The 118,819-nt window shown below is 38.0% G+C and overlaps 16 protein-coding genes and 3 long non-coding RNA genes across 26 annotated transcripts in view; 8 read left to right on the top strand and 11 right to left on the bottom strand.

The window, feature by feature from the left end:
* Positions 1-9,701: 9,701 nt before the first annotated feature.
* LOC119074057 (uncharacterized histidine-rich protein DDB_G0274557) lies at positions 9,702-10,603 on the bottom strand. Its single transcript, XM_037180009.1, has 3 exons — positions 10,472-10,603; positions 10,170-10,222; positions 9,702-10,089 (listed from the first exon to the last, which is right to left on the bottom strand). Exons 1-3 carry the CDS (start codon positions 10,487-10,489, stop codon positions 9,816-9,818), a joined length of 345 nt encoding a protein of 114 aa, XP_037035904.1. The 5' UTR covers positions 10,490-10,603; the 3' UTR covers positions 9,702-9,815.
* Positions 10,604-13,937: 3,334 nt separating this feature from the next.
* Positions 13,938-16,605, bottom strand: LOC119074003. The gene is made up of 2 exons (XM_037179937.1): positions 14,208-16,605; positions 13,938-14,139 (listed from the first exon to the last, which is right to left on the bottom strand). The coding sequence occupies exons 1-2, from the start codon at positions 16,040-16,042 to the stop codon at positions 13,977-13,979; spliced, it is 1,998 nt and encodes a 665-aa protein (XP_037035832.1). The 5' UTR covers positions 16,043-16,605; the 3' UTR covers positions 13,938-13,976.
* Positions 16,606-27,571: 10,966 nt separating this feature from the next.
* On the bottom strand, positions 27,572-28,105 carry LOC119074067. Its single transcript, XR_005087135.1, has 3 exons — positions 28,015-28,105; positions 27,773-27,958; positions 27,572-27,715 (listed from the first exon to the last, which is right to left on the bottom strand). It is a non-coding gene; the product is annotated as an uncharacterized LOC119074067 (long non-coding RNA).
* Positions 28,106-31,874: 3,769 nt separating this feature from the next.
* LOC119074043 (proline-rich receptor-like protein kinase PERK8) lies at positions 31,875-35,626 on the top strand. Its single transcript, XM_037179989.1, has 3 exons — positions 31,875-32,202; positions 34,804-34,865; positions 34,932-35,626. The coding sequence occupies exons 1-3, from the start codon at positions 32,185-32,187 to the stop codon at positions 35,581-35,583; spliced, it is 732 nt and encodes a 243-aa protein (XP_037035884.1). The 5' UTR covers positions 31,875-32,184; the 3' UTR covers positions 35,584-35,626.
* Positions 35,627-38,692: 3,066 nt separating this feature from the next.
* On the top strand, positions 38,693-41,537 carry LOC119074045 (peroxisomal membrane protein 11A). Its single transcript, XM_037179991.1, has 4 exons — positions 38,693-38,863; positions 38,998-39,110; positions 39,179-39,272; positions 40,923-41,537. Exons 1-4 carry the CDS (start codon positions 38,808-38,810, stop codon positions 41,371-41,373), a joined length of 714 nt encoding a protein of 237 aa, XP_037035886.1. The 5' UTR covers positions 38,693-38,807; the 3' UTR covers positions 41,374-41,537.
* A 45-nt stretch (positions 41,538-41,582) lies between these two features.
* Positions 41,583-43,738, bottom strand: LOC119074015 (elongation factor Tu). Of its 2 annotated transcripts, XM_037179951.1 has the most exons (7): positions 43,662-43,738; positions 43,548-43,608; positions 43,013-43,450; positions 42,757-42,945; positions 42,171-42,565; positions 41,953-42,110; positions 41,586-41,888 (listed from the first exon to the last, which is right to left on the bottom strand). In XM_037179951.1, exons 2-7 carry the CDS (start codon positions 43,585-43,587, stop codon positions 41,705-41,707), a joined length of 1,404 nt encoding a protein of 467 aa, XP_037035846.1. In that variant the 5' UTR covers positions 43,588-43,608; positions 43,662-43,738; the 3' UTR covers positions 41,586-41,704. The 2 variants fall into 2 exon arrangements, with proteins under 2 accessions (XP_037035845.1, XP_037035846.1); XM_037179950.1 differs by having other exon boundaries at positions 41,583-41,888; positions 43,548-43,734.
* A 2,830-nt stretch (positions 43,739-46,568) lies between these two features.
* LOC119074011 (zinc finger CCHC domain-containing protein 8 homolog) lies at positions 46,569-48,729 on the top strand. Its single transcript, XM_037179946.1, has 4 exons — positions 46,569-47,476; positions 47,537-47,644; positions 47,715-47,895; positions 47,957-48,729. Exons 1-4 carry the CDS (start codon positions 46,724-46,726, stop codon positions 48,637-48,639), a joined length of 1,725 nt encoding a protein of 574 aa, XP_037035841.1. The 5' UTR covers positions 46,569-46,723; the 3' UTR covers positions 48,640-48,729.
* A 3,425-nt stretch (positions 48,730-52,154) lies between these two features.
* LOC119074047 (GTP-binding nuclear protein Ran) lies at positions 52,155-55,563 on the bottom strand. Its single transcript, XM_037179993.1, has 3 exons — positions 55,406-55,563; positions 54,260-54,747; positions 52,155-53,528 (listed from the first exon to the last, which is right to left on the bottom strand). The coding sequence occupies exons 2-3, from the start codon at positions 54,689-54,691 to the stop codon at positions 53,313-53,315; spliced, it is 648 nt and encodes a 215-aa protein (XP_037035888.1). The 5' UTR covers positions 54,692-54,747; positions 55,406-55,563; the 3' UTR covers positions 52,155-53,312.
* A 968-nt stretch (positions 55,564-56,531) lies between these two features.
* LOC119074064 lies at positions 56,532-71,983 on the top strand. Its single transcript, XR_005087132.1, has 2 exons — positions 56,532-56,626; positions 71,925-71,983. It is a non-coding gene; the product is annotated as an uncharacterized LOC119074064 (long non-coding RNA).
* LOC119074050 (serine/threonine-protein phosphatase 4 regulatory subunit 1-like) lies at positions 58,671-59,822 on the top strand. Its single transcript, XM_037179998.1, has 3 exons — positions 58,671-58,827; positions 58,892-59,169; positions 59,258-59,822. The coding sequence occupies exons 2-3, from the start codon at positions 58,919-58,921 to the stop codon at positions 59,547-59,549; spliced, it is 543 nt and encodes a 180-aa protein (XP_037035893.1). The 5' UTR covers positions 58,671-58,827; positions 58,892-58,918; the 3' UTR covers positions 59,550-59,822.
* Positions 67,741-69,403, bottom strand: LOC119074019 (transitional endoplasmic reticulum ATPase TER94-like). Its single transcript, XM_037179955.1, has 3 exons — positions 68,521-69,403; positions 68,166-68,452; positions 67,741-68,044 (listed from the first exon to the last, which is right to left on the bottom strand). The coding sequence occupies exons 1-3, from the start codon at positions 69,386-69,388 to the stop codon at positions 67,898-67,900; spliced, it is 1,302 nt and encodes a 433-aa protein (XP_037035850.1). The 5' UTR covers positions 69,389-69,403; the 3' UTR covers positions 67,741-67,897.
* Positions 71,984-72,666: 683 nt separating the features above from the next.
* LOC119073990 (midasin) lies at positions 72,667-91,487 on the top strand. Of its 5 annotated transcripts, none has more exons than XM_037179903.1 (26): positions 72,674-72,933; positions 73,213-73,433; positions 73,491-74,400; positions 74,462-74,625; positions 74,702-79,073; positions 79,833-79,867; positions 79,934-80,196; positions 80,359-83,095; positions 83,164-83,275; positions 83,394-84,295; positions 84,357-84,533; positions 84,597-84,827; positions 84,889-85,100; positions 85,160-85,299; positions 85,361-87,028; positions 87,094-87,933; positions 87,995-88,116; positions 88,179-88,311; positions 88,383-88,483; positions 88,542-88,723; positions 88,782-89,000; positions 89,096-90,131; positions 90,203-90,305; positions 90,426-90,590; positions 90,660-91,178; positions 91,243-91,487. In XM_037179903.1, exons 1-26 carry the CDS (start codon positions 72,688-72,690, stop codon positions 91,423-91,425), a joined length of 15,993 nt encoding a protein of 5,330 aa, XP_037035798.1. In that variant the 5' UTR covers positions 72,674-72,687; the 3' UTR covers positions 91,426-91,487. The 5 variants fall into 5 exon arrangements, with proteins under 5 accessions (XP_037035801.1, XP_037035797.1, XP_037035798.1 ...); XM_037179901.1 differs by having other exon boundaries at positions 74,702-79,867; positions 87,094-87,347; positions 87,903-87,933; XM_037179902.1 differs by having other exon boundaries at positions 72,673-72,933; positions 74,702-79,867; positions 90,426-90,512; positions 91,132-91,178; positions 91,243-91,440.
* A 174-nt stretch (positions 91,488-91,661) lies between these two features.
* Positions 91,662-92,954, bottom strand: LOC119074046 (uncharacterized protein YwbO-like). Its single transcript, XM_037179992.1, has 2 exons — positions 92,745-92,954; positions 91,662-92,456 (listed from the first exon to the last, which is right to left on the bottom strand). The coding sequence occupies exon 2, from the start codon at positions 92,420-92,422 to the stop codon at positions 91,727-91,729; it is 696 nt and encodes a 231-aa protein (XP_037035887.1). The 5' UTR covers positions 92,423-92,456; positions 92,745-92,954; the 3' UTR covers positions 91,662-91,726.
* Positions 92,955-95,422: 2,468 nt separating this feature from the next.
* On the top strand, positions 95,423-99,139 carry LOC119073220 (aldo-keto reductase family 1 member B1-like). Its single transcript, XM_037178531.1, has 4 exons — positions 95,423-95,440; positions 97,938-98,056; positions 98,110-98,536; positions 98,629-99,139. Exons 1-4 carry the CDS (start codon positions 95,423-95,425, stop codon positions 98,947-98,949), a joined length of 885 nt encoding a protein of 294 aa, XP_037034426.1. The 3' UTR covers positions 98,950-99,139.
* Positions 99,140-100,429: 1,290 nt separating this feature from the next.
* Positions 100,430-102,342, bottom strand: LOC119074020. The gene is made up of 2 exons (XM_037179957.1): positions 102,232-102,342; positions 100,430-102,168 (listed from the first exon to the last, which is right to left on the bottom strand). The coding sequence occupies exons 1-2, from the start codon at positions 102,234-102,236 to the stop codon at positions 100,905-100,907; spliced, it is 1,269 nt and encodes a 422-aa protein (XP_037035852.1). The 5' UTR covers positions 102,237-102,342; the 3' UTR covers positions 100,430-100,904.
* Positions 102,343-105,510: 3,168 nt separating this feature from the next.
* LOC119074041 (putative ankyrin repeat protein RF_0381) lies at positions 105,511-107,463 on the bottom strand. Its single transcript, XM_037179987.1, has 8 exons — positions 107,265-107,463; positions 107,107-107,196; positions 106,942-107,046; positions 106,746-106,844; positions 106,547-106,645; positions 106,373-106,471; positions 106,213-106,311; positions 105,511-106,136 (listed from the first exon to the last, which is right to left on the bottom strand). The coding sequence occupies exons 1-8, from the start codon at positions 107,332-107,334 to the stop codon at positions 106,036-106,038; spliced, it is 762 nt and encodes a 253-aa protein (XP_037035882.1). The 5' UTR covers positions 107,335-107,463; the 3' UTR covers positions 105,511-106,035.
* A 1,704-nt stretch (positions 107,464-109,167) lies between these two features.
* On the bottom strand, positions 109,168-111,079 carry LOC119074024 (elastin-like). 2 transcript variants are annotated; one of them, XM_037179963.1, is made up of 5 exons: positions 110,826-111,079; positions 110,403-110,579; positions 109,728-110,331; positions 109,556-109,661; positions 109,168-109,493 (listed from the first exon to the last, which is right to left on the bottom strand). In XM_037179963.1, the coding sequence occupies exons 1-5, from the start codon at positions 110,853-110,855 to the stop codon at positions 109,364-109,366; spliced, it is 1,047 nt and encodes a 348-aa protein (XP_037035858.1). In that variant the 5' UTR covers positions 110,856-111,079; the 3' UTR covers positions 109,168-109,363. The 2 variants fall into 2 exon arrangements, with proteins under 2 accessions (XP_037035858.1, XP_037035859.1); XM_037179964.1 differs by having other exon boundaries at positions 109,168-109,490; positions 110,826-111,051.
* Positions 111,080-114,821: 3,742 nt separating this feature from the next.
* LOC119074051 (vacuolar membrane-associated protein iml1-like) lies at positions 114,822-118,736 on the top strand. 2 transcript variants are annotated; one of them, XM_037179999.1, is made up of 2 exons: positions 114,822-115,057; positions 116,047-116,666. In XM_037179999.1, exons 1-2 carry the CDS (start codon positions 115,040-115,042, stop codon positions 116,536-116,538), a joined length of 510 nt encoding a protein of 169 aa, XP_037035894.1. In that variant the 5' UTR covers positions 114,822-115,039; the 3' UTR covers positions 116,539-116,666. The 2 variants fall into 2 exon arrangements, with proteins under 2 accessions (XP_037035894.1, XP_037035895.1); XM_037180000.1 differs by lacking the exon at positions 116,047-116,666 and adding an exon at positions 118,226-118,736 and having other exon boundaries at positions 114,836-115,057.
* The window catches only part of LOC119074062, a 2,742-nt gene continuing 2,550 nt past the window's right edge, over positions 118,628-118,819 (bottom strand). Inside the window, exon 2 of the long non-coding RNA XR_005087130.1 lies at positions 118,628-118,819. This exon is cut by the window's right edge and continues 377 nt beyond it. This is a non-coding gene — a long non-coding RNA (uncharacterized LOC119074062).

The following is a 118,819-nucleotide window of genomic DNA, read 5'->3' as shown; positions in this document are numbered from 1 at the left end:
GTCGATTAACAATTTCTCATATTTACGATGTAGTTTTACATTTATGTTGGTGGGACGGATCGTATGGCATTGTAGATTCGTTTAAGATTTACTTGTTATCTGAGAAGGAATTGTTTTTCTCATATTTTGTATGGAGAGTCTTGCGTTCTTGTATCGAGCAGGAAGTCCCGGGACTAGATAGAGTGGAGAAACAAAAATATTTTTTGGAAAAATTACATGGAAAATCTAGGAAAATGTGAGGAAATTCGTGAAAATGTATTCCCAGAAATAGTTCTTGGTGTTCAGTGAGTGAGGATCTTTTAGTGAATTAACAGAAAGAATAAAAACCAGTTGATTTCACTTTGCAAACTGTGCAGTTATTCACCGACGAGTGCATTATTATGTTGACGTGACAGATGTATTTTTACACGAGTAGTTGTATTTCGAGCACAATTAACAGCACTGTTAACCGAATCAGGAAATAAACAAAATAAATAAAAACAAAACTAGAGTAAGCTTATAGACCATATACTCCCTCGCTGGTATAGGAAGTCAACAGAATTATTTTCAATTTACAATTCTCATACCACGCAATCTAATTACGAAATACTTACATTACGTAAACTGCTTACTGACATCAATCACACGAATGGCGCTCAAAATCGAACGAAAAGTGTTACGGAAGCTTGTTTTTTTACGTGCTTTCATTTTCACTTAGTGATTTTGAATACGTTATGGCCCTACATTCGATTTACTTGCAAGTATATATTTTTGTGGAGTAACAACACAACATTCTGCAACCGGTTGTCGCGACAACATTTAAGCGGTCAATCATCAGCACAAACCAATTTGTCTATTTTTGGTGGTATAGTAGCTTCATTAGCTAATAGTCCAGGACAGTCAACGAACGGTTCAACAATAACATTTGAATTGAAGGATATTTACTGATTTTTACTGTGTTGTAAGCTAGGCAACAGTCGTAACTTTGTTGGACTCCACATTATCGATATATCAGATCAGATTATAATAGACTCGATCCATACTCTTCATATTATCACACACATTTTCGGGCTGTAATTTATCATTTACATGCAGGGGCGGATTAAGGTTTTCAGCGCCACTGGCAAACGTAATTTAAGCGCCAATTTTCCTATATGAATATCTTATAAACAAGGTGGTAATAATGAACATTACTGCTTGTTCCATACGTACATTCCGGGGACCATTGAAATGGATCGTAGTGTTACGATAGAAGTGGAAGAAACAGGCCCGTAGCTACGGGTGGGCTAGGGTGGGCTAAGCCCACCCTGGACAGGACTACGTCTGAGCACACCCTGGCGAAGGAGAAAAATAACAAAGTTGGGAAAAATTTAAAAGAAGTTAACAGTCTAACTACAGAATGTGGATTTATCATTGTTGCTTTCGTAACATCAGTAGCTAAAATCCTTTAGTATAGTACTTTTAAATTCATAAAATACCTTCAAGAATTCCTACTACAAAGAATAAGTATCGCAGTTCAACGTCGCAATGCAGCATCTGTTATGGGAACATTCCCCGATGGAAAAGCGTTGGATGAAATTTTTAATTCGTTAATTTTCTTACGTGAATGAATAAATGAATTATCCTCCAAGACTCAAGACCAAAAACTTATCTGAATTCAAAAACTAATAATGATGAAAATTTAGTCTTGACGAGTGTACTAAAGTTTTTGAACAAATATGATGAAGTCGCCTAAAAAAGTAGAATACTCAAAATAGCAATTACTGCTTAAATGTATGATTCAACAATGATTCAATTGGCAAAATGTTAATTGAAGAAACTGGTGACATTCGAGCGAAACAATTCTTATACAACCGTTTGTCTTTGGCTATTCAACAAGGCAACGCAGCCAACATACTAGGTACCCACCCAACAAGCAATAAGTTTGACGAAATTTTCAAGTTATAAATATTTAAAAAACAAACCCATGTAAAATGATCACAATCTACTTTGACAAAATAAACGAAAAATACATTTTTAGATGCGAAGAATTGGTACTCAATTAGTTTAAGTTTAGTACACAAAATTTGCTGCTAGTTTAGGATTCCTAGATGTTTGCAAAAATTATCAATACTGAAAAATTAGAAAATGATTTTTACCACGACAGAGTAAAATAAACCAGGCAGTAGGGGTTCATTTTTGAAACGTCAAATAAGGGACCTAGTATAGTGTTTGAAAATTAACTCAAATGAAAACTGACATAAATTGAAAAATTTTATTCGCAAAGGCTACATTATCTAGTAGGTTCCCAGTCAAATCAAGCGCTCGTGTCTGGTTTATTTCACTCTGTCGTGACAGTGAATTTTATTTAACTTCATAGTAGGTACAAATTACGGTTTTCGTGGACCGTCATTGTGCGATAATTTTTTCAACATGTAAATTTCCATAATCATCCCACGATCGTACTCGCAACTCTCGGTTAAATACCTATATCACCTTGCACTAAAACTTCATTAAAATTCATTTAATGACCTTTCGTCGACTTACCCACATATTAAAGGTCGTAAAGAATATAAGCCAGATAGCGAATAGGACAAGTTTAGTATTTTCGGAATATCTATGAGATAAACTATAACCAATAATAGTTAGACAGGGCTAGGAATCTCCCCGATGGTGAACAAAGTCAAGATGTTAAAATAAGGACTAATTGTTGCATATAATTGTTGGCCAGATCAGAGGCCACCAGTACGTAGCAATTAATTAATTTAACTTTCAATCAAACTTTCCATACATAGCCTTTGAAAATATATCTGGCACCAAACAGAACGTTTTTTTAAGATTTTTCGAAAAAATTGAAAAACGACATCGCAGTGTTTTGATATGTTAATTTAGTAACGCAGGCCTTCATTTTATTTAAGCCAATAAAATGAAAAATCGTAGGGTGATCATTGACAAAACAATAAAATTGTACTTTGATTACAGTTACAACCTTTACGAACCGAAGATATTAGAAACGTACATCAATTCTCTACAAACTACCAGCAAAATCGACCTGGTCACTTAATTCCTGTGTATTATTTTTTTGTTTTAATTCATGATTTTGAAATTTCCAAATTTTCCGAGGGTCATCCCGACCCCTATCGTTAAAAAAAAATTCTTTTACGAAGTGACCACCTCCGATTCAAAAAAAAATTTCACCTGGAGGATAAAATAGATGTCGGAAATAAAAATTGTAGCATCTACTATCTACGGTGGTTTTACTAAAGTAGCTTCCAAAAAAATCGCCTGCGGCGCACTTCACATTATATTTTTAATTACAAACAAAGAAAAATTGTATCGAGCTTGAGCCCACCCTGAGATTTCGCCCTAGCTACGGGCCTGGGAAGAAATGTAATTGCGAGCGCAGCGAGCAAGAAAATTTTCAAAAAGAGACATCACTAGAGAAATTCTGATACCACAAGAAAATGCTATTTTGATTATTGGCATAGCACTGGTATGAGCTAAGAGTTACAAATTTTAGTTCATGAAAACCACATCACAATTCGTAGTTTTTACGCTAATTCAATGGTCGAGCTTTTCTTTTTCGAGGCATCCATTCAGAACTAGTTTGAGAGATCGAAGAGGAGCGGTTTCCTTCTTTTTTGCCACTTTCCATTATGTAAATGACTATAGTTTTAGACTTTACCATTCATGTTTCCCGGCAAAATAATTTCTTTTTGTAAATGTTCGGACTGAATACTATGACATGCGAAATGAAATTTTCAATTTTAACCCGTGAACTCATGCACTCGCCAGAATAAAAATTTTGAACTTCGTGCGTACTGTGCTCTACGAGATTAGGCATCCGCAAACACTTTTTGTGATAGATTACGAGCGCCGCAGGCAAAATTTTTTTAAATTTAAGTTTGAAACTAATAAACAATTTCTACTCAGAAAATAATTGTCAATTTAATGACTGAACTCAGCGCCAAATTTTTCCAGCGCCATGGGCACGGTCCCGAATTTCCCATAGGGTAATCCGCCCCTGTTTACATGCTTATGCACGGTAAAGTGCACTTTACATAACTGTCTGCGACAGCGAAAATGCACTTACCGTCCACAAACATGTAAAATGTGTTACGTCGCAGCTTGTAAATGCCTGTTTAGGCACGTGTGATTACTCCACTCGCCTTCGACTCGTTCCGCAAACCTCACACTTGCCTAAATAAATATTTACAAACAGTGATGTAACATACTATCACAGTCCAGTTCATCGATGTTATAATGTTATCAATTGTGGATTCAGGCGAAAGAGGATAATGTTTGTGAATTGAAGAAACATGAAATCAGAGAGAGGTGGATGACTAATATTCATTTAAATCAGTTTGTTTGATATCTGTAAACCCACCCAAAATGCACCTAACCGAATTACCATAAATTACGACCGTGATGATAACGTTGCATTCAACTTTATCATGTGAACTATAATATAAATATTCATGACCGCACCACCTGCATTCCATTTATTGTCAACAATGCTGCACTCACATATAACAATCAATTGAAAATGTGAAAATTACGTTGGAAGTCTAGGTTGGAGTTTAAATTTACAATTTCATCAATTAAAGTTCAATGGCGTTCAAATCATAGTCATTAAACAGCAAACGATAGTTTTTATTTCATATGAAATCACAAAACGTTAATTGTTTTACCATTTCTTTAATGATCTCTTGTAGTCAGAGAGTACAAAAGTATTTAATTGATTAGAAATTGTATAAATTGAATGCATTTCATAATCCAAATAAAGACGCGAAAACAATTTGAATAATATGTGATGTGCTGACTCTGCTGACTGAATGGATGAGATGCCTTTTTTTTGTATTGTCTTATTTTGTGATATGAAGTGCATTATTGATATGATTGTTGTTGCATCGAAAAAAATTGGATTTGAATAAAATTCTGCGAAACAATCGAAATAAAATCGCAACTTTCGCCAATCCGCTAACGCTAACTGTAACAACTGATCTTTCATTCAAATTTCAAATTCAATTTACTGTAATGAGATTAAGTTTCAGTGTGTCGTCAATGTAATTGTAGCGTACAGGTAGGAAAAAAGAAGAAGTTGCATTTAAACAACAATGTCAATAACAACGTAAACTGACGACAAAATAATAATCGTGTGACAAAAGAAGAAGAAATTATGGCTGCTGGAATAAATGGCAATATGATGGCAATTAAAGTACACTCATTGTCACATCCTACTCTCATTTATTTACAATAAATTCGTTAAATGCGTTGATCTTTCTCCATAGTAAAAGACGTTGAAAATTTGCTCGTTTATTGACTCAAACGTTTCACATAAAATAACTAAAATTAGTTGAGAAATTCTACGTCCCTTTATTTAGATACCACCTATTGCCAACCCACAAAGTCCACTGCCGAATAAAGATATTGCTAGGGACTAAAATCCAGTATTAAAAAAACTCCCAAATGTATGCTTTTCAGCAAAGCAGCGATGCCTCTTAAAACGTGAAACAATTGCTAAGTAATTTTTATTGAGTGTAATGGACATCTTTCTATAAAAATGAAAAGCAGGCTGACTGCTGACAAGCTGTAGCTCCGAAATTCCATTTTATCCATTTACAGACTACAAGCTTACTTACTTTACTTACTTTACCGGCGCTACAGCCACTTGTGGGCCTTGGCCTGGTCGAGAATCCGGTTCCAGCGTGCCCGGTCATTCGCTGCACTTTGCCAACCTCTTATTCCCAGCGCCCGAAGATCTGATTCGACGCCATCTATCCATCGCATTTTAGGGCGTCCTACTCCTCTTCGCCCTTCTGGATCATTTCGGAATAACATTGAGGGGGCTTTGTTCCTGTCCATGCGTGCTACATGTCCTGCCCACCTCAACCGTTGGACTTTCACCACTGCCACAATATCCGGCTCGCCAAAATCACGTTTCAATTCAAAGTTGTATCGTCGCCGCCACCTTTCGCCTTCACGCATCGCTCCGAAAATAGTACGAAGGACCTTACGCTCGAACGTTAGGAGCAACTGTTCATCACTTCTCTTCACCGTCCAAGATTCGCATCCATAGACTACACAGGCACAGACTACAAGCATTATATCCTTAATGTGTCGAATCTTCGGCCTCGAAATACTATTCCGATCCCAACCTTCATCTCTATTTACGAGTGATTATATAACACACATTCACATTATCGTCCTCACGATTGATTCCATTTTACAATTCCGATCTGGTAATTGACCAAAATATTAAACAGCCTCAATGAAGCAGGTTGATTTTCGAGTTAGATGACTTTGCGACAATTTTCGAATCAGTAGCAGCAACCTGTTTTTTCTCTTGTGCATTGCATTACATTAAGTGTGGTTTTGTTAGATGTCTGACTATAAGATAAATTCTAACTTCGTGCAAAATAAGTCAACTCGCTGAAATTTTGTAACAAAAAGGTGTCAGAGGTGTACGAAACTTCCTGGACTCTCAAAGGTCCCTGAATGGATGTGTGTTTTTAGTTTTTTGGATGCATTTCGGAAAAACGACAAAACGAAAATAAGTCTGCAGAACATTCCAGCAGGAACAAGCGGAGTTTTGAAATGGATGTACAATGTTCCAGGTTGACCGATTCTTTAAAATCAATTGAATTACCTTGAACATATTCAGTGTTCAGGTTAAATTAATGTAAAAATGAGGGCGTTGGTGGCCTCTGTCTACTACACTCATATATTTCCTTAAAAAGTAAGTCATCTGTTATCGACAGCGATGTCAAAAATGTACAAAATGCTCAGTGAAGAGTTAACTTATATAGCAAAGCCTACGTTTAGACTAATGAAGTACAAGATTTTGTATCGAACGATAGTCGATGATGTAAACAATGAAAGTAACCATTTTTATGTTGTACACCTTTGATTTTTGAAAAGATCGTTTTTTTACGCTACGTCATTGTGAGCAGTCTTTTTTTTCCGCATATTTAAATAAACTTTTAAAAAAAGTAACCATTGATATAGGATGTATAGATTATATATCTCTGTATAAGCTAACAAGAAGAAGTTTTATGTGAAAAGAATGTATGAATGTATGTGTAATAAACGACGCGTAATAATTTCATACAAAATATTTTAAAAATTAGAAATTTTGTATTAGTTGCTGCTTTTCAAGATAAGTTTCAGCATAAAGGTTCTTCATGTCTGCTTATCTACTCTATATTATATCAATGGAAGTAATTTTATGTGTGGTAAGACTCACATTATGTATCAGTTCGGAGAGGGAGTTTGGGTTTATCTTTGCATCGACACATGAAAAAATATATGCTCCTGTGTCCAAACATTTATTTTGACGAGTTGGATTATGATCCGCGCCTTCGGCTTAGGATCACAATCACCACCTCGTGCAAATAAACATTTGGACACAGGAGCCATATATTTAATAGTTATGATTGGGCTATATGTCTGCCGTCTCTAATAGGTTGTATATTAAGAGGCATAACCGTTCCTCCTAAGACACACTACAACATGATTCTTCTTAACAATTGATACTTGCTCCATCCAACGATCACAACTCAAAACAACTAGGAAATTCAGAAAAGCCCAATAATTTAAATTTGAACACACAAAATTTTGACACAAATTTGTAGATTTTCTGTCACTCATTTGCTCAAATCAACTTCTACAATGTATGCACTGGTAATCAGCGTATAGGTCTGTTTCAAGTACAACAACGAAATGTCAAATTTCATCCAGAGACAACATAACGAGGGGTTGCTCACTCTGATTAACCACTGGTTAATCACTGGTTAATCATGTTAATCATGGTTAATCATGGTTAATCATGTTAATCATGGTTAATCACTAGTTAATCAGTACTCTTCGGAACAAAACAAATAACTTCGGATAAGTACTAATTTGATAGATTACGTCAAAACACACTGAAGTTGATGCGCAGTAGATTCAAAAATGTTTTAAATGGACTGGGAGGGTACTCTCAGTTCAAATGGTTTATATATTGGGAAGAATAATTGGCACAAATACTGTCCATTGCAGCATGTCATAGGCCTGCTTAGCTCTTAGTACATGTAGCAGGAGACCAATTCATAGTGCAAAACGATAGTCTCACGATGTTTCGACCTCGGTAAACTTCGAGCACTGCCGTAACTTACCAGTACAACTATTTCGCATTAGAATTTTCTTACTACTTAGCTTTGTGTCTAAGCTTTGTGATGATTACACACATTCTATTGGTCAAGTGCAGCAAGTGAACTTTTAGGTGTATTGTGTGACCCAAACTCCGAGAATTACGAAATATACGAAAGTGAATTTTTCCTCAAGAAAAATTTAATATTTATTAAACAGCCTCGATGAAGCGGGTAACAGTGGCAGAGACGGAAATTTTCGACATGAGAAAATGCGACAAAGTGGTTCTGTCGTAAGATTTGGAATTTTTTTAGCGCAACATTTTTGAATGAGAGCAGTTTTTAGAATTGGATTAAATTGATTGAATGTAAAAAATAATCAAAATATTCCTAAGTAATGCTTACTACAACTCAAACCTTGTCTGAAACGATAAAATCTAATTTTAATCAGGTTGGTTTGAGGCTTCAAATTAGCTTGGGTTAAGGTTTTTGTGCAAAATAATATTCAAAGTGTTCCTAGCTAATGCCTGCAATGTTCATAGCTAATGCTCGCAACAGCACAAACCTGAACTGAGAAAATCTAATTTCAATCAATCACAGGAAATTTTTGGAGAACATTTGCCTTGGATTTTTATGTTTATGAGAACATTGAACACGGATTTTAATTTTTTGGAGAACACTATACACGAATTTTACTACATAGTATGTTGTAAGCTTATTATTGATAATAAAATCACAAATTTTCATACTTTTGTACGAAGGAAAACGAAAAATCATCACAATCAACCACATCAAAACAAAAAATCTAATTTAGAATTTTCTCAACTATCATTTTTCGTTGAACCACTTTGTCGCAAAGTGACGCAACGACAAAACGCCACTGTTACCCGCTTCATCCAAGGTAAATATACATACTGAAGGTAACGCAAATCCGCAAGACCACACAGATCCAAAGTTTCGGGTGAATATAATCTTTATAATGTTGGACACAAGTCAAATTCACTTTGTTAGGTTGCAACACATGCCAACACTCAATACTAAACAACGCAGTTCCAACAACTTGATCATGTCAAATGTCACGGATGCAACATAACAAATCTTATATTCACCCGAAACTTTCTGAAACAGAGGTACTTTAATTTTATTATTTTATTAAAATTTTATTAATTTCTGGAAAATGTAAGACCGCAATTCCAACCTTTCGGCAGCATATTCGAATCATTTTATATGACTTTATAAGAGATACATCGACAGTTTTCGGGTCGTTTTTTTTTGGGTTTTGTGGTATGAGAAAGTACCGATGCCTCAGACTTGCTTTGAAAAACAGTATAGTATTTGATGGACGATTTTGTAAGGGAAACGTATTATGCGGTCGAATTTTCTTTTTCTGTGATCAGTTGACAAAGCACAAAAAGGATCGAATCAGATAAATGTTTCTCTGCGTCCACTGGTGAGGCATCTGTAGTAGGTGTATGTACTAATCTTAAACTAACTCAACAGCAACAATTTATTCAGATAGCAAAGGAACACCAATGGTTTTTTCGTTTCTATTTCCACCATTGTAAAACGCTGACTATATCAACATTACTTGTACTGTCAAGCGTAAAACAACAATTTTAGAAGATTTAATATTTTTTTGTTTAAATTATCACAAATTCATTTCAAACAAATCTTAGCCTAGGCTGCACCAACATATAAATACTCATTTTATAACAAGATGAAATCCATTCAATCGTACGAATGCTCATGCTTATGCTCATGATGATAGTCAGGGATATGATGTCCCTCACCATGATCATGCTTGTAGTGATGATGGTAATGTTCGTGTTCGATTTCCTCTTTGACATGAACGGGTTTATGGACTTCTTGTTTGATGATTTTCTCCTCCTTGATAATTGTGGGTTTGTGATGATGATGAATGGTTTTGATTTGGGTGTGGGTGTGCTTATGATGCGTCTGTTTGACTGGAATGTGAATGATGATTTTTTTCTTTTTGGTGTAACTGATAAATTACGAAGTTTTTCTTTATTAATTGCACGTTCGGTTGTACTGAGTATAAAAGTTCTATTGGAAAATTATTACCCTCCGTCTGATAGTCCGATAACAAGTAGAATCAGCAAGAACGATGAGAGTAACTGAAAGTCAAACATTCCATTTTTTTAGTGTCCATTTAAATGAAAGAAAATTAATTTATTTTGAAATTGATGGCGGTTCAATTTAGTGGTGACAAAAATCGGTAGTTGCCAGTCACCGTACCAGTTAAGATTAGCACTTTGACTCTTTTTTGTTAAACGAAACTACCGTTCTGCCTTCACAATTCGCATACTAGACTCAATTCACTGATTATGATAGTATCTTTGTCACTTGGTGCTCAATTAACTTACCGCAATTCTTAATTCCATTTTGCCTAATTTATTATTGGAACTATAGGCGCGCGGCTTGTGTTAAACTTAACTCTAGGACTAGTTTGGACTGTTTGAATGATTTCACTTGCCATTAAAAGTATTTATATCGTGCCTAGTCTGCACAAAAAAATGGTAAAAACATAACCGCACATCATTTCCCCATTACTCGAATTTCATAAAAAAAAAAAAAGATTTAATTATCATCAACATTATGGAAACGTGTATGCATGAAACACACACACGAAAATTATGCCTAGCACGTCGAGTACTTCATGTATGCTTTAAAGTAAAAATCGCGTGCCTTTCGACTAAATCCCGTCCATCAACATTTTATAATTGCCTGACGTTCGTCTAATATGTACGTTTTGTTGTGAGCAATTTTATGTCAGTGCAGATCTTGGAACAAACGTTGCATTTGCAATAGAAGAGTTTACGGAATGGAATCAGTCAAGTGAGAATTGAGTTGCCTAGGAAATTAAGTCTGGTTGGCAGAGTAGAGGAGATAATATTATGGAAAGGGTTCGTCATAGGATTTAATTAATTCTTAAATGGAACAGATCAGATAGGTATGGTCGTCAATTATCCAGTACAACATCCTCTTTTAAAGATACTTCCGCGTTTCACTTTAGTCTGAATTAAAATGAACATTTGCATCTCTCATTCCACAGAGAACAACTGTTATTTGAGTAATAAGAAAGACATGAAATGGACCAGTCCTACGCTTGCGAACGGCATTAAAAACGTTTTTATTTGAAATCCGAGTACAAATAAGTCTTTCTTTGAATTGAATAGTCATCTGTTGTCGACGTTGATGCAAGTGTTCTCTTATACAGAACCTAGTTATAACAAATGAAGTAAAAGATTTTCTGTAAAAAAATAACCAACTAGAGTTAATGATTACATTGCCGTTTGTATAAACGCTAAGTAATGTTACTAAACTCGTGAATGGAAAAGTAACCGGTGTCGAAACATTCTACTAAATAAAACTTAAATAAAAAAGTGATAAAAATGCAAGTGTATGATTGTTACACAATAATCGTTATTATTGCAGCAATTTAAAAATCCATAAATGCATAATATGCTCATCGCGTTTCATGTAAGTGCAATAAACAACAATGCAGAAAATTTCAGCATTAACATTGAGTACGTAGAAATGGCAAAATCGAAATATTTCTTTTTAATTACTCAGTTTTTTCGCACTGCTCTCTTCCTACACCTTGTATGTGTCTATTGATTTGGTCAGGGAGTGTTAAGTCATATTTAAGCAACCATTTGCACAATTTTTCCCATGAAAAATGGAAGCTCTGATTCTATGTTCTGTGGGCAAATCTATGGATCCTCCGTTTTGCAAGACCTAGATGTGTAGACTGTCATAGGCCGCAGGCCGAGTGTAATGTGTATTTGTAAAAAGCATTTGTCACCAAGTTGCACCAGGGCCTGTTTTTAGGGATTTAATTCCATAAAATTACTGAAACTTCTTACAAAATTCCTTAAAATTAGCAAATTTGTAAATTCTTAAATTTAAGAATTTTTTTAGTGAATTTTCAATAATTTTATAGAATTATGGAAAAAAAGTAAGAAAACTTTCACTTTTGTCACTGAGCTGTAAAATAGTTATTCCTGCAACGGGTCTGCCAACAGTGATCCTCTTCATGAGTCGTTTGTGTGACGTTCTAATGGCCTATTTTTCTCTGTTTTGCTATATTTTGCTTTTGTCACTAGTGACGAAATGCATTTTCATGTATTTTTTGTCACTCCTTTTGAACCATTACCCGTAAATAAAAATCCTCCCCACAAGGCTGTAAACTTTGGGGAGGTCACGCAGATGCAGATACGCGGGTGACACACCACGCTTGATGATGACATGTCGGATTTCATACAAAAATTCACCTCCTGCTGTGATGATTGTCATCGCCGTGATGATGTGGCGATTTTTTTTGTATGTAAGATCATTAGACGTGGTGTGTTCCCGCGTATCTAATAAAATGACGGTCTGCGTCACGCCTCCAAAGCTTACAGCCTTGCCTCCCCTGCAGGGCCTATTTTTGGAAATGTTTTTGGAATTTTTTTACAAAATTGCCAAAAGTTTCCAAAAATTGCGAACGTCCAAAAACCGAATTTTTCCATAATTATAGGCCCTGCTCCCCTGACCAAATTTCGAACCGCCGACACCAAAACCCAATATTTACCGAGTAACACCTCTAACCATTCAGCTATTGATAATAATTGATAATAACCACGTTACCGGTTATTGTGACTTATTAACTTTAGGATCAGCGGAAAGTGCTAAGGGTGTCGAGGAATACCTCTAAATAAATTTGTAAAAATCAAAAATTTGACTTTTGATTTTTAGAAATTTATTTGGAGGCATTCCTCGACCCCCTTAGCACTTTCCGGTGTGCCTAAAGTGCCTGCTCGAGCATTATCCCCTACCTGTTAAAATCGCAGCGAACCAATTCTTGCAGCGTACTTAAAAGCAGTCTACTTGATCGTTCATACAATTATTACTCCATTCTGTGGTATAATGTTTTGCATTTGAAAAGTTCACTCGTCGCTGCTAGTTTCAGAACACGTATGCGACACGTTGATAAATTGATCGTTTTTGTCACATCTCGTGACAAAATCAACACCATTTCTCAACTTGTTGCATAAATAACTATTTCACAATTATACCCTTTGAGTGTGGTGAGGATCGTGTGTTATCCAGCATCGAGCGTTTTCTTAAAATTTTACCTTTGCTCGAAGAACCCTACTTCTTAAAATTATGCCACAACTGGTTCGTTCTTTCCTTCCAAAAATATTCTGTTAGAAATCTACCAAATCGAATCGTCAATAATTTGAATAGTTTTTTTTCCATCTCGTGACCCTTCAATGTAGTAATCGCTGGTCAGATGGATCTCGAGATGCACAGTTGAAGACATTTTTTGATCTCTTTCTTTTCTTGTTGTTGAATAAGGTCATAAATATGACCTAGTGGAACAAGATTGAATTTCTGATTCCTAGCTGAAATGAACCTAAACCTAAACCTGCCTCAACCTCCATTGAAACCATTTCTACGAAAATTTCTAAAGAAAAAAAAATGACTCTCTGCTGTACGGGTGATTGCACTTTTCGAGTTTACTCTGCTAATAAGCCGTAACTAAAATTGAATTGCGACATGAACACAGTCGGCAAACAATAAATTAATATTTTTCTTGTAATTGCTCGCAATTAATTTTCAAATTTTAAATCTTTGAAAATAAAAATATTTTCTTGTACTGTGCAATTAGTGTAGTCGTAGCTGCTAATGAAATACATGTTTGAATGTAAAAAGTGAAACAATAAATGCAGTTTTTCCATTACAATGCAACAATTGATCGAAAAAAAAAGTTTTTCTTTTGCTATTCCCTTACATGTTTCCTGGAAGTTCTTTCGTTTTCCTCTTCGACATTGATTCAACTATTGCGTGCATTGAAAGACTTTCGGATGTGTAATAAGTCATTCTTTATTGAACCAATATATTGGTACCGAGAACCATATTCGAATTGTTAACCTTTGGCATTCGTTTCATCGTCATAGGTACTATGTTGTCTTTGTATGAAGCTGACGTCAGTCGTTCACTTCTCGAATCCGTCGGTCTTCCATTAAATTCTGAACGTTCCATTGCACTGAAACGAAAAAAAAAAAAATCTTTTTCAATAAAACCTTCTGCCATCAGAACAAACTATAAATTCACCTCTTAGCAACCATTATCCATTCGACATTAGGCTCCACATTAACCCGCCCATATCCATTGAGCGCTCGACTGTTACCATCTACATTCCCATCATTCCATTCATCACCATCGTTAATTCCCGAGTAAATCTGGTTTCGATTCGTTGCTGGACCATCCGTTGTAATTACTATATCCAAATTGATATCTTTGATCTTCTGGTCACGATCATTAATCCCATCATTATTATTAATAGTAGACAATTCATGTGGTTGCGTCCACCTGCTGTTTGTTGTATTTTGGTTGTTTGATTTATTTGGTAATGGTGGTTGATGTTTCATTGTTATGCTCGATCGTACTGCTTCTGCTGGTTGCTCAGTTGGCTGTGTTGTACCAACATAATCATTAATAATTGTTGATGATAGATGATCCACATATTGACCTGGTTTCGGTAATTGATGGGATGCACTTTGATTGTCCGTGTCCAGCAATAATGAGCTCAGTGTGTAAATTTGGGGTTTCAATGTGGTCTTCTTTGTACGTCGATGACCTATATTCATAAAACCGGCCTTGTTGGCGATGTACGTCCTGTTCTGATTAATGTATGGTGACGACGACGCAATGAAATCTTCTTTCGAATCGAAGTTTTCTTCTACAGTACGCAGAAGTGGAATAACTTTGATGCGACTCTTTGGTGCTTCGTTGGTACTTTCATCTATCAACGGTTCTGTAGTCTCCCTGTCTGATGGTCGATCAATGGATGGTTTAATAGTTACATAGTTGCTGTAACCACTTGTGGTATACTCAAGAAATCGATTGCTTAGTTTCGTTGATATCACACTATTATCGGTGTCAATCTTCAGTGCATCGTCTCGTTTCGGAGGAGATTCTATAACGACTTTTCTGGGAAGTTCCTTTTCAAAATCGTTCGAAATTTGATTTTTATTTGACCGCCGTGTTGCTACTGCATAGACATACTGTATGGGAGTCCTATTTGTTTTTGATGTGGTGCCGCTGCTTGTTGACGAAACTCTGATTGTTGTTGGCTCAATAACCATAGAAAAGACCGGTGATGTTACATCAAATCTACCTTTGTTCCTCACATTTTCGTTATTTGTTGAATGTTTCTTTGTGACGGACTCGTGCTCAAAAAACGGAAATATCGTCGATTGAAAGGTTTTGATATTCATATTGTGTCGACTATATGCCATGTCATCGTCTCTACGGGATTTCAGTTGTTTAATTTCGTTCAGAGGATTTGGTATGAATTGAGGCACAGAAGGTGGATACAATATCTGACCGGGTATCGGTTCGAACATTGGATATTGCCGCCGTTTCGAATATTTCGACACATATTCTCGAAATGATCTGCTTCCAAATTGGTTCGTTGGATATTCTTCGATGAAGCGCGGCAGTTCAACGCTTCTTTCGATATCCGAATAAAATCGTCTGAACTGGCGCCTGTTATTCGGTCGATATTTTGGTAGTGGATTTTTATAGTGATTCGGTAGCTTTGGTACGATTTCAGCCACATAATTGCCGTACGGACTGTGATAGTCATGCCGGAATGCATCCACGATTGATTTGTACTTTGTCGTTTTCTTTTTCTCTTCAGTCACTTGCTTACAGTCTACGCTAAAAAATCCAACCGAAACACAATTTTTTCGTTGATTTAATTTCAGGTATTCCAACGTCGGCTTAATTGGTTTCCAGCCATCCATGTTATGGTTTTTGTACTTTTCATTCGGATTATCTTTGCTAATCGCAAAATTTGTCGAGCTATTCGATTTTGCTTTCACAGATACAATTTGATAGACACAACAGATCATGAACAAATGAGCACACCGCAGGTATTTCATCTTATTTCATCACATACTTTTCGCATTTTAGTTATTTTGTTGTCGATTTATTTGGGATTCCGATCACTCTTTCTGACCACGCACATAACGATCCTGTTTCAAACTATCTCCGTTTCTCTTCACAACTCGCGAAGTTACGTTCACCAAATATTACAATCAAATCTTGGGCAAACTGACTGACCACTGTCTTTTATATTCCATTTTTTTTCATTCACCACTTTAATAACCATTGTCCCAAAATATTCGGAGAGTCAATACCTGTTGCTGTCTTATGTGTCGTCTGAACTTGTTGTCAACAAGTCTATTATCTTAGACGTACAACGGAATTATTTTCGTACAATTATACGTGTGATCTCTTTAAGACAATGTAATTGTTTCACTTTACGACAAACAACTCAATTTTTTTGTGGGTTTTTAGTTTAATATTTTTCGTTCGTTTAATTGGTGGGTTCAATCTTTTTTTCGGTAACCTGCTTTCGTTTTCGGGTTTGCACTTAAATTGTAGTCACGTTAGCGTAACCGATGTAACTCTTTTTTCAAATCAAAAATGTTGTGTGAAACGACACAGGCTCTTGAGAAAACATTCAACGATCAATTAGAAGTCGTTCTCTCATCAATCTTAAGTGTTCTTTTGAATTCGCCTCGGAATTCGCTATTCGATGGAATTAAATATAAATCCAGGAATCGCACCAGACATTGGGGATGATAGAAAAGGATCCCATTGTTTCCATTCGAAACATTGATTGCATTTAAATATACAAACATCATACACCATTGCATGTAACTCCGGTATATAAAAATGATATGACCTACATGTTTAGCATGTGAGTTACAAAACGACTTACACACAGCATATATAAACGTATATATAAGGTAATACGCAGCAATTAAATATTAATTTTCCTTTTCGTACAGCAATTCTTTTTCGATTATTATTTCTCAACCGAGGAAAAATCATTTAACTCCACAATACTGAGATATTATTTCAATAAGATCATTTATCATTCGGTTAATGATGCACTTCTAGATTTTTGTTTAGTTCTCATAATTATTAGCTGACTGTCTGTCCCATCATATTCATTGTGTGTATCAGAGAAAAATAGAATTAAAAGAAGAAGAAAAAACCAGACCGAGTACATTTTATGGTTCGTTAAGTGTTGTGGCTGAGAGTGATTGTGGTTCTATGAGATATTGTTCCGATTGCCGATTATACATTTTGTTGGGTTAGCCCATTTTAGCCTATTCTTAGTTTCAGCGATTACATATTAACAGCTAGTCATCTGTTGACGATAATGACGAAAAAATATTTAACGAAGAGCTTTGCTTGTTGTTACCTTATCGAGCAAAATCCATGTTAAAAGTTACTGAAGTAGTAGATTCGGTAGACGAGATATTTACTTTAAGCAAAATAAGTTAGCAGATTCAATGACTACCATGAAGAAACGGTTGCCATATGAAAAGAAAACTTTAATTTGGCACTTTCGTTCTATATATTTAAATGGACTGTGCATTAATTGATCCATGTTTCATGCATCGAAATAAGAAATAGGTCAACGATTAGACGAAAGAGAAAAATATATTCTCCGGTGGGCAGTAACAATGAGATCAAAGACCTCTTAAATATTTCAATCAATCACATAAATCAATTTTCTTAAGCATCACAACATTAAAACCTTTTTTTATCAGATATTTTCATCCATCGACATAATAAACCGATTTTTTTTTCGACTTCTCAAGAGAAGAGAAGCGCATATGTTTATAGGGGTCAGTGTTAGTCAGGTTTTGTCCGATTCCTTTATTATATCTTCGCTTGACGCATTATTGTTTCTTTTTTTTTCTTAACTTCTTGATATGGGCTCGGGGTCGTTGTTTCCTATAATGCGTTTTTTTGCTGGCATTTAAAGAATTTTTATCCGATTTTTTTTCTAAGTTAGAAATTTATTGGTTTTTTATGAGTGGTTGGGGATTATGCGCTTTGGATTCTTTGATACCTGAAAGACGTTTTCGGGTGTAATGTGTTTAAATGCGCTTGTCGATAACTTCTGTGAGAGAGGATAATAAAAATGGGTTACCGATAAAGAGGCGTATTAATGGAATTTACGATAATATTTAAAAACAAGTCCGTGGAATACGTATACCGTTCAGCCGTTTGAGTTGTTTTGAGTGATTTCAACACGCCCTTTAAACGTCCAACGAAATGTAACACGTGATAGAAAAGCTGTTTACGATAAATATTCCCACAGGCATCTAATTGAAGACAAAATGCTATGAGAATGAAACTTAAAAATGCTTTAGAGGATGCTCTTCTCCTTCATTCTTACGTCAACTATGTTGAAAAATGGATGCAAACTATTGTGTTACAGTTGTTGAGAATTCGTGTCGCCAATGTTTTGTTGAGCAATGGTCTTTCTCTTATCTAAGAGTATCACTTATTGCAACAAGTTAAAGTAACGGTACCAGTATTCGGCCGCGCATTTAAATCCGGTCATCTATTGTTTAAACAATAGAACAAATAAGTATATGGCCGTATTTAGATGAATGACCGCATACTGGGACTTTTACCCTACAGGTAATAATATACCGCATCTTCGTAGATACAAATTGAACTATGGTCCAGGGCACTGAAAAAGTATAGCTCTGGAATATGATCGAGGGTAAAGTTAAAAGACAATTTTTACCACAAAAACTTGTCTAATTATGCCGGTAAAGAAAAAAAGAGGCGTTAGAGAGCTAAACGGACTAATAGAGCTGATAAGGACTAACAGAGCAGAGCCGAAGAATGTCTTTAGAAAGAAGTCATTCCACGAATTTTTTCAGGACGAGTCGAGACATCATTGAGATCCCATTTCCCAAGTTTTTCCAAAAATAATTTTTGGGATAACATTTGAAAATATTTTCTTAACATTTCTGGAAACAAGTGAAAATTATCAATTTTCTAAAAACTTCGACTAAGTCTATATCTGCCTTATTGTCGTTGATATTGTACCTTTAACGTATTGCCCTGAGGAGTCCAATTCACTTTCATATCAGACCAAAAAGAAATTAAAAAAATAATTTTTTTGCTTACCATCTATTCCAACTCCAGCAGTTGTTTTTTCTCCACTAACATCCTCAGATCATTCATAAATTTAAATAAATTTTAAAATTGAAATTAAATGGAGAGAGATATTTTATGTAAAGTATAAAACATTAAGAGGCTATCAATCTCGAAATGTGTTGTGTAGTCTCGTAAAACTTTTTTTTTCCAGTACAACATATGACTGTAGACATAAAGCATAATTAATATGGTGGTTAGAAATGCCGTACTCCGTACATTGAACATCCATCTATCTATCTATGCAGCATTTATTATATGTCGTAAGAACTAATAACGAGAATTAAACCGATTATTGAGCTTAGAATTTTCAGTTTGTTATTAATGATTTTTTAAGATGAATTGATTTCTTCGTGCATGTGTAACACAGAGTAAGAAAATTCTTTTCGTTGTACAAAAAAAAAATTATTTTAATTTTTGTTTATAACATCCAATAAATCTGAGTAATTAGGGCCCACAAAGAATTTATTTGAATTAGCATATAATAAAGTGTAGATGTCATATCGAAGAAATTCTAAGAATTTTTTGTTCGGTTTAGATAAAAATCTGAATTTTCTCATTGCTGCTGACGCTCAGCTTGGTAGCATTAAACTAGATTTTCAATTTTGTTGATACTCTACGGTTCTACAGGGTGGGAAAATTGAAATTCGATATGTTTTCTAATTTGAGAGGTAATTGATTCCACAATTTCGTTGAAAAAGTGAAAATCTAGATTTTAACATTCTGAATATTGATTATGAACGCGCTCGTAACGAGAATGAAATACTAAAATAAAAAATCTAGATTTTCATTTGTTAAACAAATTTTTTGTAGAACATTTACAGACCACAACAACTCCCACAACAGAAAACATGTGGAATTTTACGTCTCTGTAGTCGTTTTTCTGATTATTTTTTTTTTTTGTTTAAGTGAACTAATGGAAAGGAGAAGAAAAAGCCAACGTTTTATATCAGTTAGGTAACTGCACTCCAAAATAAGAGGCTTTTTAACAGTTAAAAAAATCTGTTCTTGTTCTGTTCTTGGAATGCGTTGGTTAGGTTGGGCAATTTACATGGACAGCAATTGTTAGTTCGTAATTTTGTCATAGCCGACCCAAGTCCATACAACGTTGATTGTGGTCATGTGAGGTTCCATTCCATTTGAGGTTACCGTTACAAACCGTTAACACCAAACCGATTTCATTAAATCAGGTTGTTTGGGAAAGCTAGAGTCGGTGCTGTCTGAATGCTGCCTAGATTGTCCAAAAAAAATCCAGTATTTTCACGGCTCCTGGAACTCAGATTTTTCAACATTTTTTGCCACAGTCCTTTACATGGTCAGTAGTTAATATTAATGTAAAAACTTTATTATTCATTATACTTGCCAACAACATTTAGAGGGATTCTTTTGAAAAACAGCCTACCGAAATCGGGCGTGTTTTCTAGTGGAACTTTTTATAGGTACCTAGAAAGGCCTTCGACCCTAGAAGACAAAACCACTCTCAAAAAAATTCTTCGAAGCTTTTATGGCTGGTGAAAGGTGATCGAAAGCCGAAAATTTGCACTTTTCTTACCAAAATTTCTCCAGGTACACGAGCCGTACAGGGTCGTGTGGGGTGTCATTAGAAAGGTAATCACATGTACTATTGAGCCGAACAGAGACTCATTGGTTTTAAAATTAATCCGCACTGAAATATGTGCAGTTGAAGTTTTCAACTGAAAACTTGCACTTTTCTTACCAATATTTCTCTAGTTACACAAGCCGTACATGGTGGTGTGGGGTATCATTTGAAAGGTAATTTTATGTGCTTTTGGGCCAAATAGGGTCTTATGGGGTTTGGATGCATATGCGATGAAATATGGGCACTTAAACATTTCAACTTCTCATATTTCATCGCATATGCATCCAAACCCCATAAGACCCTATTTGGCCCAAAAGCACATAAAATTACCTTTCAAATGATACCCCACACCACCATGGACGGCTCGTGTAACTGGAGAAATATCGGTAAGAAAAGTGCAAGTTTTCAGTTGAAAACTTCATCTGCACATATTTCAGACTGAAATTTTCAGTGCGGATTAATTTTAAAACCAATAAGTCTCTATTCGGCTCAATAGTACATGTGATTACCTTTCTAATGACACCCCACAAGACCATGTACGGCTCGTGTACCTGGAGGAATTTTGGTAAGAAAAGTGCAAATTTTCGGTTTTTGATCACCTTTCACCAGTCACAAAGCTTCGAAGAATTTTTTTGAAAGTGGTTTTGGGTTCTAGGGTCGAAGTCCTTTCTAGGCACATATAAAAAAGTCCACTGGAAAATGCGTCCGATTTCGGTAGGCTGTTTTTCAAAAGAATCCCTCTTAAGAATTCAATCCTAATCACAAATATGGCTCGGGATGCTCCGAATGCCTTTTAACACCAAAATTGGTATCATTATGATCCCGCATTTACTACTAAAATACTTTCAGCTCTACAACAAAGGGGGATAAACATAGTAGAAATACTTGAGATTGAAGTTTTTCCACAAAGTATGTTTTCCAGGTAAAATAAAGTTTTGTACCATTGGTCGAATACAATTCAGTCAGGAAATATTTGACTTTTCCGGCCGGAAATAATTAGTTGTCCAACGAGGGCAGAAAAGTTGGAAATTGTATTTCGAGGGTTTGGCTACGCTCTGGCCAGAAATCACCCGAGAAAATGAAATTGTTAACTTTTTTCTCTAGTTTTTCACAACAATGCTTCCGAAGTTTGAGCGACGGGGAGAAAATTACTACTTCTTCGCCTATGTTGTGAACAGCAATTTTCCATTTTCCAGAAAAAATTTAGTTTTTCACGATCAACACTTTGGATAAAGAAAAAATAGGAAACACCTAACGAGACTTTTGAGTCCATTGTCTATGTCAAAAAAGTTCGTTACAAAAGGCATAATGCAATTATAAAGGTGATGCATCCGTCAAGTTAAAAGCTTTGCAATGATAAGTACTGAAGTGATCTTATTTGCGTCAGGTCTACCCGTCTACCGGTGTCAGTACAAAATTTCCACAAAAACCGAACATCATTATTCAATGCAAAGTATCGTAAGATAATAATTGAATTATCTCATAGTTCGATGCAGTGTCAGAAACATTTTCATTTCAAAAAACCAAATTGCAGTTCAGCTCCATAATTCGTAGTCATCACTTGCAATTACAAACAAAAGCACATTCCGTAAAACTGAATTGATATCCTGCTGTTAATGCGATGAGTAAATTTTCTTTGTTTCACAAAAAATATCGCGTAATTGCGGGCCCATAAATAACCAATTTACGGCAATCGTATTTTCTATTCACGAAACAAAAACTTTAATTTCAAACTTGTTACACGAATCCAATAAATTCAGATCACAGTCATAATTTCTATAAAAATCATGATTTGTTGTGTACACCAACGAATATTTATAACGTTTGTTGAATGCAACATTTAAAAAAAAATGTTTTTTCATTCATCTAATCTTAAACAGTTTACAAAGAAGTAACAAGTTGAAATTATTCATGAATATTATGCAAATGAGCCCATCATTTTTCCACTTTAATTATACGAATGCGCACATAAAAAATGGTCATCCCAATAATAAAACATGAAAAAAATGCCGAATGTGCATCAAAATTGTCCGAAATGATAGTTTATTACGTAAATAAAAAATTGTTTATTCCATTATATCTTGGTGGTATTCTAAATCGGTTTTTACAATACAGTCGAGAAAATAGTCATTTTCTCTCCTGCGTTGAAACTGCGGAAGCCTTTGTTGAAGAAAACGTAGTGTTTACCTCGGGAAAAAAGTTGGAAATCGCTATTTCTCGGGTGATTTGTGACCCTCGCTACGCTCTGGTCTCGAAATGCAATTTCCAACCTCTCTTCCCTCGTTGATGAAATAACTATTGTCTGATGCACAGTACAATTGTTTATGCATGAACTTAACGGATATTTTCGTGTTTCCTCTCTTCTCGAAACTATTTTCGTTCGGACATCGAGCTTTTTACATCTATCAGTTAATTTCTCACGTATGAACACGTTACAAATGGTCATTGATAATTTCTTACGTAATAAAATGGAAATTAAAAATGACACACACATGCACGCACTGTCTAACCAATTTCGTCCGTGGCTAAATCCCCCAGCGCATTCTTTTTGGTGTTATTTTTTCATCAATTTTGATTGACTAATTAAATAAATTTTCAGTTAATGTTAATTATATGCAGGCTGTGTATATGTCTATATATATACATGCAGTCTCTGTGCATAGCATTAACGGCCTACGTGTATTCTTAATTAGAAAGATATATCGTTTAAGTCGCTTTGGGACAGGTTCTATTTTCTAATTCTTTTATTATGTAAGACACTCTCCCAACGTTTTTTTTTCTTCTTCATCATCTTTCGTTTGTTCGAATGGTATGATGGGTACGGGTGTTATTATATTATTTTAAAGTCAAAATTAATTGTTTTCGTTCGAAAACCAAAATGCATCACAGGTACACGGGTTCAATGGACAAAAAAGTACCGTTTCGAAAATATTAGGTTGTTCAATGTAATAACATGTTACTCGATTTCACGTGTTCCATCAAAAGATCTGCTTGGAAGAAGATGATTCCTTTTGAGAAAGTGATACGTTCCTATTTTGCGTATAGAAACCGAATTCGATTTTCGTCAGAATTCTAATTGTATACGATGTAATATACCATTATGGAATGCAGTGCCTATTTGAATAGAAACTGAATTTTGTTCAATGAATTGCAATTTTGGTGTTACCTCCTGGACTATCAATCAAGATGGGATCAATTCGTTGGTTTATGAAATATTAAAAGAAAAGAATTGAAAACACTAACTGTTCATTGGAATTCTCTGTAAAAAGAGATCGTTATTGCAGCTCTGCTTCTTAACTTTGAATTTTAACTATGACACGGAAAAAATTATAAGTGGCGCACGCGCAACCAACCATTTTTAGTATTCTCCTCTAGATTTTCCTTGGTAAAAACAATAACTATGATAGATGGACTTAGACCTTGCCGTCCGTTTGACAAATATTCTATTCAATTGAAAGTTCCGAAAAATAGATTCAAAATTCCATTAAAATTTTATTAATTATTTTCGTAACAAGTGTGAATTTAGTTGATGCAAGCCGGAACATTTTTCTTTCATTTTTATGTAGAAGCAAGGTTTTTCTTTGATTTGATTTTGATTTTTGAACCCTGGGTGGAAATTTTCCCGAAAGATTTTGTGGAGCTATAATAACGAAGAAGACACAGCACAGAGAAGTATGTCGAAGAAGCACAGGTGAAGTGTACGAAAATGTCATTTGTAGACGCCAAACATTTATTTTGTAGCATTCTTGAAACCCAAAAAAAATCACATTTTATTGATCTGTAATTTGTCGAGTTCGAGATTTCTGCAATTAGCTCAATCTGAAACAGTAACTTCGTCTAGAACAATAATTTTTCTCTCCAGCTTTGTACTACACCATGTAAACGATGTAATATCCCGGATCAAAATATTTCGGCAATGGCCAATTGTTAAATGCATAGTTACCCTAAGTCGCAACAAAAAATGAAATTGCAAAGAAAAATATCTAGCGACTTGTAACCTTTTTGTATAAGGGACATAAGGGTTGATCTGGAATAAGTGGCGGCAAGTCTGAATGGGCTGAATAGCCCGGATGAGCAGTGACTCGAACGAAATATGATTCAATGTAGTCGCATAAAGGCGTTCGTGGCACTCCATAATACAGCAATCTAAATTGATTGTTTCCTTTAGAGCTGTAATCGAATTGCATCTCAAACTAAATTTAAATTTCAATTAGTTTTTCGAAATAACGACGACTGATATACCACATTACATCGTACTCTATGAAAAGTCTTCTGTTATAACATACAATCCGTTGGCTGCGTAGGTGGTTTTGTTTATTCTTCCCCATCGAAAGCTCGTCAAAAGAATGCCACTGTTTGAGTTTTCACCGCTAAGTACTTCAATATTCGTCCAAAAGGACTAAAAAGAATGTTGAGAACCTGCGAAAATTTAAGCAAAACCAACAGCAGAAAACAATATTTTGCTGCCACTTCTGGTGACACTAAGGAACTAATTTTGCAATTACAGTAATTATATACGAGGCGATTACTAAATGAGTCGAACATGCATCCGTAGGGCGGAACAGTGAAAATAATTGCCACTCGTTAGCGTAAAGCCTATAAGTTTGGACGACAGATATATTTTCGAGTCACTCTAACGTCCCAACAAAGCTTTGTTTTCGAGAAAAATGTTGTTACGACGAGCTGCTGTGATATTTTGCAATAAATTAGCTGACACAATGTCCAATTGTTTTACAAAAAAAATGAAATCTTTTCAATTAATCTGGTTCGAACACATTCATTTTTTCGTGTAATTTTTTAGTAAATGGAGGTCGATGGATATACTTATGAAAAGTGATTCACTAATACCGAGTGCGAATCGCGTGTCATGAGTTTTCCGACGTATAAAAATCCATTAAATTTTGTTGAAAAAATGACAAATCTGTGCAAAATTGATATATTTGTAACATGCCATCAAAGTGCAGCCGAAGTACAAAATTCAACGTAAAGTAATATTGCCTTTTGCTTTGTCATTTTATGTACTTCGCAGAAAAAAGGACACACAAAATTGCAATTTTTAGAAACATTATACGACCCATGCCCCTTTTTACAAAAGGAGTATTGCATAGCAGCATAGCGGTACTAACGGAATATAGAAACAGTTTCACACAACAAAGTATTTCGCACCGTATGTACTTAGATCGCCTGTTAAAAATAAATATTTTTATTGCCTGCCTCATGCGAAAATTGACTATTACACGGCTGTTTACCCCCTGCGAAAGTGATCCATTACACTAGGGATATTTGGGGTTTATTTCAAGTTGACAGTTCTTTCAAGTAAAATTTGCCTTGCTTTCATTTTATCTTTTTTGTTGAATGAATCGATCGATCGAAAAAGAATGTAAGAAATGTCGCTAAAATAACATTTTTTTGATAAAAATATTGATCGATGAACACAGTTATTTCATAAAAACTTGTTACGCAAGTAATCTGGTTACAACATACTTTTAGAAGAATTCGCAACACAGAATTGTCGGCCATATTTATTGTAAGAATAATTTTGATGTTCCGAAGTAACACTTTATGGCCACACATTTCGTTGTATTTTCCACTTGTAACACTAATTGCTTTTGCTTATAGTACAAACACTACACTTTGTTGCACATTTTTTTGAAAACATTAAAAAGTACTAACAAAATAATTGCACAAACAATGCGTCTTCATCGATACTAACTGCGAAAAACTATTCAATGTCAACATGTCACCAAAGCAATTGTAACTACTGTTGCGACAATACTAATGTAACACGAGTGCTGTTTTCGGGATCAATTTTTTAGGAGACGTGTAGCGTGTGAGCCGATTTCGTCAGCACACTAGATTTGTTTGTAAACGTTTTATCGGAAGAACAGATTTATTTTTGTTTTGTTGGTGTTGGTTTATTGAGATACTGAATTTATGTAGAATTTCTGCAGAACAGACGTGTAGTAGTCAATTTTCGCATGAGCAGGCAATAAACCAGAATACGTTGGATGCTGCGACGTAATTCATTGCTCTCGGACACAATTTTGTAGAACTCGCAAACTCACTAGTGTTTTTGAGCAACAAGCTTCGGTGACTGTTTTCTCGACAAGTGTAGTTGCATACCTCGCCTTCGACTCTACACTTGCCTCGAAAACAGTTACCGAAGCTTGTTGCTCAAAAACTTACTCGTGAGTTTGCTCGTATCACAAAATTGTGTCCTTGTGTAATGAATTACTTTCGCAGCATCCAACGTAATCTAATATTGTTCAACAAGTTGCTTAACGAGCGCGGCGAGTCTTACAATTACATCGTGTGCGTAAATCGCCCCAAACTCGTAGCCTGCTGAATATTGATACCATTTTGATACCATTCGTGATACATTCGTGATACCACGAAAAGGTGACAATGGTCGTTAAGCAAAATAAAGTTAAATTCGAAAAATAGCGTATAGACAATTTTTATTCTACATCAACGTGATAACATTTAGCGACAATAGATGAAGTTTGTAACATCTTCGAGAATTAATTGCGATGATTTGATGTTATCGGAAATCAGCAGACAATATCTTCATCACAATTGTGATTCTGCGACATCAATATTGTGATAATTAATTTAAAAACGAAACAATTCTTGAGGTGTTCTTACATTTTTTTCACCGAAAGTCTTACATTGATGATTTCAAAATACTCTGCAACTTATTTTTTTAGACTTTTATTGGAGCTTTCGCTCACATATATTTTTTTAAATTCGTGACAATTTTTTGTCTCTCGTTCCGAAGAACTTTCAATTGAAGTGTGAACAACAACAACAACAAAAAAAACAATTCTATTTAATATAATCGAAAAGCAAGACTAACTTTACAGCCAGTATAAACAGCATTTTTGTGATACGCATAACAGTTGGCCTTGTACGCACCAGGTCCCCAAAATATTGGCAAAACTCTTTGATCGAAATCGAATGCATGTACTGTGTAGTTTCCCTTACATTGCAAAAAATAAAAAATAAAGCTTTTCAGCAAAAAATGAATTTAACTTACTTTGACGTACGCGCGACAAGTGGGTTTCAGCCCTTTCGGTATATCCGATTTTTTTTCCAGTTCTCGATGAATTACTTCCCAAAGCCAACTGTTAAAAAATTTGCAGCAAGTTCGTTTGGAAACTTTATACGGCATTAGTCTATACTGATTATTTCCTTGTGAGCTGTGGAGCATTTTTGCTTCACACTAAACGACAAAATATTCATTATTCGTACACGCCTCCTTTTCACTCGATAAATTACATCAAAATCATTCAGATTTTCGCTGACAATATCAAAAGCCCCATTGATCGTGTAATTGAATTTATTTATTCTGTTGATTCGCAAATTAGTGACAAATGGTTCTATGGAAGAATTCTCTATTCCAGTGACCTCAAATTCAGTCCACCATGCCTTGAATTGGGAAGCTTCATGGATAAGTAAAATAATAAAAATACACAGAAAAATCCTACACCAGCGCCAACAACAACTGCTGCAATCGTTAGAATTGTTGCTCGTATCATTTTAGTATTTTTACTAAAATTCTAATTATGCTCGACCTGATTCTAGCAGCAACCTCAGCAGCAACACTGAACCTTTCAATTTACGAACCTTTCAATTTACGGCGGAATCGAGGGCATGCTTGCTGATTTTAGATCTGTTACAACAAAACATTGTACGTAGACGTGACACATTACACATTACTTTCGTGTGGTCGATCCATTCATCTTGTTGTGAAACGTTTTTCTGAAATTACAAGGTAGGTCGTCGAATCATAAATATTTTCTGTTGCAACCGATAGAGATTTCAAGATTGCAGCTGAATTTTGAGGAAAATTGAAAGGGCCGTTGTCTTCAACGATGTTAGAAGGTTTTGAAAGCTGTCCATACGTGTAAAAGATTTTTAAAAAAATGTGGAGTAAAATTTTCAAAATGTCCGGTAGCAACGTCAAATGTGGTATTAAAAAACTCGTTGATGTAAAACACATTTGCTCACTTTATAGTTTCTGATTCTTTATAGCTAATGGAAGGCAGTTATTTCGTTCCGAATTCGTTGTTTAATTGGATTTCGTATGGTGTGGGTCTTAATGAAAATATTTTCATTTATAAAACTTCATTGTATTAACTACTACAAAAGGTTCCGAATTCGTTTGAAATTTTCAACGAATTTTACTAATTCCCGCAACTCCCAAAATAATATTATGTTTTCGAGAAAAATATTGTTACGACGAGTTGTTTAGTTGTGATATTTTGCAATAAATCATCGTTACAGATTTGCATATAACCTTTTATGTGTCTCTAGTTGTTCAATTTAATAATTGAAAAAACGAAAAAACTATTTGTTGTTTTACAACACTCATGCAATGCTTTTTGAAACGAATCAATTATCAATTTATCAAACGTCACATTGACGCACTGAAGCACAAAATAGGCATGTTTGCAAGAAGTTGCCAAACGAGCGCAGCCAGTTTTTTGTTTTTGCTTAAAACGCCCCATTAAGCAACGTGTTCCACACAAGATTTCTGGCGAAATGGTCACAATGGTCGTTGAGCCATGCTTAATAAGCATTCGGGTGGGTTTTTAGGGTTCAATTGCAATTTTTTAAATTATTTTAAGGCGTTTCCAAGTCAAATAAAGTTAAATTCGAAAAATGGCTTATAGCAACGCACTTCAAGCAAAAGTGCTACTAATGACAGCTGCCAAATGCTTGAAGTGCGTTGCTTATAGACAATTTTTATTCTACATCATCTACAACAACAAACACAATTCCAGTTAATATAATCGACAAGCAAGACTAATTTTACTGGCAGCATTAACAGTATTTTTGTAATACACAAAAGTGTCGGCCTTATACGCACCAGGTGTCCAAAATTTTGGCAAAACTCTTTGATCGAAATCGAATCCACGCATTGTGTAGTTTCCCTTAAATTTAAAAATAATTTAGAAAAATTCAGCAAAAAGAACGAAAATTAGTTTACTTTGATGTACGCGCGAGAAGCAAATTTCATTCCTTTCGGTATACTTTCCGATACTTTTTGAAGTTCCCGATGAATTACTCTCCAAAACCAACTGGTGAAATATTTCCAGCAACTTCGTTTGGACACTTTATACGGCAGTAGTCTAAACTGATTATTTCCTTAAGAGTTGCAGAGCAATTTTGCTTCACACTAAACGGCAAAATATTCATTATTCGTGCACGCCCACTTCAATCGACAAATTACATCAAAGTCGTTCAAATTTTCAACAATCTGAAAATTTGAATTTATTTCAATTCCATATACAAACAGCAACCAAAAATTATTCTACACTATGCCAAAAAAATGTGTTGTTTTTTTTATAAAGTTGATTAAAAGTGACGAATTTAAATAACAAAATTTAAAGGGTCAAATTCTAAAATTTAAAGGATATTTGGTTTGATTCTTTACTAAACATCCCGATACTTTTATATGTAAATTGTAACAGCTTCTTATGAATAATTAAGATGGCGCGCTGGTTGCTAACTTTACTTCTGCTAACTTTACCAATACTTTTTACAATTAAAAAACAAATAAGCAAAATTTTGATGTATGGTAGAATATAAAAACGCTGAAAATAATCGTCAGGGCGCGTAAAACAAAAAATTTTATTTCCAAATTTCAATTTCATTGTCAAGTAACTTGCAATCTTCATGCATAAAATATTATTTCAATGTTCGGAACACCACCGAAGCAATACAACATTCAAAATAAAAAAAAAAAAAGCTGAAAATAATATTCGACATCTAAATAAAATAAAAAATAATTTAGGAGAGAACCTAAGGGGTCATTCAAATAGTGCGCACGCTAAAAACGTGAGACAAAACATCATTTTTGTATGCGATTTGGATGTTTTGTTTTAGCGTGCGCACTATTTGAATTTGAATTATTGGATTTATTTATTCGGTTTATTCGCAAATTAGTGACAATTGGTTCTATGGAAGAACTCTCGATTCCAGAGACCTCACAATCAGTCCACCACGCCTTGAATTGGGAAGCTTCATGGATAAGTCAAATAATAAAAATTCACAAAAAAAAATCCTACACCAGAAATTGAAAGAAATTGAAAGGAATTGAACGGAATTGAAAGGAAATAGAGCGAATACGGCAATTAGACGAGTTGCTCCGGTAATTGAGGTAATTAAACGGAATTGAAAGGAATTAGAAATTGATTTGCCAACCTTTTGGCCAGTGGTTTACCCCTCGTTAGAAAGACATAGACATAACATGTGTTGGCGTATAACACTAACTGCCATCAGACAGAATATATCTTCAGAAAGTAACAACCTAACCAATTTCCCAAGCATAACAGTTTAATAATCGTTTAGCTTTCATTAGTTTTTCACACTAAGTCCACTGAACTTTCTATCTGATCCCTTTTCCCTTTAAAAATGAAAAACTGATGAATCATTCAAACCTTGCCAATCAAGGAATTCCCATAATCATTTGATTTTCCTGCATCGACGTAATCATCGTGCGACCTTCTCGCTTATTCAGCGCGTATATATATTCTCACTCGGTATACCATTGTATGCGTTTCAGTTTTCCCTTGCGATCAACTTATCGGTTTAACATTAAGAAAATAAAATGCTAATCACGATCTGAGAAGTTCGATATCCTCTTATTTACGTCCCATGTTATATGGTAATAATCAAAAATTGAAACGTCAACCGTCAGAAATTTAAATGTTTTTTTTGGTTCGTTCCATTCTCTCTGATTTATTTGCTTTCATTGAAGTATAAGATCTGGCCAGTGAAGAAAACCAGTTGTCCGAAAACATAATTATTTTTTATCGGCGGTTTTTTCCTCTTATTCTTTTTACCAAAACCTTTAAATGGAATTTCATTCAATGCCATCACAACAACACTAAAAGAACATTTTGTTTCTCTTTGAGACTGTTGATATTCTAATGCGCTTTCGTGTGTATTGAAAGGGTTGAGAGAGTGGACTTGAACACGCGTATGATGCCGTTGTTGATGATTGCTTCGTTACACGAAATTTTCATGTGTTAATAGAACATTAGAACCTGGTCCAGTCCGGTATAATGCATTCTGTCGAAAATATTTAGATTAGGTGGGGATATAATGGCTATAAAAGTGATTGCCCAATCTCTGATTGTTACATAATTTGAAGAATATTTGTGAGGTGAAGAGTCAAACGTTAGACATAAATAGTCGGAATACAATAAAGAACAAGGGAGTTGAAATCGAAGAGTGGCTTTTGTTACCGAACATATTTTGAAAACGGTGCTATAGTCGTGAATAAGTGAAAAATTAGTCGAGGAAATTGAACGTGTTATTGTTCTACATCGACAGCGTATACAGTGGATACATTATCTACGAAGGAAGAATTAAATTAAATTCGATTTTTTGTTTGTTTGTTGGTCGAAAAGGAAACGTGAAAAAAACGCCGAACAAAAAATGATTTATAGAAATGCGGTAAGAAGTTTGATCTTTCGAGTTTTTTTTGTTTGTTTCTTTTTTCTTCAATGAAATTGTCTTGGATTAACGGAATTGTTCCATGTAAAATGTTCGTACAAAGACGGAAGGGTCCATTGAATAATTCTGATTTATAATGAAGACGAAAAGAACACGGAACGGTTACAACAAGTGATTCACGCATGAAAATTGTGTTAATTAAAAAAAAAGTATCGAGAGAAAAAAGAAGTCGACGAAGTAGAAGAAATATATAATGGTCGGAAAATTGTATACGATATACCGAACACACACCTTCGTTTAGTTGGTTTACATGTTTCTCGGTTTGATTAAAAAAGTAATCAAAAATGTATTCAGATATTTGTTTCGTTTCGTTTTTTTTTTTTGGTTTCGTTTATTTGTTTTGAATCACAGAGCGTACATTGTACAACAGCTTAATTGTGGCACTGTTTGATGATTTTATGAGAACATTCTCAGGTTACATACTTCGGTAAATTCAATTATGTTACAGGTGAATAGTGAATGTTAAGACGATTTAATTGAGATATCCACCAAGTTGGAAATGTAATAATGTTTTAGGAAGTAATTTTGAGATTTTGTTGAAATTTAATAGCTACGGAGAGGTAGATTATCATAATTATGACGACATGGCTACAAAACGATTATTACAGTTGTTGAACTAGGATATGGAATATCAGAGAGAGTAAATCCACCGGTTTTTTAACTGGTAGACGAAAACTATTAATTTACGTGTTTTAAGATGATTCAGAGACTAAACACCAGGTCAAAGACCTTTATCTAAAGACACATTTAAACGCTCCCAGACGACAAACACATGACCAATGTAAGCATCGAATCTATTACTTCTTTTGATCTGATTCTCAACAGATTGCTGGAAAGTCCTTCTTAGTAAAACATTTCCTTTAACGAACATTTTTGCTGTTATAAGGCCGAGTAGGTAGGCCCTGAGTAATTTGCTTGTTTTTGTTGTATAACTTTCGACGATACACAGACGGCTTTGTAGCCTGCCACATACGGCTATGCATCTGTTATCGATAACCATGACAAAAATAACGACAAGTTCTGGTTAATATAGTCCATTAAATAGTAAAATGAATGTTAAAACAATTGAAGTACAAGATTTGAAATCAACAGATTAAAAATACTTTGATCGATGAAGAAGTAATAGACCCGATAAGTATACTGGTCATATGCTTGCCGTCTGTAACCTGGTTAACATAATTTCCTCTAGCTCTATTTAGTTTAGTTTTTCATTGACAACTCAAGTAGAATGACTACTCGTTGGAATAGAATTAGAACAGATACTAGAGATGTGCGGGCCGCCGGGCGGGCTTCAAATCTGTCGGGCCGAGCTTGGACCGGACCTAAAAAACCAAATTTTTGGCCCGATTTTCAAAGTTTCGCGCACTTTTTTATATGAAATTTGCTTTCGGACCACCCGAAAATGTCGGCCCGTCCGAGTTTTTATCCGGCCCGATCGGGCTTGGGCCGGACGGGCTATAAATACGTCGGGCCAGTTCGGGCCGGGCTTTAAAAATGAATTTCGGACCGGGCTTCGGGTCGGACGGGCTTCAAAAAAACATCGGCCCGCACACCTCTAATAGATACATTGTATGCTGTGTTTTTGAGCGACGAGCGTCGGTAACTGTCTTTTAGATTTCACTTGTCGAAAAACAGTTACCCAAGCAAATTGCTCAAAAACACTCGAGTATGTTTGTGAGTACCACAAAGTTGTTTCTAAATTAACGAAGTACGTAGCTGCATCCAATGTATTCTCGTTAATTTCATGCCCCATGCGACATGTAGTGCATCATTTTCGCAGGGGGTAAATTGCTATGTAAAGATAAACTTTCTCATGGGACAGGTAGTATAAGGATTTACAGTGAGTAAAAACTCTAGGGTCGCGTGCATCAAATATTTATCAACACTGCAACGTCATTCGTTGTTGAAAATGTTATTGAGCGAAGATTTATATAAAAACTGATGATTTTGTATCAATCTCTCGATTACATTTTGAACCAAAGACGTAACCGACTTGTATCAAATTGATAATGGAGTCGGTCATTTCGACCTTTTCGACGCAGAACATTCTAAGCAGAAAGATGTTCTACCGTATGTCTGTAAAATGTGAAGATTTTTATTATAAAATTCATTTTTTCATAATAATTTCATCGCATTGCACCCCATTTTGTCAGCCGCTGCAACATTGACTGAGGCTATTTGTAGCCGTGATAAGAAAAATTTTGTTTGACCTGCTTTGTAGCTGGAACTATATGTTTGGCCATATTTTAGATCAACCGATTATCTTAAAGCAGTGTAGAATCCAAAAACGAAAATGTTGATCCGCCATTTCATAGTTATTTCATGGGCGGCTGTACGTTCCGATGTTTCGATGAACTTATAAAAAATGGGTGCATTTTACAGGCATATCACAGAACAATTTTTTGCTCAGAATAATGTTTTACGTCGACTAAAAAGAACTTGTTAGACTAGCCAGCACATGCCTTCCACCTGAAATTCCGTCCTCTATTTCTTTGATCTTACCTTTGATATAGCCTCATAAAAATTCCCTTTCCCTTTCAGATTGTGCTAGTTACACTGGCTGTTTCAACGAATGCATTCTGGTTCGGTAGTGAACAGAAAATGTAAGCGAATCCGAATTATGAAACACAAATTTCATCGATTAACACATAAATTCTTCGACTTTCCAGAGAGCCTCAGCCAACAGTGAAAAATGTACCATTGGGCTACTTCCGTGCGTTCACATATCAACCGATCGCATTCAATCCACAAACACCCAATCAATTCTATCCGTATCCGGGTGGAAAGATGTTACAACCGAATCCAGTATTCACTTATCCAAAAACAGTACCTCCATCATCAGTTTACGGACAAGCTCCACCACAAAATATGGTTCAACCACCACCAAACACTCCGACATCTCAATCTGCTGTACCAACTCAAGCGACGCAGCCACAAACAGCCGCAAATTCTCCATCTGCAAGTCCGGCCACATCAACTACAGGAACACAGTCTCAACCAACATTAAATGATATTCAACCACCGACCTCTGTTCCCGCTCAGTTCTCGTCGAATCCGCATGTTAGTACACCAATTCGGCAGACGCCATTTTTACCGGAACCAGTTAATCTTCAATACACAATCACGAACGTTGCCCCCGTTCCACTACAACAAGTTCAATTTGTACCATGTATGTGTCCTGTTGCGGTCAGTGTAAGCACTGGTATTAACACCGGCATGAATCCCGAATTAATTGCAAACAAACGATCTGACGACATTCCGATAACGGCTGATTATCGAGATCCATCAATTGTCGAGCAGTCACTATCGGAAGAACGTTGATTCGAAAAGGGAGAGAGAGAGAGATAGAGAAAAGTTAATTTATTCAAACGTTCATCAGTTTGCCATTTACCAGCCACAGATGTTGGACGTCCCTTATAGTTCTAAATAATTCTTCTAAAGCCACCGCAACGAAAACAAAAAGTAAGACTGAATCATTTGAAGAAAATTGTAAATAAAAAGCGAAAATTGAAGTTACAGCAGTCCAAAATAAAGGTTACCCGAACAGAAAAGATTGGAGTTGTTGTTTTGAATATAAATGGAGAAAAGGGCGGGTGAACTATTTGGGAATTTTCTAAAGTAAGGCTTTTGACATCCTGCGTCTTTCAGCAAGCTACTTGGAGAGGACTTTCAAGTAGGTAAAATCCACCTTAGTTCATGTTCTCAATAAGTGAAAACGGAGAGAAGAGAAGTCTATATAACTTAATTCCATCTATACGACTAGAGGGGCAACTTTAAATACACACTACACACACTATGCGTAATCTAAGGTATTGAGGCAAAATAATAGGCAGCTCCGGTACAAATAATAGGCAGCTCCGGTACAAATAATAGTTATTTACATAACAAGGGATAAAAACTTGAAAAATTGAGTTTTCGCGTGAAGTTCGTTTCATTTTTTATCCCCGAGTTTGTTTTTGAATCTCACAGCAATTAGTCAGAGGCCGTAAAATTCCAGCATAGACTTCACTGTTTTTCAGCTGAATCACACAATCACACATACAATCAAAACTGTTTATATGGTTGAACGCGCTTGGTAGTGGTAAAACTGCATACTTATAAACAATTCTGATTGTTTGTATGGATCAGCTGAAAAACAGCTGAAGCAATTTAATGCTGAAATTTCACTGCTTCTGACAGTATCTTGTATTTCCCTAGGTAATAAGCTACTTTCGACTCTAGGGAAAACCGAAGCATTGTAGAACAACATCCCATGGAAAGAAAATTGCTCGTGTGTTTTCGGCCTAATTCATTCGATTTTTTTTTTATTTGTACCGCCGTCGCTCTAAGCCACATCATTACTGGGTGACAGACTAGACATTAAACGAGCAAAACTGTTCTTCATCACGTCAGAGATCACTTTGGGATGATTCAGTTCAAATATAGTTGTTCATCAGATTTTATACGGTTTTACCATTACCACGCTCGTGCGTGTATGATATGAAGTATAAACAATTTTGATTGTATGTGTGGATCAGCTGAAAAACAGCTGACGCAAATTCATACCGAAATTTCACTGCATCTGATTGTATACAAACTGTTCGATGCATTTGGTGTTAACGTTATGAATTAAAGTTTGATTTTCCGTGAAACAAGTTAGGCTTACTGCTTTGGAGGTTTTTTTTTGCCAAGATTGTTATTTTGACGTGTAGGACATTATTGCCAGAGCCGAAGGCGTGGGCAATAATGCCTACATGTCAAAATGACAGTCTGGCAATAGGTGCATACCATATTTTATCTGTCGAGAACAGATATATCGAGATAAGTAAAAACTCGCTAGGGAGATAAGCTCGAGATTATCGTTCTAGACAGATAAAATATTTTATCGCATACGGTGTGTGTGTATTGACGTTATATACACGACGTACTGACGGTAAACAAATTTACCCTAGAGTGCTAAAGGTTTTGCAAGCAAAATTGTATCTCTAAAAAAGAGATGTTTTCCTACTGCGATAAAATACCTCACTGATATAAGGATGTATATAATAGCCTCGTACTAATACTCGCGTAAACGCTCGTATGACTACACGGCTCTTATATACATCCTTATAGCAGTAATGTACTATTCCTTTAATAAGCAAAAGTCATAATAGTCGACGGCACTGCCAAATAGAGTACTATTTTGCAAAATGCTTTCACAACCTTGCTATTATTTGCATGAAATGGTTTTTTACAGCTATATGAACTGTCAAGTTTCAGTACCCTATTCAGAGTACCACTCATGCTTGAAGTGCGCTGCTTCAATGACATGACGGACATAACGAAACAACAACTATTTTTGTCATTCCTTAAGAGTCACTTTGCGAAAACGTCGACCAATTGAAATCCAAGGGGTCTTCGAAAATTGCTTTTTTGGCATGGGTTCGTTGGACTATACTGAGTCATTTAAAGAAAAAAAAAATTTGAAACACTTTCACCTTGGGTGTGGACCTTTGCGAAAAATGCACTACACCGATTGGGGCAAAAGTGTATTTAGGCAATATTCTCCTTACGACAAATCGGATAAATGTGAAATTATGGGCAAATACTAGCCTCATTAAGGTACACATTTAGCAGTATCGATATGTTCGAAAAATTTCTGCACCGTGGCTCCAGCAGCACTTTAACCTCGAAAAATTGACGATTTTCAAAGAGGTCGGGAGGACGGCGCGATCCTGATACCTGGAAACTAATGGTATGGGATGTCATCACTTTTCTAACAAAAGTTTTGATACGGATGAGCTATAGTGACTCAAGTTTCACGGAGGTGTCATTTTTTTGCTCTCATTTTGAAAAAGTGATACTGTTGCCGGCGCGACCACTTAACCTTGGCGATTTTTATAGGGTTCTAATCTAGGTACCTAGTGATGACATCCCATACCATTACTTTGAAGGTATCAGGATCGCGCCGTCCTCCCGACCTCTTTGAAAATCGTCAATTTTTCGAGGTAAAAGTGCTGCTGGAGCCACGGTGCAGAACTTTTTCGAACATATCGATATTGCTAAATTTGTACCTTTACTTGGTGAGGCTAGTATTTGACCATAATTTTACATTTATCCGATTAGTTGTAAGGAGATAGTTGCCTAAATACACTTTTGCACCATTTGGTGTAATACATTTTTCTCAGAGGTCCACACCTAAGGTGAAAGTTTTTCATGAATTTTTTTTTCTGCAAATGACTCAGTCAGAGGGTATTGGATATCACTCATAAAAATCGGAGACCCCTTGGTTTTAAATTTCATATAAGCTGGTCGAAGTTTTGGCAAAGTGACTCTTAAGTTAAAATCAGCTGTCAGCTCTTTCCCTCCACATTCTACCGCTTTTATTTGAAGCTCCAAGTGATGCCATCTGGGTTTGTATGGAAAAAAATTTTTAAAAGAATTCAGTTCCACAATACATTCCACTGTCATTTGACTATTATGAGTGAACTGATAATACTTTGTAAAGATGTTGTTTTGAGTCGTCCACAGGTTTGCTTTCGGAATAATGTTAGTTGTAGGTAGCAGTTTAATAAACGTAGAGCAAAATGGAATCACTGATAAAACTGAATGGCCAGCTGTCAGGTCGAGATAAACTAGCAAGGTTAGATGAATTTCGGATCATTAACACACTCACAGAGAAATAGAGAGTCAAATGATTGATATCTTATCGCTGTGCAAATTACCGCTGATAAAACAATGTTTGTCGTTCATCTCAATCCAATTTGAACCTGCTAGATTAGTACAATACAGCTGCCGAACACTCTGGGATTGTCTGCAAGGCGATAGTAATATTGAGCTTATCGACAAGATAAAAACGTTGGAATACATTCTAAGCTCCTTTCGGAAACGTAAGTGTTATCGATGTGTGCCACGATTCCAGAAGAATCCCATCGAAATGGTTGACTTTTCGTTTCAGTACTTCGGTTCGGAAAATGTGTGGACGTATTGTACGCTTCCCTGAAGACTATACACAATCCAGATGTTACTCTACGGCTCACGCTCACACTAAGGTAACTGATTCTATTTTAAGCAAAATGATTTTGTGCTGTTCGATAGGATATGGAGGATATGGAGGCTAAAATAGTAGACGGAAACGTAGGAAGTGCATGAATTGTTAGTGAAAACAAATGTTGCTCGTTCTTATCCTCTCGTAGTAGTCTTTATAGCCGGCATGCCAATAGTGTAATAGTGTCGAGTAGATTACCTAATCCTGATCTAAGCGTTTTGATAGTTAAAATCTGCAAATTCATCACTTTTACCACTCAGCCAGAGCTCATCGTTTTTTATTTGTCGACTTGACGATAATAATAGAAGATAATGTAGCCGTTTTAGCCGTCTAAAAACGCGATATCTCCCAAATTGATAAGAAAACATAGCTAACGCTGACCCGTACGAAACACCTATTCGTATCAAAAGCCTTTAATGTGAAACTCTTCATTTCTCTTACTTCATTTTCTTCTCTGCTGAAAAACTATTCTCCCTTTAAAATCACTTACATTATCCACCCTTTGCCTTGTTATCATATACAATTAAATTGCCGGAGGCAATATAGACAGCCCCGTACGAAGTCAAATTTCATAAATTCCTATTGAAACAGCTATATACCGCTATATTTACCTATATTTCACTGTAAATAAACATTTCACAGAGGAATATGCTATTATATAGCTCTATATGCCTGTATATAGCTCAATATAGCTGTATATAGGTATATATAGATGTCCATATATGGAATCCCTGAAACCCCTCACACTTAACACATTATTTCCATGTTAACAGAAACTCTCTAAGCATCATTTTTCCCACTTTATATCACTTTTAATAAAATCCAATATGGCCGCCGGCAGCCATTTTGTTAGGAAACCGAAAATAGTACCGACGCTTTACATTTGTTAAAACCTTTCAAACAAAAAAAAAATCTTGAAATTCGGTCAAAATTTACTCGAGATATTGACAAAATACTCCACGTTCACTGTACGGCCGAGTAGCCAGATAAGAGCTCACTCCAAGAGACCTAGCTCACGCTCCGGAGAACATAATTTCATAAACTTTTTTTTCCCTGATTGGTACGGTCAATACCTATCTAATAAACAGACGAAATATGTTCAAATGTGGCCGACCTACAAGCAAAAACTGCTTGCCGCCCTGTGCCTCTTTCACACCAAGGGGTCTAACTCACGAGTCGGTCATCCGATTTCCATAAACTTTTTTTTTGTCGATCGGTATTGTAAATACCTTTTATTTGACGTATCACTTACAAGTGTAACGTTTGAATGTCCGGAGATATCTTCGAAAAACCGTAAAGCACTTATTGGGCCCCAGCTCAGGAGGGGTCGATCCAAAATCACTCATCTTCGAACTTAGCCTGTCTTTTTCCCCAAACGGGGAAAAAAAGAATTTTCAAAATCGGATGCATTTTACTCAAGTTATCGTGCAGACAGACAGACGGACGGACGGACAGACGGACATTTTTTTTCTTGCTGATTTGGCATCTCTGGACAACCACTATAGGTTTCCCCTTACTCAGGGAGTCCAATTCGACGTGTTACAAACGTATGCGTAAACCTATAAGACCCCAGTACTTCGTACGGGTCTAATAACGAAGGTTTAACCGTCCGACTATTTTCTTGACGCTTTTTTCTTGTCGTTTCTAATTTCAGCAAAATATCCCAAGCAATTTTCTTATTCGCTGACCACATAATCTGGTTGTCACGCACCGGACTGGTGAAAAAGTTGAACACCCAGAAATGGAGCGAAGTCTACAACAAATATTGGTTCTTCTCCATCGTCATGAATTTGTGTCGCGATTTCTACGAAATATGTCGCATATTCGACACCTGCCGAGATGTTCGACAACTGTTGCAGCTGTTCTTCTTTCCAAAGTCGTCCACCGATTTGGTCAGAGTTTGGTCCAAGGCGACGGTGTGCGTTAATACGCATCAGGCGGTCATTGTGGATACCATTAAAAACGTGTGCGACGTATTCATTCCGTTGTCAGCATTGGGATACTCGAAGCTGAGTCCGAAGTATCAGGGCGCACTGGGCATTATTTCGTCGATGGCCGGATTGTTTGAGGTGTTGTATCCAGCGGCTAAACTATTGCCGGCATAAAGTTCGTGATTTTACTGCATTTCGGGAAACTGGGGTCACGACTGGGTCGTGTGGTCTCAAGGTAGAGGAACATTTTGCTTTGCTTTTTCAGAGTGTATAGTTAAGCGACAGTGATATAATCTAGAGGAACTTGGGCATCAAATAAACGAATGAGAAATTGGAAAGTTGGTTTGAGCTCCTGACAAACGACAAATGAATGAAAAGCCCGCTGATCTTATTACTCTAAGTTGTATTCAAATCAAGAAATCAGAACGCTGGATCGCAGTGTCGTATTGAACACCTTCTCATCTGACTGAGGAAATTAACATAAAATTCCAAATCGACTACAGGCCTAAGCTTTCCCAAGTCGCTTAGCTCTCGCATTCTTGCCCTCCATCAACTGCATTCGTTCGTCTTCGGATAAGGGCGATAGAACTTTGGTTACAACGCCAGTACCCAGAGTCAAGTGACCATCTCGAAGAGTGAACCGTTGACCTTCTTCCAGAACCATTGGCTTTATCAGTTTCAAATGTAATCTGTGCGTGGAAAGAAAACCGTTAGCGAGACATTGCCGTTGTGGTCGTGGTGAGACAAAATTACTTAGCATCTTCGCCGGGCATAACCATCTCTTTACCCGGTATCTGGACTTGCGTGGCACAATCCCAAGTTTTGGAGAACATTTGCATTTGGAAGAAGCTGGTGAATGGCTTTGCACGGCCGCCCTCTTCTTTGTTCAGAATGTAAACTTGTGCTTCCACCTAAAATTCAGTTCCAACGTTTTCGTTCAATGTTCAATGTCATGAATCAATCAAATCTACCTGATCGTTGGCCTTACAAGTTCCCGGCTTACACATCACAAATCCACGCTTGATATCGTCACGCTTCATACCGCGAACCAACGCTCCCAATTGATCACCGGCATGAGCTTCATTTAAAATTTGATGGAACATTTCGACGCCAGTTACGGTTGACTTCAATGTTTTGCCGAAGCCGACGAATTCACATTCCATTCCCTTTTTGACAATGCCACGTTCTAAGCGACCGGTGACAACGGTTCCACGGCCTGGAATGCTGTAAACACTCTCGACTGGCAGCAAAAATGATTTATCCAAATCTCTGACTGGCGTTGGAATATGTTGGTCCACTTCTTCTAGCAATTTCAGTACAGCGTCAGCACCGATTTCGGGACTCTTTCCGTCCAATGCACAGAGAGCTGAAAAATGGAGTTTGGTTCAGGTTTGGCGTGTCACGTCAAAACTCGAAAAGGCTTCTTCGTCTGCTCCCTTCGAAATATTTCTGTGAAGAAGTCATTGACCCGTACAACGACAAAATTGATCGGACACGCAGGTCGTTCTACCACTAAAAATATCCTTCCTTCAGCACACATTTCGGACTAATATTTACCTGAACCCTTCACAACTGGAACATTGTCTCCATCGTAGCCCATTTCGGTCATTAATTCACGAATTTCCATTTCGACAAGGTCCACCATTTCCTGATCAGCAGCATCAACTTTGTTAATAAAGACAACAATGTGAGCGATGCCAATCTGTTTGGACAGTAGTAAATGCTCTTTGGTCTGCGGCATAACACCTGATGAAACGACAAAATTAGCAAATGGAACGATCGGCACCGAAGGTTGTAGACAACGACGTCTTACCGTCCGTAGCGGCAACAACTAAAATTGCTCCATCCATTTGCGAGGTACCAGTGATCATGTTTTTAATATAATCGGCATGTCCCGGGCAATCGGTGTGTCCGTAATGACGATTTTCTGTCTGATATTCTATGTGAGCAACATTGATTGTAATACCGCGGGCCTTCTCTTCCGGTGCGTTGTCAATTTCGTTGTAGCCCTTGGCATCTGCCAATTCCTTTTCCGATAAGACTCGAGTTATCGCTGCAGTGAGAGTTGTTTTTCCATGATCAACATGTCCGATGGTGCCGATATTGCAATGAGGCTTCGACCGTTCGAAAACTTTCTTTTCGGCATAGAATCGTCTGGGCACAGCAGTCTGTAATGCTGGAATCAACATTTGCATGGATGCATGTCTCGATGTTGTGTTCCACAAGAATTTCTTTAACATTTCGCGATTCGCTGTTGGGGGAAGAAAATTTGTAGTTCGGTGCAGTGTGCAGGTATAACCTCAATGAAATTATTCGGGAAATGGTTTCATTGTGGAACAATGACCGACCTGGATTTAAGATAGTGCGAACTGTTGTAAATGCGGCCATTGTCCCGTTTGTTATTGGTTTCTAAATGATTTATCCAAAAGGTGATGCAATTTCAACTCTTTCACCGACTTCACCTTACGTTCCTTATGTCTTCTTTTATGAATTTTTCCGAGTCGAATATGAGACGAATCGATTGGTTATGCAAGCGGGCCGCTCACATTCATTTTGAAGTTTTGTGGCAACCAGTGCCGTAGCTGGAAGACATTGACCTCTGATATATGGCAAAAAACACGAATTTTCTAGCTGTGGCTAGCAGCACAAACATTTTGACTTGTAGAATCTGTAACCATTCATTCTTCAGCGGAGCGATAAACATTTTCTACAAAAAGCCCTTTTGAAAAAGGTCAATCCAACAAAATTCAGAGAAATTACGACCGTATGGTCTATTACTTCCATCGATCAAAGTATTTTTTTATCGGTTGATTTCAAATCTTGTACTTCAATTTTTTTTAACATAACACTGTTTTCTCGACCTGATTATAAATTTGAGTGAGAAGACCGAAGACCATTTTATTATAACTTGCCTTGGGGTACTTGTCAAAGTATTTGCTTCTCTTTCAATGTGGTACGTTGAGAGCGAGAGGACAGAAGACCAGTTTATTTTTACTTGCCTTGGGGTACTTGTCAAAATTTCTTCTTCTCTTTCATCATAACACTCTATACTAGGGTGTAGCGGTTTTTACAAAATGTGTTAGTTGTTTTAAGGCTCAGCCGGAAATCCACTCAGCTGGTCCATCTGATCATTTTATGGAAGAAATTTTTTTTTCAAACTTTGATTTTGTGCTGCCGCCAGATCGATTTTTGAAAATTTCGTCGTTTTCGGTCCACGTCACATAAATAGATTTTTTACGGTGGGCTCAGTGTACATAAAAAGTTGGGTCCACATGGTAATCTAATCTCCAGGCTTCACAGATTATTTTATAAAAAAGATCAAGTCTAAAAAATATTTTTTGAGTTCATGACTGATTGTCAAAGTTCCCCGATGGTGATTTTGAGACTTTAATCTCGCCTCGAAATTTGATGGAAATGTGCAAAAATGTAAATTAAACTTAAAATATGCTCAATGAACCGCGGTGAGTCAAATACAACATTTGATTTGATTTGGGACACCTAAATTTGATATTTATCTGACAAAAAGTTGTGTTTTTGGTACATGGAATATTGTTGGCGAAAGTCGAATTACCTCAAATCAATAATTTTTTTAGCTTAAAATGTATTCCCAGGTTCTGACAATGCGAAACCTTCAATTTTAAGCGTTTTCTAAGCTAATTTACAACATTAAATACATCAAAATTTGAAAATGTAAAGAGACGTAGCCACTGGCTCTAGAACTTGTCAACAGTACGTAAATTAGCTTAGAAAACGCTTAAAATTGAAGGTTTCGCATTGTCAGAACCTGGGAATACATTTTAAGCTAAAAAAATTATTGATTTGAGGTAATTCGACTTTCGCCAACAATATTCCATGTACCAAAAACACAACTTTTTGTCAGATAAATATCAAATTTAGGTGTCCCAATTCAAATCAGATGTTGTATTTGACTCACCGCGGTCCATTTAGCATATTTAAAGTTTAATTTACATTTTTGCACATTTTCATCAAATTTCGTGGCGAGATTAAAGTCTCAAAATCACCATCGGGGAACTTTGACAATCAGTCATGAACTCAAAAAATATTTTTTAGACTTGATCTTTTTTATAAAATAATCTGTGAAGCCTGGAGATTAGATTACCATGTTGACTCAACTTTTTATGTAGACTGAGCCCACCGTAAAAAATCGATATATGTGATGTGGACCGAAAACGACGAAATTTTCAAAAATCGATCTGGCGGCAGCACAAAATCAAAGTTTGAAAAAAAAAAATTCTTCCATAAAATGATCAGATGGACCTGCTGAGTGGATTTCCGGCTGAGCCTTAAGAAGGCAGACTAGGTTGCAAAGAGCCCTCTGTTGAAAGCTTCATGTAAACACTCACTTTTGTATGAAAAATATTTGGAAAATAACTCATTTTGGGAATCCATTTTTACGTGTAATTTACGTTGGGGCACTTGGTGGCTTAAATAATCTTAAAGTTTAGACCTTTATCTACAAAATTGCTGAAAAAATGTTTTAAATATTGCATCAAACGAAAGACTTTACGGTTTTAAAACATCGCTCCACTGGATACAAAACAAGAAGAATTTCACTTTATTTACATATCTAAACACACTGCCTCCAACTTTTTATTATTAGAATTGATAATGCACACACTTGTCTACCAAATTCCAGAATTAATTTGACAAAAATCACTTTTTATTGATTAGAAACAGAAAATAAAACCCGAAATTGTTCAATAACTGCCATTTTTTCAATTGTTGAGCTTTGATTTTGACAATTATAAATATGGTATGCAACACATTTTATACCACATCATGTTATACCATACCAGCTGTATATACCATTAGTTACTGTCAAAATCAAAGCTCAACAATTGAAAAAATGGCAGTTATTGAACAATTTCGGGTTTTATTTTCTGTTTCTAATCAATAAAAAGTGATTTTTGTCAAATTAATTCTGGAATTTGGTAGACAAGTGTGTGCATTATCAATTCTAATAATAAAAAGTTGGAGGCAGTGTGTTTAGATGTGTAAATAAAGTGAAATTCTTCATGTTTTGTATCCAGTGGAGCGATGTTTTAAAACCGTAATGTCTTTCGTTTGATGCAATATTTAAAACATTTTTTTCAGCAATTTTGTAGATAAAGGTCTAAACTTTAAGATTATTTAAGCCACCAAGTGCCCCAACGTAAATTTACGTAAAAATGGATTCCCAAAATGAGTTATTTTCCAAATATTTTTCATACAAAAGTGAGTGTTTACATGAAGCTTTCAACAGAGGGCTCTTTGTAACCTAGTCTGCCCTCTTAAAAGAACTAACACATTTTGTAAAAACCGCTACACCCTACTCTATACCGTAGCTGGCTACGACACTGAACTGCGGTTGTTCCTATCACTGCGTTTGTCGTGTGTGTTTTGTTCGTGTTTGGCACATTTGACATATTTCCTATCGATAAGTTTTATTGTTAACCCTCAGATTTTGAAGCGAAATATTTTTTGTTTTTTTAAATAAGTGAAATCAAACCAATTCAAAATTGTTATGATAATGAACACTTCAAACTCCGATAGCAGTTGTGCAGTTTTAGAAAATGATGTTTCCATAATCGAATTAGACGCGAGTGCAGAACTGGCTGCCGAGGTTAAATTGGCGGAATCCGATGACAACACACAGAATGCATCTATTTTGAAAATATGTTTTAAGGATTCAGCAACGTACGGTGAATTAAGTAATCTGATTGCCAAGTGTGTCAAAAATGCGTTGCTTTACTTGCAAAAAAGTGTAATTTTAACGGAAGACTCGTCAACATTCACACTGACATTCAACGAAACATCAACGGCTGACAATAATCTGTTTATTGTGGACTCCGTACCGGCGCCAGAAATTGCCAATGTTGTTCCGGAATATGAAGTCATAATAAATGAAGCAACCGTTGACCAGACACAAGATGATCCAGCCACTGCACCGAAATCGGCACAAAATACATGTTTCAATTGCGATGGCAATCATGCCATCAAAGACTGTATGAAGCCAAAGGATTTAGCTAAAATAAAGCAAAATCGAGCCAAATTCTCCAGCAACAGAATGAGCTACGAGCGCTATCATGTCGATGCGGAACAGAAATACGGACATTTGGTGGCCGGTGAATTGAGCAAAGATTTACGGAATGCATTGGGCCTGAGGAGCAAAGAGTTGCCGGTTCACATTTATCGAATGCGGGTTCTAGGCTACCCTCCTGGATGGCTAGAGCATGCTAAAGTTTCGGGTTCCGGATTGTCCATGTTCGATTCAGAGGTAATTAGTTTGATGAATTTACGTTGTAAAGAACGACCTTAAACGCCTGACCATTCACAGGGAAAAGAAACTGATGTGAATGAGAGTGACGACGAAGACAAATTCGATTTGAAGAAAATCATCAGTTTTCCCGGCTTCAATGTCGAAGCACCACATGGAACTAGAGACGTAAGTGAAAGCTTTTCCATTTCATTGTTTCTGGATGTCTGAAACCTAGGAATTTCGTTTCAAATTTCAGGACAGCCGAAATTATCGAGCTCCGCCGATGCAACATCATGATAGCAAAGCCGTAATGATTGAACACTTTAGGAGCAAGTCCACTAAGGCGTACAAAAGAAAATCTATTCGGAATACGGATACTGACATAACCGTTCTGGAACCAACTGATATGGATATTGATGATGAGAGTGATGATAATGGTAGCCTGAATTATAACTTTCTGTCAATGCATCCGACTACATAACGATTGTTCACTTTCAGATTTGATCAATGTGCCATTAGGTGAACGACTAGCTCAACTAGAGGACGACAGTTCTGTGCCAGCCAAGTTACCGAAACAATCACATCATAAACCGAGCCCACCTGCTTCGCCAACACCAATGCCTTCGGAAAATCAATCGCCTTTATCCGATGGTGAAATCGCTGACAATGAACTAACTCGTGCAGATTCACCTTCGCTCGATGACTTAAACGAAAGGAAAAAACGTCTACTGAATGCCCTCGACGATTCGGCCGTCTCCACTACAACCCTAACGAAAAGGCCATCGGACGATGATTCACTAATCGACGACATATTGGCGTTGCAAGATGACTCGGCCTTAGACTCGTCTGCAATCACCGATGAAAACGGTGACACATCCACAATCGATGCCAGCCAGTCCACAATAGGCGCTTCTCCGCCGGTCACACCCAACATCCATTCTCTGGTTAACAAAAGTGTGTTGCATGTGAGTAAGGAGACGGTTGGCGGTACTCCCGTTATAAAGGGTGTATCGCCGTTCGGTAATTTGCCGCAAAGTGAAAAATGGCGGGAAGGTGTGTCGGATGTGTTGGATTTTGAAAATTTACCTGAATCGATTGGAAAATATGAAAAAATGAGAACTTTGATCGAGAAGGTTCGCGTAAAAGTGAAAAAAATTCAATACGAAGATGAGGATAGATAATAATCAAAATTGATTAGTCCATGAATCGGAACTTGGAATTTTATTTTTATCGAATGAGAGAAGAGAAAATAAAATTTTATTGGAAAGGAGAAATTTACACGAGTTTTTTTTAGTTCGCTACATCAACTAATAAACTTAAAAGACTTCGAAAAAGTGAAGATTAAATTGGAAATTGGAGATTGGAAATGATTGGAGAATGTTTTTCGAGTGACGATAAAAACTTAATTTTAAGATATTTAGTGTCCCCCACGCCCCTCCTCAGCAAAAAAGAAGTTTTTCCGAAATGTACCCAAAAACTAAAAACGCACATCGATTCAGGGATCTTTTGGGAGCTCAGAACAGCATTCAGTAAAATCGGACCAGCTCCTTCCCTATACAAAATTTTTCATTTCATGAAATTTCATGCACCCCTTCGAAACCATTTTGTCACAAAAGTTCAGTGAGTGGCCATATTTTGATCGAAGTTAATTTGTATCTTATAGTCAGAGGTCATACCTTTCTAACGATACCCCACTCAATGTATTTCATGTGAGAAAAATTAGTTTGTTGCCTTGAATTTTCCAGCTTCCGGCTTCCGGGTGTGTTTAGGTGCGATGAAATAGTGATCAGTTTTGTCGTGTTCGAATGAGGTTTTAGAATTGCTAAGTGACCTGAGAATTTAGAATTGCCTAGTGCTCTGCTGGTAAAGTTATTTGAATTGTCAAAGAGTGAAAAGAAGGACGAATTAAAAGGAGGAAAGTGGCTCTTCGTAACGAAAGCAAGGTGAAATATGGAAAGTCGAACGGGAAATAGAATGGAAAGTCAAACGGAAGATCGAACAGGAAAGCGGACGGAGTGTCGAACGAACAGTCGAATGGCGAGCGGTTATGGAAATTTTAGGCTTGGCGCGCAGAGTGTGTATAAGGTAAACGATTGAGGACGTTCAAGAGTTTTGATTTTTTCGAGGGTCTTTATTTCGGAAAAGTTTTTAAGGTCAAGTGGTTGAGTGGTTTTTTCGGGGTTTTGATTTTGATTTGATGTTGTTTAACTTTGTTTCGATTGACTCCGTTCTGCTGCGTATGAGGGATGTTTTTCGAAGCAGTCTTCCGAAAATTGTTTCCGTATTTCCATCGTAAGGTGGCACGAAATTCATTGAACAAACTTTAATACAATAGTTCAAGCGTAAAGTTTGCGGCTGTATCGTGTAACGGACCAGTGGAAGCGACTGAAGATGGTTAGACCACGCTAACCTCTGACCGCCACTGGATCCGGAGGTCGAAACGGCAATTTGTCTCCACATTCGCTTCACGCGTACCATGGGAAAGGGAAGAGTGATTCTGCTCTGTTTGTTTAGCTGTCTTCGATTGAACTTTACTTGTTCTGAGCTCAGGCTCTTTTTGTGAGTAAAACTTTTTTGTTGCATGTTAGATAACGCCACCCCTGGAATTAGTCTGGCTTCCAGGTAAAATAAAGTTTTGTACCACCGGTCGATTACAAGGCTGTATCGTGTAACGGACCAGTGGAAGCGACTGAAGATGGTTAGACCACGCTAACCTCTGACCGCCACTGGATCCGGAGGTCGAAACGGCAATTTGTCTCCACATTCGCTTCACGCGTACCATGGGAAAGGGAAGAGTGATTCTGCTCTGTTTGTTTAGCTGTCTTCGATTGAACTTTACTTGTTCTGAGCTCAGGCTCTTTTTGTGAGTAAAACTTTTTTGTTGCATGTTAGATAACGCCACCCCTGGAATTAGTCTGGCTTCCAGGTAAAATAAAGTTTTGTACCACCAGTCGATTACAATACAAATCACTCGAAAAACATTCTCCAATCATTTCCAAGCCAATATCCCCATGTTCACGGAAGTCTCAAAATAATGTGGTTCAGCCCCACCGTGTTGTACGAATGTCGGCCTTGAAAAGACCTACAGGTAGAGTATACGCACCGCTTGGTGGGAGTAGATCCGCGAGTGTCATGACTAAAAATATAGTGAATGTTCGAAGAGTCCGCCTTCTCTGCAGCTTCGATGTTCCACGGAACTGAGTATAGGGTGTTATAGCTGGCCTCACCCACTATCGTTCCACATATAAATGAACCCAGTACTTTTGTGCTGCAAGCCCACAGAAGTGTTGGAAAAAAAGTTGGTGCCGAAATGCAGATTTTTTCCTTCTTTCCGGGGGCTCTACAGCTGGAACAGCATCTGGAACGGTACTATGGCAGTCATTTTTTATCGTCAACTATTCTTTTACGTTATCAATGCAAAAACGCGTCGCTATACTTTCTTATTTCGAATTCGGAAGAAAGTCTTTCATTTCATTATAACACTAGTGCGACAATCAATATTGACACCTCTCTCCGTTTAAGTGAGAAGCTGACTAAAGAGCTCTACCAATAAAATTAATTAATCGAGGCGCAACCAAAATTTAAAATGCTGAAGAGCTTTTTATGGATGAATTTTTTAGCTTTACAGGGTCGTGTGGGGTGTCATTTAAAAGATAATTGCATGTACTTTCGGGGCTGATAGGGTCTTGTGGGGGTTTGGAAGCATCTGCGATGAAATATTAAAAGTTTAAGTGCATATATTGCATCGTAGATGCTTCCAAACACTTATAAGACCTAACTTGCCCAGAAAGTACATTCAATTACCTTTCTTATGACACCCCACACGACCATGTGCGTTTCGTAACCTCGAGAAATTTCTGTAAGAAAAGTGTAAGTTTTCGATTTTTGATCACATTAGCCGCACAAGGTTCGAAGAATTTTTTTGAAAGTGGTTTTGGCTTCTAGAAATGCGTCCGATTTCGGTCTGTTGTTTTTTAGAAGAATCCCTTTATACCCCTATAGAAATTTTTGTAACAAGTTTTGTGGGATTCGTTCTTGCTTATGAAGCAGCCAACAAAAAAGCCAAAAAATTTTGTTGCCTACTTCTTTTAGTCCCCTTGCTTACCACGATAATAAAGTGTCCTTTAGAACAGTTAACGTCGGTTTCAAGACGTTATCATAAAATGTAACTATTTTGAAAACTCTTTTTCATATCCACACTACTCGACTTTTTTAGTTTCCAATTAATTTCGAGGTAAATTTCGTTGTTCTCTTTCCTTGACAGATGCTCCTACAGCGTAAAAAACTGTTCTACTCCAATCAAATCAAGTCAAATTGATCTCCCTCGATTTGGATCATATTTATTTTACTTTCAGCGAGTATTTCGTGCTATCAACGCCCACGAAGCGGAAGATTCTGATGAAGTGAGCTTTTTTGAAGGTGATATTATCTTCGAAGTGAAATCAATGGTTAATAATTGTTTAACGGGAGTGGTGAAACGCACTGGCAAAACTGGCCTAGTACCGATTGATCATTTAGAACTAGCGTGGTGATTTATAATCTAATCAACAACATTTTGTAGAATGAAAACCTAAATAAAAGAAAATGTTTTTTGTTCCAAAAATCTTATATGGAAATGAATCGAGTTCAAATTTCCATTCCAATCGCCGTCCTTTCATCTGGATCTGCGCTTCACGAGTGAAATAAATTCAAATTGTTTTTCGTTTTTCTTCTTTATTGTTCACAATGTTTTATCATCTCACACCTTAGAGTCAGATTATTTATTCTTCTTCCTTTGTTTACGTTATTTAACTAGAGAGAAAATCTTTTGATATCCAAAATAGAAACGTTTGCAATTGAAACAAAAAAAAAAAAAAATTGTGAAAAATTTCAAACTTAATTTAATTGAAAAAGGAAAACATCTCTCCATTCTATTGGCTTAGTATCTAAAAGGTAAGGAAAAAAGGAAGAAAACAAAACAAAAAAAATAATAAATGAACGACAGAGGTGTAATAAAAAAATAATTAATAACGCAAAACGTTCGGCATAACATAACGACTAACGGTCTCTTAAATTTCTTTTTGTATCATAATGAAGAAGGGACGAAAAGAATAATTATTTTCGTCGACTAATCAACACACACTTTTCGTAAATTTCATTTGAAAAGAGAGTATAAAAAGGCAATTTTCATCTTTTACGTCTTCTTGTTTCCTTTGTTCTAATAAAAAAAGGCAAAAAGTTTTTCCCATTAAAATCATTTAAATCATAATCGAGGATCAGTTTTCGTTTTTTTTTCTTTCTTTTTGGTAAGTTAAGTCGTTCAGTTACCCCGATGGTTTCGTTCAATTTGTATCTCTCGTTTATTTCTATTATACCTTCGACACGAATCGAACAATAAAAGTAAACTTTCAACTTTTTATCGACTTTCGATTTTTCATTTTTACTTTGTTTTAGCTTATTCAAATCCACTTGAGAGATTAAGTTTTTTTTTAGTTTTTTTTTTCATTTTAATTTATTTTAAGTTAATTTCAATTATTCTCACCATCCCCCTCCATATTTAACCACACACAATATCATTTAAACAATTAATTGAGAGAGAGAGAAGAGACATTAGCTTTCTGAACGATTAACAAATTTTACACACTCAACGAAAGTGAGCGCTTCCGATTGCCCAGTGTTTTTCTCCATTCTCTGACGATGTTTTTGCTTCTTTTTATGTTTATCGGGATTTCTAATGTTTATTTTTCTATTCAGATGACAAAATGTTGTAAATGTGTTGGTGTGTGATATAAATGTGTAGAGTTGTTGATGCTGCAGTTGATGTTGTTTTTTTTTGTGTTGATGGTGGTGGTGGTGGTGGTGGTTGTTGTTCTGCTTACAAATCTTCATCTTCTTCGGGCAGTGCGGTCTCTTGAGCTTCTTGCAAATCCTTTTCGATTTGAATTTGCCAGTCTTTGTCCATTTTCACTTCAGGCGGCAGCAGAGCTGGCATTGCAACGAATTCTAGATTTGGATCGCCAACCAATTTTCTGGCCAACCATAGGAAAGGTTTTTCGAAGTTGTAATTGGATTTGGCGGAGATGTCGTAGTACTGTGAATTGGAAGAAACATTTGCGGGTTAGGAAGAGAATTGAAAATTCAGCGAATTTTAGGAAATTATTGAACTAATGGCTAAGGATCTAATTCAACCACTCAGGGCGATATCGAATTCTTAAGGAAAACCGGTTGGAATTATGACAAGAAAACGGACGGAACTGTCGCTAGGTATAATAAGAAGTCGACCAAAACCAATGAAGTAAAAGAGGCGAAAGAACTTTGAGGAATTCATGATTAAAATCTCAGAAAAATTAGTCAAATTTTGCGGAATATAAGAGAACTGGATTCAATTAGTGTACGGACTCCAAAGGATCCTTCGTTACGTTAAATTTTGTGCTTCAATTGTTGGCTGGCAGCGATATCTAAAACTTTTGTCGTTTTTTTGACACTATTTGATAGACAGTGCATCAGCATCAGTCGGACGAATATTTCCTCTCACTTTTATAGTCGAAACTTTCGACTCGAAACATTTTACGAAATTTCTTAGTAATCAAATGTCTCACTGATTTGAGCAATGCAATGGTCAGAAATTCGATATTCATTAGAGGTTTCAACTTCATAGAGAATAAAGGGCATTATAAGCACAAATAACGGACAACTTTTGAGAAGAACTCTGACAAATGGGGTCAGTTATATCAATGGTAAAAAATCGTGCTGGTAAATTGACCAAGGTTCATCTGTCCCTACTACCCAAACACCGTACAATAAATCGATAAAATGTCTTACCTGCAAATTCTTCTTTCGATGAAAAACGATTGCTTTCGCCTTCACTTTACGATCCTTAATGTCAACTTTATTGCCGCACAACACAATCGGAATGTTTTCGCAAACTCGCACCAAATCTCGATGCCAATTCGGTACGTTCTTGTAGGTGACTCTCGATGTAACGTCAAACATGACAATGGCACATTGACCCTGAATATAATATCCGTCCCGAAGTCCACCGAATTTCTCTTGACCGGCTGTATCCCAAACATTGAAACGAATTGCTCCACGATTTGTGTGGAACACCAATGGATGCACCTCGACACCGAGTGTGGCTACGTATTTCTTTTCGAATTCGCCAGTCATATGCCGTTTAACGAACGTTGTTTTGCCAGTACCGCCGTCACCAACGAGTACGCATTTGAATGTGGGAATATCGTGCTCTGTGGCCATATTTAGCTTTTCAGTTGATGTCCGTTAACGAAAATTTTATGTTCGCCGAAAAGCAGCTGCAAATACAAAAATGAAATTGACCATCAGGCTATTGATTGTTGACAATTATTGTGCAATCACAGTTCATCAATTATTACAAGGCAAACGGTAGAGAACGAGCAGACGAATGACGAATGAAAAATATTTTTAGAATGTAACGCTGCGCTTGGGTCGATTCTAAGAAATTCAAATTGCTCGTTTTCCTTGTTGTACAGGAAACACAAACGAATCAAGTAAAACGATTAAAACGAGTACCACGAATAATAGAGCACGAATAACCGATTATAGTAACGGCTTTTAATCGACAATGCTATTGACTGTCTTAGGGACACATTAAAACAGCGTACCCAACAGGACTACTGAAAATTCCATGACGTCATTTTGATGATGCACAACAACAAAAAACTCAACTTTCATTGTACCTCTTCAATATCAGTCCACTATCAATTCAACAAACGAAAATGATTTGCAAACTTATAATCGAATGAACCAATTTTCGGACCCCTTCCAAGTTATTAACGGAAAAAGCGCTATGTGTTTTACCGCAAAAGAACCATTTCACGCGAATATCGATAGATCGTCACGGAAAAAATTATTATTTTCACAATTGTCGCATTACGTATCGCACAACGAATATCGGATACCGATTCGGGACAAATTGAAGATTTTTATTACCTGATTTTAATTCGACAATCTGCACAGATGACTTTTAATTCCAAAGATTTTTCACTTACGAGCTCAATGTCGTTTTGGTCAAATATGGCGTTTAATAAATTTCAGGTAAGATGGCGATTGAAATTTTGATTTTGTCAAGTTGGTTACAATGCTGTTGGCGTTTATCGAAACATATGGAACGAAAATGTCGATCATATGGTCAGTACTCTGTCATCGACTTTTAGGTTCTGCAAGAAAAATACAGATTACGTGCAAGCCTTGGTATCTGAAAATCAAGTGAATTAAACACATTTGCAATATCCTTTCGCGTTTTGAGATAACTTTTCTTTACTTTTCAAAAATTGAAGTGACATTTTGAAAGGAGGTACCGACTCCTTCCTTCAGAAACTTTTTGATTATTTTCAGATCTGTAGCGTTTTTGAAGCGAGGTTTTTGTAAACACACTCATTTTTGTAGCAATTCTACACAAACGCAGTCATAAATCGGTTGATTAGCCATACCTAGTCTCTAGTTTCATTCCTTTAAAACGGTGTAAAAAACTAAGTTGTAACGTATGCTAATGCAAACATAAAAAAAAATACGGAACCTAAGTTTCAGGTGAATTAAGGGGAAGATTCGTATTTCGTTCATTCCGTTCGTAACAATGCAAAATGTCTATTGAAATCTTAAGTGTTACAATGAAGTGATCTTCCACTAGAGTTATACTCGAGAGATGTCTAGGTGGCACTTGCATTATATTATAGATAAAGGTTAGCTCGCTTAGTTTGTGTTTATAACGTAGGTGGAAGCATTGGTTTTCAGGGGGTATAATGAATGTGTGCCAACTTGTAAAAATGAAAACACATTGATAACCTGTGGCGCCTCGATTGACGCAGATTCCCTGTTCTATTTCAACATGTCTGGTTTCCCATATGAGGTCGATCGACAGCGCCGCCTTTTGAGTATAACTCTATGGAATTCACCCGAAATGTGGTTATCGTGTATTTTTGCGGATTCGCATTCAGCCAAGAGAAATCAAAAACATTCTGCTACGACTATTTTCAGATTCTCAGATTCCTTGTCTTCACAAAATTAGAAGAAAATTTTCCTTTTACTAAAATAGATTAAGATGGGCTCGTTCGGTATTTGTTTTTTATGTAGATGGAAGCACGGGGTTTCGGTGGGTTTTAAAATTAAGTTTCTCTATGTTGCCCACATTGCAATGTCAAACATATGTCCAAGGTCTTTAATTTGTGCTAGGTGAAGTCCTTTTTCACCAACGCATAAAAAATGAAAATCAAAACCCACCAGAAACCGGTGGCGATACACTTGTCAACGGTCAATACATAAATAAATTCCTTCATCTATGGAAGATATGCATGCACTGGTCCTTTCAACGTCTTAACCTATAGGTACTTTGAAAACCGTGCGATAAAATTTCCAATGAAAGTATACTCTATAGGTATGGTCCTAATGTCAAAATTTGTATGGAGCGGAGGAAATAGGAAATCAACGATTTTCATTGAAAGGTGAGTTTGTTTAGATGAAATCTCTATTTCCTCCGGTTTGTATGTATAGACCATACCTGGTTTGTACATTCATTGAAAATTTCTCTATATTGCGATAGGTTTCGTCCATCGTACGGTAAAAACGAATTTTGACAGGCCGAAAACAACCGACCGTCATCCACAGAAGCAAACATAACCGCAACACTTAAACAAATTTATTCGTTAAAATTTCAAAGTGAGGTTGTGCTGGCTTCTTTGTGGATGACGATTCACATTTTGAACGGCCTTGGAAGAAACCTATTAAGCAATAACAAAATGTATAAAGTCATTCCTGACGTTCCTGACCCATGTACATTCATTGTTCCTGACCACCAGCTCGCGGAACTATCGACAGCTCTGTATGCATCAGCTGTCACAACTGTCACTGTGTGTAGAGCGCACATGTTTTGTTTTTCAATTTCACGTGTATATTGTGATTGGAACGTCTTATTACATCCGAACTCGGTAAATAAAAGCTGCCTAAATATTGTGCGCGAATCATTTGTAATTCACTCAGTTGCAATGGAAAAAGCCGTGGCTTTTAACATTGATAACGACTAGGGTCAAATCTTATATTCGTTGGAAAAGTTACATCAATCAGCCGCACCATCAGAAACGAAACGTTTCGAAAAGGTGTTGAGGTTATGGGTAAGTACGAACTGTTATCAATAACGACGACAAAAATAATGACAAGCTCTGGGTAATATGGACAAACGGCCGATTAAACATACTTTGATCGATGGAAGTAATAGACCGGATAATAACACTGGTCATATGTTGGCCGTCTGTAACAGATTAATTGAGCAATGTGGTCGGTAACAAGCGTTGTTCAGGCACGTCCACTTTCATTCGTCATTTCTGTGACAGAGTGCATCTGCGGCCATTTGTTGTGTATCTCAAGGATCTCAAGACACCTCTTGTTTTACAGGAAAAAAGGGAATTGGACTTCGAGAAACTGGTCACCTTCCTCAGTGATGTCATCGTCAAGCAGACGTACACAAATCCAATCAAATCGCTGTTTTCGAATCGACTGTTTCTGATCGTAACGAAGCGCTTCTCATTGGCAGTCAAGGTAAACGATCAGGAACAACTGCAAGAAGAATCCATTTGTCTCAGTAAATTGATTGACCATTCCGTGCACATATCAAAGTGAGTAACACGAAACACGCCCCCGCTGTACATCCGCTAACGAATTACCTGTTTCAGTCATGCTGTGAAGTATTTTAAATTGAATGCAGCGCCATTCGGTTCGGCAGCAGTTGAAGAGTCCCGACCGAAGTTAAAGAAACGAGATCGTCGACCGACTCAATTGGACGTGGTGAAATGTTGCTACTACTTCCTGAAGGACAATTTCAACTTCTACAAAAATGCCTGGAAGTGGTCCGACTTCCTACGAACGTATGCGAACAACGGCTGTAAATTGTGCCATACCGCGGCAATTAATCTTGGAAAATGAGATGAAAATCCATCCGATTACCGAAGACAAACCGAGTGCTGAAAGTGCATCAACCACATTAGTTCCGTCAACATATCGCAGTGATGTCGTGTGCTGCATTGAAGGAGTTTTCTTGCCCATCTACGATGTTGCTAACAAACAATTCTACCACAAGAACGATGTGGAGCGTATAGTCGATGTTGCTTCTACCAAAGCGAATATGCGGAGCATAGCACTGGGAATATCGTCGAACAAAGCGATAGACAACACAAACGGAACGTTGAGACGGAAAGGAACATCGCAAATAAATGGTAAATGTGCCAACGAGAACAGAGGCCGACCAACCGACCGCTCAACCGCAACCATTGAATGGGAATGAGGATATTGATGTGGATGATCTAGCAGAATTCAACGGACTCAACTTCTGAGAGTTAAAGGAACGCGAACTAAAAAGGCGCAAGGTAATGCGAATTGACTCTCTGTACAATTTTCAGTCACGCAAATCTGTCGTTACTTTCGTTGCAGAAAACTACATCAAATCACTCACTCACAATGAATCCAGACTTTGTAGAAACCTCACAGGCGAACGAACCTCCCGATGATTCTCACAAGCAGAAAGTGGATAAATTAAAAGCAAAGTGCGTGGGCCCAGCAGGTGACCCGAGTATGTCCTTCTTCAATCAACCAATCGTTCCACCGTATTTGATCGAGTATTTCGCATCGGTCGAACTATTTTCCGACAGTGACTTCAACATGTATTGTGTGTACAACTTCCCGGCGCTCGTTTTAACGCTGCAGAAAGAGTGAGTTTCCGAACCATCTTATTTTGCCAAATCTACGACCGATCCAGATGGTTTCATTGCTGATGCTCTGTCCATTGTTGTTTTACAGAAACTGGCACCTCACATACGATTTGTTGTTGTATTTGACTTCAGACATTCAGTGGAAAGTTCGCAAGACCATAGCGATGTTCATTTGTGAAATTGCGTTGATCATCGGCCGCGAAAATACGCACCGTGATTTGTTGCCGATATTTTTGGGCTTTTTCAAGGATTTGGATGAAGTGAAAATTGAAGCGCTGAAAAATCTGCCGACATTCTTGAGCGTCATCGACATCGAGGAGCATGCAAAAGTCATCGCCAATTTGGGTGAATGTCTGCAATGCGACAATGATTCGAACTAGCGATTCTCTGACGTAACGTATGGTCGTGTTTATTGCATCAATTATTTGATTTGGTTGACAGGAAGGGCTATAGCACTGCTCACTGATAAAGTTAGTGCTCCGTCCAGCATTTTGCTGACATATAAATTCGACCGATTACAGATTGCGGAGAAATGTTGTACCAGCTCACCGATAGAGCTCAAGTATTTAGTCGAATTTTTGGTTGAGGACTTTGCGCAGCACGTTCACTGGCGACGAAGACAAATGTTCCTCAATATTTGTGAACAGATGGTTCGTAGACTCACTGTCCGTACAGGTCGAATTGATTTAAGTTAATTGATTTGAATTCCCGCAAAACAGATTAAAAAAACCGAATTCCCCACCGTTTGAGGTCATTGAGCGTGATTTCCTTCACCCCATTTTGGTGTTGGCAAAGGACAGAATTCCAAACATTCGACTGGCTGTTGGTAGACTATTGTCGCTGTTGTTCTCTTACCATCCACATTTGCTGACACAGTTGAATCGTAAGTGTTTTTCCGAAATGAGTGGAACGGTGAATTCATTAAAATAAAAAAAATTCTTTCCTTTGCACACAGATCCAATGACAAAGACGTTGATAATGTTACAATGTGATGGCGATAATGATATTAAATTTGTTGCTAATGATAGGTGAGGATCGATCCATAGTTGTCATTATAAAAATTAAAACAAAAGCCAATGTAAAACAACAATACGAAGCAATATAATGTAACGGAGATGAAGATAAAGAAGAACATTTGTACGATTTCTAGAATTTTTATTTAAATTTTCATTAGAATTGAACCACAAGAATAAAGAACAAAGAAAAACCGAGAGAAACTTTGACTTTTCAATTCGGATAATTCAAAATCACTTCAACCTTTGTCCCAGCAGCAACGAATGCTCAATAAACAAATTGGTTGAATCAAAGCGGAAACGCTCGAGTTTCAAGACCTTCCCTACCCCAGAAATCTATTGATTCGACCTAAAGAACAAAGAAAAACCGAGAGAACCTTTGACTTTTCAATTCGGATAATTCAAAATCAGTCAAAAACACTCGCAGAGTAAAAGTGACGCAAGTCCCTGGGCATACTTCCAAAACAACTGATATCGCTGTAGGTGACGCATTCTGCGCTTGTACGCAAAAATTAGGCCAAAAAAATTCTAGAAGAAAAATTTTACCAAAAAAATTTTGCGTCACAAAGTGGCAGATGATTCGGCTACTTTTCATTTGTACATTCTTTCAGGATGTATTTTTCCCTATTTTAACAATTTTCCTAATAGTACTTTCCTCAACATCTTCCACTTGTGACGCAAAATTTTTCTTCTAGATTTTTTTTGGCTTAATTTTTGCGTACAAGCACAGAATGCGTCACCTACAGCGATATCAGTTGTTTTGGAAGTATGCCCAGGGACTTGCGTCACATTTACTCTTTGAGTGTTTTTGATTGATATCAGTTGTTTTGGAAGTTTCGTTTGATTTCCTGTTATGTTATTTGGTCGCAATTTATATCCTCTATTTCCATCCGAAAACGCGAAAACCGCGAAATTTTGGGATCACACTTTTTCTCAAAAAGCAATAACCGTTGCACACTTTATTAATTACAAAAGTGTACTCATGAATACCTAAAAAAAATAAATCCATAAATATCTCGATGATTATCTCATTTTCCTTTAAAATGCTTTTCATAAAAAAAAATTGAAAAATTTAAAAAAATTTCAAAATTTAAAAAATTTAAAAAATTTGAAATTCAACATCAAACTCTGCATTGAAATTTTCTGTTTTTGATTTTAGTAAACTCTCGTTGCCGATTTGTCGCAAAATTCAACTCTCATTGTGACAAATCGTCTCTGCCACTGTTCTCCGTGGCGTGTTCGTGTTTTGTTTGAATCGAGGCTGTTTACTATTCAACTATTCTGTAACTCGTAATATGCAGTAAAAAGGGTCCAAGGTGATAGTCGATAGTTTGAAAGAAAAAAAATCTTCTCAGTCATACCACCGTAAAACCTTTTTGTACTCCGGCACCATACAGCATCAATATCATTATCGCTTCTATTAATCAAAAGTCATTTATTGGATGCGATGAGCGTGGATTAGTGTACAAGTTGAGGAACCGGTAGGGACTATCAAATGTCCTCAATTTGTCCTACGTCTTAGCGTTAGCTTTATGTAAACTAAATAAAAAACGAGCCGTCAGAACAGTCGGAGCGTTTGCTGCGACTGAGCCCCGTACAAACCCGTACATCTATTGCGCACGTGACCCTACTTCGTCCGTCGCCCTACTCTTACCGTAAGCCTATTGCGCCCGTAAACGTCGTAAAATTCTTATGCAATGTGTACGTCTTAAAAATTGCGCATAGCGCAATTACGAAGCCCCGTACGACGTTCCTTTCAAAAGTAACACAAACTACACTTCCCACTGATCAGTGATTTTGGAATTATCATTTTCACCTATTTATATTGATTTTACAAAAATCCAAAATAGCGGCCGACGGCCATTTTGTTAGGAGGTGGAAAGTACAACGGCTGCTTTACATTCGTTAGTACCTTTCAAACAAAAAAAAATTCATGAAATTCGGTTAAATTTTGCTCGAGATATTAACAAACGAGCCATCAGAACAGTCGGAGCGTTTGCTGCGACTGAGCCCCGTACAAACCCGTATATCTATTGCGTACGTGACCCTAGTGCGTCTGTCACCGTACTTTGACCGTAAGCCTATGCGCCGGTTAAAGTAGTTAAAGTAAAATTATTATGTAATGTGTACATCTTAGAAATTGCGCATAGCGCAATTACGAAGCCCCGTACGACGTTCCTTTCAAATAAAACAAAAATTTCAAATAGCTCTAAAATTTTAATTTATTGAGTATAAATACACATAGGGCCTAGTATCGGCCTCAGTCCGAGGATCCAAATTTAATTTTTTTTTCAACTACATTCTATTCGGCCTTTGATTACCTTCCAAATGAAACAAAAAAATACGGAAAACGGATGAAATTTGCTCGAGTTATATGTAAAATACACATAGGGCCCTAGTAGCGGCCTTAGTCCAAGGACCCAAATTTAATTTTTTTTTTCAACAACATTCTATTCGGTGTTCGATTATCTTTCAAATGAAACAGTAATTACGAAAAACGGATGAAATTTGCTCGAGTTATATGTAAAATACACATAGGGCCCTAGTAGCGGCCTTAGTCCAAGGACCCAAATTTAATTTTTTTTTTCAACAACATTCTATTCGGTGTTCGATTATCTTTCAAATGAAACTGTAATTACGAAAAACGGATGAAATTTGCTCGAGTTATATGTAAAATACACATAGGGCCCTAGTAGCGGCCTTAGTCCAAGGACCCAAATTTAATTTTTTTTTCAACAACATTCTATTCGGTGTTCGATTATCTTTCAAATGAAACAGTAATTACGAAAAACGGATGAAATTTGCTCGAGTTATATGTAAAATACACATAGGGCCCTAGTAGCGGCCTTAGTCCAAGGACCCAAATTTAATTTTTTTTTCAACAACATTCTATTCGGCCTTTGATTACCTTCCAAATGACACAAAAATTACGAAAAACGAATGAAATTTACTCGAGTTCAATGTAAAATACACATAGGGCCCTAGTAGTGGCCTTAGTCCAAGGACCCAAATTTAATTTTTTTTGAACAACATTCTATTCGGCCTTTGATTACCTTCCAAATGAAACAAAAATTACGAAAAACGGATGAAATTTGCTCGAGTTCAATGTAAAATACAAATAGGGCCTTAGTAGCGGCCTTAGTCCGAGGACCCAAATTTAATTTTTTTTCAACAACATTCTATTCGGCCTTTGATTACCTTCCAAACGACACAAAAATTACGAAAAACGAATGAAATTTGCTCGAGTTCTATGTAAAATACACATAGGGCCCTAGTAGCTTTTCACTTCTAAGGCCCTAACTCACGGTCCACTCACCCGATTTAAAAAAAACTTTTTTTTCCTGGATTGGTATTGACAATACCTATCATTTGCCGTGTCATTTACATTTCCATCGTTTATTTTGCCATAAATATCACCAAAAAACCTTAAATCACTTAGGTGGCCCTAACTCACGAAGGGCCGACCCGAATATGTCCATCTTCGAACTTAGCCTCACTATTTTGACTATCTTTCAGGGAAAAAAAAATTTTTGAAATCGGATTTGATTTACTCAAGATATCGACGTGACGGACAGACGGACAGACGGACAGACGGACAGACGGCCCAAATTTTTATTGCGGATTCGTCATCTATGAACATAGGCAAACACTTTGCCCTTACCGTCTGCTTCGAATTCCATCAATTACACACGGCATCGTAATCCTATAAGCCCCTTCGTACTTCGTACGGGGCTAAAAACACCACCTTCACTGTACGGCCGAGTAGCCACATATAAGCTCACTCCAAGAGACCTAGCTTACGCTCCGGTAAACCGAATTTCATAAACTTTTTTTTCCCTGATTGGTACGATCAATACCTATCTAATAAATCAAAATCCATCTAAATCCGTTCAAATATGACTAACCTACAAGCAAAAACGGCTTGCCGCCCTGTACCTAGTTCACACCAAGGGGTCTAACTCACGAGTCGGTCATCCAATTTCCATAAACATTTTTTTTGTGGATAGGTATTGTAAATACCTTTCATTTAATGTATCACTTACAAGTGTAGCCTTTAAATGGCCAGAGAAATCTTTGGAAAACGTTAAAGCACTTATGGGGCCCCAGCTCTGGAGGGGTCGACCCAAAATCGCCCATCTTCGAACTTAGCCTCACTATTTCAACTACCTTTCAGGGAAAAAAAAAATTTTTGAAATCGGATTTGATTTACTCAAGATATTGACGTGACAGACGGACAGACGGACAGACGGACAGAAGGACAGACGGACAGACAAAATTTTTATTGCGGATTCGTTATCTATGAACATAGGCAAACACTTTGCCCTTACCGTCTGCTTCGAATTCCATCAATTACACACGGCATCGTAATCCTATAAGCCCCTTCGTACTTCGTACGGGGCTAAAAATTGCGCCATGGGAATTGAACAATAAATTTTATTTTGGCCATTATGACATGTCGTATTTTCCATATCGATTTTAGTAAAGGACTAATTGAGGACATTTCTTTAAGATAATAAAATATGCACAAATTATTGTAGCCCTTTCAGCTTAGTAATAGTGTAAGATCCTATTATGCTGAAAACAAACGAGACATTGAAAACGTGTTTTGGTCCTAGTTTTCATTGACAAATGCAGCAATCGTAATTTTCGATAGAGAAATTTCTAATTTTATTTGACAGTTGCGACAATTTCGTCATGAAAACAAGGACCAAAACATGTTTTGAATGCCTCGTTTGTTTTCAGCATTAGGACAAATTGAGGACATTTCATTTTGAGTATAAAACATGATTTTCAAAGCTTTCAGAAATCGTGTATTTAGTTCAAGTCGATTTGAATAAGTCAGTCCATAAGCTAGTTACATTTAATATAGAAGTGAATAGGACATATTGAGGACATTTAATTAGGCTGAATAAGTATTTGTAGCGTCGTTACCAAAAAAATAGTATTTTGACTTTGTACTACTAAGCTGTCATAATACTAAGTTTTAATTGTCTAAAAAATAGGACTAATTAAGGACATTTGTTTGGCATAAACACATTTGCGACAAATACACAACTTCAGCTAGTTACTAAAATGCAGCGTTTCCCAATTTAGCACATGTCTGCTGCACCTGAAATAAGACAGGACAAATTCTAAAATTTGGTCGGACATTAAGGACATATTCAGGACATTTATTTGGTAACGGCTACAGGTAGCAATGAGAATACAGGTGTCAATTTGTAATCCTACCCCTTGAGCACATCCTGGACTAAACATATAAGCTTTACCCAACTGGATAATTAAAGTCAAAAACTACAACTTAAATGCAGTCAAAGCACTGTCAAGCACCGAAGGCCAAAAACACACCTGTTGACTAATTTGTAAAAAAATTTGATAGCCATTGTATGAAAAAGAATAGTCAACTTTGATCGGTTCAGTCCTCTACTTGAGTGACGTCAAAGTCAGCTTCGGTGCTAGACAGTGCTTTGATGCAGTGCATAAACTCGTCAGATCTCTGGTCTGAAATGACTAACGAAAACAGCACTATTATTTGCAACAAAAGTCATATTGACGCCATAAGTGTGCCTAAAATTTGAATTTTAAGTGAACGATTCGATGAAAAAGTGAACCGAAAAATACATTTCAACGCTTCTTCATGTGCTTGTTGATGATGGATCGGATTTCCGTCTCACGGTACCCATTAATCCTGCCCATTTCGATGATCTTTTTAGTTTCATCTTCTCTCCTTCTGTCCGTCAGCGGTATGCTAAACATAAAATGGGCCATTGCGTGATATGTTGCCATTTTGTGCCGGCGGTCATGGAACGAGTCGCACGGGATAGATCTCATTGTACTCGACGGTTTTCTATATACATCTATCTACCTCGATGCGTCCATCTACTACTTTACACATTATATTTACAAAACGGCAATTTACCCTCATTTTGTCTTTCCACAATGAATCAGGGACTAACGTAAGGATTTTCCCGTGGGTGGGAATTCGACGAAAGGGTGCAGAAATGACTTACTAATTCTTACTTAGAGGCGCCAAAAACAATGATTAAAAAAGTCGAATTCTTCCTAGGGAGATTTGAAACACATTTTTCTTCCACTTCTGAGGCCTTCTTCTGGTGAAAAAGCCCGCGTTTGTTTTGTTGTCATTTAATTTGATTTCCCATTTTGCAGAAAAATTTTAGATCTCACCAATGGCATGCAATTTCTTGATAATTTTGCCATTTGGTAAAACATTAAACATATATGCAGTATGCAGTAATCATCTGCGAAAAACGTCTTTTCACTATGACTTACGTTACAATCAAATCTGAAGTGAGTATGTAATAGAGGGTAGGACTCAGCACGCTTCCTTGTGGGACTACTGCAAGGATATGAGCGAGATATCCTAGATTTCTGACAATTTGGTACAAAGAACGTTTTTGTGGAAATGATTGAACAATTTTAATAAGATTGAAAGGAAACTTTCGAAGGAACATTTTGTGTATTAGACTCTTATGCCATGCACTATCAGAGGACTTCTCTATGTCAAATGTGAACAATCCTGTAGAGTTTTTCTTATTTAGAGCTTGTTGGATATGATTAGCTACCCTGAAAAGTTGATGATTCGTCGAATGACCAGCTCGAAATCCGAGCAACAAACAAAGATGTTGTTGGTTTTAATAAAAAGTCGTAATCGATTCAAAATAATTTTTTCAAAGATTTTGCTGATGGAGTTTGGCAGGCTAATTGGTCTGTAGTTGCTAGCGCCTGATGTATCCTTAAGGAATGAAGACTGCTTTTGCAATTGCTAACCAGCCTAGTAATCTTCCACAGTTGGTTAGAGTATTTTATCAACTGTGAAAGTCTGTCGTTCCACCTTTCCTCATTGAAGAATTTAAATTGAGCTCTGATCAATTTGTTGAGATGGTTAATTTTCTTGTCAATGCTGAGGACATGGTTTCGCTGCCACTGTCGATTTTTGTAATTTCTAACTGATATTAACTTTATTATCGTGTTGTTTAGAGTCGGCGAGTGGTTGACAGTCTTGTACACAGGAATGGTGAGGCTGTCAGCCTCTTAATTCTTAATCAAATCATCAATCAACGACTTGGAATTTAAGTGGCATGGATCTGTCGACCTCTTGATTGTTACGCTAAAACCAACTTGTCACGAACTTAACGAAAACTAAACTAAAACTAATCGAAAACTTGGAATAAAATCAAAGTACTTTTTACGTTTTTTGTAAAAATTTATAGTGTGGGCAAAATTGAATTCGTGGATGGGAATTCAAAAGGCGCGGGTGGGAAAATTCCCCCCCACGATGTTCCTTAGGTTAGTCCCTGCAGTGAATCTTACTGCTCCTTTCTGTATTGAATCCATATACTTCTCGAACAAATCTTTCACTATGTCGACCTGCCGCGCATTTCTGTATCTGTAAGTGCTTCAACGAATGATATCATTTTATCATTCTGTTGCTCAGAAAATAGAAGAGTTTCTGAAATTTCTTTTGATTTTGGATGTTCGCTTTTCTTTGAAAGTTTGAAGCTGAATTTTCGCAGCTATTTTGCGATTTTTGGTCATTTTATATACAAAGAAAGACGAATACAAAATTGCTATTTTATTGGTGTAAAACAAATCTAATTGTAGAGATCATCGTCACCAGCATTTCCCGCATCGTTGGTCGGTTGACTTTGACCGGCGCCTGGAGACGATGAATTCTGACCGGATGGAAAACGGAAATTTTATCCAAAACCCTGGGACTGTTGTAATGTCTGTGCAAACATTTCGTACTTTCTAATGTCGTTGTCCGAAACGGAACGTCTAGCGAATTTTATAGCTTCTTCAAAGTGTGCACGAGTTATCTCTGGAACTGGGTCTTCTTCGTCCATCTGTTTTGGGGAGAATTTTTTTTTTGTGTAAATTCAACTGGTGTTCTCTAATGCATTCGTTGAATTAACATCCAAACTTGGATGCATTCAACTCTCTAAAACAGTGGACATCGTTACTTACATCCTTGGCGCTGGGTTGATTTACGACACGATCCTTCTCACGGCGAATTTCTGCTTCAATAGCCTGTCGAATAGCCAACTTGTAGGCACTTAGACAAATTTCAGTCAAGTCAGCGCCCGAGAATCCCTGAGTAACTTTAGCGATGTAGTTCAGATCGACCTCTTTAGCCAATGGACTCTTTCGTAGATTTGAATGTAGAATTGCTTCACGCGATTTCTCATCCGGAAGTGGAATATAAATCAATTGATCCAAACGGCCGGGACGTAAAATAGCCGGATCGATAATATCTGAAAAGAGACGAAAATTCGTTTAGCACACAATGTGGCTTGAACAAACCTTGTATTTTGACATTTACCTGGTCGATTTGTCGCTCCAATGATGAACACATTCTCCTTTGCGCCCATACCGACCATTTCGGTCAAAATTTGATTGATAACTCGATCTGCCGCACCGCCAGCATCACCAACATTACCGCCACGAGATTCGGCAATACAGTCCAATTCGTCAAAGAATAGTACGCAAGGCGAAGCGGATCTGGCCTTATCGAAGATGTCGCGAACATTTGCCTCGGATTCATCGAACGACATTGTCAGCAATTCGGGTCCCTTTACGGATATGAAATTGGCCTGACACTCATTGGCAATGGCTTTGGCCAGCAACGTTTTACCACAACCAGATGGACCGTAAAACAAAACACCGCGCGACGGTTGCATACCGAACTTCAAGAATTTATCTGGATGCTCAACCAGATTTTGAACCAATTCTTGGAGTTCTCTCTTAACGTTCTCCAATATACCGATGTCGGTCCAAGTGGTGTTTGGAACTTCAACGACAGTTTCACGCAGAGCCGACGGACTGGATTTGGTTATCGCATAACGCAAGTTCTCCATTGTAACGGCCAACGAATTCAAAACTTCGGCATCAATCTGTTCATCGTCTGCGTCAATCAAGTCCTTTTTCTCACGAATCTGTTGTATGGCAGCCTCCGAACAGAAGGATGCTAAATCGACGTCATCGGCCAAACGCATGGTTTTGGAATGAATTTGCAACACTTCCAGTCGACCGGTTGCATCCGGAATACTAATATCGATTTTACGATCAAAATGGCCGAAACGGCGTAGAGCCGGATCAATCGAATCGGGACGATTTGTGGCAGCCCTGATTATTATGCGTGGTTTACCCGAATATGAAAATCGAGGTTCATCGATGATGGACCGAGTCATAACGTAATCAAAAAAATCTTTTAGACAGTGGCACTCCATATTCTCGAACGTGGCGTAAACACCTCGTTCCTCGAATCGGCCTGTCACGACCAACTTCCCATTCGGTGGAACATTCCGGACGATAAGGTCTCGGATTAAAGTGTATTCCTTTTTTGTAGCGACTGGCAAATTTTGAGATACGACATATATGGTCCAACAGCACCTTCCTTTGGCGACATTTTTGGTTCGCGAGCCAGCTATATGATGTAGATTTAATCCATAATTACATGGTAGTAGAGCGCTGAATGTGGCCCACATGTTGTAATAACTTCGCGAGTCCGCGCAATCGATCGCAAGAAGGTTTCTAGCGTTAAGCTTTGCTTGCATCAACAACATTTTAAATCAGTTGTGTTTCATACTATGGAAAATTTTATGTTCGCCGAAAAGCAGCTGCAAATATAAAAATGAAATTGACCATCAGGCTATTGATTGTTGACAATTATTGTGCAATCACAGTTCATCAATTATTACAAGGCAAACGGCAGAGAACAAGCAGAAAATGCGACGAATGACGAACGAAAAATATTTTTAGAATGTAACGCTGCGCTTGGGTCGATTCTAAGAAATTCAAATTGCTCGTTTTACTTGTTGTACCAGGAATTACAAACGAATCAAGTAAAACGATTAACGAATACCACGAATAATAGAGCACGAAAAACCGATTAATAACGGCTTTTAATCGACAATGCTATTGACTGTCTTAGGGACACACATTAAAACAGCGTACCCAACAGGACTACTGAAAATTCCATGACGTCATTTTGATGATGCACAACAACAAAAAATTCAACTTTCATTGTACCTCTTCAATATCAGTCCACTATCAATTCAACAAACGAAAATGATTTGCAAACTTATAATCGAATGAACCAATTTACGGACCCCTTCCAAGTTATTAACGGAAAAAGCGCTATGTGTTTTACCGCAAAAGAACCATTTCACGCGAATATCGATAGATCGTCACGGAAAAAATTATTATTTTCACAATTGTCGCATTACGTATCGCACAACGAATATCGGATACCGATTCGGGACAAATTGAAGATTTTTATTACCTGATTTTAATTTGACAATCTGCACAGATGACTTTTAATTCCAAAGATTTTTCACTTACGAGCTCAATGTGGTCAGTACTCTGTCATCGACTTTTAGGTTCTGCAAGAAAAATACAGATTATGTGCAAGCATTGAAATCTGAAAATCAAGTAAATTAAACACGCTTTCACTATCCTTTCGCATTTTGAGATAACTTTTCTTTACTTTTCAAAAATCCAAGTGATATTTTGAAAGGAGGTACCGACTACTTCCTTCAGAAACGTTTTGATTATTTTCGGATCTGTAGCGTTTTTGAAGCGAGGGTCAGAACTTCTGACTTCAACACAAAGTGAATTGACACAAACGATTATGTATCAAACTACTGGCGCAGAGCGCCCCAAGGTTCTGAAAGAACAGGTTAAGTCAGCCACTCAGCACAGATTGTGTGTGAAATCAACTTGCAGAAATTTTTTTTGAGGAAAATTCGGAATTTTGTTATTGTTAAGTTGTATTTTTCATATAATCTTCGTTGCCGTTGACGCAATTTGTGTGTCAATGCGGTCAATGCCCTCGAGATCAACTAAGAATTATCTTAACCTGTTCTTTCAGAACTTGCAGCGCCCAGAGTACAAAGAGGTTTTGTAAACACACTCATTTTTGTAGCAATTCGACACAAACGCAGTCATAAATCGGTTGATTAGCCATACCTAGTCTCTAGTTTCATTCCTTAAAAATAGTGTAACCTAACGTTGTAACGAATACACACTGAAGCTAACATTTAAACACTAATACAAACAATTTAAAAAAATACGGAACCTAAGTTTCAGGTGAATTAAGGAGCAGATTCGTATTTTGTTCATTTCGTTCGTAACAATGCAAAAGTTCTATTGAAATCTTAAGTGTTACAATGAAGTGATCTTCCACTATAATTCACCGTAGAGTTATACTCGAGAGATGTCTAGGTGGCACTTGCATTATATTATAGATTAAGGTTAGCTTGCTTAGTTTGTGTTTATTATGTAGGTGGAAGCATTGGTTTTCAGGGGGTATAATGAATGTGTGCCAACTTGTAAAAATGAAAACACATTGATAACCTGTGGCGCCTCGATTGACGCAGATTCCCTGTTCTATTTCAACATGTCTGGTTTTCCATATGAGGTCGATCGACAGCGCCGCCTTTTGAGTATAACTCTATGGAATTCAGCCGAAATGTGGTCATCGTGTATTTTTGCGGATTCGCATTCAGTCAAGAGAAATCAAAAACATTCTGCTACGACTATTTTCAGATTCTCAGATTCCTTGTCTTCACGAAATTAGAAGAACATTTTCCGTTTAATAAAATAGATTAAGATGGGCTCGTTCGGTATTTGTTTTTTATGTAGATGGAAGCACGGGGTTTCGGTGGGTTTTGAAATTAAGTTTCTCTATGTTGCCCACATTGCAATGTCAAACATATGTCCAAGGTCTTTAATTTGTGCTAGGTGAAGTCCTTTTTCACCAAGCGATCAGCGTAACCTCCCAATTAGAACATCCTGAAATTGTCAACAATGTGTGGCAACGTATAAAAAACGAAAATCAAAACCCACCAGAAACCGGTGGCGATACACTTGTCAACGGTCAATACATAAACAAATTCCTTCATCTATGGAAGATATGCATGCACTGGTCCTTTCAACGTCTTAACCTATAGGTACTTTGAAAACCGTGCGTTAAAATTTCCAATGAAAGTATACTCTATAGGTATGGTCCCAATGCCAAAATTTGTATGGAGCGGAGGAAATAGGAAATCAACGATTTTCATTGAAAGGTGAGTTTTTTTTATATGAAATCGCTGTTTCCTCCGGCTTGTATGTATAGACCATACCTGGTTTGTACATTCATTGAAAATTTCTCTATATTGCGATAAGTTTCTTCCATCGTACGGTAAAAACGAATTTTGACAGGCCGAAAACAACCGACATTCATCCACAGAAGCAAACATAACCGCAACTTAAACAAATTTATTCGTTAAAATTTCAAAGTGAGGTTGTGCTGGCTTCTCTGTGGATGACGATTCACATTTTGAACGGCCTTGGAAGAAACCTATTAAGCAATAACAAAATGTATAAAGTCATTCCTGACGTTCCTGACCCATGTACATTCATTGTTCCTGACCACCAGCTCGCGGAACTATCGACAGCTCTGTATGCATCAGCTGTCACAACTGTCACTGTGTGTAGAGCGCACATGTTTTGTTTTTCAATTTCACGTGTATATTGTGATTGGAACGTCTTATTACATCCGAACTCGGTAAATAAAAGCTGCCTAAATATTGTGCGCGAATCATTTGTAATTCACTCAGTTGCAATGGAAAAAGCCGTGGCTTTTAACATTGAGAACGACTATGGTCAAATCTTATATTCGTTGGAAAAGTTACATCAATCAGCCGCACCATCCGAAACGAAACGTTTCGAAAAGGTGTTGAGGTTATGGGTAAGTACATCTGTTATCAATAACGACGACAAAAATAATGACAAGCTCTGGGTAATATGGGCAAACGGCCGATTAAAAATACTTTGATCGATGGAAGTAATAGACCCGATAATGACACTGGTCATATGTTGGCCGTCTGTAACAGATTAATCGAGCAATGTGGTCGGCAACAAGTGTTGTTCAGGCACGTCCACTTTCATTCGTCATTTCTGTGACAGAGTGCATCTGCGGCCATTTGTTGCGTATCTCAAGGATCTCAAGACACCTCTTGTTTTACAGGAAAAAAGGGAATTGGACTTCGAGAAACTGGTCACCTTCCTCAGTGATGTCATCGTCAAGCAGACGTACACAAATCCAATCAAATCGCTGTTTTCGAATCGACTGTTTCTGATCGTAACGAAGCGCTTCTCATTGGCAGTCAAGGTAAACGATCAGGAACAACTGCAAGAAGAATCCATTTGTCTCAGTAAATTGATTGACCATTCCGTGCACATATCAAAGTGAGTAACACGAAACACGCCCCCGCTGTACATCCGCTAACGAATTACCTGTTTCAGTCATGCTGTGAAGTATTTTAAATTGAATGCAGCGCCATTCGGTTCGGCAGCAATTGAAGAGTCCCGACCGAAGTTGAAGAAACGAGATCGTCGACCGACCCAATTGGACGTGGTGAAATGTTGCTACTACTTCCTGAAGGACAATTTCAACTTCTACAAAAATGCCTGGAAGTGGTCCGACTTCCTACGAACGTATGCGAACAACGACTGTGACCTACAGAAACTCTACACCAATCACATAATGGCAATGCTGATCGGTATGTCCGTGCATCAGTTGAAAGAACTAAATTGTGCCATACCGCGGCAATTAATCTTGGAAAATGAGATGAAAATCCATCCGATTACCGAAGACAAACCGAGTGCTGAAAGTGCATCAACCACATTAGTTCCGTCAACATATCGCAGTGATGTCGTGTGCTGCATTGAAGGAGTTTTCTTGCCCATCTACGATGTTGCTAACAAACAATTCTACCACAAGAACGATGTGGAGCGTATAGTCGATGTTGCTTCTACCAAAGCGAATATGCGGAGCATAGCACTGGGAATATCGTCGAACAAAGCGATATGTTTAACAGGTCCAGTGGGCTGCGGCAAAACCACATTGGTGGAACATTTGGCTAAGCTTACCGGTCGCATTGCTCCGATTTCATTCGGCAACGAATTCGATGCGACAGTATCGAGTGAAAAGACCAGCACACCGGGTGAATCGACAAAGAGTACGCTGAAACGTACGAAGGATGCCGATAATCGATCCGACAGTAAGCCTACGAAACCCACAAGAGTGAAGTCGAACAATGGATTTTTACGTATTCAATTGGGTGATCAAACCGATAGCAAAATGCTGCTCGGACAGTACCGATGTACAGATCTACCTGGCGAGTTCATTTGGCAAGCTGGCGTTTTGACACAGGTAAAACAACAGCGTTTGACATTGCTGGCAGTTTGAATGCAAATCTTTGATATTTCCTTAGGCTGTGATTAGTGGCCAATGGCTGCTGTTAGAGGACATTGATTGTGCTACGCAGGATGTAGCAACCGTTTTGACGAATCTAATGGAAAACCGATATTTGAGCGTGCCGGGATTTCGGGACTGTGTACGAATCGCGCCTGGATTTCAGCTGTTCGTAACGCTCCGGTAAATATTTTTGTCCGAGTTCCTTGACTCCTTGTCGACTACAGTCTGCTAAAATACACCTCCTTTTCACTTACAGAAGCCAAAAGTTAGCGAACCATTCGCAACACTCCAACTTCCAAATACTTGAAAAGTATCTCTACAACGTCAACATGCTGCCATTGTCCCGCAGTGAACTATCAGCCATCATCAGTATCAACTATCCAAAACTGGCAACAATTGCAGACCGGATCGTCGACGTTTACTTGGAATTCTCCAAAGGAATGCATCAAGACAATGCCTCACCCATGGACGATGCCATGGACGTTACTATCTCGACACCATCCGAAACGGTATCAACGGCTGGTATGTCCAACTCCAATCGTTTGGTGTCAACACGAGATTTGTTCAAATTGTGCAAACGATCGCATCCAACGTTTTCGGTCACCAGTACCGAGTGTGCCTACAATGTGTTCCAAAATGCCGTCGATTTGTTCTGTTCGTATCTGGCCCATGACACTGACAAAACGCAGAGCGTTGCCAGAATCGACACCAAAACGCAGTTGATTGTGAACATTGGGGCTAAATTGGGTGTCAATCAGTCTCGCTGTGAGTTTTATGCGAATGAACATAGGCCGGAAGTGGTTATCACTTCCACCGACATTAAGTGTGGTCGGGTTCGCGTAGATCGAAGACTGAATTGGTTAACGGAAAAGCATGTGGACAGTAAACGGAGCAGTAATGGCACAGAGAAGAACGTTCCACAGAAGAAGAAGAAAATCGATGAGGGGGCCTACGTTAACCAGTACCTGGAGTCGAAGAACAAAGATCCAACATTTTCGTTCACTCGGTTGGCTCTATGCATTCTCGAAAAAATCGCCGTTGCTGTCACGCACAACGAGCCAGTGTTGTTGGTGGGTGAAACTGGTGTTGGAAAGACCAGCTCCGTGCAGTATTTGGCTCATCAAACGAAACACAAATTGGTCGTCGTGAATATGAACAATCAGTCGGATGTCAGCGATTTGATTGGTGGCTATAAGCCCGTGGATCTCGAGTTCGTTGTCAGACCGATGCGAACCGAATTCGAATTCCTGTTCAAGAAAACGTTCAACATTTCGAAAAATCAAAAGTTTCTCAACAACTTGAGCATTCAATTCAACGGCTCCAACTTCACCATGATCATCAAGTTAATGTTAAAGGTGTGCGAAACGGTGTTCGACAAGAAAACCGACATGGACCAGTCGATGAAATCGAAAGCACTTCTGACGCGATGGTCATCGCTTCGGATAAAGCTGCTGAAATTGAATTCTCAGCTGAAGAATTCGATCAACATATCGTTTGCGTTCATTCCCGGATCGCTGGTGAATTGTATCAAGAACGGTGACTGGATTTTGCTGGACGAATTGAATCTAGCATCGACCGAAACACTGGAATGTTTGTCGACAATTCTCGAACCGGACGGATCGATTGTTTTACTGGAGAAAGGAGACTATGTGCCGATCGAACGTCATTCAGATTTCCGGATTTTTGCTTGCATGAATCCCAGCACCGACATCGGAAAGAAAGATCTGCCGATCGGCATTCGCAACCGTTTTACCGAATTCTATCTCGACGAACTGACGACGGAAAGTGATTTACAGATTTTGATCGGTGATTACTTGACAACGATCCGTAAGCCGAAAGTGTTTGCTATCGTGAAACTGTATCGTGAACTCCGTAAATTGGCCAAACTGAAGCTAAATGATGGCCTCGGAAACCGACCCGTTTATTCGCTTCGAACATTGTGCCGGGCACTAAGTATTTGCGCGAAAGATCTGTGTGGTTCCGTCGAACGCAATTTGTACGAAAGTTTCTGTGTCGGTTTCCTGACTCAATTGGATCAGGCGTCGCATGAAGTTGTACGGTCAGAGATTCAAGATAAATTGTTGTCGAACGTGAAAGCCATTCTGAATCAAGAAATCAAAAAACCGGAAAACGGAGACTACATCAACTTTGAAGGATACTGGATCCCTGTCGGTCGGCGTGATGTCTTGGAATGTGAAAATTACATTCTAACAGCGAGTGTCAAACAGAATTTGAAGGACCTGGCTCGGATAATATCGATCGGGCGGCTGCCTGTTCTTTTGCAAGGACCAACCAGTGCTGGTAAGACCAGTTTGATTGATTACGTAGCCAAACGGAGTGGCAATTTTTGTCTTCGCATCAATAATCACGAGCACACGGATCTGCAAGAATATATTGGAACCTACACGTCCGATGTCGACGGGAAACTTTCGTTCAAAGAAGGTGTCTTAGTGCAGGCCATGAGAAAGGGCTACTGGATCATTTTGGATGAATTGAATTTGGCGCCCAGTGATATTCTAGAGGCATTGAACCGTGTATTAGACGACAATCGTGAGCTGTACATTCCAGAAACGCAGACCCTTGTGAAAGCTCACCCGAATTTCATGCTTTTCGCAACACAAAATCCACCTGGACTATACGGCGGTCGAAAGACATTGTCGCGTGCGTTCAAAAATCGTTTCATTGAACTCCATTTCTCCGAAATACCAAAAAGTGAACTGGAAGTGATTTTGGAGAAACGCTGTCTCATCCCAAAGACGTACGCTCAGAAGATGGTGAAGACGATGTCAGAGCTTCAAATAAATCGCGAACGCACAACCAAAGGATCGTTTACTCTGCGCGATCTGTTCCGCTGGGGAAATCGATACACTTTCGCCGATCGGAAATTACTGGAGGACAACCGGTATGACTGGAATCAACATTTGGTGGACGAAGGATTTCTGGTGCTCTCATCGAAAATACGCAACGACGTCGAAGTGGAAATCATCAAAAAGTCGCTGTTCAACCATTTCCGCAAGGAGATCAATTTGAATAACCTGTTCACGTTGCACGACGGCACGTCCATGGTAACGAAACACATCCTGGAAAAGATCGTCAATCATCCGAATTTCGGGAACATAATCTGGACGTTCAACATGAATCGCATGGCGGTGCTGGTAGCTAAATGTATCGAATTTAGTGAGCCTGTGCTACTGGTGGGCCCCACAGGATGTGGCAAAACGACAATTTGTCAAATTTTGGCTGATGTCAACGAAACGGAGCTGAAAATTTTGAATTGTCACATGCATACCGAAGGAGCGGACTTTCTCGGTGGATTGAGACCGTTCCGCAGTGACGATAATCAGAATAAGATGGTGGAGAAGAAGCAATTATTCGAATGGGTCAATGGACCGCTGGTTACATCAATGATTGACGGCACATATTTCCTTGCTGATGAGATTTCGTTGGCTGAAGACTCGGTTTTGGAGCGATTGAATTGTATACTGGAACCCGAAAGAACGCTCCTGTTATCGGAGAAAGGTGGCGCAAACGAAAGCATAATTTCCGACTCAAATGACACATCGAGCGAATTCGTGATCACCGCCAAACCTTCATTCAAATTCTTCGCTACAATGAATCCGGGTGGTGACTTCGGAAAGAAAGAGCTGTCACCGGCTCTGCGAAATCGATTTACGGAAATTTGGTGCAGACCAACAGACAATGAGGATGACCTAATCAAAATAGCAGCCCATACGCTCAGAGAGAACTTCAAAAGTTTGCCAGATCCCAGCTTGAATGAGATGGTGGATGGAGTGGCGAATGTCATTGTTAAAACCGTGTTCTACCTGAAGAAGTCTGTGGACAAATTGAATTTTTCCATTCGTGACATATTGGCGTGGGTTGAATTCATAGCAGCCAATTCTCCGAAAGCTTTAAACGTACACGAGTCGCTGTATTACGGCTTGGAGACATTATTCCTGGACTCGTTGGAAATGTTGCCGCACGATAGTTTCAGTGAAATTCAAAATATTCGCGCCAAAACAACGAACAATTTGATGGTCCACATCAAACACCAACTGCAAAAGTCCATAACAAGCGAGGACATTTATGCAACGCGAGGATCTCTGATTGAGACGAAAGACTTGACATTTGGAATCAATCCCTTCTTCATACCAATCAATGCGAATGCGCCACAGAAGAACACTGACTTCATGTTTACGGCACCGACGACTCAGCAAAATTTGTTCCGACTACTCTCGGCACTTAGCCTGAACAAGGCGATTTTACTTGAAGGACCACCGGGTGTCGGTAAAACGTCGTTGATTGAGAATTTAACCACATCGATTGGATACGACATCGTTCGCATCAACCTCTGTGAGCACACAGATTTAGCTGATCTGTTCGGAACCGATCTACCAGCGGAGAACAAAGATTTTACAAACCAAACAGAATCAAACGACTCGTCGCTGGGATCGTTCATTTGGCGTGACGGACCTTTACTATCGGCACTGAAGGCTGAGAACACGTGGATCTTGTTGGATGAATTGAATTTGGCACCGCAGAGCGTTTTAGAGGGGTTGAACGCGATTCTTGATCACAGAGGCGAAGCATTCATTCCGGAACTAAATAAAACTTTCAAATTGGGTCGAAAGACTCGCATTTTCGCATCACAAAATCCACTTCGACAAGGCGGCGGAAGGAAAGGATTGCCGCAATCGTTTTTGAACCGATTCACCAAAGTCTATCTGCGTAAACTGGCAACGATCGATCTTTTACACGTAGTCAACGGAAAGTATGAATGGTACTTCGAATCGCTAGCCAAATACTTTGACGTGGATCTTGATCGCAATGGAGCTGATGAACAGGATAGTCTGTTCAACAATCGGTCAGCACAATGTGAAGGAAGACTAAAGTTTGACCTAGCAAAACGATTGGTGTCATTTTCCGAACAACTCGACGACGGAATCACCAACATGGAATTTGGCCATAAGGGTGGACCGTTCGAAGTGAATCTACGCGATATTTTGCGCTGGTGCGAGTTGCTAACCAACAGAAAGACTGGCTTTCTGATGTCGGAACAAAGCATCACGTTGGAGAACTCGTTTGCCGATTTTATGCTCGTTCTCTACGAAAAGATGAAATTGGTGTACTACGTCCGCATGAGGACGGACATTGATAAAGCGTTCATTCGCCGTAAATTCGCCGAAGTATTTAATTGTGATGTTGATCGACTGGAAGGAAGCTCTGCTGATGTATCACTGTTCTGGAACGACAACACCGTTTACATGAACGATATCGAAATCCCGAAAGCGTCGAGCGATGAATTAATGGTTCCGCGAACATCATCTCCACTTCTGCTTCCGTCACAACTGGAAATAGTGAAAAGTTTGGCCGAATGTGTGATCAACAAGAAACCAATCATTCTGTGTGGCTCCGCTGATTGGTACGAACAACTTAGTCATATTGTCATTCGAACGGTGTAGATCTCACTCACTTCTTTTGATTTCAGCGGAAAAACGAAAACCGTCGACGTTTTGTGTACGATACTAAATCGTAATTGCGTGGTGGACACCATTGACGATTCGGTGACGGGCAGTTTTCAGCAAGTAGATCTCTATCGACATTTGGAAGAAGCGGCCAAGAACATCGAGTCCATTTTGATCGTCAAGCTTCAAGAGTTTGCATTGGCACCGTCACCACAAAACAATAAAACATTCCTGGAGCTTCTGGACCTATGGGAGAGTTACGTACTGTCACTGGAACATACGGAAGGTGAGTTTTTGTTGTCTTTGAACTTTGCAATTGTTAGGCGAATAACCTCTGAGTGGTCTTCTGTTGTTCGAATTGTTGGCTGATTCCTTAACCTGAACCCAAAACTCCTGCCTATTGTTACCGTCTCAACCGCTGCTAACAGATGACTTTATCAATTTTCAGTCACATTGTCATCTGCCACATCCGCTGAACTGCTGGTATTCAAAAAACGTCAAATGCATTTGGAGAAATTGGTTGAGTGTCTGTCATCACTCCACACTGATTCATCTGAAAATCAAACGGATGGGCTAAATTCGTATGGAACTCGATTGCAAGACCTTGGGAACAAACTGAAGGCTCTCCGTTCGATTGTGGAGAACACTGTTACGTTGAACACCGGCGGTCACTTTGAATGGGTCGACTCTAAGATCGTAAAGGCTTTGAAATTTGGTCAATTCATCTGCTTGGAACATGTGAACCTGTGTTCGTCAGCCGTATTGGATCGCTTAAATTCCGTGTTCGAACCGAACGGCAGTTTGTTGATTTCCGAGAAAGGTGTTTCGGTTGACAATGAACCGGATGTTGTAACAAAACACGAAAATTTCTGTGCTTTCCTCACATTGGATCCGAAAAGCGGGGAAATATCGCGGGCCATGAGAAACCGATGCATTGAAATCAATATCAACAAAGAGAACTACAATGCGGACGATCTAAAGCGTTTGATATACACGAATGGAGTAAAGGACACCTGCTTGATTGACTGCTTGTTGAAGATCCATAGACGAGTCTCAGCGGTGTCCGATTTCAATGCATTTGGAGTGGCGCACATTCTAAAATGCTCGTTTCTGATTGCTGAAAACAAACGACAAGGACATTCTAATGCTGACGCACTAAAGGATAGCACCGTTGAGGTATACGTCCGGTCGTCGAGCATTGATCTACTGGGATTCGGATTGGACTTCTATCGGAATAAGCTGGAAAGTGAAATTATGGATGAAATTGCAACCATGGCACCGATAACCAACGTTATCAACTACGACAACATCATTCTGAAAACATCCGAGTTGGGAACATTTTCGTTAATTCAATGGCAATGCGAGGTACTGCTGACATTGGCCCGTTGTCATCAACAAAAGATTGACCCGAATGACATTTTGCCGAACGAATTTTCTGGGTTTGCTCAGCTGCCGATGGATGCAAGTGTGGAGAAACTTTGCTACATGCTGTTGGTGGTCTATGACATTAGTTCCGCTGATGACGTTGAACACCGGAAAACTTTCTTAGAACTGAGTCTATCCGCAATATTCGGTAGTGACGCGACTGCTCAATCAACAACGTTGCGCAAACTAAACAACCAACTTTATCACAGCATCGCTGGTTCGCAGTCAGTAAAGAAATTGCAGAACAAAAATGTGCCGTGGAATAGTAAAATGTTCCCGCGACTCCGAAGCTACAAAATTGAAAAGCTTTCAACATCTGAACAACTCAAGATCACGGCTGAACTGATTACCAAGATCGTGTCGAAGGAGATCGTCACCAAAGACTCCATCAAGTTGAATCAAATCGACGTGCTGACCTATTCGAAAGCCGTCCAAGCCGGAAGCATTCAAGACAGTTTACGGAACGATTGCATCACATTCATTCATCCGTTGTTGGCTTCCACTGCGCAGTTCATTCAAAACTCGCTAACCAATTCATCTGAGGTCACCTACGAAATGTTCTCCCAGCTGATCTGCAGCTTTCTATGGACCGATCGAATGCAGCGAATGTCGCATCAACAGTTGTTCAAGAACAAAAAACTGAACGAGAACGTGCTTGACAAATTGATTCTTCATTTCGGTTGGCTGCAAAAACATTTGGTCAATCCACTGAAGCAATCTGCCGACGACACTGCGGCAAGTGCTGCATTTGAGAAAGCATTCGGTAAGATTTCAATGTACATCCAGTCCAACTGCCACCCGTTGAATCAGGTGCGGAAGGAGTATGTGAAGAAGTTCACCAACTTCATGCCGTACTACGACGAACATCAAGTTTCACTGCACGAATGTGTTCGGGAATTCAGCAATCTGACCAGCCTGGTGGCGCACCTTGGTCGATTCGGGAAGGACGACATAATCAGGAAAATAAAAATTCTTTTCAACGAGAGCACCGCACAAATGAGAGAATTTCTAACTGAATGCAGCAGCGATGGTCTGGAATGGTTGGACAGTGGTGTGGTTGCACAAGTTCTGGACAACGAGAGCAATGACGTACCGATTGCTGAAATCATTCGAGACAAGAAAGAGAAGTTCTTCGGAAATCTAAATGATTCAAGTGACATCGATACCGTGGCACTGAGAAAGTTGAACGATTTTCTACCGGTCGCCGAATATTTTGCGATGAAGTCATTGGTTCCGGTGCTGTTCAATCAAATATCCAAATGTTCCGTCAACACCGAATTTTTCAACCGCATCAACACAATCAACGTAGACCTCCTACAACAACTGAAAGCCATCAAAAGCGACAAGTACACGGAATGTGAAACAAATTGGAATGAACTAATGCTTCAGCTGAAAGACGCTTACGATTCACCAGCCGGAAGCGATCTACCAGCCATCATGTCAGCATTCACAAACAATTTCTATAAGAACTATTCGTCGTTCAATCGCAAGATGATCAGTCAACTGCGGTCATTTTCGATGAACTCGATCTGCGTCCAAAGTGACTTGTTGCACAATCGCGAAATGGATGCAACGGTGGAACGTCACGCTTACGATGGACCAACGCTGACCGTATCTATTTTGAATGCACTGCTCGATGACCGTGGACACTTTAAATCGACAGGATTGGGCGAAGCGCATATATGGCGGAGTACGTTAAGTATGCTGTCGAAAGTTGTCTGGTTCAACATCAACATTTGCGACAGTCACTTTTCCGTTGTGTAAGTTCTCCAGTGATTTGATCGGAAAAGGATGTCCATCGTTTACGTATGACGTTTTCTCTTTACAGTGACGGAAACCTGGCCGCTAGTTTAAACAATGCCACCAAATTGTTGGTGGAGCTGCATTGGATCAAAGACAAATTTCTCAGTGAGAATCCGGAGTTTTTCGATGAATTTTTGGTGAGTTCTTTCTTCTTGCTACAATTTTCTAAGAAGCCTGACGCTTCACAATATGATTGTCAACATCCGTCGTTGGTTAACTATCCATCTAATTCTCTCTAATTCTCTCTTGTTCCAGACTATTATCAAGCTTCTGGACGATAAAGTTTCCAAATGCAGAACCATCGACAGCGGTCCGACAAACGCCAACCTTCGATCCGATCAACTCTACTACTCGTCAATGCTAAATGTACTGATCGGATCGATCGAGATAAATCTGATGTCGTTCATGCCCATCATTGATCCGGTTGAGAAAAATCGTTTGAAAAAGGTCTACAACGAGGAGGACGAACATCACATCACCCAACTACTATCCGTTTACGATGCTTTCAAAATCATCACGAACTATCGAGGACTCAACGAAGAAATGTTGGTGCATCTGCGATCGAAAGTGGCACAAATCGAAGGAAGAAAGCAAAAGTTTTCGAAAAAAGTGGCACTGCGACCGAATGAATGCATGTACGGCGATTTGGTGCGCGATGTTAATCACTTCCTAACGACGTGTTGTCATCCGAAAATTCTGAACGGTCTCGTTGTTTCCGTTGACGAAGCATTGGCATACAAATTGGACAATGAAACTGCCCATCAACATCTGCAAACGGTTGATGAAATAGTCAAAAAGATCGACCTGTGGATCAACAACGCGCAACAATTCATGCATCATCAGCTGAACAAATACTCGGCATATTATCGCGACTTCCTCACTCCCATCGAAAGTTCGTTGACAACGTTACGGTTCGGCTTCGTTGGACTTCAGAGCTGTTTGATTCGATCGAGAGACTCGATTTGCTTAAAATCGAACGGAACGTATTCGGATATCAACGAAAATGGCAGATTGACTCCACTGTTCGGGCATCTCATCGAATTTCCCAGTGTCAATGGCATCGATGTGTTGCCACCGAAATCCGGGAGTCCCATGCAGACGTCTAACATAATTAACGTTTTGAATCAGCTGCCAAACTATGAGGAATGCTACTTCATGTGAGTATACAATCGTTGGTTCACCATTGCACCGTACTCAAATATTGGCTCAATATTTCAGGCTCGTCAAATCGAAACTTCACGAAATCCGGAATAGAATCGAAATATCGGGCGATGTGTCTCTGGACTCCTTTTCCAAATACGATTCGGTCCTCAACATTTGCAACATGATTTGGATGGAACAGGAAGAGCTGAAGAGAAAGAAACTTGCCGAGGAAGAAAGCCTCTACGTGCACAAGTAATGAGTTTTCGGATCAAGGGAGACGAATTCAACGAAATTTCAAATTTTGATTTCTTTTAGAACCCATTGCGAGACGGAAGATGAGGAGGAAGTGATTTTAAGCGAAATTGAAAAAATGTTCCCTACCGACGTGGACAACGATTTCGGCGAGTTCATCCAGTCGAATACGCTGGAGAAAATCATCAAGAAAGCCGTTCCGAAAAAGTCGAACAAATCCTTGGACATTTTATCGATGGAGGACATGAAGCTGTTGTGCAAATCGTTCGTTGATATAACCAACAAATTCTCGAGGTTTGTTCGGATGATTTCCAATCGGTTTTTCCTGTTGTGACAACCAATTATTTCTCGTCAGGTCGTACTATTACAATCCTAAATTGAGTGGAAACAAAGGCAAAATGGTCTTGGATTTCATCAGTCCGTTCAAAATCAATTCGTTCGTGTTCAACCAGTTGCTGAACAAATACAGATCCTGTCTCGACAATAAAATGGATGAGATATTTTACGGTGGCGTTGGCTTGATCATCGCAATATCACAGCAAAATTATGATTTCCTCCAATTGACTGGTAAGGAACAATGGCCAAACAATGCGAGTCGGTTGCACAATATTTTACTTTACTTCCAGAAAAACCTGATCGTCCGTACGACTTCTACAAGGACTCCAACATTTCTGAAATCGTGGGTTCGACTGAGGTCCTGTCTAAAATTGAAATCAGGACCAACGATGAACTCAATCTGTGGCCCGATCATGCTGTCCTCATTGATGTAATGTCGAAACGATTGACCCTGTGAAGACCTCTCCTAACCAAAACATCTTTCTTTTCAGATGATTCGTATTATCGAGCGAATAAGATCGTTACCAATCACATCGTCGGTGGTTCGATTCAGTACCGGCTTCCAACTTCTTCGACAAAAGCTGGACGAGTGGAACAAACTGGCACATAAAAACAATCACATGAAAGGCCTGGAAATCGAGGTGGCTCAGCACATTCAACGATGGACGAAATTGGAACTGCAGTTTTGGAGAGAGTGTCTGACACAGTCGTTCGAACGGATGGAAGACAAAGGGTGCAAGTACTGGTTCTTCGTTTACAATCTGATACACGAGTATCTGCGTGAGCCCAAGGATCAATTCGCTTCGTGTGATTTGACGGACATCAAATCGGTTGAGAAATGTTTCGGTTCCGATGATGTTGCAACTGATGTGGAAGTGAAACCGCAAAAGCGATTGAAATCGAACGATGTCGTGGCTGTACTGAAACAGTTCATCGAATCGTCCAATTTCGCTGAATTTTCGCTGAGAATGTCGTTGCTGAAGAGTTTTGAACTGTACTTGCATCACATCGATGCGCCTACGAAACGTCGAGACAATTTGATCAAAATTCTGCACAGCTTGCATCTGTACTACGACCAATTTCGCATTGCCATTGTGGAACGGATAAAGGCGATTCGGGCTCCGATTGAGAAGAAACTGAAGGAGCTTGTGAAAATTGAATCGTACAACAAGGACCTCTCATACTTCAGCATGCGAAACAACATCGCGCGAGTGCATCGCAATTTGCACAAATTTTTGAAAGAATTCGAAAAGAATTTGGATGAGAAAATTGTGGCCGTTTTCCAGTTGAAGGAACTGAATTTCTCGATGGACAATGAAAAGGACAAAAAGCAAAACGACGACACTTACACGAATGCCTGCAACGTCGACGTAAAGTGTTTCATCGCATCGTCTAAACTGCTTGAAAAAATCCACATCGATGAATCCGCCGATCTAGATGCCAGACTTGTGACAAAGGTGCCAAGACTGTTCGGAACATCGCGAAACATTGTCAAAGAAGTGATACTTCAATCACAATTCCCGATGTTAATTTCGAACTTGGACCTGTTACTGATTGATCAGATCGAGTCATGTGAACATCTGCGCAAACTGGAAGTCGATCGTTCACAAATCAAAACGAAGCAGAAGGTCCAGGCCAAGCAAATACTGTCGCAGAAACGAAAGGCTCTGTCCGATGTGTACAAAGTTCTGTCGCAATTGGGCTTGAACTTCCGTACCGGTCTCATGGAGAACTCTTTACGAGAGGAAATTATCGATCTGAAAATTCAGCCGTTCTGTGTGCGTTCAATGATCCTCGATCCGAAACACAGGCAGATCAATCAACATTTAATGGACACAATCGACAACTTGGATCTGTACTATGCCAAATGTGTCTTCAAGTTGAAGCTGTTACAAACGGTTCTGCTCACACCTCATGCCGATCTGGGACTACAACATCTGGAGCGAATCAAGGGATTTTCAATTGACCTTTATCTGTTGGTTCAGTCGCAAAGGAATGACGTCAGTGACATGGTGAAACGGGTCTACGATTTGCAGCAACAGATTACAAAAATCAGCGAACTCAGTCGTTGCGTTGACAATGGTTTGGAGCAGAAGGAATCGACCAATTTTGTGCATTTGAAGTCTACGTGCCTCTTCATCAAGGAGAGTCTTGTCAAGGTAAGCTTTCCTCGTTGCAGCAAGTGACCTGTGCTCGTGATATCTAAATTTTCTTTTTCTTTTAGATCTGCAACGTTTTCCATCAGTACGTCATTTTGCTGAAGAGTGTGCCGAGTGAGAAAGATCCGAATTGCCAGCTTTTCGATGACCGGGCACCATTTAACCAACTGTCCGAATCGTATTTGCGAATCAAAGAGGGCTCTCTGAAGATTTTAGACAAATCAGCACAACTATTACTCGATGTGGAGCAAAGCACAGCCATCGCTTTCCACAACAGCGCAACGGTTGGACTGCTCGAGGGACGATTCAACGAGATTCTGTCCGCATTGGAACAATTCTCAATGGAATTCCAATCGGATGGGAATGAATGCATTGTCATTGGCACACCGGTCATCGAATTGTTAGAACAAATCAATGGCAATCGCGTAGAATTTTCGTGCAACGATCAGGAAGATGGTCTAGTCGAGGCTGATAAAATTGACACAGAAGTGGAGAACATTATCCATTGCACCCTGATACCGATGCAAACGATCTACAAAAAATTGGCCAAACAGAACAAGAGTGCACCTGAAACGACGAACGAGGAACAGACTGACAGTGACCTCCTTCAGGACAATCATTTGAAAACGAAGATCAACTACGAACTGTTGACCGAATTGGAGATACTGAACGTTGAAAAGGTGACCAGAAAATTGACCAATATTTTGCTGACCTTGCAGTACGGAAAATGCAGCAAGGAAGTGAATGTCGCGAACATCTCCAAAAAGGTCATCACACTTCTGCCCATCCTGGAACAATATCAGTTGCTCTGCAAGTTCTTTTTAATCCAACAACTTGGCGCACACAAGGTGTCTACGAAAATGCTGTCCGTAATGCTGACTGTGTTCGTTGAACTGGGATCGAAGGTACGTAATGGACGAGATGAATTCGATTTGACGAGGAAAATAAATTCACAAATTTTCTCAGGGATTCTGCATTCCACCCGATCTCATGGAAGACGAAGATGGAGAGTCAAAACAAAATGAGGGAAAGCGTGGAGAAGGATTCGGTTTGGATGATGGAACCGGCGAAAACGATGTGTCCGACAAGTAAGTTCAACTTTTCCCCAAATTATTTGATCGAAACGATCCAACTTTCCATTTGTTTGAAGAATCGAATCTGAGGATCAGTTGGATACTGCCAAGAAACCCGGTGACGAGAAAGAATCCAAAGATGAAGAAGACGCCGATTGCAAAGAGGAACGCGGTATTGATATGAGCGAAGATTTCGACTCAAAGTTGCAGGTTAGTTTGTTTGATTTGACGGGTGAAGTTGGGGTCGTTGTCTTCTCTAAACTTGATGTCAACATTTACAGGACGTGGATAAAAAAGGTGATGACTCAGATGAAAGCGAAGAATCTGATAACGATGATGAACCGGACAAACAAATGGGTGAAACCGAAGAAGGTGCCGAAAGGTAAATTAGTCAAAATCAAATTGCTTTCGTGTCTCTCATAGCCTGAAATTCTATTTAGATTGGACAATCAAATCTGGGGTTCCGATGAAGAGGAAGAACCCAATGAAGATGAACTGAACGAGGATGAGAATGGAAAAGGTTCCAAAGACGACACCGACGCTCATAATGATATGGACGCTAACGAAAATGATGAAAATCAGCAAGGGGATGAGAAGCACGACGGACTTGATGCGGCCGACAGTAAATTGAATCTTTGTTTGTTTTTCGAGTTGCGAATTTCAATTGATTTTCCTTCCAGACGAAGAGGATAAGAAAAAGCAACAGAAAAAGGACATTGACAAACTGGATGAGCCGGACGTTGGAGACGATCAAATCAATCCTTACCACAATGAATTGGAAGATCCACCAGAGCCTGATGACATGGATTTAGGAGAAAATTTCAATCTGGATAACGAAGATGGCAACGACAAAGAAGAAAATCCAGAGGAGAATCCATTCGACATTGACACAATGAAAGGTAATTTTGCTCACTCCTTTCCAATAGACCGGGACCGAGTAAATTTTGTCGTCTGCAACATCCCGTATACCAATTCAGTCAATTTTCTTTTTCAGAAAACATGGAGGTGACCGAAGAAGAAACCAATGAGGAAGAAGCAGAACCCGGCGATACTAAGACCGAAAATGATCAAGACGGTGACAGCGATTCCGAATCTGAGACTGAAGATGGAGTGAAGAAAACCAGCGAAGAGTGTGAAGATGCTGAAAATTCGGAACACGAAGATGAAGAACCGTCAACCGAAACTCCTGGAAAAACGGATGATACAGAAAAGGATGAAGAACAGGTCGGAGACGAGAAAGAGGACAAACCGAATGAGACCAGCGACTACAATGAATCCAAAGATAAAGCGTCACGCGAAGAAAATGTTCAAGCAACGCCGGACGAAAAGTCGAAAGGCTCAAGTGACCAAGTCCAAATCGAAACGGCCGAAAAAGAGCAGAAACAAGACGATGAAATGGATGCTCAAGATACTGGTGAGGATAAGCAGGGAACTGGTCAAGCGGAAAATGAAGACTCCAAGAGTGGTCATCAAGGATATTCCGATTCAAAGGAAACCAAGTCAAAGGAAAAGCAGCAGAAAGAGAAGAAATTCCAGGAGAAACGGAAACACGGGAATACGAACGAAGAGCGAACCGTCAGTGACACCCAAAAGGAAGATAAGAAACAGCTGAAAACAATTGATAAGTTGAACGAAAAAGAAGGCCACGACGACGGCGAGGAAGAGAAGGAATCGGAAGAGGTCGACGAATATCAGCATATTAAGGACGCTAAGAAAACGGACAAGACAACCTACGACAATGCCACCGAAGAGCAGTCGAAACAAGTTCATCACGAAGAAAATGCCGAAGATGAGTCGACTGGTCAAGACGAAGGCAAAGAGGATCTGATGGAAGTGGATGAGGAAGAGGAGAAGATGGAAGTGAATGCTGACGAAATTCAAAGCGAATCAACCGATCGCAAATCCAATAAGCCGTCCAAGGAGCGCAATAATGAGGAACAATGCGAAACCAAAGAGGTGAATGAGGTGGAAGGCGAAGCGGTGCAAACGCATTCGGCACTTCGATCAGATGATACCAGCGCTCATTGCATGTAAGAAATATTTTTCTGTTTGCTTCGATGCGACAGTTTGTGTGAAATTAATTGGTGTCATTCGTTTACAGAGCCGAAATTCTGCAAGATGCATCCATACCGGCAGAGCCTAGTGCATTGGATACGTTGGAATTGAGGAGAATGGTCAACCAGGAGCTGTATAATCCAAAGTTGGTGAGTGATTTTACTGATTTCTGTTCGCTAGACATTTCATAAACGGCAAACGTATCTAGATGTGACAATTAAGTCTCTGTGACGACCAATAAAAGAGTTTCTTTTTTCTTATTACAAAAGGTGCTTCCTGGTCATGAAGATTTTGAAATCTGGCAGACGATTTCCAACAAAATGCTGCCGAACGCTAGAGAACTCTGCGAACAGTTAAGACTGATTTTGGAACCCACAAAGTGTACCAGATTGAAGGGAGACTACCGAACCGGTCGACGAATCAACATGAAGAAAGTAAGAACCGAAAAAGTCTAAAAATATTTCCGGACCTCTACAATCGAGATGCTTTTGTCTTGTTTTCAGATCATTCCATACATTGCCTCACAGTTCCGCAAAGACAAAATCTGGCTCCGGCGAACAAAACCCGCCCAGCGTGACTACAAAATTTCCATAGCCATCGATGATTCGAAGTCAATGCATCACAACAATTCCAAAGACTTGACGCTCATGGCCATTTCGTTGGTGTCGCAGGCGCTCAAGTTTCTCGAAAGCGGAAAATTGTCAATTGTCTCGTTCGGCGAGGAGCCGAAAATCGTACTCAATCACACGGAACAATTTGACGGGCCGAAATTAGTCAATTCGTTGAATTTCGACCAGAATCAAAGTAGGATCGGGGAATTGCTTGACTTCGTTCGGATTGCCAGTGCAGAAGATGCGGGCGGTTCTTCCGACAATGGAATATTTGAGAATTTATTGTTGGTGCTGAGTGATGGCCGGAACATATTCAGTGAAGGCGAGCAAAGGGTACGAAATTCGGTGAAACTGGCACGACTTCAGCGGATCTTTATCGTGTACGTCATCATCGATAACCCGGAGAATAAGGTAAGTGAAATTGACTTCAATTTGCTATCAAAATCGTTGGTTAACATTCATTCTCACGTTGCAGCGTTCAATACTGGACATCCAAGTGCCGAAATTCTCAGCCGATCGGAAATCGCTGACAATGAACTCATATCTGGATTCATTCCCATTCCCGTACTATGTCATCGTTCGAGATCTGTCTCAGCTACCGTTAGTGCTAAGCGATGCTATGCGTCAATGGTTCGAACTTGTAAATAGTGAGCAATAATTTGAGTATTTTTACTGAGTTAAATACAAGAGACCCATTGGTCTCACTGGAAATGATAAAAACGCATTTGATGCACTTGTTCAGCTCTATAGTTCACCAATTGTCAGTGCGAAGGAATTCGAAATGAAGATATGCTGGGCAGAACTTACTACCAACGACACATCCTTACTTCCTAAAAAACACCAGAAAAGTCCTTGTCACACTCTTCCCTTCGGAGGTTCATTTAAAGACTGGTCCACATTTCAAAAATCAATTTTTATTTCACTTCTTTGACGGTCATTTTCATACGGACGAATTTTCTTTAACGACGAACGCAACCATCCTCATTACAGGCCACTCCTGCCGTAGAACTCTTCGCACCTTCGGTGGAATTCCAAGCTTTGTTAAGTACTTGCAGAAAACCTTCGGGTGCCTGAATACCAGACATTTCGTGTTTTTCATCTATCCGAAAGAATGGAACCCCATGGATTCCCAGCTTCCTCGCTTGTGCTTCGTCCATTCTGACCTCGTCGCTAAATTTGTCGGATTGCAGCATTTCGCGGGTCTTTTCTGCATCCAGCCCGACATCCGTTGCCATCGAGACGAGTGTGTCAATGTCAGCGACCGATTCTCCTCGCACAAAGTATCCCGAAAAGAGACGTTCTTTCATTGCATCGCCGCAACCATTCTCTGTGGCATAATGTACCAACCGATGACCATCGAATGTGTTGCCATGAAGACCGATATCGAAGTTAAACTTTAGGCCGTCCTTTGCAGCCGTTTGAGTGACATGCTTGAAAAGGCCTTTCGCTTGATCGGATGAAATACCCTTATGGGCGGTCAGAAATTCAAGCACAGTGGTTGTCGTTCGTCTCGGAATGTCCGCATTCAATTCAAAACTTTTCCATTTGATTTCGACCTGATTGCGATGTTCAAATTTGCTTAAGGCACTTTCGAAACGACGTTTTCCAATGTAGCAGAACGGGCATGCAATGTCCGACCATATTTCGATCTTCATTTTAGCTAAATTAATTCGTTCTGCGTTGACAAATCTGTAAGATGTAAAGGGATTTTGCTTTTAGATCAATCTTATTACGGTGCGGAAATGTTTCTATGATAAAGACTCAACGCTACTGGACCACTTAGTCACTGGTTATATTCCACATTGCAACTAATTGTTACATCAACGTATCCGCTCGTGTATAATAACGGGCCGACGGCGTATACAAACAATAACATTATTTCATTCATGGTAAAGGCAGAATAACCAAACCAGTCACTGGTATGAGTCATGTTTATTTATTGCGAAAAAAATGGAAACGGAAAAACCAGAAATTTACCTTTTAATAGTCAGTTCAGTATTAAGTACGAATCTTCTGGAACGGTATCGATTTCCCGGAAAATACTGTTGGACGTAATGGACAAACTAGTAAAAACTTTTTCAAACCAAACTAAAAGACTCGCGTTAAATAACACAAAGTTATAGTGCACAGCGACGATATTGCTTCTATATTACACTTCAAATTGCGACTGCCTCTCGAATATGCTGAATGTCACTATAAATACACGATTTTCTTACGTTTCTTTTTACAATAAACCAAATATCTCGCGCAAGCGTTTCTTTTCGCTCTATTCTCTTTTAGTTATAGTTTAAACAGTGGGTCAATGTTACACGCGAAAAAAATATTCTCACAAACTAGCATAATATTAGGAGTTTTCCGTTAGCGCAACAGATCATTTTTGAGTCTCCTAAATGTTTACTTCGAGCCCTTCGAGCACGAAAAAAACCATGTGAAAATTAGCAAAGTGTTTTTAGCCCCGTACGAAGTACGAAGGGGCTTATAGGATTACGATGCCATGTGTAATTGATGGAATTCGAAGCAGACGGTAAGGGCAAAGTGTTTGCCTATGTTCATAGATGACGAATCCGCAATAAAAATTTGGGCCGTCTGTCCGTTTGTCCGTCACGTCGATATCTTGAGTAAATCAAATCCGATTTCAAATTTTTGTTTCCCTGAAAGATAGTAAAAATAGTGAGGCTAGGTTCGAAGATGGGCATATTCGGGTCGGCCCTTCGTGAGTTAGGGCCACCGAAGTGATTTAAGGTCTTTTGGTGATATTTATGGCAAAATAAACGATGGGAATGTAAATGACACGGCAAATGATAGGTATTACCAATCCAGGAAAAAAAAGTTTTTTAAAATCGGGTGAGTGGACCGTGAGTTAGGGCCTTAGAAGTGAAAAGCTACTAGGGCCCTATGTGTATTTTACATTGAACTCGAGTAAATTTCATTCGTTTTTCGTAATTTTTGTGTCATTTGGAAGGTAATCAAAAGCCGAATAGAATAATGTTGAGAAAAAAAATTAAATTTGGGTCCTCGGACTAAGGCCGCTACTAGGGCCCTATGCGTATTTTACATACAACTCGAGTAAATTTCATCCGTTTTTCGTAATTTTTGTTTCATTTGAAAGATAATCGAACACCGAATAGAATGTTGTTGAAAAAAAAAAATAAATTTGGGTCCTTGGACTAAGGCCGCTACTAGGGCCCTATGTGTATTTTACATATAACTCGAGCAAATTTCATCCGTTTTTCGTAATTTTTGTTTCATTTGGAAGGTAATCAAAGGCCGAATAGAATGTTTTTGAAAAAAAAATAAATTTGGGTCCTCGGACTAAGGCCGCTACTAGGGCCCTATGTGTATTTTACATATAACTCGAGCAAATTTCATCCGTTTTTCGTAATTTTTGTTTCATTTGGAAGGTAATCAAAGGCCGAATAGAATGTTGTTGAAAAAAAATTAAACTTGGGTCCTTGGACTAAGGCCACTACTAGGGCCCTATGTGTATTTTACATATAACTCGAGCAAATTTCATTCGTTTTTCGTAATTTTTGTGTCATTTGGAAGGTAATCAAAGGCCGAATAGAATGTTGTTGAAAAAAAAATTAAATTTGGGTCCTCGGACTAAGGCCGCTACTAGGGCCCTATACGTATTCTACATACAACTCGAGTAAATTTCATCCGTTTTTCGTAATTTTTGTTTCATTTGAAAGATAATCGAACACCGAATAGTATGTTGTTGAAAAAAAAATTGAGTCCTTGGACTAAGGCCGCTACTAGGGCCCTATGTGTATTTTACATATAACTCGAGCAAATTTCATCCATTTTTCGTAATTTTTGTTTCATTTGGAAGGTAATCAAAGGCCGAATAGAATGTTTTTGAAAAAAAAATAAATTTGGGTCCTCGGACTAAGGCCGCTACTAGGGCCCTATGTGTATTTTACATATAACTCGAGCAAATTTCATCCGTTTTCCGTATTTTTTGTTTCATTTGGAAGGTAATCAAAGGCCGAATAGAATGTAGTTGAAAAAAAAATTAAATTTGGATCCTCAGACTGAGGCCGATACTAGGCCCCATGTGTATTTATACTCAATAAATTAAAATTTTAGGGCTATTTGAAATTTTTGTTTTATTTGAAAGGAACGTCGTACGGGGCTTCGTAATTGCGCTATGCGCAATTTCTAAGATGTACACATTACATAATAATTTTACTTTAATTACTTTAACCGGCGCATAGGCTTACGGTCAAAGTAGGGTGACAGACGCACTAGGGTCACGTACGCAATAGATATACGGGTTTGTACGGGGCTCAGTCGCAGCAAACGCTCCGACTGTTCTGATGGCTCGTTTTTTTGTGGTTGCCGTTCAGGTCGCTTTTTCATTATTTCCTTTTTCCTTTCTCGTTTTTTCGGTTCTTTTTTCAAATTTCGATTCGTTTTCAATTTACGGTTCATAGTTTCCGGTTTTCTTCTTTGTTTTTTAATTTCGAGTTTTTTTCTTCTTCATTAATATTCAATTTTCTGAGTGAGCTTTGAGTTTGAATTGAATCCTTTTTTTAATGTGGAAAAGTCATTCCGATTGTTCGGTTAGAGAGCTTTTGGCTTCCGTTTCCCCCATAATAAGATTTGTTAAGTCTCTTCGATAGTTTTGTTTGTTGTCTGGTGTTTGGTTCGACATGGAGAATAACTATAAGGTATTTGTGATTCCGCTGTTTATCAGAGCTTTTTCGCTGTAATCCACGCCATTAGTCGTATAAATTTATACGTCAGAGATAGCTTTTTTCTCCTTTGTAACTTTTTACGATCTGTCAGTTTTTCTATTTTGCTATTTAGTATGGAAACGAAAACTAAAATTGAAATATCTTTGCTGTTTTAAGTGATTTTTTTGGACCAAAATGTTTTAAAATGTGTTTGGAATCGAAAAAAAAACTTAAAACAGCAAAGATATTTCAATTTTAGTTTTCGTTTCCATACGAAATAGCAAAATAGAAAAACTGAGAGATCGTCACAAAGGAGAAAAAAGCTCTCTCTGACGCATAAATTTATACGATTAATGGCGTTTGGTGTTGTGAATAGGATTTCCAGTGTTTCTCCAATGTATGTCATTTCGATATTGCATATCACAAGCTTTCTTACTCGAAGGAACTAAACATTTAATTCAAACTGTTCCGTTCGATTACTGTGTTGTGAAAGAGCCGGTGAAGCAACTGAAGATGGCCACCACCGAGCTCTGAGGCCGAAACAGTGTCTCCTTTCGATGGATGTTTCCATGATAATTCACTTAACATGATAATTAGTAGTGGTACGGGAAGAGCAAATTTTGTTCTGTTAAGCGGCTTTGATCACGTGAGAGTTTGTGTAGTCCGTTGCTAAAGCGCAACGTAAAAATACCGTATGCTCAATCTTCGAGTATTTGATATATGCGATGAATGGTGTCCCTATCCTATATCCCACAAAAACCTCTAAAGAGGAATATCGCTGTTGTTGACGCATTCTGCGAGAGTACGCAAAAAGTTTTGATCTAGAAAATTTTGACTGGAAAACTTTTCAACGAGAATTTTACCGAAAACATAGCTAACGCCGACCCGTACGAAACACTCTTTGCCTTGTTATCATATACAAATAAATTGCCGGAGGCAATATAGACAGCCCAGTACGAAGTCAATTTTCATAAATTCCTATTTAAACAGCTATATACCGCTATATTTACCTATATTTTCCTATAAATAAACATTTCACAGATGAATATGCTATTATATAACTCTATCTGCCTGTATATAGCTCAATATAGCTGTGTATAGGTATATATAGATGTCCATATATGGAATGCCTGAAGCACCCCACACACATAACAAATTATTTCCATGTTAACAGAAACTCTCTAAGCATCATTTTCCCACTTTATATCAATTTTAATAAAATCCAATATGGCCGCCGGCAGCCATTTTGTTAGGACACCGGAAATAGTACCGACGCTTTACATTCGTTAATAACTTTCAAACAAAAAAAAATTCATGAAATTCTCGAGATATTGACAAAATACTCCACTGTACGGCCGAGTAGCCAGATAAGAGGTCACTCCACGAGACCTAGCTCACGCTCCGGAGAACATAATTTCAAAAACTTTTTTTTCCCTGATTGGTACAATACCTATCTAATAAAGCAGACGAAATATGTTCAAATTTTGCCGACCTACAAGCAGAAACTGCTTGCCCCTTCACACCAAGGGGTCTAACATCGAATTTAAGCAGGCCACGTTCAATCTACATTTAGTTAAAAATCAAAAAAAAAAATATTAGAAAATTATCAAGACAACCATAACTAGCCTCCTAGGAGCTGCAACGGCTATGTCATTGATTCAATAATTGTATTCAGTACAATGTACTGTAGTAAAACTTACTCTAGAAAATGTTGAAGAAGAATGCAGGTCCGTAGCCATCCCTCAAGCCCCTAAACATTTCTAAGTAGGGTTAGCTCCCAAAAAATATTTTTCTATGACAAAATTGAAAAAAACAGCTAAAAATGGCTACATTAGCGGGGGACAAGAAGTTACAACTTAAATAGGACCTAAAACACTTCAAAGATATTGTAACAAGAAGAAGAGACAAAATAGTTAGGTCGTTAGAATTTTGTCTCGTCTTATTACAATCTATTTGAAAGTGTCTTAGGTCCGATTTAAGTGACAGCATCTTGTAAACGTTGGTAGTTATCGATTAGACTAGACCTTTATCGTCGAAGTCCACGCATGAAACTTCTCTCTGTTGTATCCAGAGGTGACTCTGTTATTATCGTCGATCTTATCCTATCCAAAAATAGAGACTAATGAATTCTCGAACGATATTTTCAGAAAATAAATTTCATTAACAGGTCTTGTGACAGGGATAGCTGTTTGATATAAAAATTTTCATCGCGTGAAGACTTTCTCGTAAACATATAATTTGAAAATTTGAAAATAATCACTCACTTTGCCCATAACAATCAAGCACACCACACGTGTCAGCTCAGAGCTATGCAAAAAATTATAATTTTTTAATTTAAATCTCTTTCGCATATCTAAATTTAGTTTTTTTTCCCTATTGTTTTTTCGCTGTATAAGTAGGCTACATGCGCTCATAATTATGAGATATCGGTTTTAATATTTGTTGAGCTCGCATCCGCTCCGCATTAAATTTGAAATTTTTATTTTAACAGGCTGTGAAAGATGCTATTGATTTAGGCTACAGATATATCGACACAGCACCAATCAGTGGTAATGAGGAAGAAGTGGGTGATGCTCTTCTAACAAAAATTGATGAAGGTGTAGTGAAAAGGTGAATGCGAAAATAGAAAAAAAATTCCCAAAGTTTCCAATGTGAAAATTAAACTATCCAAAATATTTACTAATTAGAGAAGATTTGTACATCGTTGGCAAATTATTGAATCCAAAGGCGTTCCATGACGCCGCACTGATCAAAGATGAACTGTTATCAACTCTACGGAATCTCAATTTAACGTACCTCGATCAATATGTCATACAGTGCCCGGAAGGTGACCTAAATTTCAATGATACGTGGCATGAGATGGAAAAACTTATCGACAATTTTATCGTCAAAAGCATTGGCGTATCAAATTTTAATGAATCTCAAATAAATCATTTGTTGACCAGCGCACGTTGTACACCGGTCACTTGCCAATTCGATTGCCATCCGTATTTAACGCAAACGAAACTCAGTGATTTTTGTCGATCAAAAAATATTGCTGTAACGGTCTACAATCCATTCGGGTCATCAAATTTATTGGATGACCCTCAGGTACGTTTATTCAAAAAAGCGTTTTCTACAGTCAATTTATTAAACGTTCAGCATTTAAATAATCTGTTAAATGAAATTCTATTTGAATTCAGATCGAATCAATTGCACAAACGTATCGGAAAACGCCAGAACAAATTTTGCTACGATATCAAATTCAACGGGGACACATTGCCATACCAATATCGATAAGTAAAATAAAACTAAAGGAAAATATGGACATTTTCAAATTTGAATTGGATAATCAAGACATGGCTGCATTGGGAAAACTCGAGAGAGCCAATAAAAATTACAGTTCGCTGAATTCTTTGTCTTATGTAAACATTTCATGGCTCATTATGGTAATGGCAAAATTTAATCATTTCGTTTGTATTCCGCAGGAACGAATGAAGCTCAAACTGTGCTTCCGACAATGATTCGAAATCGTTTTGGTGCACCGAACACCACATTCCCAGGGAAATGTGTTCGATTCATCTCATCTTATTACACCAGGCATTAGCGCAGAATTTGTTAACATTTTAAATTAGGGTTCGTAGATTGTACCTATATAATCTACTCAAGGTCCTGAAAGAACAGGTTAGGACAACCACGGAACCTTGTATCTACTCGAGGTATTATCCAGTTGAAATTTTGCTCTACTGCTTGTCTGTTTTGAATATTCGACTGTTGAAAAGTAGAAAAAAATTTCAATTTTCACAGTTCAAAGTAACTGATGGAGATTTTATTGGCTAAAAATTAAATTTTTTATTCTAAAAAGGTTGAGTCGCGTTTTCTTTTAATAAATTTCTATCAACCTAACCGGTTGGTGTTGAGGAATTTCGCGCCGTGTCATTCACAATAACCCACAAAGTGACATTTTCCTTATACAAAATGTGCCATTTTGTCTAAATAGCCTCAATACAAACAACACTCTACGGATAATAGCGGCAGAGTCGAAATTTTGCTTGATTTTTGCAAGTGGTTCCGGGTGGTTCCCGTGGTCCAATCGAAAAGTAATGTATGGAAGGTGCCCCTTATTTTTGATAATGAACAAGTGGTCCATACATCATTTTGTCCAAAAACTTCAAATTTAGCCGATATAATTTTGGGTCATTTTGAATCTGCCGCTATTATCCGTAGAGTGTGTGTTGTTCGTATTGAGGCTATTTAATTTTGTCAATTATTGTGAATGACGCGGCGCGAAATTCTTAGCAGCCAACCGGTTGACTAACTTTGGATTTACATAGCAACGTAAAAGTGACAGATGCAATGTTTTTTAAATACTGCAACCCGAAATTTCATTCATAAAATTAAAATTATGAATGAAATTTCGAGTTGCCGTATGAGAAATTTTTTGCATCTGTCACTTTTACGTTGCTATGTAAATCCACAGTAAGAGTTGCAATTAAAAGTGCCATGGCTTTTGACACTAACATTGACTATGGTCAAATATTATATCCGTTGGAAAAGCTACGTCAATCAACCGATGCGGTACGTTTCGAAAAGGTGTTGAGGTTATGGGTGAGTGCAGATTCCGATTCAAACTCTTCCCTTTCGTTAGTTTATCCATACGGAAGGAAAGGAGCAAATAAAATTCATCCGCAGATAATTACTTATGCATATGAAGCAATCCATGACCATCAGCGGTACTTTGTCTGATATACGCTGATGAAAACTGCGTAAATTTTCCAACTTCCCCTGACTGACGAAACGCCAAACCAAAATCGCTCGAAATCTATTAGAATTTTCGAGCGCCTTAGATTCTTCTGAATCCGGTCAACTAGTCGATGAGATAAAGTTCTATGAACGTTGTTCGAAGGAAAATCAAACTTGTTTCCAGAGGTGACAGTCCGTGCTACTGATAGCACATTTTTTTCGAAAACATTTCACAATTCTAAAAACAAACCATAAATGTTTTAATGAATTTCATTTATTGCAATTGTTGTGAAAAAAGATTACATAACGTTATGTATTCGCCTCGAGGGTATAGAATGTAGCTTTTAGATGGTATTGGCACAGCTCTGCTTCTAGCATGAACGAACATAAGAAATATTCGGATGCAATCAAAATAGGTTTTGCATTTTCTCGTAAAGATAGGGTTCATGATTTCTTGGTGTGAATAAAAACACACAACACATGTAATCTTACGGTATACACGCATACATATTTGAAAATTTGGAGGCTTTTTGACGTTGGAAAAATTAGGGTTCGTGCTAGAAGCAGTGTTATGGTATTGGATTTTCTCAATATTTTTTAAATAAAATCGCACAGATTATGGAAAGGACCAATCACCCTAGTCCTACACCAAGACCTACTAATATTAAGAAAATGTTTTCGCGAATTTTTTCTTATATCAGTCTTGGTTAGGGGCGCACACGACCTTTTTAAATATTTAGTTAAATCCATTACGAACATCGAACTTAAAATCACCTCCAGGTGCTATGTCATTAGATCCCGAACACTTCTCTTGAATTTCTCTAAAAAGATTCAAAACTGCCTCTCTATCACCAGCAACTTGTCTCGAAATGCACTTGTTGTCATCGATATGCAAAGAGTGCAGCGCATTTAAATGACCGAAAACGTTACCGTCGATAAATTTGATTTTATTCTTTCCCAACCCAATGTACTCCAGATGTGGATTGAACTCGAACAAGTCACGTTCAATCACCTCGAAATCATTTGCCCACAAGCTCAGAATTCTCAATTTCGTAAACGGTGACAAATCACTTTGATGGATTTCCTTCAATCCAGTTTCCCAGACGGCAATAAATTCCATTTTTCCCGCATCAAAATAGTTCGGCAGACCTTTCGGGAAGTATTCAAGTTGTTTATTGCTCGCACGAAAACCAACCACGTCAGCGTTGGATTTATCATCCAAATGAAAGCCATGGAGAGTTGTTATAACGTCGTTGGGTTTGAGAGTTTCGACGTCATACTTCAAATCGCAAAAGTATACGTTGTCTATGGCCCACCAGTTAGTTTCTGTTTTGTAACGACAAGTTAGTTCCACATTAGAGGCACCTCCAGTTGCTGTGTCATTTGAACCCGAACACTTCTCTTGAATTTCTCTAAAAAGATTCAAAACTGCCTCTCTATCACCAGCAACTTGTCTCGAAATGCACTTGTTGTCATCGATATGCAAAGTGTGCAGCGCATTTAAATGACCGAAAACGTTACCGTCGATAAATTTGATTTTATTCTTTCCCAACCCAATGTACTCCAGATGTGGATTGAACTCGAACAAGTCACGTTCAATCACTTCGAAATCATTTGCCCACAAGCTCAGAATTCTCAATTTCGAAAACGGTGACAAATCACTTTGATGGATTTCCTTCAATCCAGTTTCCCAGACGGCAATAAATTCCATTTTTCCCGCATCAAAATAGTTCGGCAAACCTTTCGGGAAGTATTCAAGCTGTTTATTGCTCGCACGAAAACCAACTACGTCAGCGTTGGATTTATCATCCAAATGAAAGCCATGGAGAGTTGTTATAACGTCGTTGGGTTTGAGAGTTTCAACATCATACTTCAAATCGCAAAAGTATACGTTGTCTATGGCCCACCAGTTAGTTTCTGTTTTGTAACGACAAGTTAGTTCGAAAGCCAAGGTAGTTGACGAAATTACCGAAACGAAGAATAAAATCGTGACGTGGTTTCTGTTGAAGTGAAACCCGAATAAACCACAAATAGTCGATACCAAATGCAAAACAAATTCTTACTTCATGGCCTGGCAAATTTTCCCAGATGCAATCGCTGCTATATATGATGTTCCGTTGATGAACGTTAAAAATGGACTGAACGTATTTACTTACAGGCGAACTTTAATTAACTAATTTTATTGATTGGTAGTCTACCACTGGTAGAAGTTATTACGCAAAGAAAACAAACAAATGAAAAAACCGGAATTTCCAAACACGTTTGATAAACCAGAGCCTATTTTAATTAACTGGAATTCTGCTAAATGTTTCTGTTTTATCCTCTCGTAAGACAACATTGAACCAGTCACATCAGTTTTATGTTTATTGACGATAATTCAATGCTTATTTTAAACACTGACAACCTTAAAAATATTGAGAAAATTCCATCCACAGTTTGGCTGATTTTGGAATGTTAGTCACTGTACCAAATGCAGAATTTAAATTTATCAAAATAATCTCTGCTCCTCTGTTTAGGCGTTCATTTTTTGCTAATATGCATAAGCTTATCGATGATTTTACAAAACGAAATTGCGCGTGTGCTATTCGCCTAGTCGGTTGGCCTGTAGAGGCGCCACATTTTTTTATAGTACTTCATTCTTACTGGACTATTTTTTTGTGAAATAACTTCACATTGATTCATTCCCATGAAACGTCACAGCAATGAAGTTGGTTCACATGAAAATAAGCGCAGTGACAGCAGTAATTTTATGACAGAATGTACAAAAATATGGGAAAACTCTATTACATTTCTTCTTAGTTTCTAAACATCATTCTCCTATGCATCAGTTAGTTTAAGAGCGTACAAGGGTTTAGCTTCGGACAAGAACCAAAATTGCGCGAAAAATAGGGCATGTTTAGGAACATAATTCTCAGGATGCAAGAGACGGAATACAACAAAAAAATAGACGAACGGTTAATTTGAACCTTACTTAACAGAAACGTGTTTTCACATTTATAATATTGTTTCATTTTCACGAATATTTTTCACAATTACAATTACAACACCTCTGCAAGGCTAAATGTTTTTCCACTTTAGGTACATTTTTTCGGCAGTACATCGGGAATAATCACATAAGTTGCTATATCAAAACCGTTTCTTATGTCTTGAACTACTAAATTTTGGTTTAAATTTTTCGAAATAAGTTTTTATTTTTAAGAAATTAACCAAAAACAATTTTGTTTCTATCACGGCGGCCATTTTGTTTTCACTATATGTCTAGTGGGTACACCAATGTCAATCGATGTTCAATTTTGTATTGTTATTGAAGACACAATACGAGTTTCATTTCAATTAAAAGAGATAATTTTTGTCCGAAGCTAAGCCCTTTTGCAAGGCTGTATACTTTGGGGAGGTCACGCAGATACGCGGGTTACACACCACAGTTGATGATAAAATGGCCGAACGCAGATACAGATACGCGGGTTACACACCACAGTTGATGATAAAATGGCCGATTTCATACAAAAATTCACCTGCTTTGATGATTCTCGTCGTCTTGATGATGTGGTGAATTTTTTGTATATGTAAAGTCATCAGAAGTGGTGTGTTCCCGCGTATCTAATAAAATGGCGGTCTGCGGTACCTCCCCAAAGTATGCAGCCTTGAGCCCTTGTACGCTCTTAAGACATAAACCAAATACTATGGCGCCACCACTTTTAATTCAAATGTAATGCTCATTGTGTCTTAAATAACAAAAGAATCTGGAACATCGAAGACCATAGAAATACTGTGAAAACAAGATGGATTTTTTTTGATTTTACCTAATTTCTTCAAAACAAAAAGGAAATTAAAAAAAACATTTTCGTGGTCAGCGACATAAGGAACGGTTTTGATATAGCAACTTATGTGATTATTCTCGATGTCCTGCCGAAAAAATGTACCTAAAGTGGAAAAAATGTTTGCCTTGCAGACGTGTTTTAATTGTGAAAATCGAGTAATTTTATAAATGCGAAAACACATTTATGTTAAATTAGGTTCAAATTAACCGTTAATCCTCTTGTTGCTGTATTCCATCTCTTGAATCCTGAGAATTATGTTCCTAAACATGTCCTATTTTCGCGAAATTTTGGTTCTTGTCCGAAGCTAAACACTTGTACGCACTTAATAGTCTAGCAGCAGCACAAAGATTGAACTTAGAATAGAGTTCCGTATTTCTTTTTATAGTCTTTACTGTCACTACTGGGAATACCAGCACTACGAATTTAAATAATTCGATTATTTTCACAACTTGGAAAATGCGTCATTTAAAATATCTGCATAGGGATATGTTCGTGCCACTCAAGCTCACTCAAGACACTCAAATTCTTTTTTTTAAGATTGTGAAAAGAACATTCATGGCACAAAAGCAGCACATTTGGACAATTTGTTTGAATTCTTTGTCTTTGGTACCTGGCTGTACGTTACATTTTTAACGTTGCGGTTCTTGCAACGGATAATCAAAGTACCAAATGAGTCAGTGTATTGTGTTGTAGTGTGCTCGTGGACACTTAGTAATTTATACCAATGCTTTGTAAGGCACTACATGTGTAGATTTTCACGAGAGACCCTGGCCTATATGCTGAATTGCAATAGTTATTTTCATCATAAGGAGAGAAACCACGAAATTACAGTAATTACGTATGCCGAGAGAATTATTTTGCTAAAGTATGTTTCGTCGAGACGAAGTCGAGCCGCAACATATATACGTATGCAAAAATAATTCTCGTGTGATACGAATTCCGTTAGCTCTCCGTTTACGTTTTAACAATGGAAAGTGGGAGGAGCTTCCATTGTTCACTCGTAAACGGAGTGCTAAACGGCGTAAGTGCGCTCGCAGCCTTATGATACGAAAAACAGCAAAAACAAAAAGAGCAAAAGAAAGTGAGAGAGTTAGCTCCGCCTTTGTATACATCAATTCAAAACAGGTCGCATGCGAGTAAAGCATCATCTACATTCCTAGACCTGTTTACAAGGTCTGCTCATAGAGAACTAAAAAACTATGGTTTCCGATAACTTTCGGCGCGTGATTTCGTCTGTTTTCGTACCATGAAGCGTGTAAATGATATTGCTGTGCATAATATAAATACGCATATAATGTGACACCGCTAATAGTTATTTATGTAACACGAATCGTATGGAGGTATATTATCGCACTAGATGTCACATTGTAACCACCGGGCCGAAGCCGAGGTTGGCAAGACATCGTGTGCGATAATATACCAGCATACGATTCGTGTTGCATACAACGTTTTATGCAATGAAGGAAATCGAATAAATACCGAAGATAATCTGAGTGTCACTGAATTGCATAAAGAATTATAATCATTTCATCTCTTCTTTAATATATTGTGTTTGCTACAAATCATTTACTTCGTTTGTTTTATAGCCGTGAAGTATCGTAAAAGTCAAATCACACTTTGTCGATTTTTTTTCGGCGTTTCTTCACACTTTGCCGATTTTTTTCGAAATATCGCCAGAATGTGGAGAAACGTCAAGAAAAATCGTCAAAGGATGAAGAAACGACATTCTTTGAAATACACTTAACAAAATTAACGAATTATCACCTTTTCGTTTTCAACAGAATCTACATAATTTCTAGATCCACAAATTTGACAGTCTTGAATATTGAATGGTTTTTATCCCAGTAAAGTGGTCGTTATACATGTGCGACAAAAATTTCGACTGGAAAAAATTCAAAACTTGCATTCAATATAACAGCTCTCAGAATCTGTGGGACTAGTAATATCAGATCCCACATAAAACGAAAATGTGATAATTCGCCATGAAACATCACAAAAAAGTGCATTTTGGCGATTTGACTTCGATTCTTCATATGACTAGCCGTTTCAAATTATCAGTTTCATATCGCTAGGTGTTTCGCCGAAGGTGTTGATTACATTTAAATCTGCTCCATGATCGATTAATAGTTTCCTTAATTCATCGTTTCCTGAAATTTCATTCAGAGATGTCCACAATAAACATTTTATCTCACAAATGTGCTAACAGCTAATGACTGCACTCACCATTTTTATAAGCGTTATGAAGTGGTGTGCATTTGTTAATATCTTCGGCGTTAACATTTGCTCCATATGTAATAAGATACTCGGCAATTTCTCTTTTGCCTGAAATCAGTTCAGGTCTCACGTCCATTATTTAGAATGAAGACAAAAAAAGGTGAGTTACCGTTAAAGGCCATTTTATGCAGGGGTGTCTCGTTGTTCTTATTTTTAGCATTGACATTGGCTCCACTTTCAATAAGGCATTTGCACATGTCCAAATTATCTGAAATGTGCATCATACAAACACATATCACGCAATTAATAAGAATAGGCCGTCAAAAGGAACTCTAAATTATACCAAAATGAACAGCGATGTGCAACGGAGTGTTCCTGTTATTATCTCCAGCATTTATATCAGCTCCATGGTCAATTAGAAATTGGGCCAACTCCCTTTTGCCTAAAGTCCCACAAAAACGAACCCACAAAAACTAATTAATGGAACTGAACCAGCTACTAGTGCTGGTTGATATTATTAATTACTAATCAAAGTCAATTACCAGAGACTGCAAGCAAATGTAACGACTGAAATTTCACATTATTAACGGCATTGACGTTGGCACCATGTGTGACTAAAATTTTACATATTTCCAAATGGCCTGAAACAAGAGACGCAGCATCAATTCAAACGAGAGGTGATTAAGTAAGACCGCACAGGAAAACGGAAAAGCAACAATTCCTCCGATTGAACCGTACCGTTTAGAACCGCCCATTGTAATTGTGTTTGATTCACGTGTTCTCCGTAAAATGCATTTACATTTGCACCGTTGTCCACCAGAGATTTTACCAGATCCACATCGTCTGTAGAATATGAAAGTCAATTTTGAAAAATTAAATGGCACATTCCGTCTCTAACTGCACCTGTTACAATAGCTTTGTAAAGGGATTCAGATTCATTCTCCTTTGAGAGGGTTAGATTTACCATATCTTTCACAAGCGAATCACCGTTGACTACATATGTGTGAAAGAAAATATTTCAACAATTAGAATTACCACGGAACCAAACGGAATTCGAGTACCTGGTACACTATAAACCATAACACTAGCACTAGCAACAAAAGCAAGACCTAACACAAATGAAAACCTCATTTTGCTGTTCTGTTTCGATCAAATATTTTTTTGTGTTTGCTGAAAGTATTGAATGTTCGAAAATTTCGCGAGATTAAATGGCAAATTGTTCTAAAACTAAGCAATACACAGTGCACTATTTGACGATCAAAACGTTGCAAGTATAAGAGTATACCAACAAATTGCACCATTAATCTTCTCAAATTAGATTTGTGCGTCGGTCGGTCATGTCTGCCGTTTTTTGTTCTAAACTAAACCTCCTGTGGCCGATGTTAGATTGGATCAAAACTCTTAGGGCCAAGATATCTCATTTTTAAGCCACAATTTTGACTTTTATGCGTTTGATCAACGCACTTCAAGCAAAAGTGCTTCGAGTGATTTTGATTTGAAAACATTTATTCGTCAAACGATTACAAAAATTGTTAAAAAGCAACATTGAATCTAACTGACAAAAACGCAATAACTTGCGACATCACTGTGATGCAAGTTTTATCCTGCGACGAAAGATCTCACGAGAAGCACTCTCGTTGTACACGTCGGCAAACCTCTCGAACTCCCTACACGTCGCTGCGACTGGTTCATTATACCCGTAGCTGGTTCTATGCGAAGGAGGACGAAAGACGTTCGTTCGGCGAAAGCTGTATGAGTGGATCGGCCTATTGCGATACGAATCAAAGAGTTCAACCAGCGACGGTGCACGAACCCTACCAGTAGGCACGTCGTACATGAACATCACTCGGGCATTCCTACGTCTTTCGGAAAGTCGTTCCAAACCCAGGATTTTCCGTCGTTCGTCGTACGGTGGAAGCTCATATCTACGATTCCTTCGAACCGTGCGTCTAAGCGCATAGATCACAAAGCGCTTCTGGACCGACTCGATGTAGGTACTCATGTCGTTGCTGGATGGAGACCAAATCACTGAGGAATATTCAAGATTTGATCTGACATGAGCATTATAAATGATAAGTGACAGCTGCCAAATAAAGCATACTATGTATGAAAAACTTTCCCACGCTTTGTTACAGTATCCAGGCTCAGCACTCCATTTAAAGGACCACTTATGCTTGCAGTGCGTTGGTTAGATCAAATCTTATTTTTAGATTTTGGACACAAATCCTTGAGCGCGAAAGCACTGTTTTGTCGTTGTTTCCGATTGTCTTATTGTTCATGGTAAACAAAATCGTTGGTGGTGCAATCACAAAACAAAGGCCAAAGAAGGAATTCTGAAGAGTTAAAATAAGGGATCGTTTCCTAATGTCTTCGTTACTAACAAGTGTTCTGTAGTCATTTAACCGCCGTAATCATCGGCGCACAGATCTATACAGTAAGATTATGAGAGGAGAACATTTTGAATAATTTTTATCGGCTCAATTGTTTGATTGCTTTGCATCAAAGTAAGTAATTCTATATTTCAATGGGACAAATGACTTTGTGTGTGATGGGTGTAACAAACAATTGCTATTGTATTTTGCTTGTATTAAACGCACTTTAAGCATGAAAGTAAATGAGGTACTGAAAATTGACAGTGTGACAACTGAAAAACAATGTAAAAAACATTTTCATACAAAATAGTACTATATTTGGCAGTTGTCGGCTATGATCACTTTTGCTTGAAGTGCGTTGTTTTAGTCCAAAGGTAGTGAATGGTTTATAAGTAGCGCCATTGAAACTATATTATCCTATTCACTACTACATCGACTAATTGTAAACTCTGAGACTTACTCCTACGAGTACTTGAGGGAAGAATGACCAAAAAAAATGATACTTTTTCTTCTGTGACACCCTCTAGTGCATATGAAGTCACAACTGTTTGTTTACAATTACTTCTGAATTGAAAATTTCCGTCGGTAATGTTTTAAACTTTGGTTTATTTCTATCGTCTTGTCTTTTACATAATTCTACACAGTCAATCAATTAGATTAGATTAGATTAGATTAGAAGATTCACTTAATATACTAGCACTACTACAACGAAACATGGAACCTAAACTAAATTCAATTTAACTAAATTAAAATTCAACTAAAATCACATTCCTCAGTATATCAAAATACTAATGATGTGGAGAGCCATACTGGCTCGGTACTTCGTACGATGTGTGTGGAAGTTCATATGAATTATGCGGTACACTTGGACTGGAATATCCTCGATTGTAACTGCTGCCAGAAATTGGGACGAATCTGCTTTTTAAAAAGATCGTATTAGTTAACTGACGTCAGAATGTCGTTTTTTTTCTTTGACTTACTGGTAGACGGGTTCTTGGTGTGCTTCAGGAACAGCATACTGGTTGGATACGGTAGCACGAGAAGCAACTCCGTTCGTCAATGTGGAAAGGAATGGAGGTAGTGAGCCTAAACGGAATTCATTTAAATTTTCGAAACGAATTTCTCTGAATAACTCTGTTGCGAGAAACTAACCTTGAAAGATCGATTGGGCGCCGGTTAAGAGTCCTTGAACTGGGTTCGTCAAAGTTGCGAGTGCACCATTTAATAATCCAGAAGCACCAGTAGCAGCAACGTCAGTAGCACCGCGTGCAACACCAAGACCACTGCTTATTGCGCTTCCAAGTAATCCAGAACCAAGACCAGCTGATCCGAGTCCAGCACCTAGTAAACCTGCACCAGTACCAAATGCACCAGCACCAAGACCAGCAGCTCCAGCACCGAGTCCAGCAGCTCCAACGCCGAGTCCAGCAGCTCCAGCACCGAGTCCAGCAGCTCCAGCTCCAACTCCAGCGGCACTTCCAGCTTTCAAACCAGCTCCGAAACCAAGGGCACCAGCGCCTAATGTTGCAATTGGATCTTTGAATGGGATTGGCAACGGTAATTTAACTGGAACTGGAATTGGAATGCCGACTGGAATCAGAATCGGCTTCTTCAATGAACCGACAACATGGGCTACTTTAGCGACTTTCAAAGCTTTTGCAGCTGCTAGAGCTCCCGCTTTTAGGACAACAGTTTTCTTGGCAACTTTAAACGGAGCTGTTAGTACGGCGAGTGTAGCTGCCTTCTTTGCCTTGATCTATATAGTTAATCAAAATGAGAGAGTGTTGTAGAGTGTGTCGTATGGCAAAAATATATTAAAAATCTTACGGCTGCAACCGCTTGAGCAAATGCGAATGCTTTCTTGGCCTTAATTTCCTTAGCAACAGCAATCTTAGCTGCTACATGGGGTGCAGCTACAGCCACTGTTTTCGCTTTCAATAAACCAATCTTTGCCTTCAGCAGTGCAGTTCCTTCAACATTGTGGTTGACGACCACCGTCAAGATCTGGAAAATGGTTTCCGTTGTTAATGAAAGGAATTAGATAGATCGATGGTTTTTGAGCACTATATCGCTTCACTACAACACTTGTCACTTCAACAGAGTTTGAATTAAATTTATTGAAAGAAAGTTCAAAAAATCAGTTCATTGACTCTTTCACGACATCGGAAATATCTCCATCAGGGTTGTAAATTATCGAACACAAACTCTGACAAAGCCTTATCTGACCAAAAAAATAAAAATTCAAATTACCAAAACGAAAAGTAGCGATTTGAAATGCATCTTTGGAAACGAGTAAATTTCACTCTAAACCACACAAAAATCGAAATTAAAAAAGTCTTCAGAGAAATTATTCCACACTCAGGTCGGTAATCCAAATGACTCTGTTCGTGTACTCCAAATGAGGTGTATTGTTAAACTAATTAAAATGATATCAGGTCAAAACTTTATATACCCTGGCCACAGTGCACCTTCTTCAACACAAAATTTACACGATATTTTTCCACCGACGGTACATCCTCATAGTCAAATGCATTCAACACGCACATACCATCACCCATCTAACACCTTTCATTTTAACTCGTTGACAATTTCACCAGAAAATTAAAAATATGTTGGAGCGTAAGCCCCGAAGGGCATTTTTCGTAAATCTTTATTATGAAAAGTGAATTCAAATGCGTAGCCGGTTTAACAAACATAACAACTGAATTTGCTTATGTGATGCATTAAGAGTGTTGATATGTAATTACCGAAACACGGATTATGTGAAATTCTGCAATTGTAGATATATATGAATTTTGGTTGGCCCTTAGCGTGAATGGAAAGAAATTTTTTGTTGGTAATAATTGCAGAGACGTTTGAAGGTTGCTCATTTTGCGAATACCTCAACGGTTACATAAGTTTTTTGATAATCAAAAATGTGATTTCCAAATTGCTAGTTTATTAAAATCGTGTCGATGTGATAACATCAGGTGGGGAAGGAGTAGATGTGGCTTTAGTAACCAAAAGTCTTTTCATTAATTTGATTCTATCTTAATGTTTCGGTCAAATATTTTCTCTGTTCTCAAACCGAAACGAAGACTGTGTTCCATTTGTTAGCAAACTTTTCGACAAATCGCTCACTCCATTAAAATTCTATCTCGCCGTCTTGTAAAAGAATTTCGATGAAAATTTTTAAGACTGAGAGCGCTGGCAAATTTCAAAAGAAATTTCAGCAAAACACCAAAACGTTTCTTGTGTTCACAATAGTTTCGTTTTTGCGACATATAAAATCACGGAATTCGCACAGCAATTATCGTAGTTGAATGAGTGTATGAGTACTGTGTACATACATTGTGTGTGGTACATTAAACAGTTACTGTTATTCAAACAGATAACATACAATTGTGAGTGTGTTTTACTAATTAACAGAAATATTTTTTGTCATCCGGCTGTTTATGCAGTCAATTAATTTCTTCAAACCAATAAAACGTTTATTTTTTCTTTTCTGATCTAAATCTTGAACAGGCTACAAACAAATGCAGCACTCAGGCTGAGTGACTCAGCAGTAAAGTTGTCGGGTCAATTACTACTTTTGTTAACAATTTACAAGTGATTGGAGCGAAATCTTCTACTTCATTCCTGTTAAGTTGTCTAATGCTACATGAAAATGTCGCATTAGATAGAGCTCGCCATTATGTTTTCTCGTCTTTGTTTTAATAACATATCGCAGCTACGATAACTTTCAACATATAAAAGAGCACTTTGTTACCAGGGACAACATTCCTTTTTTTCTTCTGGGACATAGTGCGTTTGGTAGATATCAGTTCTTTGAGTACCAATCACGCATCCCTTGGTCCCACGTCTGCATTTATTGGTGCAGCAAGTATCTAGGGTTCCGGGAGTTCATACAACTCATAAGAAATAGTGTAATATTGAAGGTAGACATGCAGGAGTAATTGTTGTCTTCCTTTGATACTGAACTGAACTAACGATAGCTAGACATTTGGAGTGATTATTTGAATACACGGCACCTAATGTACTAATTGCTGTCCCGTTTCCATTACTTTTTAATTTTTTGTGAACCAGCGGAACCACAGGCTTCATTGGAACCATCCATGTCACTATGCTACCATTTGTGTGCAACACCTATGTTGCATTATGATCGGGCTGCAAAATCTGCTTGATAACAGTTTTATTCTATTTACTGATATTTTAACCTGTTACAGGCAGCTGACATCTGTTATCGACAACGACAGCAAGATTAAATGACAAGCTCTGACGGATGAGGTCTTATAATACCAAAAAGCATGTTCAAAACAAATGAAGTAAAAGACTTCTGAAATCAATCTCTGAAAATCTTCGATCAAATGAAGTAATAGTTTGAACAGTAAAACTGGAAACATGCTTGCCGTCTGTCACAGGTTAAGCGATACGATGCAAGTACGTTTTTTACATATAACTAAAAAAAATTTGACATCCGAATGCAAATAATTCAATCGATTCACGCGAACCACTTTTTTTGCGGAAATACAATTTGCATATTTGCAAACACACGAGAAAACAAATCAGATTAAAAATTCAGCCAAATTAATCAATTTTTTTTTGTGAATGACATTGTTGGGAGACGTTGACCTATGTTTAGAAATAACATCGAAATTGAACTTGAATCTGGGAAATTTTCCACACTAGACGTTAAACATGACAACATATAGAATCCGAGTGAATAATTGAAAAGTTACTCAATCAAGTGCTGAAATGCATAAAATCAACAGAAATGCGATCTTAGTTGCAATATAATCGTTTACATTTAACATTCTATATGCGATGTTCGCACAGCAAATCATTTTTAGTGAGAATAAGCATCAAAATATTTGTTTTGGGTGGTTCAAGAAACAGTTTTTGTTTTACGTAAGGCCCATAAGTTGCACATTTCTGCGAATACCTAGCATTACCTATTACAAGCTACTACAAAAATGTTATGTTCACATTGGTGATAGGGGAAAAATTTCAGAAGATAACTAAGTCATAGGCCACGACGTATGGAACGCTAATCGCTTACGTTCCAAATTTCATTGAAATTAACAATGTTGTGTATAACGTTCGTTGTACATTCTTCTTTTCAGCTAACTTGGTGCCACCTTTTGTGTGGGTCAGATCCCTTGACTGACTGATTTTCTCAAAACATTTTTGAAAGAGTTACAAAAATATCAAACATAAAATGGTCGTGCTTACAATTGCAGCCCTCGCTCCGCTCTCACTTCTCAAAATGATATTTTTTACTTTCAGAGAAATTAAGATTTTTTTTTCTACCTTGGTGTATATTTCGAGAATAACTTCGTATGTACAATTGTATATAACGAGCGCCAGCGAGTGTATATACAATTGTACATAAGAAGTGATTCGACACCAATTGCATCTCGTTATGTGATGTGTTGGCGTAGTGGTCACCATGTTTGGTTGATATGCTGCTGGTCCCGTGTTCGCTTCTGCCGTTCGGCGTTTTTTTTTTTTCAAATATGTAGATGGAAAGTAAATTTACCCTAGGTGGGTTATGTGTGAATTATCCAATCGTATAGGCTGTGGTTATGTATGTGTTTGTGTTTATATGCAGAAACGCGTAATGTATTAAATATCAGCTTGCAGGAGATAAACGAGCTTAACCCAAGGAACATTTTCAAAAATTTAAGTTTTTTGGTCATTTATGCATTTTTAATCATTATTGAACATTTTGGTGTGATTTTCAACTGTATGACCCTGACTTTCAGTCAAGGGAACAATGAACTTCAGGAAAAGTTCACAGAAAAATGATGCATAAGCGTGGAGAAAATAGCTATTCTGTGTCCTATGATACGTTGGGTTCCATATCCCTAATGTAGAAAAACAACTCCAACCATCATAAAACGGTATTACCAGGATATGATAAGGAGTTAACTAAAATTTAAATTAACAAAATCTGATGACTTTATGACGACCATCCAAACATTTCCATAATTATTACAATTCCGAGAATTTGCTGCCATATACTATTGACCCTCCGATAATTACTGGCCAAATGCATCCGAAAAACAATGCAGATTTCGATTCATTTCAATGAGTGGTATTGTATTTTGCAATTGATTGCTAACTAACATTACCGTCGACAATTAGCACTCAGACGAAAGAAATTAAATGAATCACCCTATTGAGTAAAAATGCCATCAAAAATTCGAAAGAATCATCTTCGTTTCTTTTAATCAGCGCGAAAATTGTGTTAAATTCCGAATTACTATAAATCTGTTTGCTTGACCAGATTTTCGCAGTACAGTACGAATCGTCGCCAAGATCATTTGTTTGCGAAACCTTTTCTTCTGAGCTTGAAATTAAGTCGTACAAAATTAAAAGTGGCACCCGGGTATAACGAAAAGAACTTGGTCAGAATTGTGATTTAAACGAATTATCGTTGAAACTTTTTGAATATTAATTACCGAAATAAGTGAAACGAAACCATGTCTGTGATACTTAAAGTGAGTAAAGGTCGATATAGTTTGCTAGTTCTTGTGTACAGTTTCAATTTTCAACGAGTTTTTTTTTAAGGAAATCAGAATCCTTTTTCATGTCGAACTTTGTACATAAAAGCATCACCTGCAACAATCGCGGTTCCGTTCCATCATTTAAATACTCAGGCGATATTTCAATTCTCATACCATCACGTTGCATTAAATTACTTGCAAAAATCTCATTCTCCTCGGCACGTTTACTACTTATTAATAGACGAGTGTAAATATTTGAACGGTGTGAATTGTTTGATTGGCCGATGTAAACGACTGGCCGCTAATTTTTTTCTAATTAATTTCCATTTATGCCCATTCAATAGCGTTTCATTATTGCTAATTAGAACTATATGCGAAAATCCACTTATATCCAACAAAATCAAGTGACCGTAAAGCGGTCTGGCGATCTATCTTATTGGTTTCCAGATCTTGAATTGAGCCCCACAAAAAATTATCAAATTTAATGCGCATTCACTCTCAGTTGTTTATGTTTACAAATTCATGCAAACACCGAGAACTGTATTCAAAATGTGTTGGTTTTATCGGTGTACTTGCGTAACGGGCAGAGGTCATAGATTTTCAATCGGAAGACGTAAAACGTGTTATTTTGTCTAAATGTTTTTGCGCGAATATCATTTTCTCAACAAAGTAAGTTCAGGACCAGAATGGCTCTATGGGCATTCGGGCGATGCAGGAAGGGCGTCTTAATTTTTTATATGAACACCAATAAAGGGCTTTTGGGTAGCCTGTCCGGCCCTGAATTACTTACTTAGTCCCTACTCTGTTCTTCAATGGCTAACTTCTAGACCAGTTTCATATTTTGAGAGCTCAAACTTATCCGTTGCAAATATAAAGAAGCAAGCTCTTTCCACGTTGTTTTTATTATGGTCGATATAGAGATCATGCAGCACTGTGATCCCTTCTCCCTCCCTTATTTATGTAAATTTATCATTTTATTGCAGATCAAGATACTAATATTCCTCATCTCAATATCATATTTCCTCACAATCCTGGAAGGAAAAACAATCAATTCTAACATAAACATCCTAACCGATCATCAAAATCATTCCGGCCATTCAATTGCCGATCAAGTTGAAATAATTTTCCCGAATCTGCACGAATCGCTCCCTACCAAACAACAAACCAGACTAAAGAAGGATCCGAAATTTCTGTCAGAGCAAGTGGAAGTGTTTAGTAAGAAAAATCAAACGTACAAATCAATCCCGGGACAGACGGATGGCGAAGCGGTTGATGGAAAGCCTATGAAATTTGTATCGTCTCGCCCATTGTTTGTGTATAGAAATGAAGCACGAAAAAAGCAGCAGCAGCAACAGCAACACTACGGAAACGAAATTGTTTACTCAGACAGAGATCACTCATATCCATACCCATATCCTTTCTCGTATTACACAAGTCATGGAGTATTTCATTACCATCCCTATGGTCGATATTAAGATGTATATAAAAGGTTCGTTAGCTGCCTCTACTATTATAGCATGTCGATATTGTGGTGATGGTTGATTACTATCTGACGGGACATATCCGTAATAAATCTCTTGATATCAATCTTACCATTTCAGATGTTATACTTAGTTGTGTTAGTAAATTGGACCAATTTCCAAACGAAAGTAGCCGTAGATTGTGTAGTAATAAATAGTAGCAACCAATTAACCGATGATCCACCCCTATTGCCAACTGTTGATAGCGAGCTAAACAACAACCAGTCACTAAAAAGGCAAAAGCGAATTCTTGTCTTTCGACCCCTTTTAGTCTACAAGCAACAGCAAAAAGAGAAACAAGAGATGAGAGATAAATGGAAGGCCGAACAGGAACTTCATCATCAGCAGCAGCAACAATACCAGTCCAACTATGAACAACAGTATTACCAGCAATACCTTCAAAACTATTACAATCAGTTCCCATCGTCCAACGGATATTATCAAACATACAGTCAGCCAAGTAATGCATATGTCGAGCCACAGAACACTGATCAACAATCGAACTATTGGAACGCCGTCAACGAACAGTATTACAGTGATCCATATCAACACACTGACAACTACTATCACTTATCATCAAATGTGGTAGCGCCAAATCCAAGCCAGTATCACGATTCGTGGACGTCATCCGTTTATTATTACGAATAAAATGTTAAGTTAAAGTGTTCACCTCCTAGGTAGTTAATTGATTGAATTTTGATTTCATTCTTTCCTCCTCTACCTTCTTTCAATTTATTTTTTTCAATCTTCTTCCTGACCTCAGAAATAGTGGATAAGCTAAGACTAATGCGGTTGTATATACAGCGAAAAGCATGTTAAACAAAATGAAGTAAAAGATTGTAAATTTTCTATTGAAAACACTTAGATCGAGTGAAGTAATAGATCTGATTGTAGAACTACCGATAAGTGAGAGCCGTTTGTGAAAGGTTAAATGGATTCTTCTTCGAGATCCCTGGTAAAAAGGGTAGATGAACACTGAGTCGTTAGTAGTTAGTAGTAATCTTTAATCTTTCACTTTTCGACGTGTAATTTGCTGACTAGCACTGGAATTGACAGCTGTCTTTAACAAATGAAGGACACACATCTGTGAAGGGCCAATGCAACAACTATTTATGCCGAAAACTCTTTTAAATTCCTGTGAAGAAATACTCTTTTTTGACTACTTTTTGAGAAATAATAATTTAACTTGTGACTATTGTTCCGCACTTAAAAATCAAATAAAAATGTGTGAATCAAAATCTAAAATGACACGTTGATGTTTCGATATTTATCATTGCGTAACTATGAACTTCTTAGAGGTACACCGGCAGTGCAACAAAGATACATTATAGGAATACATATTTCGAGTGCCTCCTTGCTGCTTTTGTTTATACCCGTATCACCTTCTCACCTTCTTCATTGCATGTTCTCTTCTGGTATAGTTTCGCTAATTCTTCATTTGTTCAGCATTTTTTGTCAGAGATGCGGGAACGTTACAAAAATATTTTTTTTAGAGAAATACGCTGTAGAGTGAATGAGTTGTTTAGTCTTTCAAATATCAAAAAAAAATATTTTTGTCGTCCTTGTCTCAATGACATCAACGCAAACCTCTCATACTTCTATGTTAACCTAAGCTAACCTAATCTTTCCACTACATTTTCAGACTTGTATTGCTTCGTTTCTTCTACTCCTATGTGTGGTCGCTATCCGTTCCGACAATGCAAACCCAATTTCATTGTCCAACAATAAATTAATCGATGCTAGTGCAAATGCAGGCTCCCCAGCATTGATCCGTAAAAAACGGGTCCTCACTTTCCGGCCACTATTCGTCTACCGTCAAGAACAAATCAAAAAGATTCGTTTAAGGGAGGATCAAGCACAAAACGCCAACTACGGATCGCAGGAACAGTATCAGCCCACAGATCAGCATTCAGCCAACTATCCGAATACCAATTCAGCACCGACAGATGTCCATCACCATCATCATCACCACCACCACCATCACTATCCTCAACAAATTGATCGGACCTATGAATCGAGATATCAATGAAAAGACAATGCAACGTTGGATTAAGTTTCTTTTTATGTACGAAAGTAATAATGTGCTTCATGGTATTTATATAAATAAAAAAAAAGGTAAAAAATAATCTAAATCTTAATATTAAGTAACAAAATTACCACCTTGACCGATCCAACTCAAAACTATGTGTATCAACAAACAAGTCCAATATAACAACAATAAGCAAAAAAAGGAAAA

Source organism: Bradysia coprophila, unplaced genomic scaffold, assembly GCF_014529535.1.
Source record: "Bradysia coprophila strain Holo2 unplaced genomic scaffold, BU_Bcop_v1 contig_138, whole genome shotgun sequence".
Lineage (NCBI taxonomy): Eukaryota > Metazoa > Arthropoda > Insecta > Diptera > Sciaridae > Bradysia > Bradysia coprophila.
Note: the sequence above shows the minus strand (reverse complement) of the source record. Positions and strands in the feature narration are given on the sequence as shown.

Coding starts and splice junctions, on each gene's coding strand:
- LOC119074057 (XM_037180009.1), bottom strand. Junction 10,090..10,169: donor ATCGGACTATCAGACGGAGG/GTAATAATTTTC, acceptor GTAATTTATCAG/TTACACCAAAAAGAAAAAAA.
- LOC119074003 (XM_037179937.1), bottom strand. CDS start 16,042: ATGAAATACCTGCGGTGTGCTCATTTGTTCATGATCTGTTGTGTCTAT. Junction 14,140..14,207: donor TGGATAATGGTTGCTAAGAG/GTGAATTTATAG, acceptor TTTTCGTTTCAG/TGCAATGGAACGTTCAGAAT.
- LOC119074043 (XM_037179989.1), top strand. Junction 34,866..34,931: donor TTCGGTAGTGAACAGAAAAT/GTAAGCGAATCC, acceptor TCGACTTTCCAG/AGAGCCTCAGCCAACAGTGA.
- LOC119074045 (XM_037179991.1), top strand. CDS start 38,808: ATGGAATCACTGATAAAACTGAATGGCCAGCTGTCAGGTCGAGATAAA. Junction 38,864..38,997: donor GGTCGAGATAAACTAGCAAG/GTTAGATGAATT, acceptor TGAACCTGCTAG/ATTAGTACAATACAGCTGCC. Junction 39,273..40,922: donor CGGCTCACGCTCACACTAAG/GTAACTGATTCT, acceptor TTCTAATTTCAG/CAAAATATCCCAAGCAATTT.
- LOC119074015 (XM_037179951.1), bottom strand. CDS start 43,587: ATGGCCGCATTTACAACAGTTCGCACTATCTTAAATCCAG. Junction 42,946..43,012: donor AGTTGTTGCCGCTACGGACG/GTAAGACGTCGT, acceptor TCGTTTCATCAG/GTGTTATGCCGCAGACCAAA. Junction 42,111..42,170: donor CTTGTAAGGCCAACGATCAG/GTAGATTTGATT, acceptor ACTGAATTTTAG/GTGGAAGCACAAGTTTACAT.
- LOC119074011 (XM_037179946.1), top strand. CDS start 46,724: ATGATAATGAACACTTCAAACTCCGATAGCAGTTGTGCAGTTTTAGAA. Junction 47,477..47,536: donor TGTCCATGTTCGATTCAGAG/GTAATTAGTTTG, acceptor GACCATTCACAG/GGAAAAGAAACTGATGTGAA. Junction 47,896..47,956: donor TGATGAGAGTGATGATAATG/GTAGCCTGAATT, acceptor GTTCACTTTCAG/ATTTGATCAATGTGCCATTA.
- LOC119074047 (XM_037179993.1), bottom strand. CDS start 54,691: ATGGCCACAGAGCACGATATTCCCACATTCAAATGCGTACTCGTTGGT. Junction 53,529..54,259: donor ATCGAAAGAAGAATTTGCAG/GTAAGACATTTT, acceptor TCCAATTCACAG/TACTACGACATCTCCGCCAA.
- LOC119074050 (XM_037179998.1), top strand. CDS start 58,919: ATGAATCCAGACTTTGTAGAAACCTCACAGGCGAACGAACCTCCCGAT. Junction 59,170..59,257: donor GTTTTAACGCTGCAGAAAGA/GTGAGTTTCCGA, acceptor GTTGTTTTACAG/AAACTGGCACCTCACATACG.
- LOC119074019 (XM_037179955.1), bottom strand. CDS start 69,388: ATGACTCGGTCCATCATCGATGAACCTCGATTTTCATATTCGGGTAAA. Junction 68,453..68,520: donor TGGAGCGACAAATCGACCAG/GTAAATGTCAAA, acceptor GTCTCTTTTCAG/ATATTATCGATCCGGCTATT. Junction 68,045..68,165: donor ATCAACCCAGCGCCAAGGAT/GTAAGTAACGAT, acceptor TCCCCAAAACAG/ATGGACGAAGAAGACCCAGT.
- LOC119073990 (XM_037179900.1), top strand. CDS start 72,688: ATGTTTTGTTTTTCAATTTCACGTGTATATTGTGATTGGAACGTCTTA. Junction 73,434..73,490: donor CATTCCGTGCACATATCAAA/GTGAGTAACACG, acceptor TACCTGTTTCAG/TCATGCTGTGAAGTATTTTA. Junction 90,132..90,202: donor GATACCAGCGCTCATTGCAT/GTAAGAAATATT, acceptor ATTCGTTTACAG/AGCCGAAATTCTGCAAGATG.
- LOC119074046 (XM_037179992.1), bottom strand. CDS start 92,422: ATGAAGATCGAAATATGGTCGGACATTGCATGCCCGTTCTGCTACATT.
- LOC119073220 (XM_037178531.1), top strand. Junction 98,057..98,109: donor GATGAAGGTGTAGTGAAAAG/GTGAATGCGAAA, acceptor GTGAAAATTAAA/CTATCCAAAATATTTACTAA. Junction 98,537..98,628: donor ATTTATTGGATGACCCTCAG/GTACGTTTATTC, acceptor ATTTGAATTCAG/ATCGAATCAATTGCACAAAC.
- LOC119074041 (XM_037179987.1), bottom strand. CDS start 107,334: ATGAGGTTTTCATTTGTGTTAGGTCTTGCTTTTGTTGCTAGTGCTAGT. Junction 106,646..106,745: donor ACATTTGCTTGCAGTCTCTG/GTAATTGACTTT, acceptor GTGGGACTTTAG/GCAAAAGGGAGTTGGCCCAA. Junction 106,137..106,212: donor TCATAACGCTTATAAAAATG/GTGAGTGCAGTC, acceptor ATGAAATTTCAG/GAAACGATGAATTAAGGAAA.
- LOC119074024 (XM_037179963.1), bottom strand. CDS start 110,855: ATGCATTTCAAATCGCTACTTTTCGTTTTG. Junction 110,580..110,825: donor AATCGCTACTTTTCGTTTTG/GTAATTTGAATT, acceptor ACCATTTTCCAG/ATCTTGACGGTGGTCGTCAA. Junction 109,494..109,555: donor CACCAAGAACCCGTCTACCA/GTAAGTCAAAGA, acceptor CTTTTTAAAAAG/CAGATTCGTCCCAATTTCTG.